The sequence below is a fragment of the Gadus macrocephalus genome, chromosome 4 (assembly GCF_031168955.1).
Source record: "Gadus macrocephalus chromosome 4, ASM3116895v1".
NCBI classification, from domain to species: Eukaryota; Metazoa; Chordata; class Actinopteri; order Gadiformes; family Gadidae; genus Gadus; species Gadus macrocephalus.
This window is the reverse complement of record NC_082385.1, coordinates 20,870,951-21,015,129: the sequence shown is the minus strand read 5'-3', so window position 1 is coordinate 21,015,129 and position 144,179 is coordinate 20,870,951. Positions and strand designations below refer to the sequence as shown.

Genomic DNA, 144,179 nt, shown 5'->3' with positions numbered 1-144,179 from the left:
TCAAATAGAGCCGTTGTGGAAATAGGCGTGTAGAGGCATCCTAACCCGAAGCCACCAAAGGGTTATCATTGAAATAAAGAGTCCGCCTGTGGGCACCACCCCTGTCTACATGGTTTCTGTATGGAAAGGCTGCAACCTGTTTATGAGTGAGAGTTGGTTTTCCTCGAACACTTTGGTAAAATGCTAACAGGCTGACCTGTGGTATATGGTCTGTTCCCCAATAAGGTTGTTTATATTATTTATCCTCAACACAAGTAAATGTGCTTTGTGTGTGTGGTTTGCGTGTGTCTTTGTGGGTGGGTATATCAGTGTGTGTTAGAGTGTAACGATACATGTATTCGTATTGAACCGAATCGGTATGGACGTCACGGTTCAGTGCATGGATTTATACAGAGAATACATGGTATAAAATTTGATAAAACTGGCGGGGGAATAAATCATTGTAAGGCGGAACTAATGTTATATACGCAAGTTCTTCAGGGACAACTAAATTGCAGCCCTCATTGGCGCCTAGGTAGCCGAGCTCCACCTTCTGGCTAGTGCTACAGTTTTTTGTCAGGTCGACGGTCGAGTGAGTGAGTCAGTCAATACTTTTACATGCACAGCTTAATGCGATTAAAGCTATATTTCGACTATGCTTGTCAATTGGACAACTGCAATTGTGCGAGTATACATGGCGGTGAGAAAATCAATTCATTGGCTGAAGTATGTCAACGGCTGACCCCTTATGTCACCAGCAACAACAAACTCAAGCGGCATTCGAGAAAGATGTTTTTAGTTGACTTCAGGTCCATGTCATTTCTCCGACGCCAGTCCAGACGGAGTCCAGCCGGAGGAGTCTGCATACGACAAAGAGGTCAGAACAATGGAGCGTCGGAGAAATGTCATGGACCCAAAGTGAACTGACAGCTGTCCCGCACACGGTAACAATCCCTTTCTTCACCATGTAAAGATTCAATCTGGACTTCAGGGAGTCAAAGCCAAAGTTCCTTTCCCCCAATTCCTTCTCCACCATGGCCGAGATAACCCCACCTAAGAGTCCTTGTTGTGGAAGTACCAGAAAGTCAGAAAACCCAATGCAGTCTTTAAGATTCATAATATCAGAGAATATCCCCGTCAGTTCGACCGCGGTGCAATGAATGAATAATGATCGCAAACACGTCGGAAGAAAAAAAAAATATTTGGACAGATTTGCCCGAAGTTACTAGTTTACAACCTCAATGATGACCAACGATTAGGAAAACATGAACTTTTAATTCAGCCTTGGGTGAAATTGAAGCGTAGTGTATACTGAATGCATGTTGATGATGATACACCTCTTATAGGGGGTAATGGCTACTACTGGCATGACACCGGCTTCTTCCATCTTCTGCATCACCTTTTTAAATAAATCGCCCTTTCTCGTTTTCTGACGGCGACAACCATAAAAGGATAAAGAAATAATTAAATATACTTATAAAGAAATAAGAATTGTTTATATTTCTATGGCGAAAACAACACAACTACCGTCTCCTTCTACTTCCAGCTTACGTCCCCCGGCCGCAAGATCTCGAGCATGCGCAGAACGCGAACTCCGATATGCGAACAGAGATAGCAGCACTAAAGATGAGTATGGCGAATGGCGGCGACCCACAAGAGTTAGAGGACCCGCCTGCCTCATTGACGTCGCAAGTGTGGGAAAACTTCGATTTCCCAGTCACTTACAGTAGTACAATAGTTCTTCATTGTACCGAACTCGTAACAAACCGTGATGTCTGAACCGCTGTATGAACCGAACCGTGACTTCAGTGTTCCGCTACACCCCTAGTGTGTTTGTGTGTTTCTGCTCAGTATCTAACCACACGGCCATCCGTACTTCTCCTTCTACAGGAGGAGGAGGTAGAGGAGGAGGAGGAGGGAGAGGAGGAGGAGGAGGGAGAGGAGGTCGTGGACGAGGAGGAGGGAGAGGAGGAGGGAGAGGAGGAGGGAGAGGAGGAGGGAGAGGAGGAGGGAGGGGAGTAGGAGGAGGAGTGAAAAGAGGAGGAGGAGGTGGAGGAGAGAGAGGAGGAGGGAGAGGAGGAGGAGTTAGAGGAGGATGAGGAGAAGGGGGGGAGGAGGAGGAGGGGGAGGGGAAGTGGGAGGAGTGAGAGGAGGAGCAGGAGAGAGGAGGAGATGGAGTGCGAGGAGGAGGAGGAAGGGGGGAGGAGGAGGGAAGAGGAGGAGTGAGAGGAGGAGGGGGAGATGAAATCCTTTGTTGGATGTAAATGAGAGCCGCTGTGCTGGAACGTCAAAGCAGAGCACGGCAGCGGGCTGATTGGACCCAAGGGAGGCGCCGCAGTATCAGGGCTCCAGCACATCTCAGAGTCACACACTCACACACACACACACACACACACACACACACACACACACACACACACAAAAAAACACTCAAACGAACTAATACACACATATTCATACACACACTCATACACACACACAGTGATACAAGCACACACACCAAAACAGATAGACTAGAAAATACATACACAATTTAACGCAAATTTAACGCTAATACACACACATACTGAGTAATATACAAACAAAAACACACACACAGACACACACGCTTATAAATGCACACACACATACTTGCTTGTCCTTACATTTTCTTCATTTCATTTCATTTTCAGAACTGCTCTCTCTCTCTCTCTCTCTCTCTCTCTCTCTCTCTCTCTCTCTCTCTCTCTCTCTCTCTCTCTCTCTCTCTCTCTCTCTCTCTCTCTCTCTCTCTCTCTCTCTCACTCACTCACTCACTCACTCACTCACTCACTCACTCACTCACTATCCCTCTCTCTCATTCTTACTCCTTCTCTCTTCCTCCCTCTCTCCCTCTCTCCCTCTCTTTCTCTCTCTCACTCACTCACTCACTCACTATCTATCCCTCTATCTCATTCTTACTCCTTCTCTCTTCCTCCCTCTCTCCCTCTCTCTCTCTCTCTCTCACTCACTCACTATCTATCCCTCTCTCTCATTCTTACTCCTTCTCTCTTCCTCTCTCGTTCTCTCTCTCTATGTCTATCTCACTCTCCCATCAGATGGTTTCTTGTGTCATTATCATGGGCCACCACAGGAGGGGTATCCTTGTTTGATTTGTTACAGCAACAACCGTTGTCATGGATTCTGCTGCCGAGCTTCGTCTTGTTGGTTTTGTGTGTGCTTCACTGTGCTGCAGGGCCTGACTAGTGTTCTATCATTCTACTCCACTTGTTCTGGTCAATATAGGAAAAGGAAGATAGGAGTCATTGACAATATATCGGATATGCAGAAAAAAATTAAGCATTATTATTCCCAATACTGCGATACAATGTTTCAAAGGCTACTCTGCACTCCGGTTGCATAAATGATCAACCACCAAAAGGACTTGCCCCTGTGTTTCAGTTGCAGAATTCACACATGTACACACAAACAAGACACACACTCTCTCTCTCTCACACACAGCTTCAGCGACAACGTGAACATGCACAACAAACCAAACATGCGCTTGCACCTGTGTTTGTTAAATGGTAATGGTTTGTGTGTGTGTGTGTGTGTGTGTGTGTGTGTGTGTGTGTGTGTGTGTGTGTGTGTGTGTGTGTGTGTTTGTCTGTGTGTTTGTCTGTGTGTTTGTCTGTGTGTGTGTGTGTGTGTGCGTGCGTGTGTGTTATACTCTGACCATAAATCATTCCCTAGGCAGGCCTGACCGTATTCAGGGAGCAGGAACAGGTGATGAGGGAGAGAGAGACAGAGAGACGGAGTGACAGAGGGAGAGAGAGAGATAGAGAGACAGAGAGACACAGAGACAGAGAGAAAGAGAGAGGTAGAGTGAGAGAGAGGGCTGTGGCATCAACACTATGCCGCTGGGGTGCTCTCATCCAGGACAGAAGTTCAGTGACATCATCAAGTTGGATGAAGCCAATGAAGTTTTAAGTTTGTATGATTAAACAACCCCATCTTTATGTTCATCTTGGTTGAACCTTCTTACTATCTGTCTGTCTTTCTATTCCAGCTATCCATCTTCTCATCGACGTATCCATCTGTCCTCATATATCGATCCATCTGTCAGTCTATCCGTCCTTCTTTCTGTCTGTCTATCTGTCCTTCTGTCTGTCTGTCTATCTATCCCTCCAAGACAGATGGATGGATTGACAGACTGTTGATCAATCCATCTGTCTTGTCCATCCATCCAGCTCACGCACTCTGTCTCTGTCTCTCTCTCTCTCATTCTCTCTTCCCATGGCTGACATTAGCCTAGATCCAATGCAGGATATCCTCAGAGTAACTCACAGTTGTGTGTCCTGAGGTTCGTTCGTTTACAGTTTGTCAAGTTAAACAAGAGATCTGGGCGTGGGTGTGGTGATTGTTGTAGCATGTATTTGGTTAGTCATTATATAATTGTTGCATTCTCACGGTTAGCAAAGATACTTTTGGCCAAAAGGGATAAAATGCATTCTAGAAATGTGTCATTCAGCAGGTTGGGTTTAAGGGCATCTTGCTCACTACCGGTAGATTGTTGACATTCCGGGCTTAAACCCAGAACCTCTCGGCTGGGAGTTAACCATCCCTAACAACTACATTATCCTTCCCCTGGTGGGACGTGAGTCTGCATATTAATATACCAGACTAGTGAAACAAGCTCAGGTCATGTGATACACTCGTGTCAACACCGGTATTACCGATCATCAACGGTATAAACTTTGAAACTAGGTCAACCGCCATCTTCTCCGTCAACTCTCCTCTCACACTCGGTGACAGCGTCTGGCAGCGCGCCAATTCTCGGTGACAGCGTCTTATAACGTTCTATATATAATAGTCTAATATAATTTTATACATAATATCACAGACAAAATCTCTGTGCGCCTCCGGATGGCCGTAGCGCGGGGAGCTCTCGTAGGAATTGGGCTTTGCGGGGTTTGTTTACCGGCGTTGCTATGGTTACGGGTCTTGTGCGTTCCAACGGTTTATTAGGTAGCCTATCTATTATTATATATATATTATTATTACATTTTTATTTTCTTAATTATAATTATATTATGAATTTCTACTGATTTATTTTTTATTACTTTTGCCGGTGTACAACACCGAGTAATAGGTGTTGTCCTCAACACCAGTAACACCGGTAATACCGTATACCGCGGCAACCCTAGGGTGTACCAGTCATCGCTGTCACCAGCCCGTCGGACTTAGTGACGTAGGAACCCCTCATCCCTTCCGTAACCATGGTGACTCTCGTCAATGTCGCCCGTTAACAAGAGAGACTGACTCAAACATTTTTTTAAAAGAAAACCAGATCCAGGCTGGCATGCAGTTTACATCAAACTATAACTGCAGGCAAACTACACACATCAAGTAGACTAGATAGTACGGAGAGAAATTAGAACTCCTGCTACTAAATATAGATTAGAGCCTGAGGATAGAGACAAGAGAGGAGCATAAAGACTGGGGTTTAATTATGGTCAACATATATTTGATGCCTACAATTATTTATTTATTTTACTTAACTTTGATAGCTATGAACATCCAAAGGTTTACATTTTAATGGTATAAAAGGTTTTGATTCATCAAAGTCTCAATTCAACACAGGGTCATTCTGGAACATGGGATTCTCCAGACATTCAGATTATGGTAAAGATATTACACTTGACACTAATCTAAAAAGACTTATAGGGCCATATCTTGCGCCCGGCGCAATTGACTTTCTCGTTGGCGCATGTGTCGTTGCTAGTTTGCAACTGGTCCAGAGCGTTCTTTTCCCTCCTGCGCCACGCGTCGGTAAATTAGAGAATGATCTTGCACCCCAAGGGGCGGTTTGGCGCAAGGAGGAGGCGTGTTCTGGCACAAACCAGAAACTGCTATTTTGCAGTTTCAGAAACCATTTGCGCCACAAACCAGGAAATACCTGGTTTAAAGTCAGCGGCGCGTTGTTCAGATGCTATTTTAAGGGCGCATGCATAATGTTGCTTGTGCACCTCGCGCATACACTTTACTTCTCTCATCTACCTAGCCACACATTCTTGGTAAATTATTTGGGAAAGAACAGTTGATACAGCGGCAATAAGTTGTACTTTTAAATCAATGCATCTGCAAAGACCGTACAGCAAACACATATTTTCTTGACACAGACATCGTGTACATGCCCATAACTTTTAGGATTGATGAGTATTTGATCATGAAAAAACATTGTTTTAGTGAGTGTTAAAAATAATGAATGACTGCAGGTGACTCTGTTCAAACACACGCAAACTAAACACGTAACGCATAATACAGTCCATGGCAATGTATATTAACGGGGGGACACATGCATATTAGGAACACAAGTCGATAACGATAATGCATACGATACTGATAAGAAACAATGTTTATAATGTATTGCGTATATCATTAAATAGAACCACAGTTACCGCATATCATATGTGTGTTAAGTTTTCTTTGCCGAAATTTATTTGAGGACTCAGTATTTCTGAAGTTGTGGAAGAAAACCTTATTCCATGTGTGAATTAGGCCATATTATTTGGCCATAAAATGAGCCATTTGAAGTTTGAAATGCATGTCCATCTGTCTCATCGGAGACTGCAGACGCGGCGTCAAAATATCAACTCATCAGATTCAAATGTGCTCATGGCTCTTAAAGGGGATGGGAGCTGGCACTCTCATTGGTTTATTGCACGTTACGCCAAAACCACACCTACTTCAGACCAACTACTTCAACTACTTCAACTCCAACTACTTAGGCTACTTCAGACCAACCATTTTTAGATTTGCGCCAGGCGCAAGAGTCATTTTTGCGCCTGTAAAATAGCGAAATCGCCATAGAACCGCCCACAAAGCTACTTGCGCTTGCCGCTTCTCACTTGTGTTTCAGACCGTTAAAATAGGGCCCCTAGTGTTCATTTGTCTTTTTGGTAAATTCTGATCAGTCCGGCCAAGCAGCCTTCCAGCTTAGCCCGCCAAACGGAATCAACCAATCAGGGGAAACCAATCGAATGGAATGGGTCTGTTTGCTTTATCACCCAGTCCCCTGCCGAAGGGGCAGGGCCTACCTCATTAACTCTGTTGGTCTCGATTGGGACTCAACAGGAATTTGACAACAACAAGCGCCTAAAGGGGTGGAACGCAGAGCTGAATTGTCAACCCAGTGACAATCCACTGAAGCAACACAGTCCAACAGAGTTTTGATCTGGGTCTTTGTGTTGTCTTTGTCAGGTGTTTGTGTATTCCGGTGGTGGTCGGCTATAGTGCAGTGGAGAACGAACACGCCTCGGCCCTCGAGAGTCATGCATCTCGTTGGCGCTGAAACTAGCACCTTGTCATTGTGTTGGAGAACAGCAGGAGTCCATATGTGTGATTAGTCTCACTATTAATATTAATCATCACCATTAATAATTTTTCTATCTTCTTCTAGCTGAAGCTTGGAATAATGGATACTTAAATGTTGACTGTAGAATCAACACGAATGGAGTATATTTAAATTCCAATGCTGTTGTTTAAGAGCATATATTTTTTATCTTAAAACACATTATCTCCTGTGAACTACAGATTTCTAATAAAACCAGCAAGGCCATCAAAATGATCAGTCAGCTCTGTAATATTCTCTAACAGAAATATTACAAAATCAAGGTCTGGATATTAAAGGACTAGTTTCATTATAAGATATCAGCTTAGAAGGCTTCTTATATGCATGAATACAAACAACATGTGTTCCATGCTCAAGTGCCTGTTGAATATTCAAAAGCCGTTGTTAGATGGCTGGGCCCTTTCCAACAGATTCCACTCACATCATCACCCTAAAATCGCTCCTACAGCTAGGCCTGTCACGATAACAAATTTTTCTGGGCGATTAATTGGCCCCGGAATTATTGCGATAAGCAATAATATTGCCGTTTTTCAACTAATATAATGATAAAGTACACCCTTTTGAAGATCAATAAACCTTTATTTTTAAAGAACACTGGAACTGGACGTCTGGAAGACATTTAAAATATCCAGAATAAATTAACAAAACAACCAAAAACAATCTATTATTAACAAAAAATGCTCTTGAATAAAAACCAAACACCACCAAAAACAATAAATAAAATTGAAACACTAAATAAAAAGGATGTAAACACGATTGCGCCAGGACTCCGCCTCCCACACAGACAATGCAACAAGTTAGTAGCCGCGTTTACATGGCACATCTGATCCGCATCTGATCCGCATAGATTTCTATGCGGCATAGATCTGTTCCTAAAATGTGTTCCGAATGTACTGTATACATGGCAGTAACAAAAGTGTCCGTTCTGTCTCTCGCGCACACCTGACACATCTCTGGACCGGCGGCGACATAATGGATGTCTTATCACTATCGGGGATTTTAAATTAGATTTTAATGAAAGCACAGCAGGAGAGAGCTTTTCTCTGCCTGCTCCTTCAATTAAGAAGGAGGAGGACAGCGCAGCAACGTCAATTTCTCGTCAGATCTTTATATTTACCTTAAGCTCCGCCGCAAACAAGAGGAATTTGGATGCGAGTCTGCAGCCAAGACTGGTGGGAGAGAGTGGTCTGGTCTTACGGGAATTTAGTGACCAGGAATCCTCGAAGGTCCATTTGCGAACTACTGCAGCTGCCATCTCTCTAAGTTAAGAAGTATTTTAACCAGGGGCGGCGCCAAACGGTTGCTTGCCGTTGCTATTGCAACTCCAAGCAATTACTCAGAAACCCCAGAGCAACCCCTGATTTTTTGTCAAACTCAAACAACATATTTGAAATAATGCCATTTTCCGTAAAATGGTATTAAATAAGTTCAACTAAACCTACAAGTTGGTGTTTAAATACAGGATTGATCGTCATCCAGTCTACTCCCGCGAGATCTCCTAACAGTTCTTTTTTCATTTTGTGTTGTGAATCACACGATGTGTCTTGATATATTAATTTGTTGTAATACGGTACCTCCTTTTAGTTAAAATAATATAATTAGCATAGGCTTATATGTTTATACATGACACATTTTGGATGTGGGCAATGTCTGAAGAAACGGAAGAAAATATTGTAGCCTACACAGTTCTGAATTAGCAATACAATGTTAGCACATGCTTGCTAGCAATGTTGGTGTGTTAAACCGTATGGATTAAAGTGGAATATTGCAAGACGTCCTGTGATCAAGACATCGATTTAAGGTAGGCCGTTTGGTTATTTAAGCATTATAATAATGTTAGTTTGCCCGTCGCAGCATATTGACTTGGGGCCCATGTGATTTTGTTTTGAAGTAGAACTAGATTCTAGGTTTGACTCATGCCAAAGGATGGGTTTATCGTAGCCTGGTATGATCCGCCCTTAATAGAAGTATTATGAAGTATAATAGTATCAACAATAATAGCAACTATTGTATTAATGTTCCACATAGGCCTACATTTGAGACGTATCGCGCAACTAATGTGAATGCTGTGGAATGTACCGTGGCGACGGTGGGTCTGAGATGTGCAATTCACCACTATTGACAGGACAGCTAACCTTGTAGTTGGGGGACTGGTGACGGGCTGTTGATTGAGAGAACTATGTTGTTTGTTATATGTCGTGTGGCCGCAGTGCCACCTGGACTAGCAGTGAATGTGTACATGCCGCTGGGCTATTTTCATGTTGGCCTTCTTAAAGATCTTCCTCTATATTGTTCTATGTCTTTACGTCTTTATGTCTGTGCGTGTGTGAGGGAGAGGGAGAAAGATAGCGCACGTTGAACTGTCAAATGATACGATCACACTCAATCACAGTGGTGCGATTAGTCTGTGTTGTTACTGTACTGTAAACTTGCCTCGTACGGGACCGCAACCACCCCAACCCGTTCCGAAAATGTCTTCCCGGCCGTGCCTCTGCCAAATTCAGGTGTTTTGATCAAGGGGTTTTTTTTTGACCAGCAACCTCTTGAATTCATACAGCAACTGTTAAGCAACTGCAACAAATTATTTCTGGCGCCGCCACTGATTTTAACGTTCAGCCTGCAAAAGTACTACTATGCCGCTTTTCCACCGCACATGTAGCTCGACTCGACACGACTCGACACGACACGACTCGACACGGTAGCAGCACGGGTGCTTTTCCACCGCAAATAGTACCTCCTGGACGTGGGCGGGGTCGGCTGCGCGAAAGGGCCGTGACGTATTTGTGTACGCGACGCAAACAACACATACGCAACCCACACATGGACAGAACCCACATAACAACAATGGAGGACATCGATCGCATTACTATTATTAGCTGGCATGTTGAAGAAGTTGGAGAAGTGGAACATGTTGGCTGCGGCGCTGCTATGGATGTTACCAGCATGGTTGCCATGTCGCTCTCGTGACTTCGTCACACTCTCTGGCCAATCAGTCGCCGGCCGTCTGCCGACGTCACCTTTTAGCATCGGCTCAGCTCGCTTGGAACCTAGAGCGAGTAGGTACTAGAAAAAGCAGCCACTTCAGGTACCAGATACCATGGTACCGCGGTGGAAACGCAAAAAATGCGAGCTGAGTCGAGTCGTGTCGAGTCGTGTCGAGCTGGTACCATGCAGTGGAAAAGCGGCACTAGTAGCCTACTCATTTACAGTTACCTCGGACGCGCGCGGACACTACGATACGCGAACACGTCATTAATAAACACCCATGTCCCGTCGCTTAGCAACCGGACACGCTTACCGGACTACTTTTACGGAGTGATAACAAAGACGTGAATCAGGCAATAAATCCACTTTCCTTGACAGCGGTGAAGTTCGGTGTGCTTAAAAGTACCGACGGAGCTCAGTGGACCAATTACGAACTACTGCGGCTGCTCTAAATTAAACCCCAATCTATTCGGAATAAGTGCATACATGGCGATTAAAACTGACTACACCACTTCTATTCGGCATAGAATCTATGCCGAACAGATAATTGTATTCCGAATGAGGCGTATACATGATCATTTTCTGTTCCGCATAGAAATCTATGCGGAACAGATGTGTCCATGTCAACGCGGCTACTGACACTTGACGAGGGGGTTTACTCGTTGTGCCCTGTAATTATGAGCCGGAGCCCGATTTCAACCCGACATTTGTTACTTAGGCCTACCCTGCTAAATATATATAATATATATAAATATATATAATGCATAGAACGCCGGTCACTATCGGGAAAATAAGCCCCGACAGGGCGAACAGGCGACCGACGCGCAGCGGAGGTGTCTTGCTTCACCCTGAAGGGGCTTATTTTAGATAATGACCGGCGACGTTCTATACTACATCATCCCGCTTATTATAAGGCTACTTGCCAAGACGAAAAAATAACTTCACATGGTGTGTCTTTTTACAATCTATTCGTTAGCAGCATTCGTAGTGTTGATCTGCAGAGAAATAGTCCTTCAAAGACGTTGACGTTGCTTAGCAAACGAAGACGCTGGGGTTGACAAGTTACCGGACTATCTATGCAAGTGAACGGAGCGTTCCACGGCATTGAGAAGACCCGTGTAATAAAGGCCTATAATATTTCTGTTTATGGCATAGATTTCTTCTCAGATTAGGCCAATAAAGCAATGATCTAAAAAAAAGAGTGCGAATGGAAATTATTGCGGCCGGCAAAAAATTATCGCTTATTTTAATTTATCGCGCAATTAATTGATTTATTGCATATCGCGACAGGCCTACCTACAGCACCTTTAAGTACCTTAAGCACCTTTAACTCAAAACTTGCACCAAACTACAAAATGGTGACCCCCTGTAATTTGTGAACTACATAGGGGACAAGGTCCAAATGGAACAGGGCTTGTCTATTGGATCGTGGCCGGAGGGTGCAGTACTCACTGAATGCAGCGATGGCCAGCAGGATGGTCACCACGATGGACACCCAGGACACCCACAGGGCCTTCTTGCGATAGCTCTGGGCCTCGTGGGGCTTCAGACGCATGCTGCTCTCCAGAAGACCTGTGGAGGCCAGACCACCATCTTCCTCATTACCATCGTCATCATTCTTAGTATGTGTGTGTGTGTGTGTGTGTGTGTGTGTGTGTGTGTGTGTGTGTGTGTGTGTGTGTGTGTGTGTGTGTGTGTGTGTGTGTGTGTTTAGCCTTCCGGATCCGGTACTTGCGTACACTACTTAAAAAATAAACGCTGTCATAATCAATTTACTACTTTTCACAGTGATGGTATTACAGTTACAGTAATCCTATTACTTATGTAGAGCACACATGCTCCGCTGTACGTTAGAACAATATTCAACACTAGGACGACTAACGAGGACGGGTGTGGTCTGACTGTGGAGCCAGTTAAACAATGTTATTGAAAACTCCCTCAAACTATCGGGATAACAATAAACACATTGGGGTTAATTAACAAACCCTAGCAGTACTCACAACCATTAGAAAAGTGTTCGTTATGAGGGGGACTAGCCTGTGTGTGTGTGTGTGTGTGTGTGTGTGTGTGTGTGTGTGTGTGTGTGTGTGTGTGTGTGTGTGTGTGTGTGTGTGTGGGTGTGTGTGTGTGTGTGTGTGTGTGTGTGTGTGTGTGTGTGTGTGCGCGCACGTTGGTGTGTCTGTGTGCCCGTGTGTGCGTGTGCGTGCGTGCGCGTGTGTGTGGCAAAAACTGACCAGAATTTAATGTAAACAGGCTGAACTAAATGATATTGGCAGTTATTCTTAAACACTGAATAGAATGGCCAAGCATTGATCTGTTTCCACAGTGATGTCAAGAGTCAAGACTCACCGACATTGACATCTCCAATCTGCATGGTTTGAATGGACTACATTGATCCATTTGATAGACAATTACAGCTAAAACAACTGTATCAACGACCCAGCGGTCTCATGCAGTTCCTTACGGTCAACATTCTACAACTGGCCTGATTATCTTAGTTTTACCCACCCTGGTCCTCTATGCTGTCCGTGATCTTCATCTCCTGGTCCATGTTGAAGCCTTCCACCGGACTGTCCCCCGTGGGTTCCTGCTGCTGCTGCTCTGCCTGCTCGCACCTTCCGTTCGGCACCGACGGGTCCGGGACTAGAGCTGGGTCCGGGGGAGGGCTGTGGATCACCGCCGGATCAGGGCTCTGTGGGGGGTCTGACATCGTGTGAACCATGGGGTTAAGCTAACGTCGGCACTCCTAAAATCTCACAGAAGGGCGTGACAAGTGCGGTATGTCACTCTGTAGCAACAGAGGGAGTGAGATGGGTGGAGGGGGGGAGAGCAGCGGCAGGAGTGGGGCAGCAGCCGTCAGTAAGCGGCGTCCAAGGTGTGGGGAGGACCGACGTGAGCGCTTGAGGCAACGAAAACCGAGCGCGAAATAACGCACGCATTCCACACGTCGATTTCGCTCGAAGTCGTGATTCTGCAAACACGCGGGTTCTAATTGCGAAAAAAAAAAAGAGCAGAAGACAGTCGTCCACGACGCGGGGTAACTCACGAGACCTGTGTGGCAGGGCGCGAGGTGGAGCTTCACGGGGTGGGGTAACTCACGAGACCTGTGCTGCGGGGCGCGAGGTGGAGTTCCACGAGGTGGGGTAACTCACGAGACCTGTGCTGTGGGGCGCAAGGCGGAGCTCCCGTCTTCTGTGCGCTGCGCTCGCGAGTCGCCGCGCTCCACTGCGGTGGAAACATGCGTCTCACGTGGCCTCGTCGTCGCACTGCCTCCTGATAGGCGGACCCCTTCTTTGATCTCGGAAATGAGAAGCAGCACGTGATTTGCTCATGATAGACCAACATGAGAACAAACTATTTTGAAAGGGAAAACCATGTCATCGATGTTACTCTCAAAACCGTTAAGGAAAACATAATGCACAAGCTCACACACACACACACACACACACACACACACACACACACACACACACACACACACACACACACACACACACACACACACACACACACACACACACACACACACACACTCCTAGCACATTCAACTTACACAGATTATATTGTTACACGTTCAGACCATAGTGGGTCTAGTCCTATTGGGTCTAGTCCTATTTCAGACCATAGTGGGTCTAACAAAAGGCAACTTTTCATCAGATTTAGGAAGCAGTCCTTCCAATCCCACAGTATCTTACTGGCTTACTACTATATGATAGCAGGCCTGTCGGAGAAGTTACTCCTCCACACTTGGTCAAGTGCGCATGTGCCAAACAGCCCGCAGCTCACACACACACACACACCATGCATGCATTATTGCACGCACAGACTTCCAGACGCACGCACACACACACACACAGACACACACACACACACACTCACTCACCGCATACACACACACCGCACACACATGCACACACACACACCGGACACACTCGCGCACGGACGTAGACGATGCAACGTTTTTTTGCTAAACTATTCCTTGAGCATCCCGCAATGCGATATCGACTTGTTTGCATATCAGCAAACAAGTCGCACAACCTTAAGCGGCTAACGTCGGTGCTATCTACGCTGCCACTGTCAAGTTACCGGACTTTTGGCAGCACAACCCACAGCCGTGGTTTCAACACATCGATGCCCAGTTCCAGCTGAGAGGAATAACACAGGACGTTACAAAGTATTTCCACGTAGTAGCGGCCTTAGATGCCTCGACGACAGCCAGGGCAATGGCGCAGTTGGAGGCTCCTCCAGCTGTCGGCAAGTACGACGCACTCAAAACGTTCTTGAACCTCTTTGAACTGTCGGAGCTGGAGAAAGCAGACCGCCTGCTTTCCCTGAACGGCCTGGGCGACAGCAAGTGGGCCGAGTTAATGGAGAGGATGCTGGCTGTTCTGGGCTCGGCGGATCCCTCATTCCTCTTCGCCCACATTTTCCTGCGGCAGCTTTCAGCACCCGTGCGCACCGCAATGGCCAGCTCCCCCCTCTTTTCCTCCAGAGACTACTGGACACTGGCTGTGGAGGCAGACAGGATTTTCCTCGCCAACAGGCAGCAGTTTGTCCATGCGCTGCCACCCCCTCAGCACACGTCTGCCCCTCTTCCACCCCCGGGGTACGACCCGGACACCGCAGCTGCTGTAACGGCCCGCCGACAGCGTGACGACGGGTGGTGTTATTACCATTCCAGGTTTGGGGCCAAGGCCAAGCAGTGTCACCAACCTTGCAGTTTTGGGGCCCAGGGAAAAGCCCGGGCCAGCGCTCATTAGCAGCTGTGAGCGCTGGCCGTGACTGCAAGCTGTTGTTTGTCGGCAGGCGGCTGCGGGTCGATTCTGGGGCTCAGCGCAGCATCCTGACGGCGAAGCCTGTGGACACCGTGGCTGGTGGGTGTGGCCCCCCGATGGACGCCGCCAACGACACACCCATTCATACCTATGTCACAAGGTATGTGGAAGTGTGTTTCGACAGGCGGCTTTTCGGCTGGGACTTCGTCATGGCCGCCGTGTCTATGCCGCTCCTGGGGGCGGATTTCCTTTGCGCTTACAGACTGATCAACGCCCTCTCTTTTGCTTCGTACCCCTGCACGCTGGGAGGGGTGGGGGCGCTTTGTCTGTTGAACACGTATTCTACCGGGGACCTGTATCAACGCCTGCTTGCTGAGTTTCCTGACATCACCACGCCCACGTTTGCATCGGCGGTGGCTAAACATGACATGGAGCACTACATTACCATGGTTGGCCCATGGTGATGTAGTGCACCATGGGCCAAGTCTATGCACGAGCCTGGCGCCTCGACTCTGCCAAGCTGACGATCGCGAGGGAGGAGTTCGCCAACATGGAGCGCCTCTGCATCGTGCGCCGTTCGAACAGTCCGTGGGCCTCCCCCCTGCACATGGTGACCAAGGCTGATGGTGGTTGGCGTCCCTGTGGTGATTCCGTCGCCTGAACAACGCCACCACCCCCGACCGGTACCCAGTGCCGCAAATTGGACGTCATTCTCGTGGCCAGTGTGTCCGCAGACGACCACATGACGCATCTACGGCAGCTGTTCGGTCGGCTCTGTGAGCATGGTCTCATCGTCAACCTGGCCAAGTGTGAGTTTGGCCGGTCGTCCATCACTTCCCTCGGCCACCGAATTCCTGGGCATGGTGAACTTTTCCTCCCCATACAGCCCAACTCATGCAACCCTTGTATGACACCTTGCGGGGCAGGAGGCCGGCAGAAGTGTTTGATTGGTCCCCAGAAATGACTGATGCCTTCGATGCTGCCAAAACCGTGCTGGCCAACACTGGCCACAACTGTGACAACGAGAGGAAATACAGCGCCTTCAACAGGGAGCTCCTGGCTCTTTTCCTTGCCACCCGTCATTTCCGTTTCCTGGTGGAGGGCCGACAGTTCACGGCTTTCGTTGGTCACAAGCCGCTGACGTTCGCCATGGCCAAATCTTCAGAGCCATGGTCTGTTCGAGAGCAGCGTCAGCTCTCCGCCATCTTTGAGTACACCACTGACATTCAGCACGTTGGCGGCAAAGACAATTTTATAGCCGACTGCCTCTCCCGGGTGGTTACTGGGTCCGTCCACTTGGGCCTCGGCCACACAGCCATGGCTGAGGATCAGGCTGCGGACTCTGAGGTGCAAGTCTACAGGACGGCCCCCAGGGCGCTGCTCATGGTAGAAGTGGTTTTTGGCACAGCAAACACTAAACTCCTCTGCGACGTCTTCACTGGCCAACCGTGCCCCATGGTACCTGCTGGCTGGAGGCGTAAGGTCTTTGACACTATCCACAGCCTTTCCCAACCGGGGGTGAAGGCCTCTGCCAAGCTGGTGGGGGCAAAGTTTGTCTGGCCGGGCCTGCGGAAGGACGTCAGGGCCTGGGCTGCGGTCTGTGTGGCGTGCCAGCGTGCAAAGGTGACTCGTCATACCAAGGCCCCTTTGGCACCCTTCAAAGTGCCAGAGAGACGTTTTGATCATGTGAATGTGGACCTGATAGGCCCACTTTCCCCCTCCTTCCACCTACCTCCTCACCATGGTGGACAGGAACACCAGGTGGCCAGAAGTGGTTCCCCTGACCTCCACCATGTCAGCTGAAGTGGCCCGGGCGTTCATTATGGCTTTCGGCACACCGTCCGAACTTTCCTCGGACCAGGGTCCGCAGTTCACATAGGAGCTTTGGACTGCGGTCGCCGGGGTCCTGGGGGTGAAGGTCCACCATACCACAGCCTATAGCCCACAGAGCAACAGGTTTGCGAGCGGTTTCATCGCATGAAGGCCGTGCTCAGGGCCAGCCTTACGGACAGCGACTGGGCTGACCGCCTCCCATGGGTTATGCTGGGCCTTCGCTCTGCCCCCAAGGAAGACCTTCAAGCCTCATTGGCTGAGCTGGTGTACGGCCAGCCCCTGCACGTCCCGGGGGAGTTTCTTCCAGATTCCACAGCCCTGTGGTTGGTTGCCACCCTTCGTGCTGTGTCCCGGGACATTGCCGACACTTTCGTTCCCATTCCGACGTCTCACCATGTCCTCCCCCGGTCCTACGTTCCCAGGGATTTACCATCAGCCAAGTATGTTTTCATCCGCCACGATGGCCACCGTACCCCACTGCGGCTACCCTACGATGGGCAGTTCCGCGTCCTGGAGGGAGGGTCTAAGAACTTTGTTGTGGATATGGGGGGCAGGCCTGAGCGGGTTGCTATAGACCATCTCAAGCCTACTCATGTGGATATTGGCGAACCGCTCCAGCTGGCCCAGCCCCCGCAGCGAGGGCGCCCCCCTGCGGCACCCTCTCTCCTGTTAAGCGCAGCCGTTCTGGCCGCCTGGTCCGCCCCCCTATACATTGACTTTTCTAGGGATTATTATGAGCTGGTCTGTTCTGTTTTGCACTAGTCGGTGTCCTGTGTTCTCTTTGGGGTACCTGTTCGGTCTGGCCCTGTTATTTTGGGTGAATTCTGGGGGGGCCTGTGTGGTGACCCACAAGTAAGATTAAGAGACATTCAAAGAGGGACTGTACCTTCAGGGGTGTCCAAACTTTTTTCAAAGGGGGCAATATTTGAACATTTTAAATATCTCGAGGGGCGAATGCCTCTCCCGTCATATCTTTGGACCATAATAAAGTCACAAACAAATGAATTGCATTTCATCATTTTTATTTAAAGATATACAATAGTCTGCAATAGACTTCAATTTGACAATAACAAATGCTAGAAGAAACAAAGTCTCTTTAACAACTTGCATATCACACAACACAAGGAACAAGCATTGAGGGATAGCTGTCCAAGTTCATTTGAGAAGACGTATGATTGTGATGATGTATGATTTCATGACTACTTTTTGACCATACCAAATTCAACTGTATTACAATTGCTGTCAAATAAAAATATTGTCTTTTCTTCAATTTCATTAACACAGAACAATAGGAAACTAACAACAATTTGACCATAAAAAATGCACATATGCAAAAGAATAAACATACAATAGGTCTCTAACAATTTCCAGATCACTCCACACAAGCGAGAAGTGAGAAATACACTGTAAACCCGAACTTGTTGTTTCAACCTAAAAATGTCAGTGTCCACGCTGCCTTGCAATTGTATGTCAAGACAACTAAGACAATAAGTTAACTTAAATAATATTGCTATTTGACTCGACTCCATTTTCACTCCATATTACTTGAAACCGTTAGGTGACATAACTTAACCTTGAGTCAATACTACATGAATTCAATTGTTGATTAAACTTAAATAGCATTATAAGTAACATATATTTTTTTGTTGATGCAACTAAACTAGTGAGTTGTACTTCCATTTATGAACTGATTGAATATAAACTGCTATCAAGATTACTTCACTGTATAAGTTGATTTAACAGATATACTAGTGAGTTGTACTTACATTTATGAACTGATTGAATATAAAGCCCAATCAAGATTACTTAAATCTATAGTTTGATTTAACTGATATACTAGTGAGTTGTACTTACACTGTAAAAAATAGAAGTTAAGAAAACTCAAAATTGCAAGGCAACTTACTGCAATCAATTTTTGAGTTTTGAGCCCAACCAAACATCATTTTTCTTCTTTAGACAAACTTGAAAGTTAGAGTTATACCAACTAAGATTTTTATATTTTACAGAACTCAAAAAAGTAAGTCAGGGTTGTTAACTTAATATTTCAAATTAAGGTTAATATTATAAAAAAAAAAAAAAGCATTTCAAAGAATGCAAAACAAGTTTTAAGTTCACTTTATTAAAATTAATAATTGGAAACTGCCATTTTACATTTCTGAATGCCAGACAGCAATAGAACAAGCAACATGTTAATTCAGCAGCAGAGAATCGCTGTCTAAGTGCAGCAAACCGAAGTGCAGAACAAGTTTAACATTATGGTCAAACTTGTTCTGCACGAGACGGGAGCCCAGGTTAAACAGTGACGCAACTCTCGTGCCTCATACACCGCACGATCCCGAGAGCTGCCTTTATTTTATGGAGTCAGTTTCCTGCCATAATTCAAACCTGAAAAAAAAAGTTTCAAAGGCTTGTAAGTCTGCGTTTGAAAACTCAACACCTTGTAAAAAAAGGTTTTGCAACACTGAAAAAAGAGATTATAACCTGAAAAAAACAAAAACTAAAATTCAAACATCTGTAAACATGATTTTGTGTTCTATTTTATCTTCTTCATCATTTTCACCAACACATTTTCAAAGTTCAAACAATTTCACCAGCGCATTTGCAGAGTTTCAAATCTGGCACTGTTCTAACAGTGTATTTCATTGTTGCCCGGTTTTGAAACCTTGTAAATGGGATTCTGCAAACAGGTGTTCATACATTGAGAAATACGTTTTGAAAGGTTGAATATTTAGTTTTAAAAACTTGTAAAGGTGTACGTTTACGACATTGCAACGTATTTTTTCAGAACTGACTTTTCAGCACTGACTTTTCAGAGATTTGTCCACACAGGCGCAAGCTTTGAGTCACGTGAATATTGGCAGTGTTCTGACGCCACTCGTTTTGAAACTCCTGACAGTCGAATCTGAAAAAAAAAAAAACGTTCCTGGGGCGGGACCATTTAGTTCTAAACCTATTGGTTGCTCTCGGCTGACGTACATTCCAATCACATGTGCCGTTCACCAGGCTGTGCGTGATTGACAGTGCTCTGCCGATGACACGAATAACAAGCGACTTTTGCGGTTGATTTTGATTTCCATTTTCTGGAACCATGGCTGTTTCCCAAAGTGAAGGCTGCAGCCTTGCTAGGACGCGTCCTTGCTAGTCGCGTCCTATGGAGATGAGACTATGGCTGTTTCCCAAAGTGAAGGCTGCAGCCTTGCTAGGACGCGTCCTTGCTAGTCGCGTCCTATGGAGATGACACTAGAGTGCTAGCTCGAGTGCTTCCTAGCGTTTGTAACGTCGGACTTTGGGAACGACTTGGTAGTGTGGAAGCGCTTCCGCTTCCGCTTTTTAATACTGCGTGTCCGCTTGTAAACACATGTGCGCTTATGAATAAAACATGGCAGCAATCAAGCTGATCGATATTTATTTGACTTTTGTCTGTTATGAATGCGGTCATGTCTCCTTCGCATGGAGCCTCTTTGGGGAAGTCACAAAAGCTTTGTTGTGGTTGATCGAATTGTCTTTATTAAAAGGAAAATCCATTAAATTTTTATAAAACTAAGTGAAATTGTCTGAGAACTTAATTCATGCATCACATTTACAGTACGGTTGATTACTATTATGCAGGGGGGAAAAGACAAAGAAAGAGATGATAAACGTGTATTTATTTGGATATATTATTTAACTGATCTGATTCATTCATTCATATATGCCTACAATCTACCAGTGCTTTGAACACATAAGTATATCATATAAAATACAATTAAATACGTTCATTAAAAATTACAAACATTGCAAATGATCGGTTGTGCATTCATTTTACAACATTGGATAGTGGCACTATCCCTTCCACCGGTAAACAAATGTTTGCTGGGCTGACCCTAAAAAAAACGATTCAACACAAACATAAATAGGTATACATAAATAATGTAATATTGTGAGAGAGTAAATTGACATTGGTGACAGTGGTGTTTAACACCAGCTACGTCCATGCAAAATATAGCAACGTATCATTAAGTTGCAAAAACGTTTGAAAAGTGGCACAGGTCTTTAGGCTTGATTATTTGCATTAACATGATGAATCTATAAAAAGCAATACGGCACAAAATATTTCTGAAAACTAATATAACTTCACTTCGTTTGAACGTGTACTGCTCTGCCATTTTCAAGAACCCGCCCAGTGAACGCAGAGGATTGTGGGTAGTTTTGGCTCGTCTAGGATGCAGCGATGCATCCTTGAAAAATCTCGGAATTCTCAAAAACAAAGGACGCAAAAATGGCGCGGCTTTCGAGTGTCCTCAACATTGGAACAGTGCTTGTCGGCGTTCTATGACGTAGCGTCCTTAAAAGGGCGGCCGTTGAGCATGCTTCCTTGACATTGGGAAACAGCCTATGGTTCCAGAAAATGGAAATCAAAATCAACCGCGAAAGTCGCTTGTTATTCGTGTCATCGGCAGAGGGATTATCACGCTGATACGTAGTACTTCCGCATTCGGTGTTCTTTGTGCACTGTGACATCCGGTGAATCACTCATCACTCTGGCGAACTGATGATGGAGGACCGGCAGTTCACTTTCACGACATCCCTGGTAAATGTACCCAAAGTCACGTTTTCTGAAGTTCACAGACTTACCGAACAACACTCCATAACAGCCCGCTCCAAACTGGACAAGGGATTGTTTATTTTTCGAGAAATATATCGACTACGAATGTGAGTGTCTGCTAGCTAGCTTACGCTAGGTAGGTTGGCTTATGCTAACGTCAGTTTGGCGTCAGCTCAGTCTGGAGGGATGATGAAATGATAAGACATGAAAAATAAGGTAGACTTGTACTTCTTTGGTACATATATGAATGTGTATCTTCAGCAGAAAGTGAAATGAATGTGAAATGAACTGAATGAATAAAGGAACTGAAAGAATAAAATGATTTAATTCATTCCCTTTTTCTGAGTACATAATTTACTACATTACATATTAACATTATTTTGAATACTTTCAGGATGGACTGACTGGACTTTAAAATTGATTATAGATGAAAGACTTCTCATTAAATTACATACATGTCATTCAATATATACAATGTTTTCAGTATACAGAATTACAGCTCCGGAAAAAATGAAGGGACCACTCCAAATGTTCAGTGCCTCTCGTTTTAATATTTATATATTATATTTATAGGTACATGTTTGAGTAGAAACACTATTCAACAGGGATGTAGCCTTTTAAATCAAGTGGTCCCTGGAAGTTGGTCATCACACAGCAGACGGTCCACAGCTGGTTGACTGTCGCAGACAAGGTGAAAGGACAGTGCGTTCCCAGATGCGGTATTCCTTGACTCTGCCTATTGCTCTTTCTACGAGGATTCGAAGTCGGGCGATTGCTTGTGTTTTCAGAGCATCCTCTTCGGTGAACTGCGCAGTGGTTAGAGATAAGTTAATTAGTATTATTATTGTGAGTGCTTCAGTCCATCTTAAACATTTGTCTACATATCTTAATGGTCACATTTGGGTCAAAGTTTTAATTTGAAATGTTCATTCCTTTCATGCCTACCTGTCATCTTGAAGGGTGGTATAATCAGCGTTGCCCCACGATCAGCTAGTGGCTTCTCGATGGTGAAACCCTTGTCTGCCATGCAGCCATCTCCTGGCTCCAGTAAATCCAGCAGTCCACTTCGTTCAGTCAGCTCTGGGTCGGAGATGGAGCCGGTAAAGAGACTTGACACAAAAGTCACAGCACTACAAGGGGCAATCCCAATCAAGGCCTTAAAGGTTGTTGTGTTCTTGTAAGATGATGTTCGGGTAATCATCGACTGCACCTCGGTGCAGTCGATGATTACCCGAACATCATCATCTGGACTGTACTGCACAAATTTGCTTGGCATGGTGGACTTGCTGTTTACTTATCCAGATGGGGAGGGAGCCAAGGAGCAGGTAACGGTAGTTGGCCCACGGTATAACAACATGGGAGACAGTGGACACACTGACCTGAAACATGTCAGCCAGCACCTTCTCTTGCAGGCCTGCAGCAACCCGGCAGCAGAAGAGAAAAAAACCCAACCAGTTGCAGTCTACACGTTGGATTGGGAGAAATGGGTTCAAATGTTTGTTTATTTTTCTGAGCTTTTGACCAATAAACCAACATGGAGGCAGATGGTTGAATAACCTCCCAGAAGTCACAAAAAACATCTCTTGATGTGAATCTGGTGTAAAAAAGGATGTCCTTGTCTGAGACACAAAATCTGTGAAAAGGCACTTGAAGTCTTGAACCACTTTCAGCTGTGACAGCTCTCATCAGCTCCTTAACTGTCCGTCCACACCAGAAGCGAATTGAGCGACCAAATCGCCGGAAGTCATTCACTTTCTATGGGCAAGAGCGACCAGAGCGACCAAAGCGACCAACGCTACCAGCGGCCAAAGTTGAGCGACCAGAGCGTCAAAAAGAAGTTGAAAACTTTTTAACTTTATGCAAATGACTATTATTCGCTTCAGCGACCAAACACTGACAGCCAATCGGAATGTAGACGCTCTTCGCTTGCGTGGATCCCAGGGAACATCGGCAGGCACTTTGGTTCCTACCTACCTTTATTCACTCACTGAACAAAATGTCGGCTGAAGTATTAATCGCGGCTGTAACTGGGCACCCGGTGTTGTACGAACCCACCCTTTTTCAGTTCAGAGATCGAAACGCCATAGTGGTTTGGATATCAAGTGATGATAAGCGGGAGTATTTATAGGCTACATCTAGAACGTTCGTATTTAAGCGGGAATCATTATAATTTGCTCTACATGCCACCAATCTAACCAACCAATCGCGTGTAGCATGCTTTAAACAAAACCAAAAAAGTATTTGAAATCGTCACATAAACAAACTAATCGACAAGACGAGGGATAAATGACAAGGGATATATCTCTTGTCTTTTATCCCTCTATTCCCCACTATTCACGGAGCCTGAGGTGAATATTTTTTAATTAAATAGTCTAGATAGATAGATAGTCAAGTCTTTATTAATACCAAACGACACAAATCGTCGGGAATCCATTTAGGTGGTTCGTCCCACACAGGACAGTAGCCTACAATACCACACAGAACAAGTCTGACTGGATAATACACACAATACATCACATGAAAACTAGACACGCGTTGATAGATAGATAGACAGAAAGGCCTAGATAGATAGATAGATATGTTCCATTATTTGCCTTGCGGAGCCAACCAGACCTGTGCACGTATGCAAATTAGCCATGTGTCCCAGTGTCTATTTGTTTTGAATGCGACGAATGAGTGCAGATCATGATTTGCAGATCCAGATCAGTGAAACATATTTTAACTACTACAGCACGCAGGGTTTTTTGTTCTCGGTTGTAATTAGCCTACATTTTAGGATTTTTTTTATATTGGGGGGAATCACTGTCCTACTTGTTGTCGAAGCACTTAATCGAACAAGCAAAACCGTCTCGGCAATATGGCCAAGGTGTATGGGAGAGTTCACTATTTGATATGGCTGTCTGTAGGGCCTACTAAACGCATGGCTCCTTTAAATGCGTCTGCATAATTGAATTGTACGTCATGAGCGACTTGAGCGACCAAAGCGAACAGAAAAATTCGCAGCGAAACTTTGTGAGCGACCAGAGCGTCTTTGACGCTTTGGTCGCTCCTGGTGTGGACGTACAGTTAACTGTTTCTTCCAATTGCTGTATGCGTACAGCAGCAGCATCCAGTGCACCTGTATGAGATGAGGAAAAAAAATTAAAACATCTAACCCAGATTTTGGCTGTGACTTGCATATTGGAAGCAGTTTGGACCTCTAAAGAAATTGCTTTTTGTAGCTCAATATTGCTTTTAAAATTAGCTTTTTATAGCTCAATATTCACCTTTACAGATATAGAATGCAACATTTGTACTTGTGATGAAGCTTTTCACATTGTGGTTTGGTCAAATGCTGGGACATCAATAAGACTAAACATTTTGTGCCCGAGTTCTGAAAAGTTGACCTACCTCCTCGGTATAACCTACTAAGAGCCCATTCTGTGATTAAACCATAGGTAGCACATCCTGTCAGGTAGGTGGTTTAAGAACAGTATGGGGTAATAGTCGGCCAATATTTCAGAACACTAACAAACACTGACAAACCTGGTTTAGGAGCAGAACCGAAATCATGTTCCGTCATCACCACCGAAGCTGCGATCTCCTCCATCGGCTCTTATTCACAGGGCAGCGGTTGCTCATGAGGAAGGGCTGGGTGAACGTCATGGCCTAAGCGAGTTGATGCTCTTTTATAACCAGACCCACTTCTTGGCAGTCCCCAGTTGTTCCACTGGAAACAGGAAGGTACAGACCCGATTTTCAGTCGCTTGGTGTGACCCCGGTTGGTTGCTAGCTGTAGCGTTAGTGTAGTCTGATTCACTAAAGTGCCGGCTACAAACAAACGTGCTACCTTGTTTTATTTTAAAGTTTGGCCCTTCATCCCGGCAAACCGCTTGAATCCACTTCTTCCATAGACTCAATTCAGTCGGGAATCCATGAAAACGTAAGTAGGGTTGGTGTTGTTTGTTAGATGTACAAAGTGGAACAGAGCAGTGACGCCTTTGTTTCAGCCATTGTTGAAGTGCGCCGGAAGTGTTCATGCACAACGAAGACAAATCCCGCCAACGGAACCCGGAAGCGTGATAATCCCGCACTCGCCGGTGGCGAATTTTTTTTTTGCAGGGTGGTAGCGGGAAGCTCGTGAATATTCATGAGGGAACTGATCCCTGATTGGCTGGGACTTGTTGGCTGGGACTTGGCTCACTGGGACTTTGTCAGAGGGCTTGTGTGAAAATCACGAACGCAAATGAATTAAACATTGTTATAAATCAACACGAATAATGTGACACATGATACCCACCTACTACACGGCAACTCTATAGCTACCTTTCTGTAAGTAGGCCTACAAACGTTAGCTCACTCGTCTAAAAGCCCCTGTGAAACTGTTATGTGTCACGGGGGCTACTGTAGTAAATCCTTTTTGTATTTATTATATTTTATAACGTTATTTATAGCGCATCGGCAAATGAATTAAACGTTGTTATAAATTAACACGAATCATTTTAGCAATAATGTGACACATGATACCCACCTACTATACGGCAACTCTATAGCTACCTTTCTGTAAGTACAAACGTTAGCTCACTCGTCTAAAAGACCCTGTGAAACTGTTATGTGTCACAGCCTGGGCTACTGTAGTAAATCATTTATTTATTATATTTTATAACGTTATGTATAGCGCATCGCAGTGCTTTCGGCAGCTGGTGATTGTTTCCAAGTTTTTTTTTTCTAATTGTTGTCCATCCATGTCTTGATATTTCCATTAAGATTCCATTCTGTTCTGTTTCTAGAAGTAGCCTATAGTGAGCATAATGGCAGGATTTATAAAAGCTTGCAACATTTGCCAGACCCATGTCAACTTTGAGGAGATGGAGCTGCTGGAGGTTAGGTGTAGATGGATAAGAATAAACCGTATGATTTCTGATATTTGTTCATAGTGGTTCTGCCACACCCCACAACCAATTACATTATAGAAAGAAGGGCCATACAATCTGTAGGCCTATCCATAGAATATTTTCGCGTAGGGCTAAATTAATTTTAATATTGATTTTCACCTATCAATCCACCTACTACACGGCAACTCTATAGCTACCTTTCTGTAAGTGCCAAAACAAACGTTAGCTCTTAATGCTAACTCGTCTAAAAACAACTACTGTATAACATGTGTCACACTATTGATACAATGATTTGTGTTGATTTATAACAACGTTTCATTTATTTGCGTTCGTGATTTTCACAAGCCCTCTGTTTTCACAAGCCCTCTGACAAAGTCCCAGCGAGCCAAGTCCCAGCCAATGAGGGATGAGTTCCCTCATGAATATTCACGAGCTTCCCGCTACCACCCTGCAAAAAATAAACTCGCAGCCCGGTGGGACTCTCTAAATTGACGCCACTTCGACCTGGGCGGGACTTTACGTCCTACGTCACTCGCTATGGGTGTGCATGTGTGCGCGTAGCCGTTTGTCTCAGGGATCTGTGCACGAACGATAGTTATGTTATTATAACTCTAGTTCTATGATTGTAGGCGTAGCCGTCTAGGCTTCGCCTTATGGGCTTATCCCGTGCGCGCGCCTGCGCGCGCTGAAAATTCAAACTATGCACCTATCAGCGTGGGCACCGCCCACATTTCCCACGGTATCGTGTCTATATAACGCGGTGTATACCGTCGCTCATCCTCCAAGCTTTTCTTTCAGCAATTGGAGGGTACAGCAGGTGGGAAACTAGACGGCTACGCCTACAATCATAGAACTAGAGTTATAATAACATAACTATCGTTCTATTTCATGTAGGCTACGCCGTCTAGGCTTCGCCTTATGGGCTAAGGTGAAGCTGCGAGCGGAGCCCGATCAATGTACTCCTGCTGGACCCCAGTCAAAAAGACCTAAGTCACCAGAACACATTAAGACTCAAAAAGCCAAGGAAGTGTAAAACACAACAGCTTTATAAAAAACTAATTCCTCCTAGATCAAGCAAGGCAATGATCAAGGGAGAAAAAAGTGAGTCTGTAAAGACTCCGGCTCTATTCCGTGCTTCATGGAACCCATGAAAGGAAAAGAAAAACCAGAGCAACTAGGTTTCCATTAGGTCCGCTACCACCGGGGGCGGAGCTACGGAATTCGGCTCTCCAATAATGGGACTCTCTCGGCCGTTTCTTATTTGAAGAAAACGGCGGGAGTGCCATACTGGTAAACAAAACCACCAGACAATTGGCGAGCCAATAGAAAACCCCCTAGCCTGTTTTTCATTTGAAAAAAGGTGGGAGAGTAAGACTGGTAATCAAGTCCAACTCGCCAGCCGGCGAGAGGAAATCCAACCACGACGCTTTAAAGAACATGTCTATATTCTTAAGCCGTAAAAGGGGTCCCGGACTCTAGCACAGAGTTGCCGAGTGAGCCCCTGGACATGTCTAACATGTAAAAACGGACAAAGGGGCCGGGGGAAGACCAAGACGCAGCCGCGCAGATGTCTTCCACCGAAACGCCCTTGAGTAGAGCCGTTGAAGCGGCCACGCTCCGTGTGGAGTGAGCTTTAACGCCCAACGGTGGCGCCAAGCCCTGCCGAGAGTAGGCTAGGCAAACACCCTCACATACCCAGCGAGAAAACCGCTGCTTAGAGAGAGCGCGGCCCCTGCTAGCGTCGCTATAACACACAAACAACTGTTGTGTGGAGCGGAACGCTGCCGAGCGATTCACGTACATAGCCAACGCCCGAACCGGGCACAGGAGATGCAACTCCGCCTCCGCCTCACTAGAATGAGGCGGGGGGTGAAAAGCCTTAAGCACAATATCCCTCGACCGAAAAGAACTATTAATGTTCTTCGGGAGGAACGCAGGATTAGGTCTGAGCAACGCGAAGGAGCTGTCCTCGTTTAGCAACAAGCAACTCGGGCTGACAGACAGAGCGGTTAGCTCACCGGCCCGCTTGGCAGAAACCAAGGCCAACAAAAGCGCCGTCTTAAATGACAGGGCATCCAAAGGGGCCTGGGAGAGAGGCTCGAAAGGATCCCTGGACAATCCGCGCAACACGGTGGGGAGATCCCAGCGTGGTGTAAGCACGCGTGAAACAGGCCTAACCCGTCTAGCCCCACGCAAGAATCTCTTGACCAGTGGATGGCTGAAGATCGGTCCACCATCACAGCCTGCATGGCCAGCCGAAACGGCTGCCGCATAGACCTTGATAGTGGAGAAGGCCAAACCTTTTTCCAATAAGTTTTGCAGAAACGAAAGCACGCTTCCCACCTCGCATTGAGATGGGACAGCGTGGTTCGTCTCACACCAATTAGAGAAGGCGCACCACTTCGCCGCATAGAGGGAAGAAGTAGAAGGCGCACGAGCACTCTGAATAGTGTTGATAACCGTCTCAGGCAAACCTTTGCCCTGCAGGATCAACCTCTCAGGAGCCAAACCAACAGCCGTCCCGAGACATCGGGCGGGTGGTGCACCGTCCCGTGGGCCTGTGAAAGCGCATCCGGCCTGAATGGTACTGGCCAAGGCGCCGACCGCGAGAGCACGGCCAGCTCTGGAAACCACAGAGCTGAACGGTTCTCCGGGGCCACTAATATCAGGGACAGTCTCTCCTGTCTGACCCGTTCCAGAAGAGGAAGGATCAGCTGGAGCGGGGGAAACGCATACAAGAGAGCCCGCGGCCAAGGTGTGTGTGCCAACGCATCTACCCCCAACGGGGGAAGATCCCGAGGGCTGAGGGAGAACCACCACCTGCAGTGCGTGTTCTCCCCCGGGACGCGAAGAGGTCCACCTGCGCTGTCCCGAACCTCTGCCAGATCAGTCTGACAATGTCGGGATGTAACCGCCACTCGTCTCGGCGGGGACCGCCTCGAGACATGAGGTCCGCCCCAAAGTTCTGGGCGCCCGCGATATGCAGGGCTCTCAGACTGCGGAGATACTGATGAGCCCAAAGCCAGAGCTCGACCGCCTTTCGGTGGAGAGCAGGGGAGCGGACTCCCCCCTGTCTGTTGATGTACGCCGCCGCCGACACGCTGTCTGTCCTGATCAGAACGTGGCGGCCGCGCACCAGGTGAAAGAAATGCAACAGCACTTTCCTCACAGCGTCGAGCTCCAACACATTTATGTGTGCTGTAGGGGGCGTGCGCCACTCGTCTCCGACCGAGTGAGAGAGGCACGTTCCTCCCCAACCCGTCAACGAGGCGTCCGTGAAGACCACTACGTAGGACGCCACCCTGCCCAGGGGAACACCCTTGAGAAGGGCGGAGGGTCCTTTCCAATATTCCAGGTCTGGCGACACCGAACGGGGGACGAGGAGCACCCTGAGCTTGTGTCGCCTGGGGTCCAACCGTTGGCGAGCAAACCACCGCTGGAGTCTGCGCATAAAAAGCAGACCCAGGGGGACCACGGGGTGGGTAGCTGCCATCAGCCCCAACAGGCGCATGGTGGACAGTGCGGTCACGTTTCTGCGAACGTGAAAACGGGAGAGCGCCGACAGGATGGCGTCTCGCCGAGGAGGCGAAAGCATCGCAATCATGGTGGCTGAGTCTAGGCAAAGCCCCAAGTAGACTGTCTGCCGGCTGGGGAGCGGGGAGCTCTTCTCCCAGTTGATGGCAAAACCCAGGAAGGAGAGATGGTTTATCACCAACATGGTGTCCCTTCTCGCGGTCTCTTCTGAGTTGCTCAGAATAAGCAGATCGTCTAGGTAGAAGAGAATCCTCTTTCCCTGACGTCTGAGCGGTTCCAACGCCGTCTCCACACACTTCGAGAAGGTGCGCGGAGCCAGGGAATAGCCGAACGGCAGACACTGGTACTCGTACGCCATCCCCATAAAGGCAAAGCGGAGAAACTTCCTGTGCGCCTGCCGAACAGGGACGTGGAAGTAAGCATCCTTGAGATCCAGGGATGTGAACCAATCGCCCTCTCTCACACACCGGAACAATGCTCCGACCGTGAGCATTCTGAACTTCCTCGTGGCAACGAATCTGTTGAACACGCGAAGATCCAGAATAGGTCTCATTTCCCCTAACTTCTTGGAAACCAGGAAGTAGCGGGAATAAAAACCTAGGTGAGACTCGTGGGGGGGAACGACAGTGATGAGCCGTGCTCGCAGCCAGAGCCGTGCTCGCAGCCGGGTCCCGTAGCGTGGTCTCCACCAACCCCATAAAGGGTGGGGGACGACGCTTGAACTGTATGGGATGGCCCCATCTCAACGTGGTGTCCAACCACGATGGCAGAACGCACCGCTCTTGCCAACACGCATAGTGGTTGGAGAGAGGGCGAGCCGACAGCTGAGGAAGACCGTCCAGGAATAACCCGTATTCCTCTGCCCCTACCGCCTCCACACTGCGTGTGAACCAAGGGGGGCTTCCCACGAAAGGGAGGAGGCTCAGCGAGCGTAGGAGATGTACCAGAACTAGCAGCTGTAAAAAACAACGAGCTGTCTAGACGTCGCGCTCGTGCCCGCTGAACAGGGAGCGAGCCGTCCGGCCGCAGCACCTGTGCGCATGCGCTGTCCGCAGGCTGTAGCCACAGCGCGCGGACCCATCTCCTCACCTATAATGTGGGGAACCAGGAGACCGGTACAAGCGGCCGTATCCACGGGCTCGTGCAACGAGTCTCTGATCCGTCCATGAGGCTCCAAGGGACGCCGCTTCTTAGAAGCAGGTGAACCAGAGGCCATGTGAACACGCCGTCCGACCGTCACCCTACAGCCACCGGGCTGAGAGGGGGAAATAGGCAACATGGAGGAGCGCACCACAAGCGTAGGACGCAGGTGGCCTGGGGAATATCGCTCTTTAGGTACCATGTACTGCCGTTCGGCCGAACGGTCTTTACTCTTTTCTTTAATAGGGAAAGAAAAAGTAGGAGCAAGCGTCCGGAACTTCCCGGTCCGTGGCGCTGCTGCTCTCCCCGTGCGCGGCGGCTGCGGCTGCTGCACCGGGGCTGGAGTCGGAGGCGGTCCCATGGAACGCTGGGACCGGCCAAGACCGCGCTTCCTCTCAGCCTGCTGGCGGGAGGAGCCTGTGAGAATCGTCCCGAACCGGGAACGATTCTCACGGACTGACTGCTGGTGCGCGAGCACCTCGGAGAACCTGGGACCAAATAGGCCATCCGGCGCTAGTGGACCCTGGACGAGGCTGGCCCGCTCTCGTTCCGGCACCGCAGTGTGGGAGAGCCATATGACCCTTTGAATCATGGTAGCCCACGCCATATGCTGGCCGGCCGAAACGGCTATCGGCTGGCATAGCTGGAGGATGGCGCTGGAAAAGCGGGAAACCGCCAGCCATCTCGCGGCTTCCTCCGGGCCGTAGGCCTCCCTGTCAGCCGACAAGGAGACCATGGCAGAGGAGAGCAGGGCGATGTTGTTGACCGCCGCCGCGGATTGAGAGGCACAAACGAACACCCTGTCCGTTAGGCCGACAATCTGCTTCTGGAGGCGGTCGGGGGGCAGCGGCTTTTCGTTAAGGAGCCCGGCGCCCGGACAGAGAAGCGCTGCCAGGGGAGGCTCCAGGCGAGGGATCCCCCTCGCCTGAGTATCGGCCCACCCCTCCACGTTGGTGAAATCCGTGTAGGATCTTACCGGAGCCTTCAGGGTCGAAGGGTCCTCACCGGCAGCAATAAACAAGTGCTGCAAAGGCGGGAACAAGGGGCACTGGGTAACCCGCCGGGAAAAAGATGGGGTGCGAAAGCACTCGCCCTGCATATCGTCAGATACGGGGGCGAGAGGCGGGACCGGCATGGGAATCCCTTTGATGGCCGCCGCCTCACCCATGATCTCCCGGAAGAGATCGGTCATCCGGCGCGGACCCTCGTGTTGTATGACGGTGGCGGTTGTAACCCGAGAGCGGGAAAAACCGGACGCCGAGTCGCCGAAGACGTCGTCCAGGGAGGCGTCGATGATGCCATCGTCGACGTCAGGTCCGAACAGGTCGATGGCGTCAGCCATTTCCACCGCAGGGGAAAAGAAGAGATGCCTGGAGAGGATCCCCTCTTCAGGCAGCTCCCGGCAGGCGACACAGGAGACGGGGGCCGCCATAGCAGCCGCGGCGTGGTCGGCGCCGAGGCACCAAAAGCACGCCAAGTGCCCGTCACCCGGTGCCAGGGAGGCGGGACAGGAGGCGCATAGGAGTCCTGAAAAGGACCTAGCTCTAGGAGCACTCTCAGGTGGCCCTGAAAAGGGCCGTTTGTCCGCGGCCTCGCCCGAGCCGCTGCCACCGGCTTGGGAGATCCGTGTTGAAGTTCTCATCTTCTTAATTGTAGTTCTCAATTTCTCGCTGATAAGCACAAGTGCTGAAAGAAAAGGGAGGATGAGCGACGGTATACACCGCGTTATATAGACACGATACCGTGGGAAATGTGGGCGGTGCCCACGCTGATAGGTGCATAGTTTGAATTTTCAGCGCGCGCAAACGCGCGCACGGGACAAGCCCATAAGGCGAAGCCTAGACGGCGTAGCCTACATGAAATAGAACTCCCTTGCACTACAGGATTACGAGCGTCAGTGTGGTACGCGATGGAGGGTGGGTGAAAATCCTACAGTCTGTGATGATAGCCTATCATTGATAGGCTATATTTCTACAAATGACTTACTATTTCTAGCGATTAACATGACGAAACAACACGAACTAAGCTAACATTAGACTATAGCCATACCAGATAACGCCATACCAGCTAACCCTAACTATTTATATTAAACTCTGAACCATTTTGCAACAGACAACTGTGTGTTGGTGTGTCTTATTGCTTCCCACGTCTGCGTCTGCATCTTTCCCACTCCTGGCTAATAGTTTCAGCTTTTGTACTGTATATCAGAAATGATCACCCTGTACCACTCTGCTGACTTGTTGATGTTTTGTGAGCACTCACGCATTTCTCTAGGTATCTTGAGTTTCCTACTGGAGTCATCAAAACTTTGGACTTTGTTATTGTAAGAAATATTGTGTTGCAAAAACACTTTGTGTCTTACCGTTACCCTAACCTTAACCCCAGTAACATTTCTTCATCATAAACTACAAGTTACGCAAAATGGCATACAAACATCCAGTCCAATATGAAAGAAAAAAGCTGGTTTCATTAAGGAATCGAACCCCTTATCCCCGCGTTAATGAGTTGTTCTCTGACCACTAACCCATCGGGTCTTAGTACATGCGATTCAAGAGTTAACCACTTGACAATCTTTAAACTTCGGTTGCCTAGAAATTGTAAAGACAGTGATGTGTGTACATTGTGCGACTATCCGTCACTCGCGATGTGTGTGCAGTCCAAAATGAAAGAAAAAACCTTGCATCACTAGGGAATCGAACCCCCAATCATCAGTTGGTCGTTGGTAACTGTAAACAAAGAGATCGCATTTTGTTTAACTGCTAACTAACAAACGGGTTTATGCGTTCACTGAACAAAGATTATGGAAATAAAAGACCACTTTTCCATCAGAAAAATCATCAGAACCGTTATTACCAACCCATAGACACTAAAAGCCAAAACCTTTCTCACATGCACACCCATCGCGAGTGACGGCTACGCGCACACATGCACACCCATAGCGAGTGACGTAGGACGTAAAGTCCCGCCCAGGTCGAAGTGGCGTCGATTTAGAGAGTCCCACTCGCCGGTGGCGAGTTTATTTTTTGCAGGGTGGTAGCGGGAAGCTCGTGAATATTCATGAGGGAACTCATCCCTCATTGGCTGGGACTTGGCTCGCTGGGACTTTGTCAGAGGGCTTGTGAAAATCACAAACGCAAATAAATGAAACGTTGTTATAAATCAACACAAATCATTGTATCAATAGTGTGACACATGTTATACAGTAGTTGTTTTTAGACGAGTTAGCATTAAGAGCTAACGTTTGTTTTGGCACTTACAGAAAGGTAGCTATATAAATATTCTATGGATAGGCCTACAGATTGTATGGCCCTTCTTTCTATAATGTAATTGGTTGTGGGGTGTGGCAGAACCACTATGAACAAATATCAGAAATCATACGGTTTATTCTTATCCATCTACACCTAACAGCAGCTCCATCTCCTCAAAGTTGACATGGGTCTGGCAAATGTTGCAAGCTTTTATAAATCCTGCCATTATGCTCACTACTTCTAGAAACAGAACAGAATGGAATCTTAATGGAAATATCAAGACATGGATGGACAACAATTAGAAAAAAAAAACTTGGAAACAATCACCAGCTGCCGAAAGCACTGCGATGCGCTATACATAACGTTATAAAATATAATAAATAAATGATTTACTACAGTAGCCCAGGCTGTGACACATAACAGTTTCACAGGGTCTTTTAGACGAGTGAGCTAACGTTTGTACTTACAGAAAGGTAGCTATAGAGTTGCCGTATAGTAGGTGGGTATCATGTGTCACATTATTGCTAAAATGATTTGTGTTAATTTATAACAACGTTTAATTCATTTGCCGATGCGCTATACATAACGTTATAAAATATAATAAATACAAAAAGGATTTACTACAGTAGCCCCCGTGACACATAACAGTTTCACAGGGGCTTTTAGACGAGTGAGCTAACGTTTGTACTTACAGAAAGGTAGCTATAGAGTTGCCGTGTAGTAGGTGGGTATCATGTGTCACATTATTCGTGTTGATTTATAACAACGTTTAATTCATTTGCTTTTGTGATTTTCACACAAGCCCTCTGACAAAGTCCCAGTGAGCCAAGTCCCAGCCAACAAGTCCCAGCCAATCAGGGATCAGTTCCCTCATGAATATTCACGAGCTTCCCGCTACCACCCTGCAAAAAATTTTTCCGCAGCCCGGTGAACGGCACATGTGATTGGAATGTACGTCAGCCGAGAGCAACCAATAGGTTTAGAGCTAAATGGTCCCACCCCCAGGAACGTTTTTTTTTTTTTCAGATTCGACTGTCAGGAGTTTCAAAATGAGTGGCGTCAGAACACGTGACTCAAAGCTTGCGCCTGTGTGGTCAAATCTCTGAAAAGTCAGTTCTGAAAAAATACGTTGCAATGTCGTAAACGTACACCTTTGCAAGTTTTTAAAACAAAATATTCAACCTTTCAAAACGTATTTCTCAATGTATGAACACCTGTTTGCAGAATCCCATTTACAAGGTTTCAAAACTGGGCAACAATGAAATACACTGTTAGAACTGTGCCAGATTTGAAACTCTGCAAATGCGCTGGTGAAATTGTTTGAACTTTGAAAATGTGTTGGTGAAAATGATGAAGAAGATAAAATAGAACACAAAATCATGTTTACAGATGTTTGAATTTTAGTTTTATTTTTTTTCAGGTTATAATCTCTTTTTTCAGTGTTGCAAAACCTTTTTTACAAGGTGTTGAGTTTTCAAACCCAGACTTACAAGCCTTTGAAACTTTTTTTTTCAGGTTTGAATTATGGCAGGAAACTGACTCCATATTATTTAACACACACCCACAACACACAGCGCACCGCACACCCAACCAACGGACATGCAAGTCTCGGTAACGGTGGCGGCAACACTACACACAATAAACAACACACAAACAATAAAGACCCCAAACCCGTTAACCCTTCTTAACCTAACAAAAACAAATTGACAAAAGGCAATAAACCCCTTTTTCCCAACCGGCATCACGAATACCCAGACTCCCCGGGGGGGGGGGGAGTCGCCACAATATTTACCATCTGAAAATTCCGTTAGGAAACCCCGTATTTTCCAAAGTGTCTAAATGCGCATGTGCACCGTAGTTGGCCCAGCCTCAGACAGAGTCTGACTTAAACCTGTGTGTCTTGCTAACAGAGATACTACAGTGAGCCCAACTCTTGACCCAAAACTCAACATTGTTGGTTGGACTCAATTGCATTGCACAGTTGACATGAATACTTAATGTTTTATATTCATTTTACTCAGAAATCATAATGAGACCAACAATTTTAAGTTTTCGTTTTTTACAGTGTACATTTATTAACTAATGAAAATCAAGCCCAATCAAGATAACTTAAATGTAAGAGTTGATTGTAGGAATACGTCCATGCAATTGCTAACCCTTATTAGACTGTGGGGTGGAGGGGACAGGTTCATGGGGGTTGCGGATGTGGCTTGCGCCAGAATGGTGCTGCCGGTGTAACAGAGTTAGAAAGAGTTTTGTTTATGTGTGAGTTTCGCCAGAGTTAAGCAGCCTAAGATTGTATTATTTCTAATGGAGCCTCTTGTGGAGTTGTGGTGTGCTACAGGTCTGGTGTGTTTTGTCTGTTTCGTGTTGCCGTACCTCTTTAGAGCGGTGTTGCCACGAGACAGGTATGTGCATGCATAGTAACAGTTCTCCCCGTATTGTATTTTGTTTAAGGAGAAAGACATGATTTAGGTCAGGGATGGGCAACTGGCGGCCCGCGGGCAGCATGCGTGCGGCCCGCGTCCTCACTCAGTCAGGCCCGCACATAATAAAAAAAAGAAGAAAAAAGAAAGAATAATAATAATTGATCCGAGTTACAGAAAACTCGGTCAAGAAAGATGAGAAGAATTCATAGAATTCGAAGGCAAACCCACGCGTCTAGTTTGCTTAGAAGCGATCTCAGTCATTAAAGATATCCACTTAAGTCGCCACTACAACTACTACAACTGCTTGTTGGGTTTGAGTTCATTGAGTTGTTGCACTTAATGTTGGGCCACTGTTTTTCAGTTTTTTGACTTCATTGAATGATGATGTATGTGAGCCCTTTGCACTGATAAAAATACTGACCATTCATGTGGCTGTTTGAGCATGGAAAACATGAAATGAATGTATGTTGGTTAAATTAACATACCATACATAGGTTATGATTCTGGATGATTTTTTAGGTAGTGGCCATCCCCAAAATGCACCAGAATACAGGAAATCATATCTACCAAATTCAAAATTGTGTAGCTTCTCTCAGCTCACGTTTAGTTGAAGTGTGCAGTCATGTGGCCCTCCGATGGTTATGATGAAAAATGTGGCCCTCTTTATCATGAAAGTTGCCCATCCCTGATTTAGGTGGTATATTTTAATGCAGTGTTTTTATTAGTTGTTTAGCATGAATTGTGATGATTTTGGAATAGTTTTATTAACTAATAAAACGTTTATGATTATTTTCATCAGACAATGTGCATGCTAACTAGCTTAAAAGTTTGTTATGCTATCACAGTAATGTTACTGCATTAGAAGGTAAATGTATTTCATTTTGTATTCATACATGCAGAGCCTGTAGGGACCAACACCACAACATTATGAAGACAAATTGTTTGTTTGTCTTCTGTTCTCAGGTATGCTCCAAAGTGTGGTATATGAATGGCAATCTTGTATTTTGGTTTGTGTTAATGTTGTTGTTCATTGTTTTATATGATTACTGTGTGTGTTTGTTTTGTAATGTTTGAGAAGTGGTTGTGTTTTTAGGTATTATTTTTATATAATAGTTTAGTTAGAGCGGTGATGCCACAAGACAGAGCCTGTAGGGACCAACACCACAACATTATGAAGACAAATTGTTTGTTTGTCTTCTGTTCTCAGAAATAAAGAGGATAAAAAGTATGTTGTTGTTCATCAATTCCTCAACGAATGACCACCGTTACACTGGTGCTGTGACCCGTCGATCTTCTAGATCAGCTCAACGCCGATCGCCGTGGATGCTGCGTGGACATACAGATCAAGTGTGGTCAGAGTTGTTTTTGTAAATGGTTGTTCAGTTCTATAGTTGTTTTAATTTTGTTCGATGTTTCTATTTTATTTTCACATTTGGCAATACACAACGCAAGTAGGTGTCATTATGGCCGAGAAGCCAGGGTTTAGCGGTGATAATTTCTCTATTCCCATTTTCTCTAAGGGAAGAGGTATATTGAGAGCGGGCCCAAGTTTCACAGACAGTAATGTTGTTGTGGGGGGATTGGACTGTAGGGGGGAGGGACTTTCCCAATTATTAGCTGACAGCGGTAGGGATACAGGGTTAGGTCAGAACCCAGGTTGTACTCCTGTTTGGCAGTTCATGGGGGAGGGTCCTCACACATCCACACCTGGTTTTGCTGATGGTCAGGCTCTTCATCAACTTTCAGACATGATGGGACAGTTAGGTACTCAGATTGGGGAGTCCATTGTTGCCAAGTTAATGTCCGCTGGTGTAGTTAACATGACACCACAACACCACGACACATCGTCTCCGATACATATGGTTGACGATTCTAACGCTGTTAGACAGGAAGCCTCACACGTTACAGTACATGTCAAATCAGACAGAGAGCCACAGATATTCAGGGGCGACGGAAATGACAGATACTCAGTCCAGGACTGGATTGACTTGACTAAAGCTTATCTAAGAAAGCAAAAGTGTCCCGTGCATGAGCAGGCTGAAGAGATAATGGGGAGGTTGGTGGGCAAGGCCAGAGACATTGTGAGGATCAGCCTGCGTAGTGATCAAACACTCACCAGGGTTTTTTCTAAACAAGGGAACAGGGGCGCTGCGCCCCGATACTCCCGGCGTGCGCCATCCTACCGAAATGCCGACTGAACCTGTCAGACTTGGATCTGTACTTACATGCTGCTGTACAACATACACTATTTCTCAAAACGATCTTTTCTCCGCGAAAATATCCCAACACCACCACCTGACAATGTGTCTGATCCTCAAATAATTACTCCAAAAATATTCCGATCCGAATTGGAGTTTCCCAGACCGAGTCGACATGCTAACGTTAAAGTTATTAGCAGCTAGCTAGCTAGCTACTATGTATTTGAATGGGTTTTTGGTCTAGGCGCTAAGATGCTAAGCAAGTATACAAGACCATTCCAGTTCTCTCTGCACAAAGCTACGGGTTCCCTGTTACCAGGGAACCCGTAGCAGGGAACTAAATGGCAGCTGCACGGCCGAATTAGCCCAATAAAAGTGTAGTAACCCAGAGAACCAGCTACAACATAGTTTTCATCCAAACGAGCCGTCTTTAGCGAACGGTGAATTGCATTGGCTTCTACGAGCAGTCGGCTTTCAGCCGCGAGCTTAGGGACCGTCTGCAAAGTGCAAAACTGAATTGCATTGGCTTCTACGAGCAGTCGGCTTTCAGCCGCGAGCTTAGGGACCGTCTGCAAAGTGCAAAACTGAAAACGACAACAATAGTAACATTTCTATAGCGTCGCCATTATTGACTCTAGAGCCCCAAAACTTGTTCCATAGAGGCATGGCACAGGAGGTCTACCATGACTAACGCTACCCTGAACCACCTCCTCAGGATCAGTATTGAGGGGCCTGCAATTGATCAATTTGATTTTGACAAGGCAGTGAGCCGTTGGGGCAGTCTCAGGAACAGACGGCTGCTGTTGTGATTTGTCCTACTTAATAAAAGTTTAGCCAATATTTTTGAAATTTGTCGTGTTTATTTACAGGGTAAAGTTGTACAAGTCTACCAAAAGTTGATAGTATTTTAGTTTTTCAGGATGACCACAAGAGCTAGAATTTCTCTCTAAGATAGCCTCAGAATGTACCATTTAATCATTATTTTTTCAAAGGCTTCGCGCCGTGGAAGGGGGAGACCCCCCTTCCACACCATCCCCCGCCTCGGTCGCGTTGCTCCCTCGGCTTTGCGCAGGGGTCTGCTCCCTGCTACTTTTTTTTTCTAGAAAAACCCCTGCTCACTGTGGGACAGAACCCTGGTCTGATCTATGATGTTCTCCTCCAGTACTTCAGTGATGCATCATCATGTCTCCCACTAGCTGACTTTTATGCTACCCTGCCCAGACCCAACGAGAATCCAGGAGCTGCCTCTATCAGAACGGTTGCACTGTTATTTTGTTCCAGCCATGTTTCAGTTAAAAACATAAAATCCAGTTTAGAAGTGGTGATAAAATCATTAACTAAAAATGATTTGTTATTAAGAGACCTAACATTAAGTAGAGCCATCCTGATGGTGTTGTTGATAGGCTTTAAGGTTGTTTTTGGTTTGGAGGCAATAGATATGAGATTTGTGAGGCTAGCAGTGTGTCTAAGTTTGCCTTTGTTTACTCTCTTAGTGGTTACAGCATGAATGCAAAAGTTGCCCTGTTTTGACGTAGGCAACCTTGGGTTCAGCAGATTATGTGAAACTTCCTTTATACTGTGTCTACGGTAGGGTGACCAGACGTCCTCTTTTTCCCGGACATGTCCTCTTTTCGAGACCTAAAAAATGCGTCCGGCAGGGATTCCAAAAACGTCCGGTATTTTGCCTCGTCGCAAAAAAAATAAATAATATTATTGTTATTATTATTATTTATTTTTTTGCCTCGTCGCATATTTGTGTTTCTGGGTCTTTCACATAACCTACTAGTTATTACCATTGTATATGTCTATGGTTATTACGGCCTTCCAAGTTCTGGAAATGGTATCTCCCTTACGTTCCACCTTCTTGCGCGAGCTGACTGTAGAGAGAGTCTGTCATTGGGCGACCGATCTCAGGGTTGCCAGAGCCACGATAATTATCCTCCAAATACGACCATTTTGGGCCTTTGGTACGTTACTTTGCCATTTCCAATCTGGCAACATTGAGCACCTTGCCGCTTCCACTCTGTTTACAACAGCACATTACATCTGCAGCCATGCCTAAACGTAAATGTAAGTTCACGGACGAACTAAAGAAAAAAAAAAAAGTAATTTATTATTTAGAATATTGTATTTGTTATCATTATTGCTTTAATATATGAGGAGGACTGAAAAGTTTCTAATTTTCTTATTTTAATGTGGCCATATAAAGATTTTATTATTTAGAATGTTTTATTTGTTATCATTATTGACACAAAAAAGATTTGTTATACATTTGCACTTTGCAATTTTGTTAAAGTTCAATAAATAGATGTTCATATTGTCATTTCATTTGTGACATTTGTATGCATTCACATGGTCATGGTGCGGCATGCTATCCACTACCCCCCCCCCCCCGCGACGAAGTGTCCTCTTTTTTACAAACTCAAATCTGGTCACCCTAGTCTACGGCTGAACCCTTTTTTGTCTCAGTAATACTCAGGACTACTATCAGTACAGTGGGGGGGGGGGTGGGGCGCCATCCTCTTGGGTGTTATCAGCCTGTGGCCATGACGTGGCGATGCTATCATTGACACGGATGCAAGTTTGATGCCAACATATTCCAGTTTCTTAAATTCAGCTGGAAAATTGCAAAGGGAGGAGACAGTGGAGCTGGAGTTGTTGTTGTGGCTATGGGAGAGATGAGGCTGGAGGTCATCGTCGCTGGGGGAATGCAGAGGAGGGGGGTGGCCGTTCCTCGCCAAGCCAGCATCAGCGATGGGGGAAGGCACAGTGTCGATGGCGTCGGGCGGGCTGTTTTCTCTCTACAAGGTCTGTTGGCTGTCTGCTATCTGTGTGTCAGATAGTGGCAGAGTAGATGTGTGGGGGAGGCTGTAGTAGTGGTTTGAAAAGTGCTGGGTACCATTATGTAAGCTATTCATCCATTCAACGCTGCATTACAATATGCTCTACAGTGTATTGTCAGGTGTTGAAAATCCTATTCGAACAATAAAAGTTGAAAACCACAGTTTGTGTTTTGGCTTGTTTTGCAAAACGGCGTTGGAAACACCAGTGCCGTGTTCCAATACCCATACTTCCATGAGTATTTAGTGTCACGAGTACTTAAAGGAAGTACACCATCTGCACTATCCGTACTCACTTGAGTACGCTAATTTTTCAGATGTGAGTGCTGTTTCAAATCGAGTACTCTGTGGTGCACTTACCGGAAATGACGATCACGACTGCACGACTGCCGTGGCTCCTCCCCCGCAATAAACATCCCGCTTTGAACGGTGAACTCTTTACGCCTAGCAGCTATAAAAACTATAAAAACTACAAAATGACTCTATTAATGCAGGCTATGTGGAAAATGCGCCGACTTTAGCTCAGCCTGGCCCCGCCTTTTCCGCTACGTAGCTAAGATGGCTGCCGTTGAGTACGGGGAGTGTCCTTCGATCCACACTTCACGATTAGCCCGTTTTGAGTACGGCATCCGGGTCCTTGGAGTATACTTCTTTTCGCCGGATCTGAATTGGAATGTACTACGTACTCAAATTTTGGCTAGTAAGTACGGACAGTACGGGTATTGGAACATGGCACTGGGTATTGGCTCGGGATATGTAATACTAATACACACAGGACAAAGAACAGTTTTGGCAATTTAACACTTATCTTGACATCAACAAAGATTACCAGACAAACAATGCCAGACTGTAATGGGGGTACGAAATTAAACGAGGTACTGAGTATCAGCCTTTTGAAGACGAGCAAGGGCTGCTGGTAACATATGTTATGCTGCATAAAAAACCAAACAAACAAGCGCCCAGAGGAGAATTGCATCTGCCAAATCCTGACCACCAGTAAACACTTGCGAAGGACCAATGTAGACTTCACTCGTTACAACATCATAAGCAAATTGCCCGCAAATAAATTCCCCTACAGTTTAGGATAATCACACAGGTTATGCAAGAACATATTTATGTCAGGATAGGCCTACCAGGCTCCAATTCGTCACATATCTCAATCAGACAAAACAACTATAACCACATTGGCATAGCAATCGCACCGTGTGTAGCTGCTATTAGCTGCAATCTATATATACAATGCATACTAGCTGGAGCACCAACCAGAATCAGATCACAATCGCTTAGGACCGTGGGTAACCTTTGGCCAGGTCATCACGAGCAAACAGTACCAGCAGCAAAGTTTACGTAAACCAATTTCTTACCTTATGTGGCCCTCCACAAATGCAGTCTAGATGATGTATCCATATCGTTATCCAGTGTCACAAACATGCTTTTTAAAAGGAAGCAAAAGGACCGGCTATTTTCTGAATAAAAATCTCAATTTTGAAGATTCTTATTCTCTGTCTTGAAACTTCTCCAGTGCGTTCACACAAAACGCGACGGGGCGACAAGATCCCATACAAATTGAACATAGAGACGTGTATCAGGCAAATTATTTTGATTTGTTTTGATTTGTGGCGCCACACTTTCGGCATGCACAGGCGAGCGCGTTCATGAGGATTTGTGGCGCGAAAAATTCGCTCGAGTTGAAATATTTCAACTTTGACACGAATTTTGCGTGATGACAGCCAATCAGCGTTCAACAGCATGGCCACTGAGTGACATGTGTAACGTAACAGCCAATCAGTGTTCAACCGTCAAACTCAGTGCAGTGCAGTCCGGGGTGAACTGCAGCATGAAGGAGAAATTGATTGTTGCCGTTTGCGACTCTCGGAGCTCTATATATAATAGTATATAATATAATTGTATATAATTGTATAGATAATATCATGGCCAAAAGCTCTGTGCGCCTCCTGATGTCTTTGTGCGCGCCTATCACATGATTATAGACTGGACGATTTTGGTTGAGTATGTGGGGATTTTTTCAGTCGCAATTGGTTTGCACATTTTTAAAAGTGGTGGGGACAAAATTTGTATTTGAAATAGTGGGGGGGGGACATGTCCCCCCCACGTAATCTACGCCTATGGGTGCACAGGTGGCCGACGTATGCGACGCTCGCCTCCATGGCGACTGGTTCTTGTTCCGTCTCTGTCCGCACCGTCCGTCCAGACGTATCTCGGGGATCAGGGGTGCACGGGTGGCCGACGCATGCACATCTCGCCTCTCTTGCGACGGGTTCATGGTCGGTCTCTGTCCGCACCGTTTGTCCGGACGCATCTCGGGGCTCAGGGGTGCATGGGTGGCAGGCGTGTTCGTGGACTCTTGAAGGGGCAGGAACCGGTTCTTCAGCGGCAGGGTTAGCATTAGCATTTGGCATTGAGTGAACTTGTTGATACAGTTTGGTATGTTGTTTTGGCTTAGCGCCGACTCTGTGCCTTTGAGACTCAGCTGGAACCGTCTCTCTCTTGTCCAGCTTCGGGAAGGATACAATGTAGCTTTGATCATCTTGTTGTGTATTTGTCTGAGTTAGCTCAGCAAACTCACCCATCGGAACTGTATCCTGGAGGAGTCCTTTGCATTTTTCTAATGCTGCTAGTCTTGTTTCAAATAAAGCCACTGTCTGTCGCAGTTTGGTGCAGTCTGTGCATTTCCCAGTCTCCGTGCCTGAGATATCGGAATACAGAGGCATGTTGGCGATAGGAAAGTCAAAAGGCTTTTGCTGCGGTCTGATCCGGGAGTCATAAAAAGTGCCAAAATGTATTGTTGAATCGAGCGATGGAGAACAACAGAAACAAACTATATATTGTTAAGTATTATGATCATGAAATAAAATAAAATAAAGTAGATCTGAACGATGAATTAAGTAGTTTTTTCCAATGCCTAGCGGAGCTTCGGGAAACATGACCTCTCTCTCTGCTGCCTCTCCCTCCATAAAGAGTAAAGGAGCTAAGCAGCTTCCTTGGGGCACCCCGCAGTGATTGTACTTGCATTCTGGTCAGCTACCATTAAAACACACTCTCTGTGATCTTCCTGATAAATAGCTCTACATCCAAGGAAGTGCCATAGTATTAAAACCATATGTTCTCAGTTTGGAAATCATTATGTCGTGGTCGACGACATCAAATGCTGCACTGAAGTCAATCATGACTGTGCCAACCATATTCTTGATATCAATTTGTGACAGCCAGTCATCAGTTAACTGAGCTAGAGCAGTTGAAGTTGAGTGACCTTGCCTATAAGCATGCTGGGAACACAAGAACAGTTTATTTGTAAAATAATCTTGAATTTGCTTGAAAGCTACTTTTTCCATCAGCTTACTAAGAACTGGAAGTATGCTAATTGGGCGACTGTTTTTACAAGTGAATTATTTATTTTTGTCCTTGGGTAGGGGGGTGACCTTGGCCTCCTTCCAAACCCCAGGACAGACTGTATCTGTTCCAAATTGGCAGATACATGGCATGCCGCAATTCTTAGCAGTTTGCCATCTAGCATGTCCGTCCCGGCAGGTTTATTACATGGCAGTGGTGACAACAACTTCTCAATTTCAGAAATACTCACTGGTACAAAATCTAATAGACAGCTTTTACCCGTCATTATATGATTTCCCATTAAAATGCATGAGGAGGAGCCATCAGAAGGCGTCATGTTTCCTCTCAGATTTTCAACCTTGTTTGTGAAATAATTATTAAAATATGTGGCAATTTCCATCGACCTCTATAAATGAATTTTGACATGTAGTTGATCTGTATGGAAGTAAATCTGTGCCATCGGGTTTTGAAAATATAAACACATTGAATTATAAGCACTGAATATTTATGCATTGAAATAACCTATCTGAATTTTTTTGGCTCTGAATTTAACTCTTTACATTTTCAATATATCATATTCACCTTTATTTTTCAATGTTAAAAAATTCAACGTTAAAAATTTCAACGTTAAAATATTCTACTCAAATATTTTCAACGTCCCAAAATTCAGTCCCCCAAGTCACCATCAAAATTCAATGTACGAAATTCAGCGTTAACATCCGGGGACCCAAGAAAGAACAATCGATCCTAGATGCTAGATCGCGGTCAAACGAGTGGGCGCGTCATTCTCGTTGGATACCTGACTCTCACGCGGGAAGGCAAAACAGATTTAGCCATGTCCAACGGCAACCGCAGCAGTAATGGTACGGAGCCCCCCAAGGGACATGGAGCAAAAAATTATTTTGGTTGAAAAAAAGAAAAAGAAAAAAGCAGAGAGAAAAAAAAATATTTGGTTTGCGAGATATCGCAAACCAACTTCCGGGTAAGAATTTAACTTCCGGGTCAGAGGAAAAACTAACAACCACAACGATGGAGCTTGGGAGATTTATCAACGTTTATTTTGAGCTTGGCCTCAAATATTCGGACATCAAATCAATACTTGCCAGTAGGCACGCCTTCCACATAAGTGAGAGACCTCTGACGAGGATACTGCGAGACAGGGGATACTCTCGCCACAAGGCGTACTCTGACCTGTTGGTCCTGGTGGATTTTATTAGCGACCAACTGCAGTACTCTGGACAGCTTCACGGGTACCGATGGATGTACGCTAAATGCAGGGAGCATGGACTGCGTGTGAGGAAAGAGGATGTGCGGTTGTTGTTGAAAGAGCTCGATCCCAGAGGAGTGTCACGAAGGCTAGCGAGACGTCTCAGACGACGACACTAACTACTAGTGTAGATAATAGATAGTGTACATAATATACAACTAGTATTACTTTTCATACCCTGACATGTTTTATTGTTAATGTTCCTGCAGTCTTCTTCTAAATGTCACATGATGTTGCTGTGGTGTCAAGACAGCTGGTTTTATACAGGTTTCAGGTCATCCTACTTGAACCGGCAGGACGACCGCACCCCCTGCTGTATACAATCAGCTGTCTTGACACCACAGCAACATCATGTGACATTAACAAGAAGACTGCAGGAACTTGTCATGGTATGAAAAGTAATACTAGTCTGATTACAAGGACAATTAAGTCAATTGTTCTTGAACAAGTACAATTATTAATTCATTGTTAAGTTTTTCATCTAGCTAATGTGGCCAGTGAAAAATATGGCCTGAAAATATCAGGAAACAGCACCAAACTTGTTTGGTGCTGTTCCACATACGCGATGGCAATAAAGTTACAGTAATGAAAATTTTTGCAGTCTCAACATAAACATGAATAGCGTGTCTTGTCGTTTTTTAACCCCTCTCTCAGTATTTGAAACTACAGGTTGTAAATGCACATAATTTCAAAATGCTTTTCTGTTGGTAACATGTCAATATTTGTACTGATTGGCCATCAGAAGTTCAGAGTTCGATAGATGCATACATTTTTTTGGTCCCATCATTTTTTCCCATCATCAGGTTTTTTGATGGCCTGATGGTGTGTGTTCCAGGCCTGTGCAGTGTCATCCAACTCATCCTGTTAAAAGCAAGTATATAAAAACAGTAAATACATTAAGGAAGAACTATAAATGCATATCCAGGCCTGTTCGCTTATTTTCTTTTAAGTGGTAGCATTGGTGCCAGCAAGCACAAAAATTCAGTAGCATAAAAATAAAATTTGTAGCACAGTATGATCGAAAACTTGCATAACCTTAACCCTTGCATTTCACTCTAATTACCTTTGAGCATGTCATCTTGGTCTCATTTGAGATTCACAATCAATATTATATCCTTGTGTGCAGTAATAATTGTAGAAAAAATGAATAGGGCTGCACTTATTTAGACAAGAGCCTAACCTGCCAATAGCAACTTTTGCTGATTCAGAATCGTTTCCCCCCATAGAACAATAATATTAATATCTATATCTGCATATTGTTTATCTACACACATAATTATTATAATAATGATAAACATTTCCTTTTAATTAAAACCTAACTTTATACATTGAACACAGCCTATTCAATTAATTAGTATACATATTTCTACAATTTAGGATAAATTAAATAGGTTGTTGTGAATGTTTTTGGAGTAGTTCTTCCATGGCTTATTTCAAAATGTGTCTATAGGCGACTGTTGACTGCTCTCAGCTCTCTGCAGCTGAAGGACAAGATGTGTCCAGCCAAAGTGGCGGGTGGACTCAATAATTTAAGACTACTTTACCCAGTTTGGCGAGTGTTAATTTTGAGCCCTCTAAGCAGTGTTGTGCATCACTTATGGAAGTAAATCTGTGCCATCGGATTTTGAAAATAAAAACCCATTGAATTCCAAGCAATGAATATTTATGCATTGAAATAACGTAACTCAAAATAAAATGTTTGTATTATTGGATATTTTGAATAATTATGAGCTATTGCATGTATAAACCCACACATGCATAATCCCATTCACAAATATATACAAGTTTTAACAATACTTGCTACACTTTTGTAGTTGAAGTTATTTATTTAGTTTAATTGATTATTTGTTTTTTCTTGAAGTGCTATTTTTTTTACATTACATACATTGCACATACTGCACCCCTGAAATCTTCAATATATACGTTATAAAACAGCATAAACAATGTACATGGGGTGAGTAGTGGTGTAAAATAACGTGATTCTGCAGTGGGAGCATTATTTGATAGAGGCAATTGGTCTATCCACATACCAGCCTGTCCTCCTAGAAAATACGACCACATAGGTCGTTTGTACCGCCCCAAATTACGACCCACTGGAGCGTATCAAAATGTAGCGCCTCTAGCGGTCATGCAAATAACGACATTCTGAAGTCTCGGGGCCGCTCGTGGTTGCTCGGGACGCGCCTAGCTAACCCTCTCCCGGTATCACGCCAAGGCGTAAAATAGATACGTCTGTCCACATCGCAAGGCGTGTTCAGGGTCACGCTTTGCCTGACCAAAGCGTCACCCTGAACACGCGTACTTCTCCATTCGAAATGAATGGGGGAATAGCACCAACAGGGGGCGATACGTTCTCCTAGCATTTGGTGAAATTGTTACGTAGCCATATTAATCGTTATTCGCTCGGTGCAAGAAGCTACTTCCGTTCTACTTCCGCTCCCTCGATTGTGATGCTCAGTACTTCCGGCACGATGGCGATGTTTTTCACCAGATGTCTACAAGACCTGCCCAAACTGACCATATCAGGCGTCCACAGACTTGTCCAAAAAGGATGCGTTGCCCCCCGGAGTAAACGGGAAAAGGGGTACAAGATGTACCTCTCGAGTTATGTTGACAATTTTGAAGGTAAGTTCCAAACTGACATCAGAATACGTTCACATTGTGCCATCGCTAGGTAGCTAGCTTGTTTCAGAAAACTAGAGACAAATCGCGCAGTTACTAGTTACTTTTCGAGCATCAGGTTGTTTGATCGACTGTACTGTGTTGAAAAGAAGTCCAGTGTGTTTTGATTCACATTACATGAATGACGTTGAATTCCCACAGTGTCAAATAAAGACCCGGCTGCGGGGAGGGTGACCGTCAGGGCCGTCTGCTATAGGTCCATGCGCAAACATGAGAAGCCTCACGACGTCAGAGTAGGGTGGAATACATGTGTTTAGTTTCAAGATTACATCAGTTCAAGTTCAAGATTCTGGGGTGTTTTTGTGGCTATAGTTGGCGATGTGGATGTAGAACAACAATAATTCATCTCGAGTCTGTTTATTTTACTTAAACCTGAACTATACATGGACACCCCAGAAACCGGTTGTTATTGCTCCTGTTCTTTGGAGCATACGTTTAAGTATGCCTTTTCATGGTGGGAACATTTGTCAGTGTGAGGTAAGAGCTGATTTTGTACCCTCAGTCTAGGCTATCGTAAATCCTCAAGTAAAGACAGAGATTCAATTAGAAAACAGGCTGTGCAGCCTAAATAAATAAAACCCTCTGGCCACAATTGAGGATTTACGGTATACTAACCTGTTCAATTCTGTACTGCTCCTGTTCTTTGGAGTACAAGTTTAAGTAGGCCTTTACATGATGGGTACATTAGTCAGTGAGAGGTAAGAGCTGACTTTGTATCCTCAATCTAGGCCATACTAACCAGTTCAATGCTCTATTAATACTAAACTGTATTATTTAAATAATAATAATTATAATACTAAAATCATGTTTTATCCATAGATCACTTTTGAGGACAGCACTCAGCCACAGATTCAAATAGCTGCGGCTGAGTGTTCTTGTGTGGCTGGAACTGCTCTCTGCAATCACAGTGTTGCACTGCTGTACCAGAGCACGAAATACTCGGCATTGCAACTGAAAGCAGTTCCGCCAGTCCTCAGCTGCACTGAAACTGAGCAGCAGTGGCATAAGCCCCGAAAACTGGTTAGTACTTAAGAACTAAGGCTAATCACAAATTGTTAATGTTATATGGATTTTTGAAATTTGATTGAAACTTTACCCGCTTTCTTGATAGGGTGTGAAACCTGGCAGAGTGAGTAATATGGTATTTGTCTCAACCAAACCAAAGTCGAGACAGTACACAGCTGCTGATGGTGTGAGGTAATATTCATTGTTAAGTACAAATATATTCTGCAGTCATTGTCAGATTGTTTTGTTATAAGAGTTATTGTTTTTTTTTAATTATGATGTAACTGTTTCAAAAGGAGCAAGCGCTACAAAGCAGTGCGGGGGGACTTGCCAGACCCAGATGTCCTGAAGGTCGACGAGGCATACCAGGACTTCATGGCAGACCTTGCACCATTAATCACCACGCTCTCCATAAGTCCTGGTGTCCCCCTCGTCAATTCCACTTTTGGGAGCGTTCAAGATGGAAGCCCTATTTCTTATCAGCACCCTGTGCCAGTGAGTAGGGTCATCATCCACCACCCAGACGCACCCTCTCCACCCCCACTGCCGTTACATGGTCACAGGCTGGACCCAAGCACATGTTCCTTTGTGTGCACTCACCAACAACAATGTAATGCAATGGCGCTTACCATCAATTTCGACATGGCAAGATCCATTGAGAGGGCCACAAGGGAACAGAGTGGTAGCGCAGAATGGCACAGCCTGAGGAAGATGAGGCTCACCTCCTCAAGGTTCCGGGAGGTGTGCCATGTCAGAGGTCACAGCTCTGCTGAGAACCTTGCCGAACGTATCCGCAAAGGTGGGGTTCAGACAGCTCTGATGAAGAGGGGGCTTGCACTGGAGCCAGTAGCTATTCAGGAGTATGCCCACATTAAAAACATCAGCTACTGGCCATCAGGATTTGTCATCCATCCAGATGCTCCCTGGCTCGGTTCTTCTCCAGATGGGGTCGTTTTTGATCCCACGGAGGCACCACCATTTGGGCTGGTGGAGGTGAAGTGTCCTAACGAGAAGAGCTACGTGGACTGCGGGTACCTGCGCATGCAGAATGGCGCCCTCCGTCTGAAGCCAAGCCACAGCTACTACTGGCAGGTGCAAGGCCAGCTGCTTATCACAGGGATGCAGTGGTGTGATTTTGTGGTTTTTGCAGAGGATGATGTTCTTGTGCAAAGAATTTATAAAGATGCTGAGGTTACCAGGGTCATAAGGGAGAGGGGGGATTATTTCTTTTTCTATCATTTCTTAATCTGATCTTTTTTAAATGAATGTTTCATTCAAAGACCATACCTTTCGAACTGATTGAAATGAGAGTGTAAAACTATGTGGATTGTTGATATAGGATCATTGAAAAGGTGTTGTTCAATCTTTCCTTATTAAATTCTACATATTCTAGTGTCATCTACGATGCATCTGGTTTTCATTTCAAGTCCTTTAAAACCCAAAGCTAATGTACATACAGTGGCAAACACAGTGACAGCAAATGCAAAACACAAAATTGGCCTGTCTCAGTTTAAAGCTCACCCACCGCGACAAGGTGCAGACCATTCGGGTAAGAACACGGGACAATACAAACAGACGTAACGCAGCACAACATAAAACATTTACTTTATTTACTAGTTGCCCATGCCTTCACTAAAGGCCCATTCTGGTAGTTGACCAGGAAGCAGGCCACACTGAACAGTTCATCGATGTTCCCACATATAGATAGTGGTATGGCCTTGTCAAACAGTTTGTTCTCTTTTACTCTCCTGATACACCTCTCCACATGCACTCTCAGACGTGCAATCGCCTGTGTCTGTCTAACATCCTCACGACTCATTTGTTGTTTGTTCCTGAGAAATGCAGGCCGGTAAACCTTACAAGGAACAAGGTCGTCCACACGAAACCCTTTGTCCACCATGATTGCCATACCTGGCTTCAACAGCTTCACAATCCCAGACAACTTGAAAATCTCCCGGTCACTCATAGAGCCTGCATACAGTCCAGACACAATGGTGACAGCACCGTGGGGTGCCATGCCAACCATGGCCTTGAATGTGGCATGAGATTTGTAGGTTGAGAAAACCTCACTCTGAAGGAGCAGAGAGGATGGTGTCTGACAAAATATTTCTGTACAATCAAGGACTACCTGTGTATCTGCAAAAGCTGCAAACTCAGGTGGCAGGTGAGCTCTCACTACCTCTGGAGGAACCCAAAGGCGCTTGCTTCCCAGCAGGCAGTACAGGAAGTGGGTCCATGTAGTGATGATACGACCTGCTGTTGTGCGGTGGATGTTGAACCTCTCTGCAAGGTCCCTCAGAGGAAAACCCACTGACAGGTACATCAGGAACAGCAGAAACTCGTCAATGGGTCTCAGTTTCTGTTGAGACATACCAACAAAAACATAAAACATAAAACATAAAACTAAAAACATATCAACAAAAACATACCAACAATAAACCTACCGTTGTCCTGATGCTGGCAGAGGCTGTCTTGGCGCTGGTTGTGCGAATCATTTTGTGGGTCACAGCAGGTTCAATTAGTCTCCAAAATGCCATGAAACTTCTGTAGGAGGCAAACCTGGTGTAAAAGCGCACGTCCTCATCTGATGCAGACAGACGCTCTATTCCAAAACGCTGACGAAGATTGAGATCCTCCACCTGCTGTTGAAGCTCCCTGATCTGACGACGTAGAGCTTCGTTTTCGTCTGACAAATTACTTGCCCTCGCTCCTGTTTGGGGGACGACACAGTAATCATGATCTGGAGCCATTCCAGTCTCCATCTCCGAGTCCGAGTCTGGCTCTGGGGGGGGACTCTCGGCCCGCGGACGCCGTTCCCACACACTCGGTCTGGGCGCAGGTAGCTGGTATCCGTTCCAAGAAAATAAAACTGGTATGGCTCCCTTCTTCACCCTCCTTCGTCCACCGACAGTCACATCAATATCAGTCTGCTTAAAATGTCGACTACAGACCCGGGTGTGCTTGGTCGGCATGAAGTCATCCCTACGGATTTTCTGCTTCCACTCAGCCCGTACCGCAGCGTCAACGGGGAATGAATGGAAGCTAACTGTTTTGTTGTACTTCGATGAACAGGTACACAACGGCACACAGCAATGACGTACAGTGTTTCCCACCTGTTGAAAGCTAAGTCGCTTCCCTTGGATTTTAAAAAGGCTCATTGTGAAACTGAAAAACTAACTAATTCGCTCTCTGGCTGTTTTCGTGGTCGCTGTCAAATCTGGATGTTTAGACCGGAAGACCGGAAGTGCTCAGCATCCTATACAGATCATTTCCGCCAACGGTCGCCATATTGTGCACAGAGCCAATTATCTGAATGGGAAATGCAATATCTTAGGACAGATACACCATTAAACGTGTTTCTAATGACATTTCTAGCGAGAAATGTACATTTTCCTTGCATAATCTTCCGTCAGTGAATGTGTATGATCTTTATTAATCTTTATTATCTGAATGGGAAATGCCATATTTTAGGATCGATTCACCGTTAAACGTGTTTCTAATAACATTTCTAGCGAGAAATATACTTTTTACTTGCATAATCTTCAGTCAGTGATTGTGTCTGATCTTTAGTTTTATAGTTGTTAGGAAGATTTAATCGGCTCGCTCGCATGTTTCAACGACGTCAGGTTGCTAGGGACGCTGCTTTCGCTAAACTAGCAGCTCACGTGTTTCCTGCGTTTGTGTTATTAAACCGTTACTTTATGTAACTTTTAATGATATTGTAATAACCACAGGCGAGGTATTGAGCGAAGTAAGCTTGATAGCAGGTTTATTGGATTCCACAATCGGACAGGCAGGCACAGCTCCACCGGAAAACTACAACAACCAAAACTCCCGCCCGGAAGGAAACCCCCGGAAACCCCCCTCTCAGAAGGCCCGCCCCTTCCTCCCAAACCCTGTGACGCTACAATATCATCTTGTTAGAAACACGTTTATCTGAGAGCCAACCCAGTCGCCAAAAGCATACGTTGACAGTGTACGTTTTCGTGAACACTGGATTACGTCGTATTTCAACATAAAATAGCGTGCTAAGCACACATACACACACACACACACACACACACACGCACGCTAACACGCACACACGCACACACGCACACACACACACACACACACACACACAATGCATTTCGCTGCTAAAACAACAACTTGGGCTGCTTCTAGGACATTTTGGGTGGATTTTTAACGGTTTGCATCTTTGAAGCACCTCCACAAAAACTGAAAATAAATAAATAAATAAAAATAACTGTGCTCCAAAGAACGATATGTAAACCAATGCATTCTGAATGAGAGTGTTTCTCCGATTTTTCCATGCTACACAGAACGAAATGTAAACCCATGCAAATAAAGACTTCATGGTCATAATAATTTAAATATCATTATTCTCACCAGTGTGTAGGGTGGTATTCTATTTTTTTCAACGGGGTTGCATCCAGTCACTTGACCGTCATGGTTGCTATGGTGGTTGCTATCGACCAGCCCCTCTAATCCTTACATGGCTCTAAAAACCACGCGGCAAAGGAGCTGCCGTCCATTGTGTTGTTTTTGTCGTAAACTAGGGTCCGATGGTTAAAAAATAGACAGATATTCCAAGGTATCCTTAAAAGGCAGCTTGGATGTTTTTATTTTCTGCAGTTTAGATTTCTTCTATAACCTATTTTTGAAAGCAAAACACCAAGCTCAATGATTTAACGAGGCAGGGTTATTTGAAACAATTTATTAAATATATATTTGTGAGAGGTCATTCCTTCTCCTGAGTTTGCTTCCTATTTATGTCTAGTGTACAACCCTACTGTCCACAAGCATCCCCCCCCCTCCCCATATGGATTTGGAGAATTGTTGCCACGTCCCAGTGGTGGAGGTATCATATGTATGAAAGAGGGCATTCAATTATACTACAATGATCAATTAGGAGGCCGAAGCCCTAAAGGAAGTGATGCAATAGGTGACTTCAGGTCGACAACATTTAAGTAAGCTGTACTTTGAGGTCTCTTATATATCAAAGGGGGTCTCAGGGACGCATACGCTTCAACCTGTGGCTCCAGCCCTACAGGAAATGACTCAGCAAGTGCTCCATCTCGTTGCACCTGCACCCAGCCGCTCGCTTGCAAGATTTTGGCCTGAAGTTCTTCCCAGACCTACACCGTAGCCATCCATCCTGCATATCTGAGAATCAGGCCTCTCTTTAATAATGACAAAAAGTTATGAGAGAAATACACATTAACTTTTGTCTCATAAGCGGCGTGGTGCCGGCTCCTTTTGACCTTCCACGAGACTAGGGAGCTGTTCTGACTAAGGCTCACACAGTATCCTGTGGTACTGCGTCTATCACTGGTATCAGCCGCCCAGTCTGCATCGCTGTAGGCCTGTATACCTAGCTCCTTACTGTCATCTCTCCTAAAACGTAACCCTTTCTCTGCAGTGCCTTTGAGGTATCTTAGTACGTGCTTCACAATGACCCACTGCTCCTCTGTAGGCTCAGCAAAGTACTGTGATAACCTGCTCACCACAAAACTTAGATCTGGTCTGGTACAAGTAGTTAGGTAGATAAGACTTCCTACTGCCTCCCTGTACAGCCTGACATCTTCCATCTTTACTGCATCCTCAGTATACTCTAGCTTTTGCTCACAGGGTGTCTCTCTGATCCTACAGTCTTGCATATTAAAACGCTGTAGTATCTTGTTAGTATACCTTTTCTGTGACATCTTTATACATCCATCTGCCTGACTGAAATCGATACCCAGAAAATGTTTTAGTTTGCCTAAATCTTTCATTTTAAACTGTTCTGCCAGCATCTCTTTCACCTTTTTCAGTTTCTCTGTATTGCTTGCCGCAATAATCAAGTCATTGACCCATATGATTATGATCACCTTCCCTTCATTTGACTCTTGGGCATAAACACAGTGGTCAGCTAGGTTTTGTGTGAACCCATTCTCAGTTAAACAATTATGTAAAATCCTATTCCAATTGCGTCCAGATTGTTTAAGACCATAAAGTGATTTCTCTAGCTTATACACTATATCCTCTTTCTCTTGATAACCCTCTGGTGGATTGATGTAGATCTCATAGTCTATGGGAGCGTGCAAGTACGTTTTCACGTCCATTTGGTGCAGGAGTAAATTTTCCTGTACCGCTTTCTGTAGCACTACTCTAACACTCGTCAGGTCTGCCGTGGGTGAAAACGTCTCCCCATAGTCTACTCCCATTTTCTGGCTGTAACCCTTGGCCACAAACCGCGCTTTGTATTTGTCTTTTCCGTCTACATCAGTCTTAATAGCGTAAACCCACCTACCCCCCACTGTCTTCTTGCCTATTGGCAGTGCTGTCGGGGTAAAGGTATTGTTCTCGTTTAAGGACTGAATTTCCTCATCCATGGCTTTTACCCATTGCTTTGAGTTAGCTGACCCCATTGCTTCCCCAAATGTCTGTGGAATGCCACACACCGCTCTGCAGCAGTAGTCTACCGTGATATGAACCCCGTGATATGAACACAGTCATCAGTTATGAAGTCACCTAAGTAACTCGGTGTTCTCCTCTCTCTAGCTGGATATCTCCTACTCTCGGGTTCACCACTTGTGGCACTCTCCTGTGTGTGATTATGGTCACTAGACCGTGTTACTGTACCTGGACTATCACCATGAGCACTTCTACTTTGTACACTTGGCTCTGAAGCATTTTCTGTACTCCTACTGATCCCCTGGGTGATCTCTCTAGTCCTGGGTCTCACACTGTCATCGCCATCGCTTGGATCTGGCTTACCTGTCTGTGTCTGTTTTTCCACAGCTGCCCTGCTCACAAACTTCACTAGCCTGTGCTTTTGAACTTTGTTCGTATCTGGATGATACACCAAATACGCCGGGCTGTTCTTGTCGTAACCTACAAAACGCCCCTAGGTCACATCTGGAATCAAGTTTCCCCTTGTCCTGTTTGTAGGTGTAGCATACAGACCCAAACTTTTGCATTTTGGATACATTGGGCTTCTTGTCGGTCAGCAGCTCATAGGGAGTCTGCCCTGTACGCCTGTTATAACACCTGTTGCGTACCATTGCCGCTGTTTGTACTGCATATTGCCATAACTGCTTTGGTAGCGCACTTTCAACAATCATGCACCTACCCATCTCAAAAAGAGTGCGCCAACCCCTCTCTGCTGTTCCGTTTTGGTGCGGGGAATACGGAGCTGACGTTTCCTGTCTTATATTGTTTTTCCTGAGCAGTGCCTGAAAATCACCGCATGTAAACTCTGTTCCGTTGTCGGATCTCAGGCACCTCACTTTCCCGTAAGGGGATATATCTGCTAGGAACTTTTCCGTAGCCTGTAATGCATCACTTTCATTTTTAAGAAAATAAACAAACACTGCGCTTGAGTAATCGTCAGTAAATGACTGCGCATATTTGTAGCCATATATCGACTCTGTGGCAACAGGACCTGCAAGGTCTGTGTGTACCATCTGTAAGGGAGCCTTTGCTCTAGTATCAGGGTCCCTATTTCTGGTTTGGGCAAACTTTCCCTGAATACACACTCTTGTTCAGGCCTACCCATTTTGCCCTTGATCTGCATACCTTCAACAACATTCTGTAACTTAAGAACATCCTCATAATTACAGTGGCCTAATATCTCATGCCATGCTTGTATGTCGTGACATGCATTACACTTATCATTAGACTCAGTTTCAGTATGCAAATAATACATCCTGTCATAAACATGAATGTTAAATCTGGTACCGTCTCTGGTTATCAAGGCGTCTTTACCTTCTTTAAAGACAACTGTAGCCCCACTCGCAGTCGCCGCCTTCACCGAGAAGATGCATTGGGGGTATGACGGTACAAGTAAAGCGTCTCTCAGCGTCGCCTTGTGTCGCTGTCCTCTGCTGTCGATGAGGCAAACCTCAGCATTTCCCCTCCACTGAGCGACCCCGCTGCACCGGGTGCCATCTGCCAGCTCGACCGTGTGCGTCTCTGGCCTGAACGCACAGTCGTAACTTTTAAACATGGTGATGTCTGTGACGATATGAGAGGTAGCCCCCGTGTCCACCATCAGGCCTCTCTCTTGGATGCTGCGTGCCGGCTGTCGCTGGATCCCTCCGTCTCTCTCCTGGAAAATGTAGTCCTCTTCAGCGTCTTCTGAAACTTTACTCACACCATCCTTTTTGACTTTACTGTCCTTGTCCTTACGCCTGCATGTGGCGTCTTTGTGTGTGTCACTTCTGCAAAAACTGCACCATGTCTTCTGTCGACACGCTTTCGCTCTGTGGCCTTTGGTGCCACACTTGAAGCACACCATCTCTGAGTCGTCTTTGTTCCAGCCACGCGCGCTCGTCTTGGTTGGCCGCCATCCGGTTTTCCCTTGTGTTTTCATCACACTATCGTTGGAGTCGGCTGCTTTTATCTTCTCTGTCTCTTCAAAACTACGCAGTTTAGTCTTGAAATCTGCAAACGTGATGTTATCGTCTGTATGTGCCACATGTATTGCGAATGGCTTGAAACTCTCAGTTAATCCTTTTAAAGCCATAGCAACTAGCAGGCTGTCTCCCAACGTTTCTCCCGCGTTCCGCAGTGCTGTGATGGCGGTTTCAGCTCTGATGATATAGTCCATTACACTTTCATCGTTAGCCTTGTGTAGCGATGTCAACGTGGTGTACGTGGTTATTATACGGGGCTTTCCCCTCCCCGCATAATGCTCTCTCAATATTTGCAGAGCCTTTCTTCCATTATCGGGCGCATCCCTCATAACTAATGAGAGGCTTTTGTCATCTAACAGCAAAATCAACTCTGCATAAGCGTCAGCATTTTTCTTTGTATCTGCTGCTATCTCGACTTCTGTCCTCGGTTCTCTTAACACAGTATCCTTTAGCCCTGATAAATGAAAGTGTACCATCATTTTGGTCTCCCAAAGCTCATACTTCGTCTCATCTCCGTCGAACGTCAGTCGAGGCAATCTCCTTCGTTGTTCCGCCATGTTAGCCCGCCAGTCCTCTCAGCCAGCACCCCCGCTAGCACACAGTCCGTTGCGGCCGCGACTCTCTAGTCGGTGGTAAACTTATCTTCCGAACGACTCCTGGGCCCATAACCTGTTGAGTTTGTGTTACTGTACTGTTGCACAGGGGCGCCGAAAAGGGGGGGTAAAGGAGACGGATTCTAGGGGCCCATGATGGAGGGGGGCCCAGAGAGGCCCCTAATGATGATGAAATTATAATACAGAAAAAATAATGACACTAAGTTATTAACTAACATATAATCACACATGTTTTATTTTCCATGTCCTGGTAACAATTCCTTTATTTGTTTTGGAAGCATCAACCCCTGCAGGGCCCCCCCTTCCCCCCCTCTATTTACGCAAAATGGTTCAGTCCGACTGGATCAGCTGCAGCCGGTAGCGCACCGGCGATTTGTCACAGACAGCGCGCCACAGCGGGCAAAGCGGAGGAGACAGCAGTATGCCTCAAAAATCAGGCAGCCAAAAAAGAAAGGAAAATAAATTAAGAGAGGAGAAGGAGTTGAAGGGTCGACAATATGTCACCCAGTATTTCCAAAAAAAAGGTGGGTTTGTTGTGGTGGAAAGTTATGGATATTAACTTTGTCCCTGTCTGTGGTCTATAAGCTAGCTCACTTTTCTCACCATGTTAGCTCAAGAAAACTCTGGATTTTTACATTTTACTGCTATATTAGTTAAATAATCAATCCAGTCAAACATTTATCAAGCTGTTCTTATTCAATAATAGTTGATCTCCCCTCTGTCAAAATGATGCCTCATTCTGAACAGAGTCAAGTGCACCAGAAGCTGCAGCAGCTGTCTGTCAGCCCCCAACTCCCCCTGCCCCTGAATCAGCCCCAGTGCCCCCACATGAGGAAGGAGGTGAGCAGCTGTGTGTGTTGAAATAATAATAATAATAATAATAATACATAATATAATACAAAATATAATACATTTTACTACAGTCTCAAAACAATACAAAGATGAAGGTAATTCATTCATTAAAATGAATGAAATAAAAGGCATTTTGAACAATTGTAATGGTTTAAAAAGCATAAACCCTTTTAAAAAATGAAATAGAAGACGTGCAGTAAGAACAGAGGAGAACATCTGTGGTGTGTGCAGCAGACTGGGGTGACTGCTCTCAGTCCAATCAGAGAAGTTTACATGTTGGTGACTATGCTATTACAAATAGTTATATTATAGGAAATCCTATATAATTAATGTATGTCATGTACACTCTACAGAGCCAGGTCCAGGACCCTCTTCTGGTTTGTCAGGGAGGGATGTGGAGGAAGAGATGGAAGAGGGTACAGATGAAGTGGACTGCTGGATTTACTGGAGCCAGGAGATGGCTGCATGGCAGACAAGGGTTTCACCATCGAGAAGCCACTAGCTGATCGTGGGGCAACGCTGATTATACCACCCTTCAAGATGACAGGTAGGCATGAAAGGAATTAACATTTCAAATTAAAACTTTGACCCAAATGTGACCATTAAGATATGTAGACAAATGTTTAAGATGGACTGAAGCACTCACAATAATATTACTAATTAATTTATCTCTAACCACTGCGCAGTTCACTGAAGATGCTCTGAAAACACAAGCAATCGCTCGACTTTGAATCCTTGTAGAAAGAGCAATAGGCAGAGTCAAGGAATACGGCATCTGGGAACGCACTGTCCTTTCACCTTGTCTGCGACAGTCAACCAGCTGTGGACCGTCTGCTGTGTGATGACCAACTTCCAGGGACCACTTGATTTAAAAGGCTACATCCCTGTTGAATAGTGTTTCTACTCAAACATGTACCTATAAATATTAAATATAATATATAAATATTAAAACAAGAGGCACTGAACATTTGGAGTGGTCCCTTCATTTTTTCCGGAGCTGTAATTTTGTACACTGAAAACATTGTATATATTGAATGACATGTATGTAATTGAATGAGAAGTCTTTCATCTATAATCAATTTTAAAGTCCAGTCAGTCCATCCTGAAAGTATTCAAAATAATGTTAATATATAATGTAGTAAATGATGTACTCAGAAAAAGGGAATGAATTAAATCCTTTTATTCTTTCAGTTCCTTTATTCATTCAGTTCATTTCACATTCATTTCACTTTCTGCTGGTTATACACATTCATATATGTACCAAAGAAGTACAAGTCTACCTTATTTTTCATCTCTTATCATTTCATCCCTCCAGACTGAGCTGACGCCAAACTGACGTTAGCATAAGCCAACCTACCTAACGTAAGCTAGCTAGCAGACACTCACATTCGTAGTCGATATATTTCTCGAAAAATAAACAATCCCTTGTCCAGTTTGGAGCGGGCTGTTATGGAGTGTTGTTCGGTAAGTCTGTGAACTTCAGAAAACGTGACTTTGGGTACATTTACCAGGGATGTCGTGAAAGTGAACTGCCGGTGTTGTGCCGAATTTCGACCCCCCCGCATATTACGACCCCCCCTTCGCGTGAACGCGCATTCGCTTATTGTCAACGCCCCATACTTTCATTTAGTTCGAGGCGCTCTTCCTTCCGACAATATTAGTCTAAATTAGTGTTTATATTCTATCACAACATCACAAGTTGAGCAACTTTACACAGAAAACGATGGCATATTTTAGATTGTAAGTTTGAAGACGAACACATCGCAATGGAACCTCCGACGGCGACGACCCATGTACGCTACAACATTCACGATAATGAACTACGTGAGCACTTACATACGTAATAGTTTAAAGTAATACATTAATGCATTATGTTATTTACTCATATTAATTTTGACAACCTCTTGGTAGTCTACCCTGGAAAGCACATTTAACTGTGACTGATCCAAAACTAAGGAAATCCTTTACTAGGTACAGTGAGCACAGCCTCGCCTTCGAGAGAGTGAAGGATATTGGATATATTGGATATATATTGAATATATCCAATATATATTTTCGATATATATTGAATATATACTGGATATATTCAATATCCAGCCAATTTAGCCTGCCATATTCATCACCCATCTCCTATTTCTTGTTTGTTTTCACCACAACCGTACTGTGCATCGACCAGTTTGCCTGACTAATGTAGTCTCCGACTCCTAGCCTGCTCCCTGCCTGGACTTCGCCTTCCCATCAAATTTCCTGTGTATGACCTCCTGCCTGTCCCTTGACCCATCTCCAGCCTCCTTCTTGGGAATTGTGTTAATAAACATTCTATCTCTGCGCTTGAAACCTATTCTTGGCATCCTTCGTATTCATTACAGTCAGGTTATTATCACAAAAAAATGTAAATGTATACACTACTTTTGTACTTGCACCAACATTTTGTAGGGCTCATTAATGTAATGTGTGTTCAACTTTGATATCTGTTGATGTTACATAGGATTTCTGAAAGGAAGTCTATTCTAGAATATTCCTCAAAGTCAGAAGTTGTTAATTGCAATTACTTCATGCATACACCTATGTACATCCATACACATATTCATAATGTGTACTGTTCATTATATTGACATGGTAGGCATCAACACTGGGAGCATTTTGAATGAGTAATTCTGCCGGCATGAATTGCCCCCCCCCCCCCCCCCCCCCCCCACACACACACACACACCTGCCAAATGTCCCCTGATATGACTACACGTCTGAAATTTCTACAGTCACATCCAGTGGCCTAACGATGTAACCCCCAAAAATTTGAAGTGTCTCAGACTTTGCAAACAAGAAATAGGAGGGGGGGTCGAAATACGGCAGGCTTGCCTGCCAGAATACAACCCCCCCCCGCCAAATGTCCCCTGTTGTGACTACACGTCTGAAATTTCTACAGTCACATCCCGTGGCCTAACGATGTAAGCCCAAAAAATTTGAAGCGTCTCAGACTTTGCAAACAGGAAATAGGAAGGGGGGTTGAAATACGGCAGGCTAAATTGCCTGCCGAAATACAACCCCCCCCCCGCCAAATGTCCCCTGTTGTGACTACACGTCTGAAATTTCTACAGTCAAATTTGAAGTGTCTCAGACTTTGCAAACAGGAAATAGGAGGGGGGGTTGAATATGGCAGGCTAAATTGGCTGGATATTGAATATAGTATATATATATATATATATTCAATATATATTCAATGTATCCAAAATATATATTGGATATATTCAATTGAATATATATTCAATATATCCAATATATCCAACATCCTTCACAGGCCACCACAGGCCTGTGAGCTGTCACTCACCTAAACTTTCGTGATAATTGGAGAATGTTCACCTGAAGTTCAAAGCCGAAGACTTCATAATGAAGAAAATTATGTCTTTTCAGTAACACTCAACACTCGACCGTCAATACGTTTCTCAGACTTTGCAAACAAGAAATAGGAGATGGGTGATGAATATGGCAGGCTAAATTGGCTGGATATTGAATATATCCATTATATACAGTATATATTCAATATATCGAAAATATATATTGGATATATTCAATATATATCCAATATATCCAATATCCTTCACTCTCTCGAAGGCTAGGCTGTGCTCACTGAGTCTGTACCTAGTAAAGGATTTCCTTAGTTTTGGATCAGTCACAGTTAAATGTGCTTTCCAGGGTAGGCTACCAAGAGGTTGTCAAAATTAATATGAGTAAATAACATAATGCATTAATGTATTACTTTTAACTATTACGTATGTAAGTGCTCTCGTAGTTCATTATCGTGATGTTGTAGCGTACATGGGTCGTCGCCGTCGGAGGTTCCATTGCGATGTGTTCGTCTTCAAACTTACAATCTAAAATATGCCATCGTTTTCTGTGTAAAGTTGCTCAACTTGTGATGTTGTGATAGAATATAAACACTAATTTAGACTAATATTGTTGGAAGGAAGAGCGCCTCGAACTAAATGAAAGTATGGGGCGTTGACAATAAGCGAATGCGCGTTCACGCGAAGGGGGGTCGTAATATGCGGGGGGGTCGAAATTCGGCACAACACCGGTCCTCCATCATCAGTTCGCCAGAGTGATGAGTGATTCACCGGATGTCACAGTGCACAATGAACACCGAATGCGGAAGTACTACGTATCAGCGTGATAATCCCCCATTGTGTAGGCTACGTGATTTGCAATTTGAAAACGTTTCAAAGCATATCAACTTTTCAAAGAATACAATACAATAACACAATTAATGAAAATATACACAATAACAATCATTATCCACTGAAATTTCCTATAACGCATGAAAAATGCATGTGTAATTAATTAATTCTGAGACTGACTAAAATAATATCACATAATAATATTACCAAAAATCACGAACATCTGTCCGTCCGCCACGTGGGGCGCTGCTCGTCAGAAACCCACCCGCTCAAACACGCATGCGTTGGAACCAACACAGCTTCCGCCGCCCCGCCACTGGGTCCCGTCTCCTTCGCCACCGCAGCCACCGTCTCCGTCGTCGGGTCTTGATGTGGGAGCGTTGTAATGTCGGTGCACCGGGGACCCTCGTCGAAATGGCTCTTTTCCCGGGAGCAGCTCGAAAGCACCCCGTCCCGACGATGCGGAGTCGAGTCCGACCGGGAGCTCTCCTACCGGCAGCAGGCCGCTAACCTCATCCAAGACATGGGCCAGAGACTCAACGTGTATCCCAGCCGGAGTTAGCCTTTAGCCTAGCATGCTAATCACGCGACCCTTTGGAGTTAGCCTCCACCTAGCATGCTAGCTGGCTAATCACCGCGGGCCGCGCTGCTCTTTTCTTCTCGGCTCACTCGGAAGAAATGAGCCGCTGTGCCTCCAATCTATATCTGCTCGTTTAGCACCACACAATGTGTGTGTACACCGTTGTCGTGTTTGATTGTATGTTTTATAACCACTATTCGGTGGCTACGGATGTGGTTTTAGCCGTATTGAGAGTAGCCGTGAGGACTAGCGGCCCGCCTCTGTTAGCCGGCTTTTGTTTTGTCCTTTGACTCTTTTGTAACGCCGATGGATGGATTCGACGAATGTATGAACGTCTGGGGTTGTTAAACGTAATTGTGTGTGTGGAAAAAGGCTAGAGTAGGATTTTGATCTCTCTATTTGAAGGAGTTACTGACGCAGATTTGGTTAGCAGACCTTCAGATGAGCACTTCATGACTGTCCGCAGCGTTGGGTTTCTTAACTGAAGTGCCTCGATCTTGTCATTATCATGCCTTAACCTCCCCCACAGCTCCCAGTTGATCATCAACACTGCGATCGTGTACATGCATAGGTTTTATATGATCCATTCGTTCACGAAGTTCCACAGAAATGTAAGTATTGCCTCATTAGTTGTTCTCCTCGGTTATCTGATACCTTTTGAGATGGACTAACGCGATGGTCGGCTCGTCTCTCCCCAGATCATCTCTCAGACCACGTTGTTCCTCGCTGCTAAAGTCGAGGAGCAGCCCAGGAAACTTGAACATGTCATTAAAGTAGCACATGCGTGCGTGAACCCCCAGGACCCCCCGCTGGACACTAAGGGCAATGTGAGTCCACCACCAGTCTTCCAGCTGCTCCTCCTTCATATATACTTAACGTTAACTCACAGTATCCAAGGCTAAATGTGTAAACACACACACACACACACACCACCCCCCCCCCTATACACAAACCCACATACCTACATCCCCCCCACACACTTTTTTGTTTTATAGTCAGTCACTTGTTGAGGACTTGTTCCCAAGTTGAGAACCATGGCAGTTTGTGTTTTGTTGATGAAATATGTTGAGGCTGATCCTGCATATCTGATCGACTTTTAGGCCTATCACCAGCAAGCCCAGGAGCTTGTGTTGCTAGAAACTATAGTGCTGCAAACACTGGGTAAGTGGTCTTGTAACCGTTGATCAATGTTTGCACCCTTCTGCAGTAGTTGAGCCGTTACTCCAGGGGGAAGTATCAACGATTATCCTCATATATACATTGCATATTTTTCATAAATGAATTATTTTGGAATTGAAGAAGGCAGCAGTTACCTCTCCCTCAATAAGTGTGTTTACATGCCTACCAAATTACACAACCTTTTAACACCAACTGATCTGACGGACATCATGTAAATTAAAAACGTGGTTTCATGAGACTCCTATAGTAGGGCTTGCCAAGCCAGGCCGCACCAAGCTTGATTCACTTTTCTTACCATGCGTCCACCCCAGAAGGGGATAGTTAAGATTTAAATCACCTAATCCACCCAGATGTAGCAGCGTTTAAAACGGACGAGGACACTACTTAGAGTATGAAACATGGCCCTAGTGCTGTACATTTATTTTTAACCCACGAATCTTCCACTTTTGTTTAAAGAGGTGGCACGGAAGTATTTGATATGAAGCCTCTTAATTGTTTACCAATGAGGCAAACTTGAACCAGATCTTAAGGGGTACCAGATTAGTGTCGTGTGCCAACACACTTATCTAGGGCTGTCTGGTTGCTTATGTCTATGTTAACACACTTGAAGGGATAATGACAAGAGCGTCCTCCCCTTCTCCCTAACATGTGGAGGATTAGGTTGTACCCGGGCTACCATGTCATTTGTATATTTAATTCCAACCCTTCCATGTACTCGTGTACGTGGGCGGTTGTGCATGCTAAATGGCTGAACAGCTTTTTTGAATCTTTCCAGGTTTTGAAATAACAGTTGAACATCCACACACAGATGTTGTGAGGTGTTCCCAGCTAGTGCGAGGTATACACTTCCTTCTCTCTGACGCCTTGTAACATTATTATTGTTACCATCGCTTTTTGGTCAAGAGTTCATTTCTGTTTGCATTTTGTTCGAGAAGAAACGTATATCATGAAGTCCATCTGTAACGACCTGTTGGATATGAAGGGACATGAAGTTGGCTTATAAGTTGAAAAAGGACTGTCTCAAATTTTATAGCATGAACCAACCCTTTGTTTGGTTAACATCGTGCCAGAAATGAACAACCATGTGTCATTGCTCTCTTGGGTGGACAGCCATTTGTTTAATGTTAAGCTGTATATGTTATATGCTGTATATGACTCTTTAACATATTGCAAGAATTGTTCTTTTGACACCCCTTTCCTAAAGTCTGACCCCTTTCCTGTCTCTCTTCCTATCCACAGCAAGCAAGGATTTGGCTCAGACTTCCTATTTCATGGCTACCAACAGGTGGTTATCCTGTCCCCTTATTGCACTGTGATGGCACACTATAGCTTCCTGTACTGCAGGGTCCCCCTCCCTGTGTCACACGCCCCGGAAGCGGCCGGGCCTTTGGAACCCACTCACCTCCTGCGACCCCCGGCGAGGCTTACCCCGAGCCGGGGGGCTGGGGGCGGGTGTGTGGTGTACCAGGCCCAGGCCGCTGTGTGCGGTGTATTGTGCAGGGGCATCTGTGTTGGCACATAGGGGTTGAATGCACATTGTGGAGTGTAGTGGTGCTCTAAATCGCCATGGTCTCCTTGTCTAAAGCAAAAAGCAATAACACATTGGTAGCCTGAACCTAGATTGCCACTAAAGATTGAAAAGATGTAAACTTAGAGATTCCCCTGGTAAGTATGAGTAACATGTTTGTCTTTTTAACAAAATAATGATAATCAATTTGCTTTATTCTTTTTTGTTTCTAGAGCAAAATATGAACCCCCAAACTATACTGCAAATTAGGCTGCGCCTTTATATATATATATATATATATATATATATATATTTATATATATAATATATATACAGCTTTAAACTATGTATACAGTAATTGTAAATATACCCTAACCGGAAAGGATAATCTAGAAGATAAAGAAGCTCAACATCGTTTAATTTTTTTTATTGGTGTGGAAATGATGGCATCTACTTAGATGTGTCTGGTCTGGCCGGTTTGGCAGTTTTCTTTCAATCACACCACAGTATAATTTGGGAATTTTCTAAAACCCAAGTGTTTTCTAGCAAACTTAAGTCGCTGAATATGTATGAACAAACATCTCAGTTTCACAACTACCTAATTTCACAATCAATTCGTTTGGTCCCACCATTGATTTGCAATGTAGTTTGGGAAATATTTCGCAGATTTAAACTAATAATCCGTAGCGACCAAGTTAACCTCATCACTTGTACTACTGAACCACAAGTCTTTCTCAAGCCTCAACGTTTCAGACAGAATCACTGCAAGGTTTCGGGAATTCAGATGAATTATTTGAATTAAATATTGTCGTTTACTCTCGAATTGTCTAATGATGGCACTTAAATTAAATGATGGCACTTAAATTAAAATAAGAGCATGTAGTATTGGTGCCATATCAAGGTGCCATGATGATGCATTTACATCAGTTAACCACTTTATAGTTGGATGTTCAACTGCTAAATGTATACTTGTTTTTAGAATGTTCTATTTTTTGTAAAACGGCATGCATTTGTTGAAATGGGAGTTGAGAAACACTTAGTTTCAGTAAGGCACAAATAATTAACATGTAACGAATATTGAGGAAATCATATATTTGACTTTTATTAAACACACTCGCATAGGACAGGAACTTGTATTCGCTCATTGCGGAAAAACCTTAAAACCACCACATAAATTTAACGTAGTCAAATAAACGCATTTCCATGGCGTTGATGCCATGGGCGAATTTAACTTTACTGAAACGTAAATCTTATATGTACATTTCCCAAATGTACCCGTTTCATAAGGTAAGGGTGGTGTGTGTGTGTGTGTGTGTGTATAAGCAACATATTTTCCAATTGCCTTATCTTCACAACTTTTGTTAAATCCTTTTCACGGTTGGCCAACTCATATTTAACCAAACTTAATATTGCTGGTGGACATTTTTTCAGCAAACAAATTCATGAAGTAACTTGGAAAAACAAACTGGAGCCCACATCTGAAACGAAACGTAGTTTCTGTCTTACTGCTACGGCTCCTTATGTTTCATGTATACACCACCCGATTCTGACAGATGCTCTGACTCAACCTCCCCCACCTCTAGCCTCTCGTCTTACCATGACTTACTCTGACTCTACCCCCTTCCTCCTCCTTCCTCCCCCTCCACAGCTTGCACCTCACCACCTTCTGCCTCCAGCACAAGCCCACGGTGATCGCGTGCGTGTGCATACACCTGGCATGCAAGTGGTCCAACTGGGAGATCCCAGTGTCCATGGACGGGAAGCACTGGTGGGAGTACCTGGACCGAACCGTGACGCTACAGCTGCTTGATGGTTAGGCCTCCCTCTCCTTAAACATCTCTCTTGCGTAAAGGTTGGATCTGACATGGCCCAAACAAATGGCAACGTCAGGCATGTGTGCCAGACAAGTGGTCGGTGTTGGCTGTTGTCCGATTACGTTTTCGTTTGCAAACATGGCGAATCGCCTTTGGACCACATTCTAAAGTTTGGTGTTTCTGCTGAGGATATGTTTAAGTGGTGTGTTGGTCAGTGTGTAAGCACCATAAGAAATGGTCTGAGGGTATGGTTTAATATTGTGTTAGTCAGTCTAGGTGCTGGGCGATATGGACCAAAAGTTGTATCTCTATATTTCCAGGCAGAATGTAAATGTAAGATATTGATCGATATTTGTTGACGCAATAACATAGTTTCCGTTACCGCACTCCAACTCGTCATTCTACATCGGTGGTGCCGCTGTGCTTTCAATTCCAGCCTGCCTGCGTCGCTGTGCTCGTTAACCTGCCTTGCTGATTGCAAACTCAATCCTTGATTTGGGTGTAGGACAGAATAACTGCTGTTATTTGGAGCAAATGCGCTGTACTTTCAACGCAAATGAACTATCGATCTTGACGATAGTGACTTGTATGTCTCGTCTGAAAAATATTGAAATATTGCTATACCAACCAGGTCAGTGTGTAAGCACCATATTATAAGACCTGGTCTGAAGGTATGGTTTAATAGTGTGTTGGTCAGTGTGTAAGCACCATAACATAAGATATAGTTTAGTAGTGTGTGGATCTGTGTGTGAGCACCATAACATTAGACATCATACGGTGTCACTAGGGGTGTAACGATACACGTATTTGTACCGAACCGTCACGGTACATGCACTTCTGGGTGGTTAAAGAGGTGGACCACGATGCGTAAATGTGGCGTACACAGCGTCAATATGGCGAATGTAAAGGCTTGTTTTGCGATGCAGACTTTAAAACTTGAAGTCAGAGTTCCCACCGGACCGTTTCAGCAAAATATACTAAGACTCCGTAACTACGGAGACCCCTCGAGCATTTGCAGTTCTCCGTCGGGATGTCGGTTACGCAATGCAATTTGCCGCCCGATCGATCTTATATGTTGACTACAAACCATGTAAGCAGGGTTGTAAATAAACTTCCAAAGCTTAAATCTTATTTTGTGTATTATTGGTCTTTAATGTGCAAAGTAAACAATGTACTAAGTAAATAAGGTGCAAACTCAAACCGGAGAAATTATTTTGTTAGATGACCAATTACAGCCCTTGCCATCTCTTTTGCATTGACGGATAGACAGATAAAATATTGGATGCGCAATTAAAGGGATACTTCACCCATTTAGAACCGGCGTTCTATCATTATAAAATCGCGATTGTAATATAAATAAATATATAAATAAATATCAGTCTAAACCAGTCTCCCCTTGGCCCATTTTTTCTCATCTAATTTTCTCCCGAAATGACGTCAAATTACGCGTTTGACGTCATTTCGGGAGAAACCTCTTGTCCCGCTAGAAGGGCAGAGGACTACAACACACTTTTGGTGGCAAATTTTTCCACCAATAAGGAATGAGAGGGGGCGGGAGCTCGCGTACTGAGGGGGACGGGAGACCGACAGGTGGGCGGGGCATCGAGCGCAATGCACTGTGGTAGTTGGAGGTTTTCTTACTTTGAGCCAGAGAGACCATGAAAACACTCTTTCTGCCTTTTTTTCAGGCTAGGATGAACCGATATCAATTTTTTCTTCACATTCATAATACATTGAATTATTTAATTCATAAAACCTGCATATTCCCACCGGTGAAGTATCTCTTTAAGCTACGGAGAGGGTCTCCGACAGGCTCTCCGGCTACAGAGAGGGCTCCCCATGTCTACTTACAGCACTTTAACATGCACTCGCATTTGAAAAAGGCACCTTCCAGCTGTTACTATCACCGTTGCTGTGAAAAAAAAAAACGGCCTGTGCTAAGTTACCCAGCTCACGTCACTATTTCATCAACCCCTTTCTGGGAATTCAGAATGGGAAAATGCCATAACCAAGTCTATTGGTGTTTCCATTGCTGCTGATCTACGGCCATTCTCCATTGTTGCCAAACAAGGTTTTTTTTAATTTTCCCCTTAACTGAACCGTACCGTCCGGTACAGTACCGTGACTTAAAAAACAAGACACATACCGAACCGTGACTTTTGTGTACCGTTACCCTAGGTGACACTATTAATCAATGAAGAATCTCGGAAGTTCAACGAAATGTGGCTTCAAGTAAATTAGTGTTTCTCATGGCTTAGGAATGCTCTTTGCTGCTCATTGCATGTTTGGTGTTTTAATGCTGTCAGGTTGAAAGACTGTATTTGTTTGGCAGTGAGGTTGCAGAGGAGTTATTTCTTGTAATGGTACTTTCTGGGTTGTAACTCTTGTGGCAGCCGGTTGTTGTATTATTTTTCTCTAAATTTGTTGCTCTTTTATTCGTTATGTGCCAGATCTAAAATGACCCTAATTTGGCTAATCGTCGCTGGTCTTTTGACCACGGTTGAATGGGCCAAAGGAACCTTCGGTGCGGTTAGGTGAGGTAAGATTAGGTGCGTCACGGCTAGGTGCTTTCACAGTACCCTTATGGTAGGGCGGGATTTTTGCCGGATGGCAATAGCCTCGGCCGCTCCGTAAGCATCGTGACATTATAGCAGACGGACACAGTGTAGCCTACTAATTCATTCAATGAAAAAGAAGATTGTGACAGATTAAACAAAGAGCACAAATGTGGACGTCCAAAAAGTATGGCAAACTTTTGCGCAACATTTTCTTCAATAAGCGAAGCTTTCGCCGTCACCCAGATATACTTTGCGAGTATTTCATTTTGGGAAAAGTGGGACCCCGTCCACTTTTGGCAGTGGAAAACGCAAACCTTACTGCACCTAACCATAGCGAACCACTCGGTGGAAACTCGCCATTTGATTCTAAAAGTACTTTTAGGGAATAAGGTTCCGGGTACTTTTGGTGGACACTTATTGCCTCCAATCAGCTTCTTAATTATCTGAAGATGTCAAAATTGTCTCATATCCGTTGCCCACTCAGGAGCCAACTTGGCCCCAAATAGTCAAACAATCAAGTACATTAGTTTTGTATCCTAACCTTATAACATCACTTAAACCTATGTTGTAAACTTAAGAACTTTTTTTTTGCCATTACCGTTAATCATCAGGATAATCAGTGATGACTGAAAATAACAAACAGAAAATAAATGGAGTATTTCTCTACAACTTCAAGGTCTGTTATATGTCATCTTGGTGCCGTAAGAAAGCCTGTGTGATTGTTGTGATTAAAAATCGACCTAATCTACCTGGTCGGAGTAGAAAGCTAGAACACGGTAAGAGGAAGATATTATTATGGCCTCAAATAGATGTCATTTTTTTTGGAGTGAATCCCACCAAATGCAATATCAGTTGGTAGCCTAGTTAGGGCTGGGTGATATGGCCTAAAAGAAAATCCCGATTTTTTTTCGCAATAATTCAGATATCCGATTTAAATCGATTTACCAACCCCCCCCCCCGAATCATATCAGGACAAATAATTAGTTGCTCCGAAAATATATATTTGGGTGTCAAGCAACTGTGTTGCGAGACAACCTATTGTTTTTGTACGAATTCCTATTATTATGCTGCCATGGGAGTCAATGGCAGCCAATAGAACCGCTTGGCGAAAAGTTGTGAAATTTGGCGCACTGGTTCAAGACAGCCCCATTAGCCCATTAACCTAATCTCAGGTCGCTAGCCCAACAGCTCTAGCGCCACCAACAGGTCAAAGTTGGACATGCATTCATGTTCATAACTTTTGACCTATTCGACCAATATTCACAAACCAGGTATCATTGGATTCCTTGAACCAAGCCCAGTTCAACACACCCTATGACGTCATTGCGCCATGACGTATATTTCCGCCATCTTGGTTTATGTCAAAAACCTTCAAAATGCTACTCCTATCACAAATCTTGTCCAATCATCTCGAAACTTGGCACACATGATCTTCTGGCCATCCTTGATGAAAAACATCGAATAGATTTGTCATATTCATAACCGTTTGCCCGCTAAAGCCAATCAAATTTGGCGGCGAAGTCGCCAAACAGGAAGTGAGCCGATTTCTCAGCATCCCTTTGACATATCATAACCAGACTTGGTATATAGACCCATGGCCTCATAAAGGTGACACTGATTGAATTTGGTGACCGTTGACCTGTAGGGGGCGCTGTTATTAATGTCGATGTGTTTTGACTCCTCTCACTTCACATGAGTATATTTAAAACTTATTTTCAATGTCTGGTGATAGTACCAGACCTCCCCATATAGCTACTATATTATTTTTTGCAGAAATATCTGCGATAGCCAATGATATTCGACCGCAAAGCCGCCTAACCGGAAACACGCCTATATCTCAGCAGCCCTTTGACATATCATAACCAAACTTGATACATAGACCCATAACATCATCATGGGGACACTCAATGAATTTGGTGACCATTGACCTGTAGGGGGCGCTATAATTAATGAAGACGTGTTTTAACTCCCCTCTCTTCACATGAGTACATTTCAAACTTATTTTTAATGTCTGAGGATACTGCCAGACCTCCTTATATAGCTTATCAATTATTTCTCATTGTAACATCAGAACTTGGGCGCCATGTTGAAAGTTGTCAAAATCAGTTGTAAATGTCCACAGGCCACAAATTATGTCCATTCTTCATGAAACTTGGCATATATGATCTTCCGACCAAGCTGAACAAATGTATCAAACCGCTTTCTCAAATTCAAAACCGTTTGGCCGTGACAGCCAATCAAACTTGACGGCGCTCATTAATGGGTAGACACTGCACTCGTGTGGCGACAAGCGGTACTTAATGTATAATAATAATACATTTAATTTAGAGGCGCCTTTCAAGACACCCAAGGTCAATAATGCAACAATGACTATATTCACCATTCCGCCCACCTACAATATAAACTGCAATTCCTACTGGATTAGATGCTTCACGAACAACCTCCAGAACGGATGCTTCTTTACATTGTGTCTCTTTTAGTGATATTGTTCCGAATACCCCTATGTATTTGTGACATTTGTTCTGTCAGGCAGACTGCATTGCGCCCTTACCTCTAGGTGGGGTCCTTTTCCCATTTACTCATCCCACCGGCTGTCGGTGTTGCCGATTTCGGAGACGGTCGTGATGTAGCCCCCTGGCCGATTACGTCCATCCGGCAGAATTAGTTTACCGAGTCCCATTATGCTTGACACCCACATTGCTGCTCGCAGCTATATTTGGGTGTCAAGCAACTACGTTGCGAGACAACCTATTGTTTTTGTATGAGTTCTTATTATTATTATCCTTCAGTGGGAGTCAATGGCAGCCCATAGAACCGCTTGGCGAAAAGTTGTGAAATTTGGCACACTGGTTCAGGACAGCCCAATTAGCCCATTAAGCCAATCTCAGGTCGCTAGCCCAACAGCTCTAGCGCCACCAACAGGTCAAAGTTGGACATGCATTCATGTTCATAACTTTCAACCTATTCGACCAATATTCACAAACCAGGTATCATTGGATTCCTTGAACCAAGCCCAGTTCAACACACCCTATGACGTCATTGCTCCATGACGTATATTTCCGCCATCTTGGTTTATGTGAAAAACCTTCAAAATGCTACTTCTATCACAAATCTTGTCCAATCATCTCGAAACTTGGCACACATGATCTTCTGGCCATCCTTGATGAAATACATCGAATAGATTTGTCAAATTCAAAACCGTTTGCCCGCTAAAGCCAATCAAATTTTGCGGCACAGCCGCCAAACCGGAAGTAAGCCCATATCTCAGCAGTTCTTTGACATATCATAACCACCCTTGGTACATAGACCCATGACCCCATCACGGTTACACTGAATGCATTTGGTGACATTTGACCTCTAGGGGGCGCTGTTATTAATGTCGATGTGTTTTGACTCCTCTCTTCACATGAGTACATTTAAAACTTATTTTCAATGTCTAGTGATACTATTAGACCTCCCCGTATAGCTAGTATATTATTTCTTGCAGAAATATCTGCGACAGCCAATGATATTCGACCGCGAAGCCGCCAAACCGGAAACACGCCAATATATCAGCAGCCCTTTGACATATCATAACCAAACTTGATACATAGACCAATGGCCTCATAAAGGTGACACTCAATGAATTTGGTGACCATTGACCTATAGGGGGCGCTGTTATTAATGACGACGTGTTTTAACTCCTCTCTCTTCACATGAGTACATTTCAAACTTATTTTCAATGTTTCATGATACTGTCAGACCTCCGCATATAGCTTATAAATAATTTTTTATGGCAACATCAGAACTTGGCCACCATGTTGAAAGTTGTCAAAATCAGTTGTAAATTTCCACAGGCCACAAATTATGTCCAATCTTCATGGAACTTGGCATATATGATCTTCAAACCAAGTTGAACAAATGAATCAAGCAGCTTTCTCAAATTCAAAACCGTTTGGCCGTGACAGCCAATCAAACTTGACGGCGCTCATTAATGGTTAGACACTGCACTCGTGTGACGACAAGCGGTACTTAATGTATAATGCAACAATGACTATATTTACCATTCCGCCCACCTACAATATAAACTGCAATTCCCACTGGATTAGATGCTTCACAAACCACCTCCAGAACGGATGCTTGTTTACATTGTCTCTTTTAGGGATATTGTTCCGAATACCCCTATGTATTTGGGACATTTGTTCTGTCAGGCAGACTGTATTGCGCCCTTACCTCTAGGTGGGGTCATTTTCCCACATAATGCTCATCCCACCGGCTGTCGGTATTACCGATTACCGAGACGGTCGTCATGTAGCCACCTGGCCGATTACGTCCGCCCGGCAGAATTAGCTTACCGAGTCCCATTATGCTTGACACCCACATTGCTGCTCGCAGCTATATTTGGGTGTCAAGCAACTATGTTGCGAGACAACCTATTGTTTTCGTACGAATTCTTCTTCTTCTTATTATTTACCTGACATGGGAGTCAATGGCAGCCAATAGAACCGCTTGGCGAAAAGTTGTGAAATTTGGCACACTGGTTCAGGACAGCCCCATTAGCCCATTAAGCCAATCTCAGGTTGCTAGCCTAACAGCTCTAGTGCCACCAACAGGTCAAAGTTGGACATGCATTCATGTTCATAACTTTCGACCCATTCGACCAATATTCACAAACCAGGTATCATTGGATTTCTTGAACCAAGCCCAGTTCAACACACCCTATGACGTCATTGCGCCATGACGTATATTTCCGCCATCTTGGTTTATGTCCAAACCCTTGAAAATGCTACTCCTATCACAAATCTTGTCCAATCAACTCGAAACTTGGCAAACAATATCTCCCGGCCATGCTTGATAAAAAACATTGAATAGATTTTTCAAATTCAAAACTGTTTGCCCGCTAAAGCCAATCAAATTTGGCGGCAAAGCCGCCAAACCGGATGTAAGCCCATATCTCAGCAGCCCTTTGACATATCATAACCAACCTTGGTACATAGACCTATGACCCCATAAAGGTGACACTAAATGAATTTGGTGACCTTTGACTTCTAGGGGGCGCTGTTATTAATGTTGATGTGTTTTGACTCCTTTCTCCTCACATGAGTACATTTAAAAATTATTTTCAATGTATTGTGATACTATTAGACCTCCCCGTATAGCTAGTATATTATTTCTTGCAGAAATGTCCGCGACAGCCAATGATATTCGACCACGAAGCCGCCAAACCGGAAACACGCCAATATCTCAGCAGCCCTTTGACATATCATAACCAAACTTGATACATAGACCCATAACATCATCATGGGGACACTCAATGAATTTGGTGACCATTGACCTCTAGGGGGCGCTATAATTAATGAAGACGTGTTCTAACTCCTCTCGCTTCACATGAGTACATTTCAAACTTATTTTCAATGTTTCATGATACTGTCAGACCTCCCCATATAGCTTACAAATTATTTCTCATGGCAACATCAGAACTTGGCCACCATGTTGAAAGTTGTCAAAATCAGTTGTAAATTTCCACAGGCCACAAATTATGTCCAATCTTAATGCAACTTGGCATATATGATCTTCAGACCAAGCTGAACAAATGTATCAAACAGCTTTCTCAATTTCAAAACCGTTTGGCCGTGACAGCCAATCAAACTTGAGGGCGCTCATTAATGGGTAGACACTGCACTCGTGTGGCGACAAGCGGTACTTAATGTATAATGCAGCAATGAATATATTTACCATTCCGCCCACTTACAATATAAACTGCAATTCCCACTGGATTAGATGCTTCACGAACCACCTCCAGAACGGATGCTAGTTTACTTTGTGTCTCTTTTAGGGATATTGTTCCGAATACCCCTATGTATTTGTGACATTTGTTCTGCCAGGCAGACTGTATTGCGCCCTTACCTCTAGGTGGGGTCCTTTTCCCATTTACTCATCCCACCGGCTGTCGGTATTGCCGATTACCGAGACGGTCGTCATGTAGCCACCTGGCCGATTACGTACGCCCGGCGGAATTAGCTTACCGAGTCCCATTATGCTTGACACCCACATTGCTGCTCGCAGCTATATTTGGGTGTCAAGCAACTATGTTGCGAGTAGGGATGGGCACGAGTAGTAAATTCCAAACTCGAGTGATCGAAGGAATTCCTCGAGGATCAATCGAGTACTCGTTAAATCAAATCTATTTTTAGAATGCAACGCATCTGCAGCAGGAATAGGCCTGATGATGAACGGCAATATTACCAACCAAACATGTAGGCCTAATGCTTATTCTCCATCAAAACAGTCAGTTATCAGAGTATTCATTATTTATTTTTGCAAACGTTCAAAACACATTTCCCTTACAAAAATAAATATGCGTCTCACAATTTAAATCACGTCGAACCAAGGCCTGTAACAGTTTAAAAAAAACGAAACAAGTAGCCTAACCATTGCAAATAAATGCTTAAACCTGCAAATAAAACGGCAGCAAATGGACTATGGAAATACTCAGCGTTGTGATCTTCTCTACACGCCCGGGATTACAGCTGCGTCTTGCGGCGGTGAAAATATAGCCGACACACTTTCACTTTCACCGTTGCTGCGGGTCTGCTTTCCCGAACTCACTGTTGTGTTTCAGGAGCATATGTTGCCGCATAGTACTTTCTGGTAGCTCGATTTCGCTTGGCATATTTTACATTTCACCTTATGATCTCCTATTTCTTTAAAGTATTTCAATTCTTCGCTGCGGTTTGCTTTAACCGCCATCTCTTAACTTTTTGAATTCTGGCGTGCCTGCACACGCCACGGAACGCGCCATGGAAATGGATGCATTTAATTTTCTTTGTGCCCACGTCATGCGTTAGTGGCGCCGACAGAAAATTGATACATTTGCTTCAGAAAACTTTGTTTGTGTGTATATGCAAACTCGAGTTTGCCTGTCCACCAACCGAGTTCATTTGTAACGAGTAGTACTCGAGTAATCGATTCCTCACGCCCATCCCTAGTTGCGAGACAACCTATTGTTTTTGTATGAATTCCTATTATTATTATGCTGCCATGGGAGTCAATGGCAGCCCATAGAACCGCTTTGTGAAAAGTTGTGAAATTTGGCACACTGGTTTAGGACAGCCCCATTAGCCCATTGAGCGAATCTCAGGTTGCTAGCCCAACAGCTCTAGCGCCACCAACAGGTCAAAGTTGGGCATGCATTCATGTTCATAACTTTCGACCTATTCGACCAATTTTCACAAACCAGGTATCATTGGATTCCTTGAACCAAGCCCAGTTCAACACACCCTATGACGTCATTGCGCCATGACGTATATGTCCGCCATCTTGGTTTATGTCAAAAACCCTCAAAATGCTACTTCTATCACAAATCTTGTCCAATCATTTCGAAACTTGGCACACATGATCTTCTGGCCATGCCTGATACAAAACATCGAATAGATTTGTCAAATTCAAAACCGTTTGCCCGCTACAGCCAATCAAATTTGGCGGCATAGCCGCCAAACCGGATGTAAGCCCATATCTCAGCAGCCCTTTGACATATCATAACCAACCTTGGTACATAGACCCATGACCCCATAAAGGTTACACTGAATCAATTTGGTGACCTTTGACCTCTAGGGGGCGCTGTTATTAATGTCGATGTGTTTTGACTCCTCTCTTCACATGAGTACATTTAAAACTTATTTTCAATGTCTAGTGATACTATCAGACCTCCCCGTATAGCTAGTATATTATTTCTTGCAGAAATAAGTTGGGCATACATTTCAAACTTATTTTTAATGTCTGAGGATACTGCCAGACCTCCTTATATAGCTTATAAATTATTTCTCATTGCAACATCAGAACTTGGCCGCCATGTTGAAAGTTGTCAAAATCAGTTGTAAATTTCCACAGGCCACAAATTATGTCCAATCTTCATGAAACTTGGCATATATGATCTTCCGACCAAGCTGAACAAATGTATCAAACCGCTTTCTCAAATTCAAAACCGTTTGTCCGTGTCAGCCAATCAAACTTGACGGTGCTCATTAATGGGTAGACACTGCACTCGTGTGGCGACAAGCGGTACTTAATGTATAATGCAACAATGACTATATTTACCATTCTGCCCACTTACAATATAAACTGCAATTCCCACTGGATTAGATGCTTCACGAACCACCTCCAGAACGGATGCTTGTTTACATTGTGTCTCTTTTAGAGATATTGTTCCGAATACCCCTATGTATTTGTGACATTTGTTCTGCCAGGCAGACTGTATTGCGCCCTTTCCTCTAGGTGGGGTCCTTTTCCCATTTGGTAAAATAATGCTCATCCCACCGGCTGTCGGTATTACCGAGACGGTCGTCATGTAGCCCCCTGGCCGATTACGTCCATCCGGCAAAATTAGCTTACCGAGTCCCATTATGCTTGACACCCACATTGCTGCTCGCAGCTATATTTATATTTATTATTTTGATTTCCCCCCTTGAGGTTTAAGTGCAATCAAGAATTACTAGCCAAAAAGGCATTATGGCAGGCCCTGCCATTGTAAACAGTGTAACATATAACATAAAATATAAAATAAAATATTTCTGTAGAATATTAATATTCTACTATTATATTCGTATTAATAGTATAATATTCTACTATTATACTATTATATAATATTCTAATATTAATATTAATATTGATAAAAGGTAGTTCTGATGAAGTGCCAACATAACATTCAACAAAGCGTTAAATCAGTGCATGAGAGCATACGGTGCTTTTTTTAAGTTGGAACATGCGCTTCTTTAAACATTGTTAGCCAGGAAGACTAGCCCGTCTACAACCTCTGGCTTTAGACATGCCCAGTGGCATGTAACAATGCCTCCCCCCTACACTGAAAACCCTCTCTGACAGTGCACTAGTTGCTGTGCTTGAGAGGTATTTTTTTGCCAGGACACCTAGCCTAGGAAAATTCGGTTGCTGGCGCTTCCACTAGGGCTGGGACGACGCGTCGACGTAATCGATGACGTCGAAGTAGGGCTGCTCGATTATGGGAAAAATCATAATCACGATTATTTTGGTCAATATTGATATCACGATTATTCAAACGATTATTTTTGAGTTTGAAAACATGCATTTATTGATACAATCAATTATGACATAGAAACATGTATAAGTATCCAAAATAAAACCTTTTTCGTGTGTAAGTGTACTGTCATGAATACAATATATATATTAAGACAATCAAATATCACAGAAACACGTATAAGTATCCAAAATTAACTTTCTTGTTTAAGTGCACTGCCACAACATTCTGAATATAACTTTTGATTTTTATAAAACATTTCATGAATAAAATATATATACTAAGACCATCAAATATCACACAGAAACACGTATAAGTATCCAAAATTAACTTTCTTTCTCGTTCCTTTTCTCGTTTGACCCCAAAATCGATATCGCGATCGAAATTTGATTAATTGCACAGCCCTACGTCGAAGCATAAATTACGTCGACGCGAAAAATGAGCGTCGACTAAAAAAAAAAAGATGGGCGGCGCCGGAGCTTAGTAGCAACGCGAGCGGCTCCTCAGACTTTCATAAGTGCAAGGCGCCACGCACTCGTTCCTCTAAAGTATGGGAATTATTTGATGTAAAAGGAAACTATTCCGTGATATGTCGTCTGCAAAATGGAGATGACTTTCCATTCTAGCACCACGGCAATTCACCAGCACCTGAAGAGGCGCCAGCAGCTGCAGATGACCGAGCACCGTAGAATTCTAAGAATGCATTACTTTGCACTTTTATTTTGGAATTTAAAGGCAATAAACACGTATTGAAATGTTAAGGAATTCATATTTTTTTCATTCAGATATGTAAATCAACATGTATAAATTGCTATTAGTCCATTAATGGGGAGATAATCGATAATCGAATCGGACTGAAAAAATTAATCGTTAGATTAATCGATGCATCGAAAAAATAATCGCTAGATTAATCGTTTAAAAAATAATCGTTTATCCCAGCCCTAGCTTCCACCACTCGAGAGGATTGGTGTCTGGGTCCACGTCAGGGGTCAATAAGTTGGATTTCAGCTCTTATCTTTTCTTCCTCTGACTAGTTGGGATATGACACTGCACAAACTATCCGTGGGTCCGTCACACAATTCTCTGTAGTCAATGAAGAATACATATATCAAAACACATTTTAGTAATACCACTACATTCACAAACTTGTTTTCATGCTACAATTTCTGCAAAATATGAATTGTGCACGCACACAGAGAGAGGGAAATTCAAGATTTAAATACACATTTTGTCCAAAGATTGGCTTGATATAATGTATAAATTACATGATGCATTAATTGTCTTGAGGATAAAAAAAATATCACTTGATTCATAGCCATATTTTAGATAGATACATCCCGAGGTGTTTTCAAGATTTAAATACACATTTTGTCAAAATATTTGCTTGATATAATGTATTAATTACATGATGCATTAATTGTCTTGAGAATGGAAGAAATGTCACTTGATTCATAGCGATTAGTTAGACTTCCCGATAGCATTGTGCAATCTGTGTCCAAAGCACTGGAGCTTGGGCCACGCATTGTCCTTCAGAGCTTTGATCAAGTCGCTGCCGCTATCAGTAGTCATGCAAATGAGTGTCTTCGGCAAGGTTCCATGATTTATAGGCATCTCTTAGCCCCTGGGCTATTATTTCACCTGTGTGGTCTTCTGGAAAGTATGCCGTTTGAAGGCAGACGCTTCGCAGAGTCCAAACGTTGTTGATAAAGTGCACAGTAAGACTGTATGGTTGCATCGTCCGACTTCACCATAAATCTGTGGTGGCAGAATAAAAGGACACCACTTCCAACTCCTTTGCGATCCGTTGTCTGGTGCTATTATATAGTTCAGGCAAGGCTACGTCGGAGAATATTTTTCGGCTTGGTACCACATACTTGGGGTCCAAAACTTTTAGCATATTGATGAAGCCTGGCTTTTCTAGAGTATAAATTGGGACCTTATCCTTTGCTATACACTAGGGATGGGCCGATAGTTGATTCTATCGACTATCGACGATAGATGGATTCCATCGTCGATCGTCTCAAGTTGCCAATAAAAAGGCGATCATTATTTTTTGGTGGCTATTTTTTTTTCAACTAATATATGGATGATGGCTATTTTTAGAACTTAAAAAGGCCCGCAAAATTGTAATTTAAGTTAACTGGCACTGGTGGAAACGTACTATATAGCGCTGACCTGCCGTATTCACTCACTGCTACGAGAGGAGAGGGAGAGGGGCTCGGAAAAAAACGCTCGCACGGCGAAATGACATCACACCCCGCTGCACCATTTCCGGGTCACAGCTGTACACTAGCTACTGTGTTCGAAATCGTTCCCTATTCACTCCCTCACTATTCCTTATATAGTGTTCATGATATAGTGCACTATAGGGAACGAACAAACGAGAATTTGGACACTACGCTGAACATTTCTAAGCGTCATTTGCGTCAGTAAATGCGCCGGGTATTTGTGTGACGCAGACAGATGCGCCCACATCATCTAAACAAACCGGGCACTCATGAGGAAAGCTGGAGCTTGTATTGATGTTGAATGCTACATTTCCTTGATCATTTTTTTTTTAATTAATTTTGAATGTTAAATTTTCTATGTTAAATTCCAATTAAATTGTTAACATTTCTAAACGTAAGCCGGAGACTCCATTAAATGTATTAGTTTTCGCAGTTATTCAGCTTCTTCTCCTCTGGAAAAACACGACCGCATTCCATTCATTTTGGTACACGGGAGTAACGTGTAGGGAACATATGTACGCTCAAATTTTGGGTATTTTAAGTGCACTATATAGTGCATGAAATGAACCACTGAGAATTCGAACACCACTACAAAATGGCAAGCACCCTATATAGTGCTCTATCTGTGATAGGAAACGATTTCGAACACAGCTACTGCTTCCATCGAAGGCTGTCTCACTTGTATTTGTTTCCCCGCGAGAAGGCGCCCAGGATTGAGGGCTGCTGCGAGGTTGTAGCAGAGGCCGCGGCACGTGGAGCTAAAGTAGCATGATCTGCCGGATGATGCACTCCTAAATGAGTGTGTAAATTGGTTGTCTGGGAATCCTTCACCGGATTCATCCTTTTACAAAGCTGACATATCGGCTGGTTGACGTCTTTAGGTTCACCATTATCATTTGGCTTGAATCCAAAAAACTTCCAGATGGGCGAAATTGCTGTAGTCTTACTAACTAAGACAGCCTCCATTTTGTGTAACATGTGCTGCTTAAACAGCGCCAGTAGGTTTCACTATTGAGACTGTCATCATGACAGGCACCGACGTATCGAAACTTAAATCAGCGGAGGCTCACGCTGGTCCAAGGGGAAGACCATCCTTTGACTTCGGGATGCTCCAGTTGAGCAGCATGCGCTCTATTGCTCCTGCAATAGCTTCGCCCGTGTGTGATCCCTTGAATTCATTCGCATGAAGTATGACGCTTTCTGGAGTGAATGTTTCCAAGTTTACCCAGTGGGCTGTCAAGCTAAGCAGGGAAAGTGGGGAGACTTGGCTGCTCCAGATGTCAGTTGAAAAGCTTATGGTCCCTGCCTCCCCTAGCTTTACTAAAACATGCTCAGTTACTTTATGTTTTAGTGCAGGGACAGTCGTCGCCGTTATGTATTTGCGACTTGGGACCTTATACTTAGGTACTGCGTGAGCCATAAAAAGCCGGAAGCCCACGCTTTCAACGAAGGAGAGGGGCAGGTTACAGAGAACAGTCATCTCGGTTATTTTCTCGGACATCTGTCTTGCTGCTTCACTCTTCTCGTCCCACTGCTCTTTCGCACGAAGTGAACTGACCAGGGATCGTTGCTGCGGTCCATCCCGCTTTCTCTTGCTAGCTGCAGTTGCCTCAGTCTCGAACTCTTTGTGTTCGTTCACATGTTTCGACTTCAAATGTTTTATCAGGTTCGAGGTATTGAAACTGCCCCGTTTAACTCCACCTCTCGAAACTTTCATGTCGCAAATCTTGCATTTAGCCAATGTACTCGCCGGCGTTTCTATAATGAAATAATTCCACACTGCAGACATTTTCTTCTCCTGGTTTGTTTTCCCGCCGCATGAAAAATACGGTTAAGAGCGGCTATTGGCCCGCTCTCATTGGTCTGGAGCAGGCCAATAGCGATAGTGAGTGTCGGGAGAGAGAAGGCTGCGTTCAAGTGACATACAAGCATCAAAATGGTATCGGTGCACTATTTGTTGGTACTCGCCGTTTCCGATACCACCATTTTAGTGCTGGATCGGATCTACTTCCGATACTGGTATCGGAATCGGTGCAACACTAGTGGTTACGAACCAACCAAGTGGGCAGGGCCATGAATAATAGTTTGACAACGCTACGTCACAGTGTCACCTTATCCAGATCGGCTCATTTCTTCTGCCTTTTTCCTTTCATTGCCTATTGCATTCAGCAGACAAACTGCATAGATTTCAAACTTACCACAGCTCACAAACTTATTCAGACCTATGTTATTTAACAAACAATAGGAAAAATGTGATTTTAATGGCATGGGCTCTTTAACAGGCCAAATATTTATGACACCCCCCTTTACCCATGCCCCCACACGGGCAAGAAAAAACTCCCTTGAAATCAGCAAGCGCTCTGTCCAGCCGATTTCTTTTTAACCTTCGGCAGTGAAAGAAGGCCAGCTCCCGAAGACCGGAGGGACCGAGAAGGACTATAAGGAATGATCAGGTCCTTCCTTTGGTCTGATTCTTGCAATGTTTCTCAGATGGAAAAAGGCAATTCTAGTTATACTTCTTATATGTTGGTCAAAGCATAGTTCAGGGTCAAACAGGACACCAAGATTTTTGACAGACGCACTCTGTGGGATGGCGAGGCCATCCAACCACAGTGAGACATCCTCAAACTCTCCGGTCCCGCTTCGAGCCGATAATTATCAGCTGTCTTCCCAGTGTTAAGCTGTAGGAAGTTTTGGGACATCCAGCCCTTCACAGCAGCCAGACAGGACTCAACCCTTTTGAATCTGGGCCAAGTCCCCGGTATCTACAGGAATGTAGAGCTGCGTATCATTGGAGTAGCAGTGGAAACTAAATCCGAAGCTGCGGATAACGTCGACCAGGGGAAGCATGTAGATTGCAAAAAGTAATGGACCTAGGACCGACCCTTGTGGTACGCCAAAGCGTAATTTGCAGTGCTTTGATTCTGAACCCTCATGAAGCACAAATTGGGTTCTACCTGTGAGGTACGATTCAAGCCAACCAAGAGCCGTACCCGCGAAACCAACATAGTGCTCAAGACGGTGAAGTAGAGTGCTGTGGTCGATCGTGTCGAACGCAGCGCTTAGGTCCAGCAGCACAAGCATTGAGCTTGTATTTTTATCCAAAGCAAGAAGGATGTCATTTACAACTCTCGTAATAGCAGTTTCAGTTGAGTGGGAAATTCCTGAACCCCGACTGGAAAGGTTCGAAGAGATTGTTCCTCGTCAGATAATCAACGATTTGCTTTGCTACAATCCTTTCCTGTACCCTGGAAAGGAAGGGCAGATTCGTTATTGGCCGATAGTTCCTGACTAATTCAGGATCTAGGCCAGGCTTTTTGAGTGGCGTTTTTATCACCGCAGCCTTGAAATTGGAGGGAACAATTCCTATTGAAAACGAGAGATTCATAAGCGAGAGGATTGCAGGCCACACCGTGGGAAGAAGTTCCTTGAGAACCCTGGAAGGGAGAGGATCCAGCATACAAGTTGTTTGCTTTGATGCCTTTATCACCCTTTCAAGTTCCACCAAAGGAATTGCCTTGATCTCCAGGAGAGTTGCGTCAGAGTTCCCCATCCTGCCCCACAGGATGTGTAGGACAAGCCTCGCGGCAAGCATCAATTTCCTCTTTAATTGATTGAATCTTATTCTCAAAGAAATCCATGAATTCACCTGCCACGATCGAGGAGCCTACGGTCTGAGTCTGTTTCTGAGTCGGACTCCTCACCGTGTCAAAAAGAAACTTGGCATTGTTTCTATTCAAGTTGATGATACTGGAAAAGTAGGCGTTCCTGGCAGTAGTCAGCGCACCCTTATAGGTGAGCAGACTGTTATGCCATGCAAGATGAAAGACCTCAAGTTTAGTCGAGCGCCATTTGCGTTCAAGGATCCTGCAGCTTCGCTTCAGAGTGCGTTTCTGCATTAAACCAGGGGGCTGGTTTTTTCAATGTTCGTTTTTTAGTGACGATCGGAGCAACTGAATCAATGGCAGCAGACAAGGCAATGTTGAGGTCATCAGTAAGGCACTCCACAGAACCACTATAGTTACAAAGAGGTGCAAGTGAACCAGATAACTTATCTGCCATAGCTGTAATGGTTGCAGGTGTGATGCGGCGACAGCTGAAAGTAGCTTGCTGATCGTCGCAGGGGCAGGATACCACCACCTGGAAAGTGATAAAGCTGAGGTGTAGGAAGAGACCACTAGCTGTGAAATGTCTACACCGCGGGTCAGAACGAGATCCAGCGTGTTTCCACCGATGTGGGTTGGGTGCTGGACGAGCTGTTTGAAGCCAAGCGTATCTGTAATGGACAGAAAAGCCCTTGCGAGGGCATCAGATGGGTTATTCACATGAATGTTGAAATCCCCAATAAGCAAAATATTGTCTGAGTATGTAGCCAGATCAGCTGCAAAGTCCGAAAACTCATCCACAAAAGGTGAATACGGTCCTAAGGGACGGTATACTACAGCTAAAACGAAAGAGTCTGGAACTCCTTTCGCTTCTCGGGTAGCTGAGGTGCAGAGCGCAAGCACCTCAAAGGATCTAAATATATATCTATTCTTTGGCTTTAAATTAAGCTTAGAATTAGATATCAGGGCTACTCCACCACCTTTCTTAACTTCTCTAGATACTTGGGTGCTAACCTAATGGGGTGGAGTAGCTTCGTTTAGGGCTAGAAACTCATCTGGTTTTAACCAGGTTTCACAAAGGCTCAGTATGTCGACCTTTTAATCAATAATTAGATTATGGACCAAGAGCGCTTTAGATGAAAGCGACCTTAAGTTCATGAACCCTATTCTGAGTGCTTCCATTTTATTATTTTCAGAGGGAGTTCTGAGGCGATCAGTGGGTTCGCGAGAGTTCGACATACTGGTCGCGGGCCTCGCCTGCGGGTTTTACACCTCGAGACAGTGCGAGGCCGCACCACCGTACATATAGGTACAGTAGTGCGAGGCCGCACCACCGTACATATAGGTACAGTAGTGCGAGGCCGCACCACCGTACATATAGGTACAGTAGTGCGAGGCCGCACCACCGTACATATAGGTACAGTAGTGCGAGGCCGCACCACCGTACATATAGGTACAGTAGTGCGAGGCCGCACCACCGTACATATAGGTACAGTAGTGCGAGGCCGCACCACCGTACATATAGGTACAGTAGTGCGAGGCCGCACCACCGTACATATAGGTACAGTGTTAATTTCAGAGGGAGTCCGGTTAAAACTCGGTTCTGAAAGAGTTGTTGACATGCGATTTGACATGCAATTTTGCACGACCGTACATATAGGTACAGCGTTAATTTCAGAGGGAGTCCGGTTAACACTCAGCTCTGTCATGCGATTTGACATGCAATTTTGCACCACCGTACATATAGGTACATTGTTAATTTCAGAGGGATTCCGGTTAACACTCAGCTCTGAAAAGATTGGTGCAATAGATACTGGTTCAGCTAACCCATCTGCTGTTCTAGACTCTGCAACGTAAACTATCATGTTGCTAGCAGGTTTGCTAAACTCCTGCCGCCCAGCGTGCTGTGAGTGGATGAGTCACGCCTGGCTAAGACATCTGTTTTTTGACATAATTGAGGCGCCTAACCCAGTAGGGTGTAGGCCGTCTCTCATGAGCACACCAGGGCGACCCCACAGGGAGGGCAGTTAGAGCCTAGCTATGTTACTTTTTGTGACCTCAATTTGTCTTGTCCTAGCATCGTTTGTGCCGACATGAACTACAATGTTATAGAAACTAGTGTCGGTGTTTGGTGCATCTAATCTAACTCCGTATGTCGGCACCCTAAGATTAGCTTCAATGTCGGGAGCCCTGGCCCCAGGTAGGCAAATAACCTTTGCTGGCGAGTGTAGTCTACCTTTACGTGTAACAGTCACCTATGACTAGCGTTTTTACCCCCGAAAAGGACTTGCAAGGCAGGGTACTGACAGCAACCTGCCTCGCAAGTGGTGCTGACGACAGGATTGCCTTGACGGAGTCACTGCTAACGATAGCGTTAGCTCCACGAGTCCGCCTGGCGGGTCTCTTCTCTATACTTTCTGGAGTATCTGTTTTCTTTATGCTTGCTACCCTTTCATCCTCTAACTGACAGATACGTCTCTCTAACAGAGCTATCTTATCCATGAGAAAGGCAGAGCAAGAACAACCGGAATCCATGCTTACCGTGGTTGATGCAGACGGAGCTCCAGCGAGGAAACAGCGAATACAATACAGAGTATGCAGAACAGGTCGCAGATATAAATACCGAAAAATAGATACAAACCGAGATAGCAGGTCGACGCTAAGCTTCCTGCTAATAAAACCAAACAAACCAAGCCGGCTACCCGGAAGTTGCGTCTGCGGCGTCACACGGCATTCTCGGGTCAGCCTGTGGAGAGAGAGCACAGGTTACAGATATGAGGAGGGCGGGGATCTCCTGAGACGTAAGCTAATTTCTGGGGCAATTAATCGCCCAGAAAAATGTATTATCGTGACAGGCCTAGGATTAGCAACCCTGATATTAGGGATGCACTGAATTTCCGGCCACCGAAAAAAAATTATCACCGAAACAATACGGCCGAAACAGAAATTTTTGATGACGTAAACAAGAAGCGCGGCCAGCACACGCTTGTCTGGATAAGCGCCAATATGTCTGCGCTGTGGACGTTTTTCAATGTTTCTGAGAAAGACCCACGTATAGCGATTTGCAAAAATTGCAATGCCTTGATTTTATTGAAGCTAGTAAACAGTCATAGCCAAAAATGCAATTGTTGTATTACCAAGTATAAACGGTATAAACTTTGAAACTAGGTCAACCGCCATCTTCTCCGTCAACTCTCGTCTCACACTCGGTGACAGCGTCTGGCAGCGCGCCAATTCTCGGTGACAGCGTCTTATAACGTTCTATATATAATATAATTTTATGTATAATATCACTGCCAAAAGCTCTGTGCGCCTCCGGATGGTCGTAGCGCGGGGAGCTCTCGTAGGGATTGGGCTTTGCAGGGGTTGTTTACCGGCGTTGCTATGGTTACCGGGCTTGCGTGTTCCAACGCTTTATTAGGTAGCCTATCCAATAGGTTTGTATCCATTTATTTTTTTTATGAAAAAACACATCAAAAATAAAACAGTGCTAAGACAAACTGCCGAACTTTTAACCTAACACCGTATACCGCGGCAACCCTAAATGGTACTAATAATTGTCATAATAATTTCTTTCGGTGTTTCGCTTTTCGGCCTTGGTTTCCTCATTTTCGGTTTTCGGTTTCGGCCAAGAATTTTCATTTCGGTGCATCCCTACCTGATATACACTAATGCATGTACCAGGATGTTTTCTGATACGAGAACAGGCTCTTAATTTAATTAAACACTGCTTTCCTGAGGGTCTTTGACTTGAATGTGGAATTCAACATCAGTTCCCCCGCTGAAAAGGAACCAAGATGGCTTTTTCAATTGAAGTGATGCCATCAATTGCTACCGTGGTAACTTAATCTCACAGTATGTTCCTATTGTTTTGCAGAGCTGACTCATGAGTTCCTTCAGATCTTGGAGAAGACGCCCAGCAGGCTGAAGAGAATACGTAACTGGAGGGTAAGTCACGATCCGGGGATAGAAGTGGGAGAATGGAAGCTGAGCAAGGGTAGTATTAATCGATTAAGAGCTAACCAATGCTACTAGAGGGAAGCTCAACTATGCTAGTAAAGCAAAAAAAATAATTTTGGTGTGATCATGGATTCTACATTTCGTCATATGTGCCATATTATGTAACGGGGTTTCCGCTGGGTTGTTAAAGGTATTAGAAGGTAGTAAATGAAATGAGCCCAAATTAAGCCATTAAAAATGTAATAAACGTCATCTGACCAGGTATTACATTTCCAACTAGGCCTATGAGTTTTTCAATTTGTAATTTACGTGCAGGCCTATCTCCTAAAACCACTAAAACTTACGTGGATTTATTTTTATGTTGCGAGTTGGACCTGAGCGATATCAATCAGGGCTCCAGACTAACTTTATGCGTTGGTTGCACTGGTGCGCCTAACTTTTTTTTTTAGGTGCACCAGCACAAAATTTGGGTGCACCAAATTTTTTATTGTGTCGCTTTTAACGCCATAACTTTCATATAATGTGAATAATGGTGCGTTCCAGGCAACCCGTAACCCGTGTTTTCACAACCTTGTACTCGTGAAAATGCCCTGGAACGGCAAACAAACCTGCTACTCACTACCCGTGTACTCGTACCAGACCGATTCACTCCCAGTTCCAGCTCGTAACTTACGGGCTAAAAGTGTCCCTGGAACACAGCATGAGGTGTAGAGAAATGCTTGTCTTTATTTGAAGCACAATTGTTAGGGGTGTGACGAGATTAAACTCGACGATATTACCCCTCGTGTTAAAAATCGGTCTCGTGAGATTTGTGAGCTATCCAAACTTCTATTTGTGGCCTGTAGGGGCAGTAATGCGCCTTTGCTACGTCAAGCCTGCCAGAACCTAACAAAGGAGAAGGAGGAGGAGAAGGAGGGGAAGCAGGGGAAGCAGCCATAGGCAGCTTCCCCAGAATGACTATTACCGTGGAAGATGCCCGCGCCACTTTTAAATGGTTTGTTTGGCAGCATTTTGGGTACCTGGCGGAAATGATGAATGGCAGTAGAGTGACTGATAAGACACGGACAATACCAAGTTGTCAGTGACATACTTGGTCGGACTGTGTTTGCACTATTTGCACTCTGCATTGATGGAGTAGAACTTTGATTTGGTTTTGCACATAATATTGTTTGCACTTGAAAAAAAAGAGAATTATTTAATTTAATTTATTTTACTTATACATTTTAGTTTTAGTTTCAATTTCATGAATGTTAAGAGTTATAATAAAACATTTTAAAATGCATGTGCAACTCGGTTAAATAAAAGTCTGTTGGTCCAGTCATATATTTTGTCATTGTCGTTTTCTTAAAATCTCGTCTTGTCTCGTTCTCGTGAACCGAATATCGTGTCTCGTCTCGTCTCGTGAGCTGAGTGTATCGTCACACCCCTAACAATTGTATATAAAAAAAATAATGAAGTGTTTCAAGTTTTTCAATGAGCTAAAATGGAACACTTCAAACAAAGAAACTAAGCAAAATAAAACATTTCCAAATAAAAGGGCTTTTGTTTGTAATTCAGACTCTGAATAACTACTTTCAGTAGTAGGGCAGGTTGGAACAGTAGGCTTAGTTTTTTTGAATGAAAAAACATTCTATGCTTTTACCTCGCTTAATTTTCCCCCTCTTTTGTCGCGTTTATTTTCTATATCCGTTTCAGTTACTCTGGCGCTCAAGTTGTTCGCAATTTAAAAAAATAAAGCACAAGCAGTGAACAGGACCAGAGCCATTCAGAGGCTAAGAACCGACCAAGCTCTTTCTCTTATTGGTTTAGACCACGATATGATCCTACCATGAGTAGGGATGGGGATCATTAATATTTATTTAACAATACGATTTTCGATACTCCTTAACGATCCGAGTCTTTATTGATACCACTGTCGATACTTTGTTATTAATTGGTGGAAATATGAAGCGTTTTTAGTGATGAGGAATTTTTTTTGAAAATAAATAATTGCATTATAAAAATAACTAGAACTGCAAGCAGTTATGCAGGGGTCCAAGAAGTGTGCATTTCGCCGGCACAACGCGACAAGAAATGTGCATTTCGCCGGCACAACGTGAAGCATGTGTTCAAAACGCTACCCTGAACCTGTGGATACAAAGGATTTGACTGTGGTAGGAGTAGCGAGAAGTCAGTGTAGCGTTTTCGCGGCGAAATTTTGTAGAAGATACACAATTTCCTCGTTTATTGCGCCCCCTAATGGCGAATTTTTCCGAATTTTTTATCGAACGTCATTAGGTTAGCACCGACATCTGTGTAAAATTTGGACTCGATCCGATGTCTACTTTTGGATTTTTTTGGATTTTGGATTTTCCACGTCTAATTTAGCTAATATACCAATATTCAAAACGCTACCGTTTCGTCGTCGAAGGTCGGATCAAAAAAGTGTCCGAGGATTTCTTTGCGTGTGCGTCTGACGATGTTGTGTGCAAAGTTTGGTGTTGATTGGTCAAGAAATGTGGGAGGAGTAGCGAAAAGACAGTTTTGCGGTTTTCGCGATTTAGCGAAAAATATTCATAGACGCAAATGGGCGTGGCCTATGCCAAAAGATGCAGCAGACTCCAGTGCATCTGTCTGTACAAGTTTTTGGACTGTGGGAGGTTCGGTGTGGGAGTTATAGCCCCAAACGCGTATTCCTTGGTATAGCGCCACCTAGAGACCAGCGTGTCTGGATTTTGTTATCTGAGTAGCGGTGCCGATTCTGGATCTAGTCATGCAATTGGCGCGTGTGCACCATTTACGGTTTGGGCTGTGGTTCCACTTTCAGGGGGAGGTAGAATAACTAGAACTGCAAGCAGTTATGCAGGGGTCCAAGAAGTGTGCATTTCGCCGGCACAACGCGAAGCATGTGTTCAAAACGCTACCCTGAACCTGTGGATACAAAGGATTTGACTGTGGTAGGAGTAGCGAGAAGTCAGTGTAGCGTTTTCGCGGCGAAATTTTGTAGAAGATATACAATTTCCTCGTTTATTGCGCCCCCTAATGGCGTAATTTTCCGAATTTTTTATCGAACGACATTAAGGTTAGCACCAACATGTGTGTACAATTTGGACTCGATCCGATGTCTGATTTTTTATTTTTTTGGATTTTGGATTTTCCACGTCTAATTTAGCTAATATACCAATATTCCAAACGCTACCGTTTCGTCGTCGAAGATCGGATCAAAAAAGTGTTCGAATTTTATTTTTTGTGTGCGTCTGACGATGTCGTGTGCAAAGTTTGGTGTCGATCGGTCAAGAAATGTGGGAGGAGTAGGGAAAAAACAGTTTTGCGGTTTTCGCGATTTAGCGAAAAATATTCATAGACGCAAATGGGCGTGGCCTAGGCCAAAAGATGCAGCAGACTCCAGTGAATATGTGTGTGCAAGTTTTTGACTGTGGAAGGTTCGGTGTGGGAGTTATAGCCCCAAACGCGTTTTCCCTTGGTATAGCGCCACCTAGTGGCCGGCGTGTCTGGATTTTGTCGTCTGCCGTCACCTCACGGACCTGGATCTAGTCATGCAATTGGCGTGTCGGCACCATTTACGGTTTGGGGTGTGGTACCACTTCTAGGTGCTGGAATAATAACTAGAACTGCAAGCAGTTATGCAGGGGTCCAAGAAGTGTGCATTTCGCCGGCACAACGCGACAAGAAATGTGCATTTCGCCGGCACAACGCGAAGCATGTGTTCAAAACGCTACCCTGAACCTGTGGATACAAAGGATTTGACTGTGGTAGGAGTAGCGAGAAGTCAGTGTAGCGTTTTCGCGGCGAAATTTTGTAGAAGATATACAATTTCCTCGTTTATTGCGCCCCCTAATGGCGAAATTTTCCGTCATTTTTATCGAACATCATTAAGGTTAGCACCGACATGTGTGTAGAATTTGGACTCGATCCAATGTCTAATTTTGGATTTTTTTTGGATTTTTAATTTTCCACGTCTAATTTAGCTAATAAACAAATATTCAAAACTCTACCGTTTGGTCGTCGAAGGTCGGATCAAAAAACTGTCTATGATTTCTTTGCGTGTGCGTCTGACGATGCCGTGGGCAAAGTTTGGTGTTGATTGGTCAAGAAATGTGGGAGGAGTAGCGAAAATACAGTTTTGCGGTATTCGCGATTTAGCGAAAAATATTCATAGACGCAAATGGGCGTGGCCTAGGCCAAAAGATGCAGAAGACTCCAGTGCATCTGTCTGTACAAGTTTTAGGACTCTGGGAGGTTCGGTGTGGGAGTTATAGCCCCAAACGCGTATTCCTTGGTATAGCGCCACCTAGGGACCGGCGTGTATGGATTTGGTTATCTGAGTAGCGGTGCCGGACCTGGATCTAGTCATGTAATTGGCGCGTGTGCACCATTTACGGTTTGGGCTGTAGTACCACTTTCACCGCGGGAAGTATAACTAGAACTGCAAGCAGTTATTCAGGGGTCCAAGAAGTGTGCATTTCGCCGGCACAACGCGAAGCATGTGTGCAAAACAAATGGGCACGGCGTGTGCCAAAAGTTGCAGCTGACCCCAGTGAATCTGTGGATATAAAGGTTTTGACTGTGGGAGGTTCTGTGTGGGAGTTATAGCCCAAAACGCGTTTTCAGAACATTCCATTGGCCAGTTAGGAGATATATTATTTCGTCGTTTATTTGCGCCCCCTTGTGGCGAACTTTTCCAAAGACAATTTTCCTTTGCCAAATAACTCCCACCCACATTAATAATTCTTGGCCATATTTTTCATATAGACTCGGGTTTGCCCCTTGATGGTTCCCTTATAGTTTGAAGAACATTCCTTTGGCCAATTAAAAGATATACAATTTCCTCGTTTATTGCGCCCCCTTAGGGCCTAATTTTCCGAATTTTTTAGCGAACGGCGTTAAGGCTAGCACCAACATGTGTGTAAAATTTGGACTCGATCCGATGTCTAATTTTTTTTTTTCTCTGGATTTTTGATTTTCGACTTAAAACGTAGCTAATAAACAAATATTCAAAATGCTATCGTTTCGTCGTCGAAGGTCGGATCAAAAAGTTTTACATGATTTCTGTTCGTGTGCGTCTGAAGATGTCGTGTGCAAAGTTTTGTGTCAATTGGTCAAGAAATGTGGGAGGAGTAGGGAAAAGGCAGTTTTGCGGTTTTCGCGATTTTGCGAAAAAAAATTATAGACGCAAATGGGCGTGGCCTATGCCAAAAGATGCAGCAGACTCCAGTGGATATGTGGGTACAAGTTTTTGACTGTGGAAGGTTCGGTGTGGGAGTTATAGCCCCAAACGCATCTTTCCTAGGTATAGCGCCACCTGGTGGCCGGCGTGTCTGGATTTTGTCGTCTGCGTAGTCCTCACGGACCTGGATCTAGTCATGCAATCGGCGTGTGTGCAACATTTACGGTTTGGGCTGTATTCCCACTTTTACGGGGGAATAATAATAATAACTAGAACTGCAAGCAGTTATGCAGGGGTCCAAGAAGTGTGCATTTCGCCGGCACAACGCGACAAGAAATGTGCATTTCGCCGGCACAACGCGAAGCATGTGTTGAAAACGCTACCCTGAACCTGTGGATACAAAGGATTTGACTGTGGTAGGAGTAGCGAGAAGTCAGTGTAGCGTTTTCGCGGCAAAATTTTGTAGAAGATATAAGATTTTCTCGTTTATTGCACCCCCTAATGGCGAAATTTTCCGATTTTTTTATCGAACGACATTAAGGTTAGCACCAACATGTGTGTACAATTTGGACTCGATCCGATGTCAGATTTTTATTTTTTGGGATTTTGGATTTTCCACGTCTAATTTAGCTAATATACCAATATTCCAAACGCTACCGTTTCGTCGTCGAAGGTCGGATCAAAAAAGTGTTCGAATTTTATTTTTTGTGTGCGTCTGACGATGTCGTGTGCAAAGTTTGGTGTTGATTGGTCAAGAAATGTGGGAGGAGTAGGGAAAAAACAGTTTTGCGTTTTTCGCGATTTAGCGAAAAATATTCATAGACGCAAATGGGCGTGGCCTAGGCCAAAAGATGCAGAAGACTCCAGTGCATCTGTGTGTACAAGTCTTAGGACTCTGGGAGGTTCGGTGTGGGAGTTATAGCCCCAAACGCGTATTCCTTGGTATAGCGCCACCTAGGGACCGGCGTGTCTGGATTTTGTCGTCTGAGTAGCGGTGCCGATTCTGGATCTAGTCATGCAATTGGCGCGTGTGCACCATTTACGGTTTGGGCTGTGGTTCCACTTTCAGGGGGAGGTAGTATAAAAACAATCCTTACAAAAACAATAGGGATCCAACCTGTTGGCTTGGACCCCTAATAAAAATTCTTACAAAAACAATAGGGATCCAACCTGTTGGCTTGGACCCCTAACTAGAACTGCAAGCAGTTATGCAGGGGTCCAAGAAATGTGCATTTCGCCGGCACAACGCGAAGCATGTGTTCAAAACAAATCGGCTTGGCCTATGCCAAAAGATGCAACTGACTCCAGTGAATCTGTGGATATAAAGGTTTTGACTGTGGGAGGTTCGTTGTGGGAGTTAAAGCCCAAAACGTGTTTTCAGAACATTCCATTGGCCAGTTAGGAGATATATTATTTCGTCGTTTATTTGCGCCCCCTTGTGGCGAAATTTTCCAAAGACAATTTTCCTTTGCCAAATAACTCCCGCCCACATTAATAATTCTTGGCCATATTTTTTATATAGACTCGGGTTTGCCCCTTGATGGTTCCGTTATAGTTTGAAGAACATTCTTTTGGCCAATTAGAAGATATACAATTTCCTCGTTTATTGCGCCCCCTAATTGCGAAATATTCTGAATTCTTTATTGAACGCCATTAAGGGTAACACCGACATGTGTCTAAAATTTGGACTTGATCCGATCTCTAATTTTTGTATTTTTTGGATTTATGATTTTCGACGTAAAACGTAGCTAATAAACCAATATTGAAAATGCTACCGTTTCGTCGTCGAAGGTCGGATCAAAAAAGTGTCCCTTGATTTCTCTGCGTGTGCGTCTGAAGATGCCGTGCGCAAAGTTTTGTGTCAATTGGTTAAGAAATGCGGGAGGAGTAGGGATAAAACAGTTTTGCGGTTTTCGCGATTTTGCGAAAAAAAATTATTGACGCAAATGGGCGTGGCCTATGCCAAAAGATGCAGCAGACTCCAGTGAATATGTGGGTACAAGTTTTTGAATGTGGGAGGTTCGGTGTGGGAGTTATAGCCCCAAACGCGTATTTCTTGGTATAGCGCCACCTAGTGACCGGCAGGTCTGGATTTTGTCGTCTGCATAGTCTTCACGTACCTGGATCTAGTCATGCAATTCGTGTGTCGGCACCATTTACGGTTTGGGCTGTGGTACCACTTTCTTGGTAGGAAGTATAAAAACTTGAACTGCAAGCAGTTATGCAGGGGTCCAAGAAGTGTGCATTTCGCCGGCACAACGCGAAGCATGTGTTCAAAAATTGAGAAACGGCGTATGCGAAAAGATGCAGCTGACTCCAGTGAATCTGTAGATATAAAGGTTTTGACTGTGGGAGCTTCGGTGTGGGAGTTATAGCCCAAAACGCGTTTTGAGAACATTCCATTGGCCAATTAGGAGATATTGGACTCGATCCGATGTCTAATTTTGGATTTTCTTGGATTTTTAATTTTCCACGTCTAATTTAGCTAATAAACAAATATTAAAAACTCTACCGTTTCGTCGTCGAAGGTCGGATCAAAAAACTGTTGATGATTTGGTCAAGAAATGTGGGAGGAGTAGCGAAAAAACAGTTTTGCGGTTTTCGCGATTTAGCGAAAAATATTCATAGACGCAAATGGGCGTGGCCTGGGCCAAAAGATGCAGCCGACTCCAGTGCATCTGTGGGTATATCGTTTTTGACTGTGGGAGGTTCGGTGTGGGAGTTATAGCCCCAAACAAGTTTTCCTAGGTATAGCGCCACCTAGTGGCCGGCAGGTCTGGATTTTGTCGTCTGCATAGTCTTCACGTACCTGGATCTAGTCATGTAATTGGCGTGTGTGCACCATTTACGGTTTGGGCTGTGGTACCACTTCTAGCTGGGAATAATAAAAACAAGAAATGTGCATTTCGCCGGCACAACGCGAAGCATGTGTTCAAAACAAATGGGCACGGCGTGTGCCAAAAGATAAAGCTGACTCCAGTGAATCTGTGGATATAAAGGTTTTGACTGTGGGAGGTTCGGTGTGGGAGTTATAGCCCAAAACGCGTTTTCAGAACATTCCATTGGCAAATTAGGAGACACACAATGTCGTAGTTTTTTGGCGCCGCCTTGTGGCGAAATTTTCCGAAGACAATTTTCCTTTTCCAAATAACTCCCGCCCACATTAATAATTCTTGGCCATATTTTTTATATAGACTCGGGTTTGCCCCTTGATGGTTTCCTCATAGTTTGAAGAACATTCCTTTGGCCAATTAGAAGATATACAATTTCCTCTTTTATTGCGCCCCCTAAAGGCGTAATTTTCCAAAATTTTTATCGAACGTCTTCATGGTTAGCACCAACATCTGTGTAACATTTGGACTCGATCCGATGTGTAGTTTTGGATTTTTTTGGATTTTGGATTTTTCACGTCTAATTTAGCTAATAAACCAATATTCAAAACGCTACCGTTTCGTCGTCGAAGGTCGGATCAAAAAAGTGTCTATGATTTCTTTGCGTGTGCGTCTGAAGATGTTGTGTGCAAAGTTTGGTGTTGATTGGTCAAGAAATGTGGGAGGAGTAGCGAAAAAACAGTTTTGCGGTTTTCGCGATTTTGCGAAAAAAAATTATAGACGCAAATGGGCGTGGCCTATCCAAAAGATGCAGCAGACTCCAGTGAATATGTGCGTACAAGTTTTTGACTGTGGGAGGTTCGGTGTGGGAGTTATAGCCCCAAACGCGTATTCCTGGGTATAGCGCCACCTAGTGACCGGCGTGTCTGGATTTTGTCGTCTGCTGAGTCCGAACAGATCTGGATCTAGTCATGCAATTCGCGTGTCGGCACCATTTACGGTTTGGGCTGTAGTACCACTTTCAGGGGGGTAAGAATAATAATCCTTACAAAAACAATAGGGATCCAACCTGTTGGCTTGGACCCCTAAAAATCCTTACAAAAACAATAGGGATCCAACCTGTTGGCTTGGACCCCTAATAATCCTTACAAAAACAATAGGGATCCAACCTGTTGGCTTGGACCCCTAACTAGAACTGCAAGCAGTTATGCAGGGGTCCAAGAAGTGTGCATTTCGCCGGCACAACGCAACAAGAAATGTGCATTTCGCCGGCACAACGCGAAGCATGTGTTCAAAACGCTACCCTGAACCTGTGGATACAAAGGATTTGACTGTGGTAGGAGTAGCGAGAAGTCAGTGTAGCGTTTTCGCGGCGAAATTTTGTAGAAGATATACAATTTCCTCGTTTATTGCGCCCCCTAATGGTGAAATTTTCCGAATTTTTTATCGAACGACATTAAGGTTAGCACCGACATGTGTGTAGAATTTGGACTCGATCCGATGTCTACTTTTAGTTTTTTTTGGATTTTTGATTTTCCACGTGTAATTTAGCTAATAAACCAATATTCAAAACTCTACCGTTTTGTCTTCGAAGGTCGGATCAAAAAACTGTCTATGATTTCTTTGCGTGTGCGTCTGAAGATACCGTGTGCAAAGTTTCGTGTCGATCGGTCAAGAAATGTGCGAGGAGTAGCGAAAAAACAGTTTTGCGGTTTTCGCGATTTAGCGAAAAATATTCATAGACGCAAATGGGCGTGGCCTAGGCCAAAAGATGCAGCAGACTCCAGTGCATCTGTGTGTACAAGTTTTTGACTGTGGGAGGTTCGGTGTGGGAGTTATAGCCCCAAACGCGTATTCCTTGGTATAGCGCCACCTAGTGGCCGGCATGTCTGGATTTGGTTATCTGAGTAGCGGTGCCGGACCTGGTTCTAGTCATGTAATTGGCGCGTGTGCACCATTTACGGTTTGGGCTGTAGTCCCACTTTCAAGGCGGGAAGAATAACTAGAACTGCAAGCAGTTATGCAGGGGTCCAAGAAGTGTGCATTTCGCCGGCACAACGCGACAAGAAATGTGCGTTTCGCCGGCACAACGCGAAGCATGTGTTCAAAACGCTACCCTGAACGCTACCCTGAACCTGTGGATACAAAGGATTTGACTGTGGTAGGAGTAGCGAGAAGTCAGTGTTGCGTTTTCACAGCGAAATTTTGTAGAAGATATACAATTTCCTCGTTTATTGCGCCCCCTAATCGCGAAATTTTCCGATTTTTTTTTCGAACGTCATTAAGGTTAGCACCGACATGTCTGTAAAATTTGGACTCGATCCGATATATAATTCTGGATTTCTTTGGATTTTTGATTTTTCACGTCTAATTTAGCTAATAAACAAATATTCAAAACTCTACCGTTTCGTCGTCGAAGGTCGGATCAAAAAACTGTTCGACGATTCCTTTGCGTGTGCGTCTGAAGATGTCGTGTGCAAAGTTGTGTGTCAATTGGTCAAGAAATGTGGGAGGAGTAGCGAAAAAACTGTTTTGCGGTTTTCGCGATTTAGCGAAAAATATTCATAGACGCAAATGGGCGTGGCCTAGGCCAAAAGATGCGGCAGACTCCAGTGCATCTGTAGGTATAACGTTTTGGACTGTGGGAGGTTTGGTGTGGGAGTTATAGCCCCAAACGTGATTTTCTTGTTATAGCGCCACCTAGTGGCCGGCATGTCTGGATTTTGTCGTCTGCCGTCACCTCACGGACCTGGATCTAGTCATGTAATTGGCTTGTGTGCACCATTAACGGTTTGGGCTGTGGTACCACTTCTACGGAAGGAAGTATAAGAACTAGAACTGCAAGCAGTTATGCAGGGGTCCAAGAAGTGTGCATTTCGCCGGCACAACGCGACAAGAAATGTGCATTTCGCCGGCACAACGCGAAGCATGTGTTTAAAACGCTACCCTGAACCTGTGGATACAAAGGATTTGACTGTGGTAGGAGTAGCGAGAAGTCAGTGTAGCGTTTTCGCGGCGAAATTTTGTAGAAGATATACAATTTCCTCGTTTATTGCGCCCCCTAATGGCGAAATTTTCCGAATTTTTTATCGAACAACAATAAGGTTAGCACCAACATGTGTGTAAAATTTGGACTTGATCCGATGTCTACTTTTGGATTTTTTTGGATCTTTGATTTTCCACGTCTAATTTAGCTAATATACCAATATTCCAAACGCTACCGTTTCGTCGTCGAAGGTCGGATCAAAAAAGTGTTCGAATTTTATTTTTTGTGTGCGTCTGACGATGTCGTGTGCAAAGTTTGGTGTTGATTGGTCAAGAAATGTGGGAGGAGTAGGGAAAAGACTGTTTTGCGGTTTTCGCGATTTAGCGAAAAATATTCATAGACGCAAATGGGCGTGGCCTAGGCCAAAAGATGCAGCAGACTCCAGTGCATCTGTGTGTACAAGTTTTGGACTCTGGGAGGTTCGGTGTGGGAGTTATAGCCCCAAACGCGTATTCCTTGGTATAGCGCCACCTAGTGACCGGAGTGTCCGGATTTTGTCGTCTGCGTAGTCCGAAGAGATCTGGATCTAGTCATGCAATTGGCGTGTCTGCACCATTTACGGTTTGGGCTGTGGGCACACTTTTAGGGAGGTAAGTATAATAGGAAAAATCCTTACAAAAACAATAGGGATCCAACCTGTTGGCTTGGACCCCTAAAAATCCTTACAAAAACAATAGGGATCCAACCTGTTGGCTTGGACCCCTAACTAGAACTGCAAGCAGTTATGCAGGGGTCCAAGAAGTGTGCATTTCGCCGGCACAACGCGAAGCATGTGTTCAAAACAAATGGGCACGGCGTGTGCCAAAAGATGCAGCTGACTCCAGTGAATCTGTGGATATAAAGGTTTTGACTGTGGGAGGTTCGGTGTGGGAGTTATAGCCCAAAACGCGTTTTCAGAACATTCCATTGGCAAATTAGGAGACATACAATGTCTTAGTTTTTTGGCGCCGCCTTGTGGCGAAATTTCCGAAGACAATTTTCCTTTTCCAAATAACTCCCGCCCACATTAATAATTCTTGGCCATATTTTCTATATAGACTCGGGATTGCCCCTTGATGGTTTCCCTTGAGTTTGAAGAACATTCCTCAGGCCAATTAGAAGATATACAATTTCCTCGTTTATTGCGCCCCCTAATGGCGAAATATTCCGAATTTTTTATCGAACGCCATAAAGGGTAGCGCTAACATGTGTCTAAGATTTGGACTCGATCCGACGTCTAATATCTTTTGTTTCTGGATTTTAGATTTTCGACTTAAAACGTAGCTAAGCGACAAATATTCAAAACGCTACCGTTTCGTCGTCGAAGGTCGGATCAAAAAACTGTCTATTATTTCTTTGCGTGTGCGTCTGAAGATGCCGTGTGCAAAGTTTGGTGTTGATTGGTCAAGAAATGTGGGAGGAGTAGGGAAAAGGCAGTTTTGCGTTTTTCGCGATTTTGCGAAAAAAAATTATGGACGCAAATGGGCGTGGCCTATGCCAAAAGATGCAGCAGACTCCAGTGAATATGTGCGTACAAGTTTTTAACTGTGGGAGGTTCGGTGTGGGAGTTATAGCCCCAAACGCGTATTCCTTGGTATAGCGCCACCTAGTGACCGGCGTGTCTGGATTTTGTTATCTGAGTAGCGGTGCCGGACCTGGATCTAGTCATGCTATTGGCATGTCCGCACCATTTACGGTTTGGGCTGTGGGCCCACTTTTAGGGCGGGAAGTATAAAAATTATGCAGGGGTCCAAGAAGTGTGCATTTCGCCGGCACAACGCGAAGCATGTGTTCAAAACAAATGGGCTTGGCCTATGCCAAAAGATGCAACTGACTCCAGTGAATCTGTGGATGTAAAGGTTTTGACTGTGGGATGTTCGTTGTGGGAGTTGTAGCCCAAAACGCGTTTCCAGAACATTCCATTGGCCAGTTAGGAGATATATTATTTTGTCGTTTTTTTGCACCCCCTTGTGGCGAAATTTTCCAAAGACAATTTTCCTTTGCCAAATAACTCCCGCCCACATTAAAAATTCTTGGCCATATTTTTTATATAGACTCGGGTTTGCCCCTTGATGGTTCCCTTATAGTTTGAAGAACATTCCTTTGGCCAATTAGAAGATATACAATTTCCTCGTTTCTTGCGCCCCCTAATGGCGTAATCTTCCGAATTTTTTATCGAACGACATTAAGGATAGCCCCAACATGTGTGTAAAGTTTGGACTCGATCCGACGTCTAATTCTTGATTTTTTTGGATTTTGGATTTTTCACGTCTAATTTAGCTAATAAACAAATATTCAAAATGCTACCGTTTCGTCGTCAAAGGTCGGATCAAAAAACTGTCTAAGATTTCTTTGCGTGTGCGTCTGAAGATGCCGTGTGCAAAGTTTGGTGTTGATTGGTCAAGAAATGTGGGAGGAGTAGCGAAAATACAGTTTTGCGGTTTTCGCGATTTAGCGAAAAATATTCATAGACGCAAATGGGCGTGGCCTAGGCCAAAAGATGCAGCAGACTCCAGTGCATCTGTGTGTACAAGTTATTGGACTCTGGGAGGTTCGGTGTGGGAGTTATAGCCCCAAACGCGTATTCCTTGGTATAGCGCCACCTAGTGGCCGGCATGTCTGGATTTTGTCGTCTGCCTAGAACTCACGGACCTGGATCTAGTCATGCAATTGGCGTGTCGGCACCATTTACGGTTTGGGCTGTGGTACCACTTCTAGGGGGAAATAATAATAATAGGAAAAATCCTTACAAAAACAATAGGGATCCAACCTGTTGGCTTGGACCCCTAACTAGAACTGCAAGCAGTTATGCAGGGGTCCAAGAAGTGTGCATTTCGCCGGCACAACGCGAAGCATGTGTTCAAAACAAATGGGCTTGGCCTATGCCAAAAGATACAACTGACTCCAGTGAATCTGTGGATGTAAAGGTTTTGACTGTGGGATGTTCGTTGTGGGAGTTGTAGCCCAAAACGCGTTTCCAGAACATTCCATTGGCCAGTTAGGAGATATATTATTTTGTCGTTTTTTTGCACCCCCTTGTGGCGAAATTTTCCAAAGACAATTTTCCTTTGCCAAATAACTCCCGCCCACATTAAAAATTCTTGGCCATATTTTTTATATAGACTCGGGTTTGCCCCTTGATGGTTCCCTTATAGTTTGAAGAACATTCCTTTGGCCAATTAGAAGATATACAATTTCCTCGTTTCTTGCGCCCCCTAATGGCGTAATCTTCCGAATTTTTTATCGAACGACATTAAGGATAGCCCCAACATGTGTGTAAAGTTTGGACTCGATCCGACGTCTAATTCTTGATTTTTTTGGATTTTGGATTTTTCACGTCTAATTTAGCTAATAAACAAATATCCAAAATGCTACCGTTTCGTCGTCAAAGGTCGGATCAAAAAACTGTCTAAGATTTCTTTGCGTGTGCGTCTGAAGATGCCGTGTGCAAAGTTTGGTGTTGATTGGTCAAGAAATGTGGGAGGAGTAGCGAAAATACAGTTTTGCGGTTTTCGCGATTTAGCGAAAAATATTCATAGACGCAAATGGGCGTGGCCTAGGCCAAAAGATGCAGCAGACTCCAGTGCATCTGTGTGTACAAGTTATTGGACTCTGGGAGGTTCGGTGTGGGAGTTATAGCCCCAAACGCGTATTCCTTGGTATAGCGCCACCTAGTGGCCGGCATGTCTGGATTTTGTCGTCTGCCTAGAACTCACGGACCTGGATCTAGTCATGCAATTGGCGTGTCGGCATCATTTACGGTTTGGGCTGTGGTACCACTTCTAGGGGGAAATAATAATAATAGGAACTAGAACTGCAAGCAGTTATGCAGGGGTCCAAGAAGTGTGCATTTCGCCGGCACAACGCGACAAGAAATGTGCATTTCGCCGGCACAACGCGAAGCATGTGTTGAAAACGCTACCCTGAACCTGTGGATACAAAGGATTTGACTGTGGTAGGAGTAGCGAGAAGTCAGTGTAGCGTTTTCGTGGCGAGATTTTTTAGAAGAAATACAATTTCCTTGTTTATTGCGCCCCCTAATGGCGAAATTTTCCGAATTTTTTATCGTACGACATTAAGGTTATCTACAACATGTGTGTACAATTTGGACTCGTTCCGATGTCTAATTTTGGATTTCTTTGGATTTTTGATTTTCCACGTCTAATTTAGCTCATAAACCAATATTCAAAACGCTACCGTTTCGTCGTCGAAGGTCGGATCAAAAAACTGTATACGATTCCTTTTCGTGTGTGTCTGAAGATGTCGTGTGCAAAGTTTGGTGTTGATTGGGCGAGAAATGTGGGAGGAGTAGGGAAAAAACAGTTTTGCGGTTTTCGCGATTTTGCGAAAAATATTCATCGACGCAAATGGGCGTGGCCTAGGCCAAAAGATGCAGCAGACTCCAGTGCATCTGTGTGTACAAGTTTTTGGACTCTGGGAGGTTCGGTGTGGGAGTTATAGCCCCAAACGTGATTTTCTTGTTATAGCGCCACCTAGTGGCCGGCATGTCTGGATTTTGTCGTCTACGTAGTCCTCACGGATCTGGAACTAGTCATGCAATTGGCGTATGTGCAACATTTACGGTTTGGGCTGTGGTACCACTTCTACCTGGGAATAATAATAATAATCCTTACAAAAACAATAGGGATCCAACCTGTTGGCTTGGACCCCTAATAATAATAATAAGAACTAGAACTGCAAGCAGTTATGCAGGGGTCCAAGAAGTGTGCATTTCGCCGGCACAACGCGAAGCATGTGTTCAAAACAAATGGGCACGGCGTGTGACAAAAGATGCAGCTGACTCCAGTGAATCTGTGGATATAAAGGTTTTGACTGTGGGAGGTTCGGTGTGGGAGTTATAGCCCAAAACGCGTTTTCAGAACATACCATTGGCCAATTAGGAGATGTGTTATTTCGTCGTTTTTTTGCGCCCTCTTGTGGCGAAATTTTCCAAAGACAATTTTCCTTTTCCAAATAACTCCCGCCCACATTAATAATTCTTGGCCATAATTTTTATATAGACTCGGGTTTGCCCCTTGATGGTTCCCTCATAGTTTGAAGAACATTCCTTTGGCCAATTAGAAGATATACAATTTCGTCGTTTATTGCGCCCCCTAATGGCGACATTTTCCAAATTTTTTATCTAACGTCATTATGGTTAGCACCAACATTTGTGTAAAGTTTGGACTCGATCCGATGTCTAATTTTGGATTTTTTTTGGATTTTTGATTTTCCACGTCTAATTTAGCTAATAAACAAATATTCAAAACTCTACCGTTTCGTCGTCGAAGGTCGGATCAAAAAACTGTCTAGGATTTCTTTGCGTGTGCGTCCGAAGATACCGTGTGCAAAGTTTTGTGTCGATTGGTCAAGAAATGTGGGAGGAGTAGCGAAAAAACAGTTTTGCGTTTTTCGCGATTTTGCGAAAAAAAATTATAGACGCAAATGGGCGTGGCCTAGGCCAAAAGATGCAGCAGACTCCAGTGAATATGTGGGTACAAGTTTTTGACTGTGGGAGGTTCGGTGTGGGAGTTATAGCCCCAAACGCGTTTTCCCTGGTATAGCGCCACCTAGTGACCGGCGTGTCTGGATTTGGTTATCTGAGTAGCGGTGACGGACCTGGATCTAGTCATGCAATTGGCGTGTCCGCACCATTTACGGTTTGGGCTGTGGTACCACTTCTAGGGGGAGCCAAATAATAACTAGAACTGCAAGCAGTTATGCAGGGGTCCAAGAAGTGTGCATTTCGCCGGCACAACGCGAAGCATGTGTTCAAAACGCTACCCTGAACCTGTGGATACAAAGGATTTGACTGTGGTAGGAGTAGCGAGAAGTCAGTGTAGCGTTTTCGCGGCGAAATTTTGTAGAAGATATACAATTTCCTCGTTTATTGCGCCCCCTAATGGTGACATTTTCCGAATTTTTTATCGAACGACATTAAGGTTAGCACCGACATGTGTGTAGAATTTGGACTCGATCCGATGTCTACTTTTAGTTTTTTTTGGATTTTTGATTTTTCCACGTGTAATTTAGCTAATAAACCAATATTCAAAACTCTACCGTTTCGTCGTCAAAGATCGGATCAAAAAACTGTATGATTTCTTTGCGAGTCCGTCTGAAGATGCCGTGTGCAAAGTTTGGTGTCGATCGGTCAAGAAATGTGCGAGGAGTAGCGAAAAAACAGTTTTGCGGTTTTCGCGATTTAGCGAAAAATATTCATTGACGCAAATGGGCGTGGCCTGGGCCAAAAGATGCAGCAGACTCCAGTGCATCTGTGGGTATATCGTTTTTGACTGTGGGAGGTTCGGTGTGGGAGTTATAGCCCCAAACAAGTTTTCCTAGGTATAGCGCCACCTAGTGGCCGGCAGGTCTGGATTTTGTCGTCTGCATAGTCTTCACGTACCTGGATCTAGTCATGTAATTGGCGTGTGTGCACCATTTACGGTTTGGGCTGTGGTACCACTTCTAGCTGGGAGTAATAAAAACAAGAAGTGTGCATTTCGCCGGCACAACGCGACAAGAAATGTGCATTTCGCCGGCACAACGCGAAGCATGTGTTCAAAACGCTACCCTGAACCTGTGGATACAAAGGATTTGACTGTGGTAGGAGTAGCGAGAAGTCAGTGTAGCGTTTTCGCGGCGAAATTTTGTAGAAGATATACAATTTCCTCGTTTATTGCGCCCCCTAATGGCGAATTTTTCCGAAATTTTTATCGAACGACATTAAGGTTAGCACCGACATGTGTGTGCAATTTGGACTCGATCCGATGTCTACTTTTGGATTTTTTGGGATTTTTTATTTTCCACGTCTAATTTAGCTAATATACCAATATTCAAAACTCTACCGTTTTGTCTTCGAAGGTCGGATCAAAAAACTGTCTATGATTTCTTTGCGTGTGCGTCTGAAGATACCGTGTGCAAAGTTTCGTGTCGATCGGTCAAGAAATGTGCGAGGAGTAGCGAAAATACAGTTTTGCGGTTTTCGCGATTTAGCGAAAAATATTCATAGACGCAAATGGGCGTGGCCTAGGCCAAAAGATGCAGCAGACTCCAGTGGATATGTGGGTACAAGTTTTTGACTGTGGGAGTTTCGGTGTGGGAGTTATAGCCCCAAACGCGTATTCCTTGGTATAGCGCCACCTAGTGACCGGCGTGTCTGGATTTTGTTATCTGAGTAGCGGTGCCGGACCTGGATCTAGTCATGCAATTGGCATGTCGGCACCATTTACGGTTTGGGCTGTGGTACAACTTCTAGGGGGAGGCAGTATAATAAAAAGAAAAATCCTTACAAAAACAATAGGGTTCCAACCTGTTGGCTTGGACCCCTAATAATAATAACTAGAACTGCAAGCAGTTATGCAGGGGTCCAAGAAGTGTGCATTTCGCCGGCACAACGCGACAAGAAATGTGCATTTCGCCGGCACAATGCGAAGCATGTGTTCAAAACGCTACCCTGAACCTGTGGATACAAAGGATTTGACTGTGGTAGGAGTAGCGAGAAGTCAGTGTAGCGTTTTCGCGGCGAGATTTTGTCGAAGATATACAATTTCCTCGTTTATTGCGCCCCCTAATGGCGAAATTTTCCGTAATTTTTATCGAACATCATTAAGGTTAGCACCAACATGTGTGTACAATTTGGACTCGATCCGACGTCTAATATCTTTTGTTTCTGGATTTTAGATTTTCGACTTAAAACGTAGCTAAGCGACAAATATTCAAAACGCTACCGTTTCGTCGTCGAAGGTCGGATCAAAAAACTGTCTATTATTTCTTTGCGTGTGCGTCTGAAGATGCCGTGTGCAAAGTTTGGTGTCGATTGGTCAAGAAATGTGGGAGGAGTAGGGAAAAGGCAGTTTTGCGGTTTTCGTGATTTTGCGAAAAAAAATTATAGACACAAATGGGCGTGGCCTATGCCAAAAGATGCAGCAGACTCCAGTGAATATGTGCGTACAAGTTTTTAACTGTGGGAGGTTCGGTGTGGGAGTTATAGCCCCAAACGCGTTTTCAGAACATTCCATTGGCAAATTAGGAGACATACAATGTCGTAGTTTTTTGGCGCCGCCTTGTGGCGAAATTTTCCGAAGACAATTTTCCTTTTCCAAATAACTCCCGCCCACATTAATAATTCTTGGCCATATTTCTTATATAGACTCGGGTTTGCCCCTTGGTGGTTTCCTCATAGTTTGAAGAACATTGCTTTGGCCAATTAGAAGATATACAATTTCCTTGTTTATTGCGCCCCCTTAGGGCGTAATTTTCCGATTTCTTTAGCGAACGCTGTTAAGGTTAGCACCGACATGTGTGTAAAATTTGGACTCGATCCGATGTCTAATTTTAGATTTTTTTTTATTATTATTTTTCACGTCTAATTTAGCTAATAAACCAATATTCAAAACGCTACCGTTTTGTCGTCGAAGGTCGGATCAAAAAAGTGTCTAAGATTTCTTTGCGTGTGCGTCTGACGATGTCGTGTGCAAAGTTTGGTGTTGATTGGTCAAGAAATGTGGGAGGAGTAGGGAAAAAACAGTTTTGCGGTTTTTGCGATTTAGCGAAAAATATTCATAGACGCAAATGGGCGTGGCCTAGACCAAAAGCTGCAGCAGACTCCAGTGCATCTGTGTGTACAAGTTTTTGGACTCTGGGAGGTTCGGTGTGGGAGTTATAGCCCCAAACGCGTATTCCTTGGTATAGCGCCACCTAGTGGCCGGCATGTCTGGATTTGGTTATCTGAGTAGCGGTGCCGATTCTGGATCTAGTCATGTAATTGGCGCGTGTGCACCATTTACGGTTTGGGCTGTAGTCCCACTTTCACCGCGGGAAGAATAATAATCCTTACAAAAACAATAGGGATCCAACCTGTTGGCTTGGACCCCTAAAAATCCTTACAAAAACAATAGGGATCCAACCTGTTGGCTTGGACCCCTAATAAACACTACAAAAACAATAGGGATCCAATCTGTTGGCTTGGACCCCTAACAAGAAGTGTGTATTTCGCCGGCACAACGCGAAGCATGTGTTCAAAACACGGCGTGTGACAAAAGATGCAGCTGACTCCTGTGAATCTGTGGATATAAAGGTTTTGACTGTGGGAGGTTCGGTGTGGGAGTTATAGCCCAAAACGCGTTTTCAGAACATTCCATTGGCAAATTAGGAGACATACAATGTCGTAGTTTTTTGGCGCCGCCTTGTGGCGAAATTTTCCGAAGACTATTTTCCTTTTCCAAATAACTCCCGCCCACATTAATAATTCTTGGCCATATTTCTTATATAGACTCGGGTTTGCCCCTTGGTGGTTTCCTCATAGTTTGAAGAACATTGCTTTGGCCAATTAGAAGATATACAATTTCCTCGTTTATTGCGCCCCCTTAGGGCGTAATTTTCCGATTTCTTTAGCAAACGCTGTTAAGGTTAGCACCGACATGTGTGTAAAATTTGGACTCGATCCGATGTCTAATTTTAGATTTTTTTTTATTATTATTTTTCACGTCTAATTTAGCTAATAAACCAATATTCAAAACGCTACCGTTTTGTCGTCGAAGGTCGGATCAAAAAAGTGTCTAATATTTCTTTGCGTGTGCGTCTGACGATGTCGTGTGCAAAGTTTGGTGTTGATTGGTCAAGAAATGTGGGAGGAGTAGGGAAAAAACAGTTTTGCGGTTTTTGCGATTTAGCGAAAAATATTCATGGACGCAAATGGGCGTGGCCTAGACCAAAAGCTGCAGCAGACTCCAGTGCATCTGTGTGTACAAGTTTTTGGACTCTGGGAGGTTCGGTGTGGGAGTTATAGCCCCAAACGCGTATTCCTTGGTATAGCGCCACCTAGTGGCCGGCATGTCTGGATTTGGTTATCTGAGTAGCGGTGCCGATTCTGGATCTAGTCATGTAATTGGCGCGTGTGCACCATTTACGGTTTGGGCTGTAGTCCCACTTTCACCGCGGGAAGAATAATAATCCTTACAAAAACAATAGGGATCCAACCTGTTGGCTTGGACCCCTAAAAAGAAAAATCCTTACAAAAACAATAGGGATCCAACCTGTTGGCTTGGACCCCTAATAATAAGAAAAATCCTTACAAAAACAATAGGGATCCAACCTGTTGGCTTGGACCCCTAATAAGAAAAATTCTTACAAAAACAATAGGGTTCCAACCTGTTGGCTTGGACCCCTAACTAGAACTGCAAGCAGTTATGCAGGGGTCCAAGAAGTGTGCATTTCGCCGGCACAACGCGAAGCATGTGTTCAAAAATTGAGAAACAGCGTATGCCAAAAGATGCAACTGACTCCAGTGAATCTGTGGATATAAAGGCTTTGACTGTGGGAGCTTCGGTGTGGGAGTTATAGCCCAAAATGCGTTTTCAGAACATTCCATTGGCCAGTTAGGAGATGTATTATTTCGTCGTTTATTTGCGCCCCCTTGTGGCTAAATTTTCCAAAGACAATTTTCCTTTGCCAAATAACTCCCGCCCACATTAATAATTCTTGGCCATATTTTTTATATAGACTCTGGGTTGCCCTTGATGGTTCCCTTATAGTTTGAAGAACATTCCTTTGGCCAATTAGAAGATATACAATTTCCTCGTTTATTGCGCCCCCTTATGGCGAAATATTCCGATTATTTTACTGAACGCCATTAGGGGTAGCATCGACATGTGTCAAAAATTTGGACTTGTTCCGATGTGTAATTTTGGTATCTTTTAATTTTTTGGCGTTTCGACGTAAAACGTAGCTAATAAACATATATTCAAAACGCTACCGTTTCGTCGTCGAAGGTCGGATCAAAAAAGTGTTCAAGTATTTATTTTCGTGTGCGTCTTAAGATGTCGTGTGCAAAGTTTTGTGTGAATTGGTAAAGAAATGTGGGAGATGTAGGGAAAAGGCAGTTTAGTGGTTTTCGCGATTTTGCGCAAAAAAATTATAGACGCAAATGGGCGTGGCCTATGCCAAAAGATGCAGCAGACTCCAGTGAATAAGTGGGTACAAGTTTTTGACTTTGGGAGGTTCGGTGTGGGAGTTATACTCCCAAACGCATTTTCCCTTGGTATAGCGCCACCTAGGGACCGGCGTGTCTGGATTTGGTTATCTGAGTAGCGGTGCCGGACCTGGATCTAGTCATGCAATTGGCGTGTGTGCACCGTTTACGGTTTGGGCTGTAGTCCCACTTCTATGGCGGGAAGAATAATAATAATAATAATAAAAAAAAATCCTTACAAAAATAATAGGGATCCAACCTGTTGGCTTGGACCCCTAATAAACACTACAAAAACAATAGGGTTCCAACCTGTTGGCTTGGACCCCTAATAATCCTTACAAAAACAATAGGGATCCAACCTGTTGGCTTGGACCCCTAATAATCCTTACAAAAACAATAGGGATCCAACCTGTTGGCTTGGACCCCTAAATATGTAATTCCTAATCAATATTGACATCAGTAGTTTGAGTTATATAAACTAAAATGATAAGAGCACTATACAACTGTATTAGTAATACAGAAACATGAGTAATGCAGTATTACTAATGTTTCTCACCAAAAACTCAATTTACTGTTACATTTGAACTAGGGAATGTAAGGTGAGGAATCGATTACTCGAGTACTCGTTACAAATGAACTCGGTTGGTGGACAGGCAAACTCGAGTTTGCATTTACACACAAAGTTTTCTGAAGCAAATGTGTGTGCGGCACTAACGCATGCCGTGGGCACAAAGCAAATTAAATGTACCAAATTTCTGTGTGGCGCGTGCCGTGCCGTGTGCAGGCACGCCAGAATTCAAAAAGTTAAAGCAAAGCGCAGCGAAGAATTGAAATACTTTAAAGAAATAGGAGATCATAAGGTGAAATGTAAAATATGCCAAGCGAAATCGAGCTACCAGAGTAAGTACTATACGGCAACATATACTCCTGGCACACAACGGTGAGTTCGGGAAAGCAGACCCGCAGCAACCAAGTGTGTCGGCTATTTTCACCGCCGCAAGACGCAGTCCCGGCCATGTAGAGAAGATCACAACGCTGAGTATTTCCATAGTCCATTTGCTGCCGTTTTATTTGCAGATTAAAATGTATTTGCAATGGTTAGGCTACTTGTTTCGTTTTTGTTTTTTTTAAACCGTTACAGGCCTTGGTTCGACGTGATTTAAATTGTGAGACGCATATTTATTTTTGTAAGGAAAACGTTTGCAAAAATAAATCATGAATACTCTGATAACTGACTGCTTTGATGGAGAATAAGCATTACATGTTTGGTTGGTAATATTGCCGTTCATCATTAGGCCTATTCCTGCTGCAGATGTGTTGCATTCTAAAAATAGATTCGAATAAATGAGTACCCGATTGATCCTCGAGGAATTCCTTCGATCAGTCGAGTTTGGAATTGACTACTCGTGCCCATCCCTAATTTGAACGCATCATGATAACCTAACAGTCGTTTTACTGAGCCAACCTCAACTAGGGCCCGACCGATTTATCGGCCTGCCGATTTAATCGGCCGATTATAGCCTTTTTGAAAATAATCGCCATCGGCCAAAAAGACGCCGATTACAACCGATTTTTTATAAATGTTATTGCGATTAGTATCCTGCAGATTGCGCTCCTACTCGCCTTGCTAACTAACAACTTTAGCTGGAGTAAAAAAGAGGAGATTGAATTTTACCATACAACATGAAAGCACGCTCGCTCAGGCAGCTGCGCGCTCACCTCACCAATGTACATAAGACGCGTTGTTTGAGCATGTTGTGCCTGTTTTTCTTTAGGTCCCAGGCCATGTTAATTTGTTATACTGTAGACTCTAACGGTGAGACCATACTGCTCAGCACGCACGTGTTAGTCACTGCTCACGAGTGCAGCACATTGGGAGTTAGTTATTTATTTTACATTTTACATTACACTCATTTTTGACTGTAAATGTATTCTAAAACACTCGAAGGTTCTGCATTCAATTCACATATTCGTGAAAAGTGTTTAAAGTATATTTAAGCTATCAAAAACTACGTTTTATGTTTTTTTTTTTTTTTTTTAATCGGCCGATTAAATCGTAATCGTAATTTTTCTCTGAAAATAATCGGCATCGGCACTCAAAAATCAATATCGGTCGGGCCCTAACCTCAACACATCATCACGCAGCACATCTGAAACTATTAACTTTTTAAGATAACTAGCTTGTATGCTGCTGATTACCGCTCGTAGTTTGAGTGGATGATTAAGACGGGCCCGTCTGTAGTGCCCGTCTTAAGGGAGAGAGAGACTTGAAAAATAAAAAGATCTACATCACCCTTACCTGGCATCAAAGTTCAGTGTTTCCCCTACCATTGTTCAGGCCTGGCGGCCAACGAGCGCCCCCGCCAGGCCAACAACCGGCCAAAAAAAATAAAAAAAAGGAAAAAAATAAAAATAAAATGCGGTGTCGCGCGTGCGCAGATGGTGCCCCATCATAACAGACAATCTGACAGCATTAAGTTATATCATCATTAGCATGGCACCACCAAAAATTGTATTGTAAATAAAATTAGTTTATTGTTAATAACGTGTTTATTGAATCATTATCAACTTGTGATGGCTAAGCAAGTGTTTTATATGGAAATAACCAACAAATACTCTAGCATCCCGTGAAAAATGTATAACAAATCACACTATCAGCTCTTACCACCGGGCCTAAAAAAAAATTCTAGGGGAAACACTGAAGTTGAGCTTGTGCCAGGTAAGGGTGATATAGAACTTTGCCCTCTCTCTGGCTCTCTATAGTCCTTTTTCCATCCGATTTTCAAGCGAATTAACTCTTAAAGCGAATTAATTTGTAGCGACATAAGAAGCGCCTAAACGGTTTTCCATCGACAGAATGATTATAGCGAATTAAAATTGTGTCACAATGCCCCGTGTTGAAGCGCATTTTTCTGACCCGCTAGATGATTTTCCATCAACAATGCGCATGCGCGACATTCTATATCGCTTCAGCCGTTTTCCATTACTTTTATGTTGCTAGAACTTTCCCAAAACCACCTCTGCAGAGCGAATTAACTTAGTGCGACAAAATCGGCGTTAGAGCGATATAACCCTTTTTCCATCACATATGTCGCACTAACTTTTGATGCGCATCATTTTAATGCGCATTATCTTTTTGATGGAAAAAAGACTTATGTTGGCCAGTTTTTGTGTCCAGTGTTGAAGTTAAATTATAATTACCTTGTTAAATATTGTTATTACAGTGTAAAGTTGCATGTTATGATAATTAGTTTCTTCCTCTTTATTTGTCAAGGGGAGTTCCCTCTTACTCAAATGTAACTCACTCGCTTGCTCAAACACACACACCTTACTCTACAGGCTCGCTCGCTCGCTCTCTATCTCGGCCAGTTTTTGCGTCAGCAGGTTGAAGTCGTGCTGGTATTAAAATATATTGTGAAGGTATTAAAAAAGGTATTAAAAGGTAGTAAATACAACTCAAGAATTTCTGTATAAAACCTGTGTAAGCATGCTTTTGCTTGCAAGTCTAATGAGTGAGCACGGAAAGTATCAAGTCCATGGTCCCGTAGTGTTGATCAGCAGAGAAATAGTCTGCCAAAGACGTTGACGTTGTTTAGCAACCGAAGAAACTGGGGTTGACAAGTTACCAGTAGTCCGCCAAAGACGTGGACGTTGTTTAGCAACCAAAGACGCTGGGGTTGACAAGTTACCAGACTAATATCTATGCAAGTGAACGGAGCGTTCCACGGCATTGACAGGAAAAAAAATAAATCCATACCTTTTTATCATTTAAATGAATGTTTTGTACATATTAATGTTAATAGTATTCTTCTTCCCAGGGACTGCAGATGTTAATGAGCCATGTAGCCAACTCCGGCACACCAGTTGTGTTGTTTAATAAACCACTGAACAAATAAATATTTTCTTTGCATGGCTGTTTTTAGGTTAGTAGTTTTTGTTTTCATTTGGTGAGGGGAGCCAGAATGAATCGTTTTTCTTCCATCTCTCTCTCAGGCCACGCAAGCTGCCAAGAAGCCAAAGACGGAGGGCGGCTCGGTGGAGAGTGCCTTCCTTGGGACGTCGTCGCTGGACAGCCTGTCAGCAGTCGCCGGCTCCTTCTTCCCCTCGACCTCCTCCTCGGACCCCTGCGACATGACCTCCCTGGATGCCATGGGAGGGCCTTTTGGCCCCTATCAGCCCCTGGACGACCCGCCCAAGGCCTGTGGTTACGAGCCCTTCCCCTCAGACTACAAGCATGAACACAAGGCAGGGGCCCCGGTCGGAGGTGCCCCCGTGGCGGGGCCCGGCGGCTCCTCCGGGGGGAAGAACCCCCCGCTGGCCGTCAACCCGCCGCCCTTCGCCCGCCCCCAGAAGGTCCTGACTCTGGACAAGTACCGCGAAAAGCACGCGGCTGCCGAGCTGGCCATGCAGAATGGGCGCACGGAGGAGCCGGGCGCCGACCAGTACCCCCCGCCCCCCGCTCACTCCTCACACCACCACAAAAAACGCTCTCTGCCACAGGGCTCAGCGCAGGCGGGTGAGGGCAGGCGGGAGAAGTCCAGCTCCAAGAAGTCCCGCTTAGCCCCAGGGCCTCCTCCGTCGTCGTCTGCCTTTGCTGAGAACGGTGTGGGCAGCAGCGGCGAGGAGCTCAAGATGCGCATCAAGGTGTCATCAGAGCGGCACATGCTGTCTGAGCCGGGCGCCGCTGCCGTCGTGCCCGCACCGGTCAAGGACAAGCACAAGGACCACTCTGGCCACCGCCAACCCAAACATGGCTCGCACTCCCATGCCTACTCCCTGGGAGCAGCGGGCCGGGGGGGTGCTGCAGACGCTCCCGCCTTAACCCTCAGAAACCCCGGCAGTGGGCACGAGGGCGGCTCCTCCGGCTCGTCCCGGAAACGGGCGCACCCGGAGGCAGGCACCCATGGCAACAACAACAATCACCATCACCACCACCACCACCACCACCACTCGAGCAAGAGCGGCCGCAGCTCCAAGGGGGGGTCCCTGGGCCCCGCCCACTACGCAGTGGACGGGGGCCCACGGGCCCCAGGGGGCCACGACGGCTCCAACGGCGTGCTCAATGCCAACGGCCAGCACACAGACTACAAAGACACCTTTGACATGCTGGACTCCTTACTAAGTGCCCAGGGGATGAACTTATGAGCCCCCCCTCGCCCTTTTCCGTCTTTGTTGGAAAGGGGATTGGGAGGGGGGGGTCGGCGCAGAGAGCGTCCGGAATGATCTGAAACAGAAGAGGTATTACACACAAACACGCTTTTAATAGAATTTTAAAGAAAAATTAAAGATTTATTTCCTGTTTATTTTTAAGTTATCTGAATCTCTATCATCAGTCCAAGTCTGCACACTCATGAGATGAACCACGTAAAACGCAGTCACGAAAAAATTGACAAAATATATATGCATTAAGCGGTGTCCTACTAGCTGGCAACAAAAAAAAATATCTTGACTTGCTTTTTGGGGTTCTGTGATTGGGTAAAAGAAAACCCTTGAATTATGAATTTTACTGCAAGCCGTCTTATTTATGTTTTAAATGATGAGCATGTTTTGGATCACAAAGGGAAGACGGAGCCGGTGTGTTTCACAGCCATGTCTGACCGCTCTGCCATTGACATTAATGTATGTACATTTTTGTATGTTTAGACATTTATTCAACTTTAAAAAGAAAAAAAACTCAGGTCTTGGAAAAAACGTTTTTGATATAAGAATCTTCCTCTCTCTTGGTTTAAGTACCTTTCTGTGGAGATGTATCCTGTTTTAGCTTTTCCTCTTTTTGTTTTTTAATCGTCGACGGAGTTCGGAATCAGGCCCAGGCATTCTGCTCTACTAAGAGCACGTGCGTACGAGGCCGTTTTAACCGTCACAACACAAGTGAACAAGGGTTCTGACCGGATGGGGTTTCGACCCCTTTTGCCTCTCAATGCTCCTACCCAGTGTCAGAGCATAACAAATATGGAGTTTGACATCTTTTCTGCTGTGAAAACGCACCGAAACAAAACCTTGGCTTTAATACTTATGAAAAAAAAAGCCTTGTGGTTGTACTTTTGTCAATCGTATGATTAATGTCTTATTAACCAACAGAAAAGCAGAAGCATTCTTCAGAACCAGATTGTGTACATAGGACTGTAGTACAGAGTTAATGATGTTAGCTTGTCAGTCCCCAAGACTCCTTCCATTCAGTGTATTTTGAAGTTTAATGCAGACTCTGTATTGGTAAAACATATCCTTGGTTTGTGTATTGGGAGCCCAAATAAAGGTGATTTATACACAACAGCCCCCCTTGTTCCTGTCATTTACTTCCTCCATACTGGCCTTATCTTCACATTGTTCATGTGTTCATTTTGATATGTTCCGGTAGGCTCACACACCCACCTCTAAGACTCTGTGATGGGGTGTTTGCGTCCCATCTGAAATGTTCTTGGTATGTTCGTCAGCATGGGCAGTTTAACCAAGACCCGTCTTAACCGCATCTATCCCCACCCTTCCATCTCCAGCTCCTGACCTCAGTGGACAGAAGTCTAAATTTGACCTCCACTCTACCGTGGCCAGGAATGGATTAATAGCCAAACGGTGTGATATGGTTTTGTCTCGTTTCATCCCCCTCCCTGCCGAAGCCCTGTCTCTGACCCACACTGTTGACTGAGCAGAGGGTTGATGTTACAGTTTTGAAAATCTGACTTTTCTGACATCACCAGTGGGTGTGGCCACCTAGATGTGTGCTGGTTAGATCAGTCTACCAGCCTACCCAGTGGAATGTAGCAAATGTTGGTCATCTATCCGTCATACATCTAGTTGGACACGCCCACTTGTGATGTCAGAAGAGGCAGAAATTCCAAACGGGTTGTAACGACACTAATTACACTCCCACCTGTTTGTATAATGTGTCACATTTTAAGGATTTGATCAGAGAGCCTGTTACGCGCCTCCCCTTTTTCTTGTTCCACCCGCTCTATTCTGTCTCGCAGGTGTTCCTGATTCGTGGGGTGGAGCTACGACTACTATCCCTACTTAAGGCGTGGCCTGTGCTCCCGAAGGGTGTCTCTGATTCTGGCATCTTCACGTTGACCCGAGCTGCCTTTGAATCCTGCATGGAGGACTGCTATTGTTTTTTTCGCATTTGTTTTCTGTAGCGGAGGATGGGAACTGTAGGGAGGAAGTTCTGACTTCGACGGCCCAATGCGTGGCTGGCCCAGGCTTCGTCCACCCCTTTTGTGTCTTTAATCAGTGTCCCTTTTGTTGGAAGTTTTTGGAAATAAACGTCACCATCATTGTGAACAGTAACTTTGGTCTATGTATTCCAGGGAATACATAGACCAACCGCCGCGATCCGGCGGCGTGTTGTAAGGGTGGCCGTAACATATTTGGGGGCTCGTCCATACAAGATTGTTTATTGTTTATCGCACTTGCGTTGTTGGTAGGGTTCTATTTTCTATTGTGCGTCGTCTCTCTCGTCGACTGGTGTTTTGCTAGGTTGCTAAGCACGTTGTCCTGGTGGGGGAAGCACCGTACCAAGTTGTAGCGTGGTTTGATTTAGTCGAGACGGAGTTCGATCTGGAGGGTTTTGTGGATGACCCAACCGTTGAAAAACTGGATGGGTGCACGGAAGAACACCTAAAGCTCATTGCGGGGAGATACAGTATCGATTTGAGTAAGTACGGCAGGAAGCCGGTAATTAAGGAACGACTGTCTGTTTTGGTTGAACAGGGGGTATTGGCAGCGCGGGGCGCTATTTCCCCTCGTGAATCTGATGAGGCGGGTTTCAACGAGCAGATAAGAATGAAGGAGCTTGAGCTGGAGTTGCGTAGGCTGGAGTTGAAGGAGAGGGAGATTTCTTCCTCATTGAGGGAGGCGGAAATTTCCTCCTCGTTGAGAGAGAAGGAGATTTCTTTGAAGGAGAAGGAGATCACCTGCCATTTCGAGGTGAAGAAGCTTGAGGAGGAGACGAAGCGTGTGGTGCGGTTGAAGGAGCTTGAGTTGGGAGATTGGCGTGGCTGTGCTGTCTCTCTCAACAGGTGGGCATACACACGGGGAAAGCGCTGCTTTTGATGTGAATAGACACATTCGCCTGTTGCCGGTATTTTCAGAAAAGACGTGGATACGTTTTTTATTCATTTTGAGCGTATTGCAACTACGATGAAGTGGCCTAGGGATTTGTGGACGGTGTTGCTGCAGTGTGTGTTGACTGGGAAAGCTCAGGAGGTTTACGCGGCGTTGTCCTCTGAGAGCAGTCTGGACTTTTACTTGGTAAAAGCTGCCGTTTTGAAGGCATATGAGCTTGTGCCGGAGGCATATCGCCAAAGGTTCCGTCGGCATAGAAGGCTGGAGACGCAAGCTTATGTGGAATTTGCTCGAGAGAAGGAGTTTTTTTTTTATCAATGGTGTTTGTCACAAGGGGTGCAGACTTTGGATGATCTCAGAGCTTTGGTGCTGGTGGAAGAGTTTAAGAACTGCTTGCCTGAGAAGATTACCACCTATCTTAATGAGAATAAAACTGTTTCGCTGTCCGACGCTGCGGTCCTTGCTGACGAGTACGCACTTACACATAAGCTTGTGTTTGAAAAAACTATGCCGCAAGAGTGGCATACTAAGAGCGATCACGGGGTCTCTGTCCAGTCGGGTAGACACGGCGCTTCGGTAGGGCTGGGCGATATGGCCTAAAAAAAGAATCCCTGATTTTTTCACAAAAAATCAGATTTCCGATTTAAATCGATTTACATAAAAAGGCATTATGGCAGGCCCTGCCATTGTAAACAGTGTAACCTGTAACATTACATACAATTTAAAATATATAAAATAAAATATTTCTGTAAACATAAAATATTACTAATGATAAGAGGTAGTTCTGATAAAGTGCCAACATAACATTCAAACTTTCAACATGTGTTCATAAATATACAGTGTTTTGCAAACGGTAATTGCCTCAAAAAAAAGGGAATAGTAACGGGAGAAGAATGAGAAAGACACACACACAGCTCTTTCCTTCACTCTTCTGTATTGAATGAGGAAGAGGAGCGCGATCCCCCTACTGGAGCCCCGAGGCATTACCAACAGATCGACGAATTACCAACAGATCGACGAATTATTAAACCACATCGATATATTTCAAATGAATTATGTTTACCTCAAAATAGATTATACATATATGAATAAATTGTCATTTATTCATTTATTTTAAGTGATATTTTGCCCCTTTCTAGTGCGTCCGGTGTGGATTCAAGTGTAATTGTCCGTGGTTTTGGGATGCAGTGCATGGGGTCACCGTTGCATACAGTCTACCTCAAGTCAGATTTGGTGACCGGTCCGGTGGTTGTCGGTGTTCGTCCCTGTTTCCCGATTGAAGGCGTGTCCTTTCTTTTGGGAAATGATCTAGCTGGGGGCAGGGTGTTGGTAAAACCTGAAGTGACGGTGGTTCCTATGGTTACGGAGAGTAACGATAGGTTGGCTCAGAAATATCCTGGAGTTTTTTCTGCGTGTGCCGTAACCCGTGCGATGACAAAACGCCGGGCCTTGGACGATGAAGTTGGTCTCTCTGGCAGTTTTTTGGATCTGACTGCTACACCTGCCTCTGGCCAGTTGTCGACTGGAGAGGTTGGGGAGGTAAGCTTTGCTGAAGTGTTTGAAGGGCGTGGATCGCTCGTGTCTGAGCAGGGGGCCGATCCTGCTGTCACTTCTTTTTGAAAGCGCTGTTTCAGAGCAAGAGATTGTGTCTGTTGCCTGCGGGTTCTTCATTAGAAATGGAGTACTTATGCGTAAATGGACTCTGTCGTATGCACTAGCGGGTGAGGACTTTGGTGTGGTAACCCAAGTTGTGGTTCCTTTTAAGTATCGCTCAGGTATTTTGAGTTTGGCACATGACCATCAGTTAGCCGGTCATTTGGGGGCAAACAAAACGTATGATCGTGTACTGCAGCATTTTTTCTGGCCTGGGTTGAAGAGGGATGTAGTGCAGTTTTGCAAGTCGTGTCATGTTTGCCAGGTGATTGGTAAGCTGAATCAAACAATTCCACCGGCGCCGTTGTATCCAATTCCGGCAGTAGGTGAGCCTTTCGAACGGGTTATCGTTGATTGTGTCGGCCCTTTGCCACGTAGCAAGTCGGGTAACCAATTTTTGCTCACGATCATGTGTGCATCAACGCGGTTTCCTGAGGCTATTCCACTGTGTAAAATAACGGCTCCTGTGGTGGTGAAAGCATTGATTACGTTTTTTTCTGTGTTGCCAAAAGTCATTCAAACTGATCAGGGGTCAAACTTCATGTCACGTGTGTTTTCTCAGGTGCTGAAGCAGCTGGCAGTGAGTCATGTTCACTCGAGTGCGTATCATCCTGAGTCGCAGGGGGCACTGGAGCGTTTCCACCAGACACTGAAGTCGATGTTGCGAGCATACTGTTTGGAGTTTAACAAAGACTGGGATGAGGGAGTTCCCCTTCTGCTGTTTGCCGTGAGAGAGGTGGTTCAAGAGTCGGTAGGGTTTAGTCCCTCCGAGTTGGTTTTTGCTCACTCGGTGCGAGCTGGCAAAGGAGAACCTCAATGCTGCTCAGAAAAGAATGAAGGGGTGTTACGTAGGTGGGTTGGCTCATCATTATTATCGTATTCCGTTCAATGTAAACATCAGGTTGGTATAGGTAGTTATTTTGTATGAGGAATTGAATCCCTTTTCTTTCCCCCCCCCTCTCTGCTCAGGTACCCCCGCCCCTCCCTGTAGAGTATCCTGCAGGCCCAGTGGTGACAACAGCTGAGGGCAATTACAATCAAAAGGGGCGGGTGGATAAAGCCTGTGCTCTCCCACACCACTTGGCTCTAAGCCACGGTTGATACTTGTTGTATCGTGTTTGGGCGCTACGCCATTGATGTGGACACTACCTGTCGCATTTGTAGGCTTTCATGCCATTGTTTGTAGGCTCTTTAGCCTTCATTATGTTGTCTTGCTGGTCTTGCCAGGCAAGTTACATTTCCCTGGCGATAGCCGTTTGCTCGTGTTGTATTAGTTTGTATTATCAAGCTGAGTGGGTTATTGTTTAGTGCTTGTTTGTCTTACTGTTGTTCCTGTTTTGTTCTCCCTTTCCCTTATCCCTTTCCAGTCAATAAACATTATTATTTACTTTAGAAAACGTGTTTGCTTTGGATCCTTTCTACTACCGGGACCTGTGCTTTGGCACCTGCTGTACGGGCTGAGGTCACACCATCCCTATTCAGTGTATGCTGTGTACATTTATAGCTTAGTTAAATACATTTGTATGTGACATGGGGGCTCGTGCCTTTGGACGGTAGGTTTTAAATTATTTTTCTATTTGTATTATTGTATTTTGATAATTTGTTTTTTATTGATTGTGTCATGTTCTCTTTGGTCGCCGCATAGGTAAAGGGTGGGTCGCCTGGTTGATTAGGGGAGGGGGGGCGACGCGCTGTGTACCCCGGTGGAGCGAGCAATGAAGCCGCTAAGCAGCTGAAGATGGAAGTGGCCCTCATCCCACTAGGGGAGTAGTTAGTGCTCTTTGTGAAGATCAGGATAACCAGGTGATCATAGTTAGTTGGTTAGGGACTAACTGTTTATTTATTTTGTTAGTTGTAGATGCGGTTGATTAGTTGTGGCTATGTCTAATTTTGATTTAGACGCGTTTGTGGCGGAGCCCACGTTAGAAAATGTTGAAAGCTGCAGAAAAGCAGACTTACGCCTGATCGCCGGACATTATGACCTCTCTATTCCCAGTGCATTAGGGAAGGCTGAGTACAAGGCAGCTCTGCTGTCTGCGTTGATCAAACAGCAAATACTCAGCTTGCCTACGTCCCAGGTGCTTCCGGAGGATGACGTCCCACTCTTCGGAGGAGCCGGGGGTGAGGCTGGGGGCGACGCTGACAGAAAACATGGCAACGTGGGTCTCGACCCGAGGGGTGGAGCCATTTCCAGGACTGGTTGCACTGTCAAGCTTGGGGGTCCTGTGGTAGAGGACCCTGATAGCGATTGGTCGTTGGGTTCTGGAAGCGGTTCTGCTCCTCTGTCTAGTCTGACGTTACAGGCTCGCTTTAAGCTGCGTTGCGCCCGTCTTCGCCTAGAGGAGGCGGCGTAGAGAGGCGAAGGAGGAACGAGAGAGAGACAGGTCATTCCAGTTGTCGATGAAAAATCTAGAGGTAGAGTCAGCCTTTAGACTGCCCCAGCTGCAATTGCAGGGTATTCACGCGTTAGGTAACGTTAAGTTGTCTACCAACTCCAATGCCGCGTTCAATGTCAGTAAACATGTGTCGTTAGTTCCCATTTTCTGTGAGACTGAGGTAGAGACATATTTTACTGCCTTTGAGAGGATTGCCCGTGCCCTGCATTGGCCGGATGATATGTGGGCTATTCTATTGCAATGTAAGCTCACTGGTAAGGCTCAAGAGGCGTGCGCCGCTCTTTCCATCGAAGATAGTTTGGTTTACGAGAAAGTGAAAACCGCTGTCTTGCGTGTATATGAGCTTGTTCCCGAAGCGTACAGACAACGTTTTCGCAACTTAAAGAAAACCCAGATTTTTCTCTCGAGAGGGGAATTCTTTTTGATCGCTGGTGTTCAGCGTGTAAGGTCGATGAGTTAGCCTCCTTGCGCAAGTTAATTTTGATTGAACAATTTAAGCATTGCATGCCCGAACTTCATTTACTTAAACGAGCACAAAGTGATTACACTTCAGCAAGCTGCAGTGCTTGCTGACAAATTGTCGTTGACGCATAAAAACATTTTTGTTGGTCCAGAGGCATATTCCAGAGGCGATTTTCCCTCACCTCGAGGGTCGGCGTCCAGGGTGGATGACCGACGGGCATTTCATACACGCCCGCTGCCATCTAAGGTGGCCGAGGTGTGTCGGTATTGCAAGAAACCTGGCCACGTCATGAGCCAATGTTTTTTGTTGAGGCGAAAGGAGGAGGCGAAAACTACGGCCCAGAGGCCTTAAGGAGTGGGGTTGATTAAGACGGTGTCTTGTCATTGGCCAAAATGACTCTCTGAGGAGAGCGGATAAGTGCTTTAAGCCCTTCATATATGACGGCTTTGTGTCCCTCTCTGGAGAGGTGTCTGATCAAAGCACTTCGTGACACGGGGGGTTCTCAATCCTTTATCTTGTCTGATATATTGCCGTTGAACGATGTATCTGCCTGTAACTCGAGGGCTATTGTGAGGGGTATCGAAATGGGATTTGTGCCCGCGCCTTTGGTTTCTTCTCTGTGGCTGTTCGTCCATGTTTCCCTGTTGACGGGGTTGATTTCATTATGGGGAATGATATTGCTGGTGGCAGAGGGTACCCCGTCCTAGAGGTTGTCAACACACCTGTGCCTGTATCTGTCTGTGAGGAATTGGTTAAAAGTCACCCAGATGTTTTTCCTGTGTGTGCTGTGACCAGGGCTCAGGGTTTGAGGAAGGACCTGGAGCTGGGTGACTGTGTTCGGTGAGGCCTTAGCGGAGGATGTGTGGCCATCTAGTGGCGAGTGGTGTGATTCCACCAAAAAGTGTGTTCAGGGGAAGCTCGTAATTCCAGAGTTTGCTGACGTGCCGCTCCCATTGACACGTCAGGCCCTGATTGCTGCTCAGCAGAGTGATTCCTCGTTAGCTAGTTGTTTTGCTGCTGTGAGCAGTGATGCTAGTGTGTCTGGTAGACAACAGTCCTTCTTGATGGAGGAAGGAGTGTTAATGCGCACCTGGGTTGCAAGGCCAGGTAGTGGGAAATTGAAAACCAGTGAGGATTGGAATACAGTCCACCAGATTGTGTTACCGGTGGTCTGTAGGCGTCATGTGTTGGAGTTAGCGCATGAGGATTTGTGGTCTGGTCATCTGGGGATTGCGAAGACGTATGACCGGATTCTACAGAATTTTTTTTGGCCCGGTTTAAAAACTGATGTAGTTCGTTTTTGCAGGACCTGTACGACTTGTCAGATAGTGGGGAAACCTAATCAGGTCGTCCCTCCCTTTCCTTTGCATCCCATTCCTGCGATTGGGGAGCCCTTTGAGCATGTTATCATTGATTGTGTGGGTCCGTTGCCCAGAACTAAAACCGGAAATCAGTATATGTTGACGGTGATGTGTGTTTCCACCCGTTTCCCAGAGGCGATTCTGCTGAGGAAAATTACTGCCTTGGCCATTGCCAGGGCGTTGACAGTTTTTCACCACTTTTGGGCTTCCTAGAGTGGTGCAGTCTGACCAAGGTTCAAATTTTCTTTCTAAAACCTTCAAGCAGGCTTTGCAGACATTGGGTGTCTCTCATGCCGTGTCTAGTGCTTACCACCATGAGTCACAGGGAGCACTAGAGCGCTGGCACCAGACACTCAAGTCTATGCTGAAGAAGTATTGTTTCGATACTGGTCATGGTTGGGATGAGGGAGTGCCTTTTGTTCTGTTTGCTATTCGTGATGCCAAACAGGAATCACTTGGGTTCAGTCCGGCTGAACTGGTGTTTGGTCACAGAATGCGTGGCCCGTTGAAAATGCTTAAAGAAAAGCTTTTGTCTGGTTCTTCTCCCAAGTCTAGTGTTCCAGACTTTGTCTCCCAGTGTAGGGAGCGCCTTCGCTGTGCGACGTCATTGGCGAAGGAAGCCCTTTCTTCTGCCCAGGATGCCATGAAGAGGAGGTTTGACAAAAAAGCAGTTGAGTGACAGTTTGAGCCTGGTGATGAGGTATTGGTTTTGCTTCCCACACCTGGTTCTGCTCTCACTGCCAGTTTTTCAGGATATTATGTGGTGGAGAAGAAGGTGTCTGACACCAATTATGTAATATGTACGCCAGAGCGGCGGAGAAAGACACGTTTATGTCACATTAACATGTTGAAGTCTTACCATATCAGGGGTGATGGGGGGGAAGCAAGGTCCACGGCCTGTCGATTCCAACGTTAACCCCTCTGTGACTTCGGTTTGTGTAGGTGACATGTCTGATGATGGCCTAACTATGTTATCTGAGGGTCACCAGAAGTTCTGTTATGACCACATGGCTCAAGCGTGGCATAACAAATTGGGAGACACGCAGTGACAAGTTTTTGGTATATTTATTTAAAAATAAAAGGCCCTAACAAGGAAATTAAGTATCAGTGTAGATGGCAGCTTAACTATGTGTAATGTGTTATGGACTGGTGCAATGAGAATGTACAACAAAACCAAAATGAAGACGATGAGGTTTGGCAGCAGCTTCAGTCACCCAGCAGCGAGAGACCGACAGGCTGGATGTCTTCCTCCTTTTATAGGCCAATCAGGTCAATCAGTTGCACCTGCTGCAGAAAAGGAAGAGCCAAATGGCCCAAGTAGTGAAGCAGCGCCTCCCCCACCACTCAGGGGAAGGACACCTTCCCTGACCGCCATGGGCTGTTTCCCAAAGTGAAGGCTGCAGCCTTGCTAGGACGCGTCCTTGCTAGTCGCGTCCTATGGAGATGAGACTAGAGTGCTAGCTCGAGTGCTTCCTAGCGTTTGTAACGTCGGACTTTGGGAACGACTTGGTAGTGTGGAAGCGCTTCCGCTTTTTAATACTGCGTGTCCGCTTGTAAACACATGTGCGCTTATGAATAAAACATGGCAGCAATCAAGCTGATCGATATTTATTTGACTTTTGTCTGTTATGAATGCGGTCATGTCTCCTTCGCATGGAGCCTCTTTGGGGAAGTCACAAAAGCTTTGTTGTGGTTGATCGAATTGTCTTTATTAAAAGGAAAATCCATTCAATTTTTATAAAACTAAGTGAAATTGTCTGAGAACTTAATTCATGCATCACATTTACAGTACGGTTGATTACTATTATGCAGGGGGGAAAAGACAAAGAAAGAGATGATAAACGTGTATTTATTTGGATATATTATTTAACTGATCTGATTCATTCATTCATATATGCCTACAATCTACCAGTGCTTTGAACACATAAGTATATCATATAAAATACAATTAAATACGTTCATTAAAAATTACAAACATTGCAAATGATCGGTTGTGCATTAATTGTACAACATTGGATAGTGGCACTATCCCTTCCACCGGTAAACAAATGTTTGTGCGCCACCCTAAGGCGCACAAAAGCCTCCGTTTGCTGGGCTGACCCTAAAAAAAAACGATTCAACACAAACATAAATAGGTATACATAAATAATGTAATCTTGTGAGAGAGTAAATTGACATTGGTGACAGTGGAGTTTAACACCAGCTACGTCCATGCAAAATATAGCAACGTATCATTAAGTTGCACAAACGTTTGAAAAGTGGCACAGGTCTTTAGGCTTGATTATTTGCATTAATATGATGAATCTATAAAAAGCAATACGGCACAAAATATTTCTGAAAACTAATATAACTTCACTTCGTTTGAACGTGTACTGCTCTGCCATTTTCAAGAACCCGCCCAGTGAACGCAGAGGATTGTGGGTAGTTTTGGCTCGTCTAGGATGCAGCGATGCATCCTTGAAAAATCTCGGAATTCTCAAAAACAAAGGACGCAAAAATGGCGCGGCTTTCGAGTGTCCTCAACATTGGAACAGTGCTTGTCGGCGTTCTATGACGTAGCGTCCTTAAAAGGGCGGCCGTTGAGCATGCTTCCTTGACATTGGGAAACAGCCCCGGTATACGTTACCAGGGGGACGTAACAGTTCAAAGTCAGGAAGTGATCCAACTTCTATTGTCGTACCCCAGGTTGTCTTCGGATGTGCCCTCCAGCACTTTGAGGTGTATGTGGGATCCAGTGCCTCTCCTGTTGTGGTCTATACAGACCACAATCCTCTTGTTTTTTTGGCCCGAATATATAACAGCAACCAACGGTTGATGCGATGGGCTCTTCCGGTACAAGGCTACAACATTGTGATACGTCACAAGAAGGGGGTGGACAATGTGGTAGCCGATGCCTTATCCAGAGGATAGTTTTATTTTGGGGGGTATATCAAGCTGATGTTTGTGTTTTGTATCTAATAATGTGTGCTAACCCCCTGGGTTCGCTTTTATGGGGGGAGGTGTTACGTAGGTGGGTTGGCTCATCATTATTATCGTATTCCGTTCAATGTAAACATCAGGTTGGTATAGGTAGTTATTTTGTATGAGGAATTTAATCCCTTTTCTTTCCCCCCCCTCTCTGCTCAGGTACCCCCGCCCCTCCCTGTAGAGTATCCTGCAGGCCCAGTGGTGACAACAGCTGAGGGCAATTACAATCAAAAGGGGCGGGTGGATAAAGCCTGTGCTCTCCCACACCACTTGGCTCTAAGCCACGGTTGATACTTGTTGTATCGTGTTTGGGCGCTACGCCATTGATGTGGACACTACCTTTCGCATTTGTAGGCATTCATGGCATTGTTTGTAGGCTCTTTAGCCTTCATTATGTTGTCTTGCTGGTCTTTCCAGGCAAGTTACATTTCCCTGGCGATAGCCGTTTGCTCGTGTTGTATTAGTTTGTATTATCAAGCTGAGTGGGTTATTGTTTAGTGCTTGTTTGTCTTACTGTTGTTCCTGTTTTGTTCTCCCTTTCCCTTATCCCTTTCCAGTCAATAAACATTATTATTTACTTTAGAAAACGTGTTTGCTTTGGATCCTTTCTACTACCGGGACCTGTGCTTTGGCACCTGCTGTACGGGCTGAGGTCACGCCAGCCCTATTCAGTGTATGCTGTGTACATTTATAGCTTAGTTAAATACATTTGTATGTGACAAGGGGAAAAGCAGGAATTTTGTTGCAGGGGATAAAGTGCTAGTTCTGCTGCCGATCCCTGGGTCCTGTTTGCAAGCTCACTTCAGTGGCCCTTGTGTGGAAAAGAAAGTGGGTGAGTTCGACTATCTAGTTGCAACTCTGGAACGTAGCCGCAAGAAGAGGCTGTGTCACATCAATATGCTGAAACCGTATCAGGGTCGTGACGCGGATCCTGGTCCGGGCAGTCAACGTCCAGCTGAACCCCCGGTGGAGGAGGTGGCCGGTGTCGTTAAATCCGGCTCCGCCTGTACTTTGGCGCTGTGCAGCGTTGGAAGTGTCGGGGTCGGGATTGCGCTGGAGACGGGGGAGGATGATGTGGAGGTTCCGTCCAAAGCACTAGTGCAGGGGAGGTTAAAGAACTCTAAAATGTTGACTGAGCTGGACGCTCATTTGGCTCACCTACCTGACCTTCAACGCGCTGATGTTGCGGGTTTGATCTTTTCACACTTGTTTTCTGACTTTCCTTCCTGTACCTCTGTTCTGCATCATGATATTGATGTAGGCGGTTCTCCACAAATCAAGCAGCATGCCTACCGGGTGAACCCGGACAAGCGGCGCCGTCTTAAGAAGGAAGTTGAGTACATGCTGGAGCATGGGATTGCTGTTTGAGCTTGTGGAGTTCGCCCTGTCTCTTGGTTGACAAGGCAGATAAATCAGATCGTTTCTGTACTGACTTCCGAAAAGTGAACAATGTGACAAAGGCGGATAGTTACCCTTTGCCTAGAGTGGAGGATTGTGTAGATTGTGTTGGCAGCGCTTCGTCCGTGACGAAACTGGATCTGTTAAAGGGGTATTGGCAGGTCCCGTTAACGGAACGTGCAAAGGAAATCTCCGCCTTCGTAACGCCTGATGATTTCTTGCAATACAAGGTGATGGCTTTCGGGATGCGTAATGCGCCCGCTACGTTCCAAAGGCTAGTGAATACCGTGTTGTCGGGTGTATCTGGGTGCGAAGCATATTTGGATGATGTGGTGGTTCATTCTGATACCTGGCAGGGTCACATGGAGCAGCTAAGTGAGGTGTTTGACCGGTTGAGCAAAGCGAATCTGACGTTGAATCTGGCGAAATGTGATTTTGGTCAGGCAACTGTTGTTTACTTGGGGAAGGTGGTGGGCCGAGGTGAAGTGCGAACGGTTCAAGCGAAAGTGGAGGCAATTCATGATTTTCCTGCTCCTGCGTCTAGGCGAGACTTGGGTTGTTTTCTGGGGATGGCGGGTTATTACAGGGGGTTCTGTAAGAACTTTTCCGCGGTTGCGGTGCCATTGACTGACCTAATAAGCCCGAAAGTCCGGTTTGTGTGGTCCGAGGGTTGTCAGTACGCATTTGAACAGATTAAGACCTTCTGTCGAACGCCCCGATACTTGCTTCGATCAGCCTTTCAAGTTAGCTATTGATGCGTGTGATGTAGGAGCAGGTGCTGTCCTGCTCCAAGATGGGGCTGATGGAGTGGAACATCCTGTGTCTTACTTTTCCAGAAAGTTTAACCGACACCAGCGTATTTACTCTACGATCGAGAAAGAAGCCCTCACTATTGTGCTTGCCTTAGATCACTTTGAGGTTTATGTCGGGGCGGGAAGCGTTACTGTTACCATCTACACCGATCATAATCCCTTGGTGTACCTGAAATCGATGCGTAACTCCAATCAAAGGCTGATGCATTGAAGCATTTTCATGCAGGCCTTCTACGTCGTTATTAAGCATATTCGAGGCAAGGATAACAGTGTCTGAGATTGTTGTTTTTTTTATTTTCTGTTTTCTTTTGTTTGGGGAAAAAAAGAAAATCAAACGAAAGGAAAACACTAACTTTAGGGTGGAGGTGTTACGCGCCTCCCCTTTTTCTTGTTCCACCCGCTCTATTCTCCTCTGTCTCGCAGGTGTTCCTGATTCGTGGGGTGGAGCTACGACTACTATCCCTACTTAAGGCGTGGCCTGTGCTCCCAAAGGGGGTCTCTCATTCTGGCATCTTCACGTTGACCCGAGCTGCCTTTGAATCCTGCATTGAGGACTGCTATTGTTTTTTTCGCATTTGTTTTCTGTAGCGGAGGATGGGAACTGTAGGGAGGAAGTTCTGGCTTCGACGGCCCAATGCGTGACTGGCCCAGGCTTCGTCCACCCCTTTTGTTTCTTTAATCAGTGTCCCTTTTGTTGGAGGTTTTTTGAAATAAACATCACCATCATTGTGAACAGTAACTTTGGTCTATGTATTCTTAATACGTTGCGGGCTGCCGGATCGCGAGCCGTGTTGTAAGGGTGGCCGTAACAGAGCCACTGAGGGGCTGGTATTGGCACCAAATTACGTTTATCAGTCCAACAGATCTCCCACATACCATCAGGTCTGGGGGCCCATTTAACCCAGCTATCAAACCCTGCAAATAGCTCAACCTAGAGATGGTGTACTGTAGGCGGTCTGTGATTGGTTTTTTTGAACGGCAGTAACCCAACCCAAGTAATGATTGGGAGGAAGCGGATTGCCCCGCCCTTGGTATGTATTTTGATATACTGTTTGTGTAGAATAAGCAGCATTTTAACACATTAAGCAGGGTTCCCGCGGATCCTTAAAAAATCATAAATCAAAAAATAAGGCCTTAAATAGCATTAAAAAGTCTTAAATCCATCTTTCAAAAGTCTTAAAAATTTTAACGCATGGTAAGTAGGATTTTATGATTGTAATTAGTCTCAAATCAAAAAAATAATCTAACTTTTTTTAATTTAAATTAATAGCAGTAATGTCGTGCTAACGAAATTTGGCTAACCAACAAGGATTTTTCTGCCTGGCTGAAACCGGTACCTCGCAATTTATATGAGGCACGGTGTATTTTGTGCAAGAAATGTTTCAAGCTCGGCACGATGAGAAGGAAAGCATTGGAGTCCCACATGCACAGCGCGAAACACAAAGCCTCAACATCAAGCTGTCCTCAAACGCCAGGTATTTCCCAGTCCAGGGGCCTGTACTACGAACCTCGATTAGAGGGTTAGCGAGGTATGTTGAGCTCAAAGCCTTGGTTAGCTGGACCACAAAAGTCGATCTCTTTTAGCGTCGCTGAATCACCATGGTGACTTATGCTCGCAACCAAACCTGGTCGGGAGCAGGTTTTCAGCTTAGTCTACCCGGAGATCGGCTACTTAAATCGGCGGGCGCAGATCCCTAGCCCCTCCTCCGACAATGGCGTCACCATTTCTGGGTGTTCCCGTGGATCTCGGCGCACTTAGCGTACAGGCGTCTCTCTGGAGACAGAGGGTTTTTCGGGAAAGAACCGATCCCTTGGCATTGTCTGACGATATTCTTTATGAGCGATACAGATTCTCCTCAGAGTTTATTCGTTATTAGATCGTCCTAGTTGGACCGTATGAAGGCAATGCTACACAAAGAAGCCGTGCACTTACTGTTGCGCGGTTTGTCTCTGTTTCAAGTTCAAAGGTGGCCCCACGTTCAACGTACATTAACCTTGGATAGTGAAGTGCCGTGGTGTCCATTATCCCTTACATAACCGCTATGTCAGTGACACAATTAAGCCTAGGCATTTTTTATTCTACAAATTCATAATATAGCTGTGAGAATTGTTAAAGGGACACTGTGTAATATTTTAAGTCATTTATTACCTCAAATCAGCGTATTTATTCATAAATAAGTCCTCATTGGTTTAAAATGATCTCTGCCAAAAATGTCACTTATCCTCCTGAGCGAAGAATAATTAATATGTAGTTACATAGGACGGGTAAGCTTCAGGGCGGCTTCCATGTTCTTCCGGTCTATGAACTGCCGAGAAGGACAAAAAGCACTACGTAGTACAGGAAATGCAAACGCGTTTTGACTCTGAGCCAGCGTGAATGATGACTGAAATAATTCACTATCTTGCTCGAGGAATAATTACTCATACATCATTAGCTTATACTAATGATTAAATGCAGTTTGAAATTTGTTTGAAATAACGAACCTCATCATCACTCAAATGACTCGATGAGGTAGAATTGGATGTCATGACACAGCTTCTTGGCACATACTGCCAACCGTAGTTTTTGAACATGCGAACACTATTAGTTTGAATGCAATATACAATTGTACCACTAGATTCAAGTAATTTTTACACAGTGTCCCTTTAAGAAAAATCACCTCCATAGTTGCCCTGGAGCCTAGGCCATTGCAAATCATAGGCTAGATTCACCTGAAACTATTCAAATTGATGCTTACAACTTACCACATTGAATAATATTTTTATATTTATTATTGACTAGGCCCCATGTTCGTAGGAGCGTGCTGGCACCACATCTATGGGGTAAAAGGCATGATGATACATGATATTTTTTAGACAATATGCAGAATCTTTTCACTTACGAATTAACACGGTCGGCTATTTTTTGCCAGCACGCCACCCTAGCCATATTATGGGCAACCGTGTTCCCCTTGGCTGTGATTTGGACTTTGAATTTTTCGTAGGAATTCATAATAATACACTGCTCGTCTTCATCGTCACCGCTCTCGCTCGATTCATTTTGCATAAGGGTGAGTCAAATGACGCGATAAACGCCCCTTTTATATTGTGAACGCGCATTGAACCTAAAGCGGAAAACCTGGTTCGACTAATTGAATCTAAAGTGAGCGTCGTGGTACCAATTAACTGATTGCAAGTTGCGTCACTGTCAAGCCAGGTTTCCCAAGAAAGCCTGGGTATGTTCAGCGAGGTTCGTGGTATACCCCCCTGTTCTGCTCTCGTTTCTACCGTGCCTCCAACCCCATCTCCGAAATCATCAACCGGGACAGCAGCAACAAATCTCCGGACAATGTTAGGTTGCACGCCAACGATGAAAGCAGAGTTACTGTGGTGTCTGAACACCGTGACAAGACACCAATCATACAAGTCAAATAAGGGAATTGGAGAATTATTCTGTGCGATGTTCCCAGACTCTGATAGTGCCCACTCCTTTGCATGCGGTTCCGACAAGTTTTAATGTTTGCATTTACTCTCCTTATAGTGTTCAGATGATATAGGATGTAGCATTGAGATTATAGGTCTTACTGTTGAGTTTTATCGGTTTTATCTTCCTCTACTCTACTGCACAATGTGCGCAAGAGGTCATTTTTGTTTCTGTCCAAAAAGCCTACTGATAGTCGAAATATGTTCAAATATTTTTTTTCATTAGTGTTGATTGTGTCGTTAGTCTTAAAGGTCCCATGACATGCTATTTTATGTATTCTTTAATATAGGTATTAGTGGGCAACTAACACAGTATTCAAAGACGTTCCCGAAATTCAGCCGTGATGCAGAGTTACAGCCACTCCGAGCCAGTCGCACATTGAGCTTCCCCCAAATGCGCTGTTTTGGCGTCTGTAGCTATAATGCAAATGAGGAGGAGCGAGGCGGGTCAAGGAGGAGGGTGGGGGTGTGGCCCTGAGCAGCTTGCAGCCACGGTATCATGCGCTCCGTTTACAGTGGATGTATCGCAATGGCGAGGCGCACACAGCCTTTAGCCGTTCTGTAAATATTCTAGAACACACGGGAGTCCTGGAACTCTATATCTAAATATTATCATATAGCCTACATAGATATCTATATCATATAATATATTATCACGGCCAAAAGCTGTGTGAGCCGATATTATGAATCTCAAATGACCACGTTTGGTTCTCCGACGTTCCTGGTTCTTCCACGTCCACATCAATGTGAAGTAGACTGAACCGCGAAAAGGAGGACAAAGGGATTGTTACCGGGCAGCGCTTAGGCACCTCCGCCTCCGGCGGTGGTCCCTCAGCGGGGCTCAAGCGGGAGACATTCGCCGCCAACAATCCCTTTCTCCTCCATGTCGTGGTTCATGTTCTTGAGGGAGTCAAAGCCAAAGTTCCTTCCCCCCAATTCATTCTCAACCTTGGCTGAGATAACCCCCACTACAAGCCTCGTTGTAGAAATACCAGAGACGAGGGTCCGACGTGTTATGCGCCATAACACCAAAAGCAGAACGGTTATCCAAATAACAAGGAAGTGTACAACACTTGCGTTACAGTCCTGGAGCTCTATATCTAAATAATATCATATAATACATAGATATCTATATCATATAATACATATTATCACGGCCAAAAGCTGTTTGCGCCTCCAGACGATATTATGAATCACAAACGACTTTGTCGGGTTGTGCGACGTCTCTGGTTCTTCCACTTTCACATCAATCTGAAGTAGAACCGCGCGCTGCCGGCTTCCCGCTGCCGGGCGATGGTGACTCGCGGCAACCGGCGGCATGTCGCAGTTCATGTACTTCAGCGAGTCAAAGCCAAAGTTCCTTTCCCCCAATTCCTTCTCAACCATGGCTCAGATAACCCCCACTTCAGTCTTGTTGTGGAAATACAAGAGACGTCAAAGAACCGACAAGAAACACTTGCGTTACAGTGTGTGTATTCACACACACACATGTGGCGCTCGCACGTCGTGTCTCATTGGCGGGCCAACGTCTCTGGGCGGGCCAGGCAGAGTAAAGGGAGGAGTTTAGATACTTTATGACGACATAAATAAAGACATTCCAAATCAGCGCGCTTGAGCCTCCGTTTTTTCAAATGCGAGCAGAACAGCTAGTGCTCGTTTTACACCAAACGCAAGTTTTAGCCACTGGGGGACCATAGGCAGGCTATGGGAACTCATATCTATGTTAGAAAAACTCATAAAGTGAGATTTTCATGCCATGGGACCTTTAAAATTCCTTTCCAGTGGCATTAAAAAAGTCTTAAAAAGTCTTAAATTGAACTTTCATTAAGCTGTAGGAACCATGTTAAGAGTCAATGAAAGAAACCTGTTGGTGGCATAGCCGCGGGAACGTATTCTCAGCAGGGGGTGCTGGAAAAAAAAATTCAGCCTGCACTAGACTCGCAACTCGCTACATTGATAAAAAAAAATATATAGCACAGTCGAAAATCGATCGTTGTGTTCACACCATGGTTCACATCCAGCTGCTCACAGAACAAGTTTAGCGCACCACCGCTCCCCTCACACTTTTTCATATAACTTTTTTTCAGCACTAGGTCATATGAGCATAAATAAATGCTGCGTCTCAAAATGCCTTGGACAGCAGCGAGGATGACTCGCTTTTCCACGGGCCGAAACAGTGCGGAGCGACCACAGCCAGAGCGAACACAGCGGGGCAGAGGAGTGTCAGGAATAGTCTTTGGTGGACACATCAGTACGGCCTATTTGCACTACTGTTGAGTGGCAATGCAGTGTTTTATTCTATGCCTTTTTATTTTCGTATATTATTTCAATGAATACAATTTATTTATAAAAACAAGATCTGGTCTTCAAATCTTTTTTTCCAAATATAGGTCGTCTTACAATGGGGTTTGTGTTTATATTCGGACCAATACGGTATACGCATTTATATGAAATAAAGAGAAAATCATGAAATAAATACAATTAGGTATTGCGGTGTGAAAAAAAAACGTACACAACAATAGAGCGAATTATATGCAACATCCTGTGTATTTGTATGCGTGTACACAAACATAATGGAACCAGAAGAAACATTGTATGACAAACTCTATATAACTATTCATGGTGCTGCTGGCAACAGACAGTAAACAAATTATACAGCTGTCCATGTAACTGTGGTGCTGAACACCGTGCGCAAAGGCGTGCTGCGCGTCGGCAGCATTTGAAAAAGAAGTGTAGACTCTCATCGCTACACAACTCCAAATGTGGCCTTCCTCTCCGGGTTGGCGCTAATGAAACTCCTCATTTGGCTGTCAATGTCCAGACTGACTCTTAGCAGGAAACCGGTGGATTGCTTACTCCGGGTAGGAAATGAGTCCTTAGCCCAAGTGAAGGAGTTCAAGTACCTCGGGGTCTTGTTCGCGAGTGAGGGTACTATGGAGCGTGAGATTGGACGGAGAATCGGAGCAGCGGGGGCGGTATTGCGTTCGCTTTACCGCACCATTGTTACGAAAAGAGAGCTGAGCCGCAAGGCAAAGCTCTCGATCTACCGGTCGATCTTCGTTCCTATCCTCACCTATGGTCATGAGGGTTGGGTGATGACCGAAAGGACGAGATCGCGGGTACAAGCGGCCAAGATGAGTTTTCTCAGAAGGGTGGCTGGCGTCTCCCTTAGGGATAGGGTGAGAAGCTCAGCCATCCGTGAGGAACTCGGATTAGAGCCGCTGCTCCTTTACTTAGAAAGGAGTCAGCTGAGGTGGTTCGGGCATCTGGCAAGGATGCCCACTGGGCGCCTCCCTTGGGAGGTGTTTCAGGCACGTCCAGTGGGGAGGAGACCTCGGGGAAGACCCAGGACTAGGTGGAGAGATTATATCTCAACACTGGCCTGGGAACGCCTCGGGTTCCCCCGTCAGAGCTGGTCAATGTGGCCCGGGAAAGGGAAGTCTGGGGCCCCCTGCTTGAGCTGCTCCCCCCGCGACCCGACCCCGGATAAGCGGATGACGATGAAGATGAAGAAGATGTCCAGACTGTCCAAGATGTGTCCATGCACATGCATGAGAGCAAGGTGTGTCAGCCTTTTTTGGGTCATGGTTGTTCGAAGCCATGTCTTCAGGCGGCGCAGAGCAGAAAATGTTCTCTCGGATGATGCAGCTGAGATGGGGAGACATAGGCACAGTTTGATAAGGTTTTCAGCCTCTTTGAAGACAGCCCTCGTTTGTGGATGGAGTTTAGACATATTTTCGGCTATGTCTTGTACAGTGTTACCGGGTGAGGCGCCGAAGACGTCTCCAATCATCTATAGCTGCATCTCTAGTCGGCCCCTGTCAAAGTGCACGGGAAGGTGCAGGGTATCAATATTCAATGTGTGTTCCTTTTTGGCTGCCTGAATAACCACCTTCTCCCTAAGAGCTGCTGTCTTCATCCCATCTTGGTCGAATCTCCACTTTAGTTGTTCTGTCACCAAGTCCACTGCTTCAAAAAACTCACAACGCCATGTGTGCTGCGCTGCTGCCTCTGGCTCTGGCTCTGCTGTGTGCCGATAGCGAACTGTTTTTTTTTTCATTCGCTCGTCAGGCATTTTCAGTCCAGCTGTGGTGGATACCTTGTGCAGCATGTTCTCCACCACTTTATCATCTCGCAGCGCTTCCATAAGTTTTCCCAGGAATTCGGTGCATTCAAGGGCACCCAGTGCGCTGGCTTTGGAGTGCTGCAAACTCCTAGCCACTGCCTCACAAGGCTCGAAAAAGTGCTTCGCAGCACAGGAGGCCAAAGTAGGTTTTAGCTTTCAGCGCCTGCTTATACAGGCCTCCGATCTTGGCTCTGGTCTCTCCTCTCACAGTTTTGTCATCCTTAAGCTGCTCCAAAGTTTCAATGATATGTATGTAGGCATTGCATACACGCTTGATAGCTGTTGTTCGTATGCACCATCTTGTCGGACATACAGCTAGTATAGTAACTACTGCATCACAGCCAAACATCGACTCGTAGAGCTCCTTGCGTTTGGATGACTCACGGATTACCACAGCTATGCCCTGAACAAATGTCATGGTGTCAGCGATCAGACTCACTTCTCGTGCGGCCTCTTGGAAAACTAGGTCAAGTGAGTGGTTGGCACAGTGCACAAACAGAGACTCAGGACATAGTTTTTTCAGCCGCGCCTGAACACCCGAAAACCGTCCCGACATATTACTGGCTCCGTCAAAACAGTATCCCTGGAGACGTTCAATTGGGATGTTCAGCCTAAGAAATACATCCCTGATGCACTTGAACAGTGTCTCCCCGCTGCTGTCATTGCTGAGCATTGTAAAATCCAAGGAAATCAGAATGAGTCTCCATGTTGTCGTCCACATATTGCAGCGTCAATGAAAATTGTTGCATCGTACTGGCGTCCGTGGTACCATCGGCTGTGAGTCCATAGTAGGGACAATTTGCTGCACGGGACACAATCTCACTCTGAATGGAGCAGGCATATTGTTGAATGACTTCATTCTGAATTGTGTCCGAGAGCCGAGAGTTATCTCTCCTGAGGATCCATTCTCTCTCTTTTGGGAGGTTGTAGGTACGTTCCAGCATAAGTTCATACAAAATGCCATCATGGCTGCTGTCACCACAAAAAGCCACCCCCTTCTTTCCCAGGAAGCGCACTGATCTTAACATCAGTTCCAGAACATGTCTTGCTGTATTCTGAGCTTGGCGGGCAGCGTCAGATAAAAGTGCGTTAATTGGGGTGTTTTTTAGAGCAGATATTCTTTGAATGGCATGGCTGTGAAGGTGAGACTCGTGCTCCTTGAATTTTTCTGTGGCTTTCCGCCAGTTTGTGAAGCCTCCCTTTACAAAACAGCTGTCAAACCATACACTCTCTTCATTAATTAGACTTTTCTCCACTGCTTTGACACAGCTGAAACAAACAACACGATCACCGTCCTCAATATAATGCAGCCAACTCCATTTGGTAAACCAGCTCGCATTGAATGAACCACAAAACGTTTCTTTCCCAAACGGCCTTCCTGGAAAACTGAAGCTAGTTGGTTGATGTGGTGCCTCTGAAACGTTAGCATTTCTACCTGGGACGTTAGCTTGATCACTGGGGGGCGCTGTTGCTGATTTGATCGTTTCAGGGATGCTCGGGCTGGGCTGTGAGTCTGCCTCTTCCAAATCTCTGTTGCATCTCCTTTTGTTTTGGTTTTGTTGAGGCTTTTTCCCAAAAAAGTCTAAAATGCGTTTTTGCGCCATGATGCCATCTGTGGTCAGCTAGCACGACTACCATTCCATAGACGGGTTTCTGTGCAATGTCAACACAGCTAGGGGGCAAGAGAAGCGGGATTCTTATTTATTTATTTTATTTTTGAAGAGGGATCAGGCCACGTTTACACGTAGCAGGGTATTTATAGAAACGAATATTTCCCCCCCTCCGTTTTCAAAAATAACATTGTGCACACATCGTTTTCCAAAAAGTTGTCGTTGACATCAAAACGCATAAAAACACCACAACTGCAAATGAACCACGCAGAGATAACCATGGCAACCGGTCAAACACATTTTCTTTTTGCGCACGCATCTGCCGTGTTGATAAACAAATAATCCCCCGGTTCGTTCGGGTGGACAGACAGCGGGCGCTCACATGACGTTAAGCATTTCCTGGTGCATAATGTGACGCTTCAGAACCTAAAATCCAGTTTCTCCCCGTTGACACGACAACACATAACCGGCGTTTTCAGAAATCTCCACTTTGGCCGGAGTTTTTAGAAATGATCGTTTTCTGTGATAAGACAGGGCCTCAGACAGGGGGTGCTGCAGCACCTCCAGCACCCCTACTTCCCGCGGTACTGGTTGGTGGAGCTGCAGAACTTTCTCTCTTCTGAACCCTGCATATTTAGGGAGTGTATTAGACTAGCAACATCAGACGAGGATGAATAAATCCAAGCATATTTGGACAGGAAAGATAGAATGTTAGCTTTATGCTGTAATGTTTACAACCTGGTCTCACAGGAATCCGTGAAATGACTACGGACGCTTAACTCGAAATCCGTGGCCACATCACGGAAACAAGCCTTTTTCCGTGATGTGGCCACGGAATTCGGGCCAATGCAAGTTAATGACACTGATGTTCCGTGGCTCACACACGGATCCCCGTTTCAACGAGCGAGCCGACCACGGGGGCTTAACTCAAAACCCGTGGTGGTCTCATTGAAACACTTGAATTGTCCTTGATGTGTCCACGGAAGTTGCTCCAATGCAAGTAAATGACACTGATATTCCGTTGCACACACACAGATTCCCGTTTCAATCTGTGTGTGTGCCACAGTTGACCACGGCGGGGGCTTAACTCAAAATCCGTGGTGGTCTGACGGAATCACTGAAATCGTCCTTGATGTGGCCACGGAATTGGCTCCAATGCAAGTAAATTACACTGTTATTCCGTGGCTCACACACGGATCCCCGTTTCAACGAGCGAGTCGGCCACGGGCGCTTAACTCACAGTCCATGGTGGTCTCACGGAATCACTTAAATCGTCCGTGATGTGGCCACGGAATTTGCTCCAAGGCAAGTAAATGACACTGTTATTCCGTGGCTCACACACGGATCCCCGTTTCAACGAGCGAGTGGACCACGGGCACTTAACCCACAGTCCGTGGTGGTCTCACGGAATCACTTAAATCGTCCGTGATGTGGCCACGGAATTTGCTCCAAGGCAAGTAAATGACACTGTTATTCCGTGGCTCACACACGGATCCCCGTTTCAACGAGCGAGTCGACCACGGGCACTTAGCTCACAGTCCGTGGGGGTCTCATGGAATCACTTAAATTGTCCGTGATGTGGCCACGGAATTTGCTCCAATGCAAGTAAATTACACTGTTATTCCGTGGCTCACACGGATCCCAGTTTAAACGAGCGAGTCGACCACGGGCGCTGAACTCACAGTCCGTGGTGGTCTCACGGATTCACTTAAATTGTCCGTGATGTGGCCACGGAATTTGCTCCAATGCAAGTAAATGACACTGTTATTCCGTGGCTCACACACGGATCCCCGTTTCAATGAGCGAGTCGACCACGGGCGCTGAACTCACAGTCCGTGGTGGTCTCACGGAATCATTTAAATTGTCCGTGATGTGGCCACGGAATTTGCTCCAATGCAAGTTAATGACACTGATATTCCTTGGCACACACCAACCCGGTATCACGCCAAGGCGTGAAATAGATACGTTGGTCCACATCGCAAGGCGTGTTCAGGGTCACGCTTTGCCTGACCAAAGCGTGACCCTGAACACGCTTTCTTCTCCATGAATGGAGGAATAGCACCAACTAGACGTTCAGATTCAGATTCAGACTTTATTGTCATTGTGCAAACTTGTACAATGAAATTGGGGTGGTGCTCACTACCCATAGTGCAAAATAAAGCAGTGCAAAAAGCAAAAATACAAACAAAAACAGCAATAGGCACAATAAATATAAATATGCAGACATAACATATAAGTGTCTTTTTTTTTAATAAATAAATATGGTAGAGGATTTCACATGTCCATTGGGGGGTGGGGGGGTCAGGCGTTAAGTAGATGAATTGCCCAGGGGTAGAAGGTATTCCTCAGCCTGTTTGTTCGGCTCCCAAGGGACCTGTGTCTCCTACCCGAAGGGAGGAGTTGGAAGAAGCCATGGCCAGGGTGCCATGGGTCACTCATAATTCTTATTGCCCTATTCAGCCCCCGGGAGGTGGCAATGTTCTCCAGGGAGGGCAGGGGGCAGCCGATGATTTTTCCTGCCGTCTTAATAACCCCCTGCAGGGTTTATGTCTTTGGCTGTGCAGTTTGCGTACCACACCGTAATGCCATACACCAGTACACTTTCAACAGCAGAGTGGTAAAAGATCTGCAGCAGCTTTGTCCCCATCTGGCATTTCCTCAGCAGTCTTAGAAAAAATAGCCTCTGATGAGCTTTTCCGACCACCGCAGCCGTGTTGGTGTGCCAGGTTAGGTCCTTACTGACCTGCATCCCCAGAAACTTGAAGGAGGAGACCCTCTCCACGCAGACCCCGTCTATCTGGAGTGGGGTGAGGTCACCTCTCGTCCCGCTCCAGTCAAATATCATCTCCTTGGTTTTGCTGGCGTTCAGCAAAAGGTTATTAGCTGAACACCAGGCTGTGAGCCTCTGGACTTCCTCCCTGTATGCTGTCTCATCACCGTTGGAGATGAGACCCATCACTGTAGTGTCATCCGCAAATTTGACTATGACATTGGAGTGATGGGCGGGGACGCAGTCATGCGTGTAAAGAGAATACAGGAAGGGGCTCAGCACACAGCCCTGAGGGGAGCCCGTGCTGAGTGTCAGGGTGGAAGATGTTTGTGTCCCCATCCACACTGTCTGTGGACGGTCCGTCAGGAAGCTGTAAATCCATTTACAGGTTGGGGCAGGGAAATCCAGGTCAGTCAGCTTCCTGATGAGAATGTTCGGCAAGATTGTGTTAAACGCCGAACTAAAGTCAACAAAAAGCATCCTGACATAATTCCCCTGTTTTTCCAGGTGAC

At 44.9% G+C, this 144,179-nt stretch overlaps 3 protein-coding genes and 2 long non-coding RNA genes across 5 annotated transcripts in view; 4 read left to right on the top strand and 1 right to left on the bottom strand.

Annotated features, from left to right (window-relative positions):
- LOC132455153 (transmembrane protein 163a) overlaps positions 1-13,572 on the bottom strand; it is a 67,416-nt gene extending 53,844 nt beyond the window's left edge. Inside the window, exons 1-2 of the mRNA XM_060048901.1 lie at positions 12,845-13,572; positions 11,789-11,908 (exon numbers count right to left, since the gene is read on the bottom strand). Of these exons, the coding sequence (XP_059904884.1) occupies positions 11,789-11,908; positions 12,845-13,058 (334 nt within the window). The 5' untranslated portion in view covers positions 13,059-13,572. The remainder of the gene's footprint in view (positions 1-11,788; positions 11,909-12,844) is intronic.
- A 35,925-nt stretch (positions 13,573-49,497) lies between these two features.
- On the top strand, positions 49,498-51,348 carry LOC132455460 (uncharacterized). The gene is made up of 3 exons (XM_060049322.1): positions 49,498-50,112; positions 50,204-50,289; positions 50,394-51,348. The coding sequence occupies exons 2-3, from the start codon at positions 50,231-50,233 to the stop codon at positions 51,346-51,348; spliced, it is 1,014 nt and encodes a 337-aa protein (XP_059905305.1). The 5' UTR covers positions 49,498-50,112; positions 50,204-50,230.
- A 9,038-nt stretch (positions 51,349-60,386) lies between these two features.
- LOC132455532 (uncharacterized) lies at positions 60,387-61,152 on the top strand. The gene is made up of 2 exons (XR_009525271.1): positions 60,387-60,509; positions 60,649-61,152. It is a non-coding gene; the product is annotated as an uncharacterized LOC132455532 (long non-coding RNA).
- A 3,262-nt stretch (positions 61,153-64,414) lies between these two features.
- LOC132456340 (cyclin-T2-like) lies at positions 64,415-118,864 on the top strand. Its single transcript, XM_060050671.1, has 9 exons — positions 64,415-64,680; positions 65,247-65,328; positions 65,416-65,544; positions 65,818-65,878; positions 66,672-66,734; positions 67,136-67,181; positions 69,052-69,215; positions 90,517-90,587; positions 116,585-118,864. Exons 1-9 carry the CDS (start codon positions 64,523-64,525, stop codon positions 117,734-117,736), a joined length of 1,926 nt encoding a protein of 641 aa, XP_059906654.1. The 5' UTR covers positions 64,415-64,522; the 3' UTR covers positions 117,737-118,864.
- LOC132456341 (uncharacterized) lies at positions 87,172-90,155 on the top strand. The gene is made up of 2 exons (XR_009525438.1): positions 87,172-87,948; positions 88,201-90,155. It is a non-coding gene; the product is annotated as an uncharacterized LOC132456341 (long non-coding RNA).
- Positions 118,865-144,179: the final 25,315 nt, after the last annotated feature.

Bases quoted from the DNA above. Each gene is read 5' to 3' on its own strand.
- LOC132455460 (XM_060049322.1), top strand. From the start codon at position 50,231: ATGGTATTTGTCTCAACCAAACCAAAGTCGAGACAGTACACAGCTGCT. The intron at 50,290-50,393 runs GTAATATTCATT...CTGTTTCAAAAG, and splicing joins ACAGCTGCTGATGGTGTGAG to GAGCAAGCGCTACAAAGCAG.
- LOC132456340 (XM_060050671.1), top strand. From the start codon at position 64,523: ATGTCGGTGCACCGGGGACCCTCGTCGAAATGGCTCTTTTCCCGGGAG. The intron at 65,545-65,817 runs GTGAGTCCACCA...ATCGACTTTTAG, and splicing joins CGCTGGACACTAAGGGCAAT to GCCTATCACCAGCAAGCCCA. The intron at 90,588-116,584 runs GTAAGTCACGAT...TCTCTCTCTCAG, and splicing joins AGAGAATACGTAACTGGAGG to GCCACGCAAGCTGCCAAGAA.